Source organism: Rhopilema esculentum, chromosome 16 (genome assembly GCF_057945365.1).
Source record: "Rhopilema esculentum isolate cy_ngs chromosome 16, ASM5794536v1, whole genome shotgun sequence".
Lineage (NCBI taxonomy): Eukaryota > Metazoa > Cnidaria > Scyphozoa > Rhizostomeae > Rhizostomatidae > Rhopilema > Rhopilema esculentum.
Window position 1 is genome coordinate 14,820,359 of NC_142830.1, and position 144,179 is coordinate 14,964,537.

General features: G+C 35.6%; 5 protein-coding genes and 2 long non-coding RNA genes across 10 annotated transcripts; 5 read left to right on the top strand and 2 right to left on the bottom strand.

Annotated features, from left to right (window-relative positions):
- The first annotated feature begins 339 nt into the window (after window positions 1–339).
- LOC148958378 (esterase OVCA2-like) lies at window positions 340–6,197 on the top strand. Its single transcript, XM_089112979.1, has 10 exons — window positions 340–381; window positions 2,124–2,146; window positions 2,646–2,716; window positions 2,936–3,001; window positions 3,534–3,658; window positions 4,113–4,125; window positions 4,528–4,593; window positions 4,864–5,004; window positions 5,362–5,421; window positions 6,058–6,197. Exons 1-10 carry the CDS (start codon window positions 352–354, stop codon window positions 6,132–6,134), a joined length of 672 nt encoding a protein of 223 aa, XP_088969105.1. The 5' UTR covers window positions 340–351; the 3' UTR covers window positions 6,135–6,197.
- Window positions 6,198–11,780: 5,583 nt separating this feature from the next.
- LOC148958379 (cilia- and flagella- associated protein 210-like) lies at window positions 11,781–18,566 on the top strand. The gene is made up of 17 exons (XM_089113231.1): window positions 11,781–11,943; window positions 12,341–12,408; window positions 12,527–12,682; window positions 13,099–13,152; window positions 13,359–13,478; window positions 13,605–13,721; window positions 14,221–14,309; window positions 14,486–14,564; window positions 14,717–14,764; window positions 14,938–14,988; window positions 15,135–15,209; window positions 15,451–15,494; window positions 15,789–15,909; window positions 16,564–16,635; window positions 17,012–17,095; window positions 17,397–17,477; window positions 17,916–18,566. The coding sequence occupies exons 1-17, from the start codon at window positions 11,892–11,894 to the stop codon at window positions 18,267–18,269; spliced, it is 1,665 nt and encodes a 554-aa protein (XP_088969357.1). The 5' UTR covers window positions 11,781–11,891; the 3' UTR covers window positions 18,270–18,566.
- A 2,248-nt stretch (window positions 18,567–20,814) lies between these two features.
- Window positions 20,815–53,077, top strand: LOC148958380 (serine/threonine-protein kinase Nek10-like). Its single transcript, XM_089113226.1, has 40 exons — window positions 20,815–20,942; window positions 21,146–21,246; window positions 22,332–22,392; window positions 22,948–23,051; window positions 23,644–23,704; window positions 25,232–25,269; window positions 26,660–26,744; window positions 27,063–27,104; window positions 27,405–27,483; window positions 27,635–27,702; window positions 28,169–28,248; window positions 28,638–28,724; window positions 29,361–29,450; window positions 30,347–30,386; window positions 30,777–30,868; window positions 31,321–31,399; window positions 31,651–31,693; window positions 33,673–33,734; window positions 34,541–34,627; window positions 35,074–35,096; window positions 35,744–35,785; window positions 36,998–37,100; window positions 37,624–37,752; window positions 38,197–38,238; window positions 38,541–38,636; window positions 39,199–39,244; window positions 39,567–39,791; window positions 41,879–41,957; window positions 42,300–42,429; window positions 43,968–44,038; window positions 44,526–44,568; window positions 44,956–45,062; window positions 45,354–45,899; window positions 46,191–46,249; window positions 46,981–47,087; window positions 48,412–48,522; window positions 48,903–48,996; window positions 49,428–49,474; window positions 50,556–50,614; window positions 51,540–53,077. Exons 2-40 carry the CDS (start codon window positions 21,200–21,202, stop codon window positions 51,583–51,585), a joined length of 3,450 nt encoding a protein of 1,149 aa, XP_088969352.1. The 5' UTR covers window positions 20,815–20,942; window positions 21,146–21,199; the 3' UTR covers window positions 51,586–53,077.
- On the bottom strand, window positions 52,758–83,036 carry LOC148958381 (RNA-binding motif, single-stranded-interacting protein 2-like). 3 transcript variants are annotated; one of them, XM_089113230.1, is made up of 21 exons: window positions 82,792–83,036; window positions 80,549–80,860; window positions 73,800–73,871; window positions 72,194–72,373; window positions 69,751–69,965; window positions 67,888–67,946; window positions 67,293–67,384; window positions 66,412–66,474; window positions 65,904–65,998; window positions 64,333–64,394; window positions 63,440–63,505; window positions 63,308–63,330; window positions 62,647–62,687; window positions 62,264–62,324; window positions 61,693–61,731; window positions 61,503–61,556; window positions 60,647–60,757; window positions 57,623–57,718; window positions 56,663–56,805; window positions 56,284–56,314; window positions 52,758–55,582 (listed from the first exon to the last, which is right to left on the bottom strand). In XM_089113230.1, the coding sequence occupies exons 1-20, from the start codon at window positions 82,792–82,794 to the stop codon at window positions 56,308–56,310; spliced, it is 1,794 nt and encodes a 597-aa protein (XP_088969356.1). In that variant the 5' UTR covers window positions 82,795–83,036; the 3' UTR covers window positions 52,758–55,582; window positions 56,284–56,307. The 3 variants fall into 3 exon arrangements, with proteins under 3 accessions (XP_088969356.1, XP_088969354.1, XP_088969355.1); XM_089113228.1 differs by lacking the exon at window positions 82,792–83,036 and adding an exon at window positions 81,672–81,998; XM_089113229.1 differs by lacking the exon at window positions 82,792–83,036 and adding an exon at window positions 81,672–81,994 and having other exon boundaries at window positions 69,751–69,941.
- Window positions 83,037–83,816: 780 nt separating this feature from the next.
- Window positions 83,817–86,741, top strand: LOC148958382 (uncharacterized). The gene is made up of 3 exons (XR_016144707.1): window positions 83,817–83,940; window positions 85,908–85,984; window positions 86,403–86,741. It is a non-coding gene; the product is annotated as an uncharacterized LOC148958382 (long non-coding RNA).
- Window positions 86,742–104,532: 17,791 nt separating this feature from the next.
- Window positions 104,533–111,777, bottom strand: LOC148958383 (uncharacterized). The gene is made up of 4 exons (XR_016144706.1): window positions 111,636–111,777; window positions 108,148–108,395; window positions 107,350–107,571; window positions 104,533–105,114 (listed from the first exon to the last, which is right to left on the bottom strand). It is a non-coding gene; the product is annotated as an uncharacterized LOC148958383 (long non-coding RNA).
- LOC148958384 (chitooligosaccharidolytic beta-N-acetylglucosaminidase-like) lies at window positions 111,723–125,526 on the top strand. 2 transcript variants are annotated; one of them, XR_016144705.1, is made up of 5 exons: window positions 111,723–111,993; window positions 114,462–114,498; window positions 115,388–116,966; window positions 117,440–117,790; window positions 119,278–125,526. XR_016144705.1 is itself a non-coding variant. In XM_089113227.1 (4 exons), the coding sequence occupies exons 1-4, from the start codon at window positions 111,723–111,725 to the stop codon at window positions 117,641–117,643; spliced, it is 2,091 nt and encodes a 696-aa protein (XP_088969353.1). In that variant the 3' UTR covers window positions 117,644–118,247. The 2 variants fall into 2 exon arrangements, 1 of the variants encoding a protein (XP_088969353.1); XM_089113227.1 differs by lacking the exon at window positions 119,278–125,526 and having other exon boundaries at window positions 117,440–118,247.
- Window positions 125,527–144,179: the final 18,653 nt, after the last annotated feature.

Genomic DNA, 144,179 nt, shown 5'->3' on the forward strand with positions numbered 1-144,179 from the left:
CTCTTCTTTATTAATATTAAGTTTTCTCAAAAGAGACGCTATGGCTTCGCGTTTTTCCATCCCTCTAACATCATTGACTAGGTCTGGTTTTACTGCTGGAAAACCAGCTTTTGCGAATGCCTCTTGGATTGCCACAGTAACAAGAGGTAGGCCATTGATATTGTCATCTACCGTCGTGCCTGCTAGATCAAATATTACAAGTTTAATTGTCGACGGCATCTCACAAACTGCCGTTTGCTAAAATATGGCAGCTGTTGTGGTCCGTGCAAAAAGTGTGGACGTCAGCAGCGAGCCTCTTCTATCTTTTTCTTGGAATTAGTTGAAAAGAGGCTAGTGAAATCGACAGACAACATGGCGGCCGAGAAAGGAAAGCTTCTGAGGGTAAGTTGGTCCTACGGGGAGGGGGGGAGGTGGGGGGGGGTTGTGTTGCTTCGTAAACAGCCAGTTTTGATAGTTGATTAATAGCAACAGAATAAATTATCTGTCATTTATCATCTGTAATTCGTCTAAAAAATTGTCATCATCGGGCATTAATGATAATATGAGCATGTACCGCCCAAAAACATTGCATTTTTTAGTTTATTTGCCTGACTAATTTTAACCAGATGCCTGAAATATAGTAAAAAATAGATCGAAATACTTCAGGAAGATGCTTATAAGATCTTATGATAAAAGCCCATAAAACAAATCATGACAACTCCCGTTGAAAGCAATCATGTGACCATGCAACATTTTACACCTGGAATGCTGCAGGCCACTGTAAAGATGTGTTTGATTTCACACAGAAGCCTGATAGATCATCATCTGTTGTGCAACTTTGATTAATAACTTGTATGTCTAGTGATACTGCCATCACTGTCATACTGCCATCAATGACGTATGGAGCTGAGACATGGTCACTTACCAACCGCCAAAGAGAGAAACTGGCAGTCACCCAGAGGAGCATGGAACGATCAATGCTGGGTGTTACGAGGAGAGATAAGATCAGGAACGAAGACTTAAGATCAAGAACAGGGGTGAAGGATGTCATCGAGAAAGTGATTGAAGCCAAAGGCAAGTGGGCAGGACATGTAGCACGAATGAAGAACCACGAATGGGCTAAGAAAACGACAGAATGGACTCCGTGGGACAAGAAGAGAGGAAAGGGAAGACCAAAGAGAAGATGGAGAGATGAGATCGAGCAGAAGGCAGGCAGCACGTGGACCCGGAGTGCCCAAAACCGTGATGAGTGGAGAAAGATGTGGAGGCCATCCGCCAGCAGTGGTGTGACAGGCTAATGATGATGATGATGATGATGATGATGTCTAGTGGCTATTTTGTCTTGATTAGATGAATAGCAGATATTACACTCTCCTATCAAAAGTATTACACCACTTCAAAGGAGGAGAAATTCATGTGAAAGATCAAACACCATTGTTATGCAAATTTATTGTGTTTTTTATGGCAAATGGCAATTGGTCCAAAGCAAACAACAAATCAAACTTCAATCAATTTAGAGTATTTGTCATCATTGTTTGTTGTGCGCCCCTAGAGGGATTATTGTGCGTTGTTGTTTAAGAGTGTTATTGTTTTCAGTGTGAGCCTGAAGTGTTGTTTTTTTGCGTATGTGTGGGCAAGTTTGGGTGTGTTTTTTCGCTTTTGTTTGAGAATCGTTTTAAAAAATATACCAACACTTTTCTCACCGAATTTGCCTCAAGATATGCCTTTTTCTTCCAGTTCATGCATTCAAATGTTTTGTATTTTCAAAAAGTTGACCGAAAGTGCCACAATTTTGAGCAACGTGATGCAATACCTTTGATACCCTGGTGTATTTGCCAAGCTTTCAATCCAATTAGATAACAGCATGTCCAATAATTATTTTGCGAATATTTTCAAAAAATTGAAACAAAATGTTGTGCCATTGAATTGATCAAATTGAAATTGATTAAAGTTCTCATGTTGGTAATGTTTACCTTTTTTATGTTAGCATGGAGATTAATAATTGTTTTGAAACATAATCAGACTCATAATTTTGTAAAATAATTTTGTGGTATGATTAATCTTGTGCAATAACCTTAAGAGAATTATATATATAGCACAAGTGAACGATTACCTATTTTTAAATGGTTTTTTTCTTTTTTTAGATTTTGGTGATACATGGCTACAGGTATAGCAATTTTGTCTAGTTTTTAAAAACTTGCATATTTTCATCTGCCCTTTTCATCTTGACAGCAAAGTTTAGTGTTGATGTGGCTTGTGCATTTTTCTCATCATTGTATCCATATTTGTATTACATCGTTATTCAGAATAATTTAGCAATATATATTTCAAACTTGATGCCATATTTCAGGAATCCTCTCTAGGGCAGCCCTGTTTTCTTGGGGAGTGACTTGAAACTGGAACATTGCTTAGCAAGAATTTGCCTCTAGCAGCCCCAAAATAGTTTGAGTTTGAGACCCCTGTTCTAAAGAAAAGCACCTGATTATATTTTACCACATGTGATGTTTAGTTTTGGTTAATTTGAACCTCCTTATATACTATATTCATTGATGTGTGATAATTTTAAATTTTTTACTTTTTAATCTTAATTTCCATGATGATAATGGAAGTAGTATTGTGGCGCAAATTAGCCTTTTCTTTTCTTTGTATGACATAATCTTTTTTAGGCAAAGCTCTTCCTTATCTTACGAAAAAACTGGTGCATTTAGAAAAGGCTTGAAGAAACTGATTGAGTTAGGTAAGAATTTCTTTGCAGAATTTTTGCAATATGCTTTTTGCAATATGCAAAGTGTCAATCCCCTGTTTTTGTGTGCTTTGTTATTTATCTGCACATATGAAAGACAATAAAGATTTGCACGTCAACGATGTGTTGAATTGTCTTGAAAATCATCAGATCTCTTGTTTATGCGTTTATGAATGATTTCTAGCTGTTAGTTCTCTGTGGCTTGTTTTCCAGTGTATATAACAGCCCCACACAAAGTACCTGACCAACTGCAGAAAGAGGATGAAAATTCTGAAAAGCGTAAGTTCGTTTTTCTTATTTGTAACTTGCTTGAGTTTGCGAATCAAACACTCTTTAGAAATGTTTTTACAAGAAAGTTTGGAATTACCCCCAATTCTCAAATTGTCTTACCAACTTTAGGATTTCAGTATTAAAACTTTGAGGGTAACATAAAAAATTGGAAACATAACATGCTAAGGTACTCTTCAGATTTTAAACGTTGTGTTGAAAGACTTTCTAACGACATTGTTATTATGTAATTGTTAGCGTCAACCTAGAATTGGCGATAATCCTTGTTGTGACATTTTAGATGGATGAAAGTTCCCATAAAAACAGCTAAACAGTGAAGCTGACGAGAAAATTATACTAGATTTTTGATTCAGCGACATATTCTGCATAAAATAATTGCAGACTATTTTTGCGTGACAGTTCTTCTTTAGCTTTTTAAAGGAGCTCAATACTGCTATCTCATAAACCACTTTCTTATACAAAACGTGCACCTGAATTGACTACATTTCTATAAGTGATTGTAAATGTTTATTTTCATTGCCAGGTGAAGAATATGGGTGGTGGTTTTCGTCCGAAGATCCATTGTCTTTTAGCTCACTGCAGACGAGTGATGTTGACTGTGGACACGATGAATCAATCAAACTAATAGAAGATACGTTCAAAGAGAAGGTTAATGTTTCGGAGCGTTCTTTCTGTGGCACCATGTACATTAATTCATATTCAATTTTCCAAACCTCACGAGGTTTATATCTTAATTCTTTACTTTTGTAAATGGCAACAGTTTGTTTACATTTAATTTTTTTAATTGTTTAGAATCGATATGATTTCTCGAGGGATTGACTTCACAAGCCATTTGGGGGTTGAGTTCACAACCCGGTCACTTTTCGTTATCAAAATCTTTCAGAGTCTTATCAAGCAGTTTATTATCGTATTGGTATTATATTTGAATGAAAATTTGCTAATCATTTGTGTAAATGTATTAATATTCTGACAAATGCGGTAATACTCTCCCGATCAGTATTTTTTCTTAACTTCAGTTGTTCAAGTCATTGCCTTTATATGCTATTTTGTTTAGTTCTTTTTTCTTGTAACGTTGATGACGCATATCTTATCTTTTCACCAGGGACCATTTGATGGTAAGTCATTTGAAATATTCCTTTAAATGCTCTTTATTATTGGTAAATGGTTTTTTAAAGATTTCTTATATTCTGAAGGTTTGAAGAATCATTCACTTATGTAACAGAAAATGTTCTTCTGTAGTCAAGTTTATGAAATCTTCACGCCCCGTTATGCTGATATGTCTGAAAAACAGTATTTTTAATTATACAACAATTATAATAATCTTTCTTTATATTTATTCTACCGTATTTTTGGTTACTCTGTTAAAAATCTCTATTTTATTATTTCACTTTCATAATTTACTTTTTATAAACAGCAAGAACCATGTACCTCCATGAATTTTTCCTCCGATTTTAAAGACATGATTTTTATTTTCTCCTGATTTTCATAATATTCTATCTACCGTTGACCAATTGCAGGAATATTAGGATTCAGTCAAGGTGCGACTGTCGTCTCTCATATTTGTGCATTGAGTGAAGAACCAGGTATTTATCAATCAGTTATTCGTATCTTGCTTGCTGAATCCTGTGAACGAGATTTTTCTTTTATTTGAAAAATAGTGAGATGTTGCATCTTTCAATAATTTTCTTCGGAGCTTTGATTAAGAAGAATTTATTTTGCATCTCTTTGGATTCTGGTTTCACTGGATGCTTTCTTGCTTTTAAAATAACTGTAGACTTCTTTTCAACATAATAAATCTGTGGAAATATTTTGTCACAACGTCATTTTCCACAAATTCTTTGTCTTTCTCATAGATTCGCCTTTCAAGTTTCGGTTTGCAATTTTGTGCGCTGGATTCAAATCGAAATCAAGCAAGCACGAGGGATTTTATCAAAAACAAATAAATTGTCCATCATTGCACATATTTGGTGACACTGACAAAGTTATAGCCAAAGGTAAGGGCTTATTGTTTTAAACTACGCATTGCAAGGTTATTCTTTTTAACAAAATGTTTGAAACCCGAGTTTGAAAGCTCTCGTTTTGTGTTTATGCTTAGTTTTATAGTGAAATGAGTGCATTGCATCCGGGAACTTTATATCCACTTTCACATCTAAATATCAACTTGTATCAACATCTTTCTGCACAAAACGAGCGGGGTTATGCAAAGGAAGTGACCAAATTATGTATCTGGGTCCAGAAAAATACACAATGCAATGTATGTGTCTCATTTGCTATAGAATATTGATGTATTAATTCTACAGTATAAGTTGTAAATTGGTTTTTAGTTATCGTATTCTTTATTTTATTTATAGAAAAAAGTGAAGAACTTAGTCATCTATACAATAATCGAACTGTACTTTCTCACGCAGGAGGTAAGAAATACTGCAATTATTACACATTGTTTAAACTTAAGAAAAACTATTGATGATTTCAAATGGTTAAGTCTTGTCCCTCTCATAGCATTGGTGACAACAATTCATTTAGGTGAATTTAGACCAGTGGTTGTCATGCTGTTGCTGTTGTTTCTGGAGGTGTTCCTCGGAGTTGTATAATAGGGGGAGGATGCAGTGGCGTACCCAGGGCTGTAGGAGTGGGGGGTCTAGGACGCAGCCCCCAGAATTTTTTTTTGGAACCACGCCCTTCAAACACTCGCAAATGCGGAGAACGCCCTTCTTGAAAAATTTCCTCCATTATTTGATTCATGTTAGCTACGGTAAATAGCTAAGTATTCTACAATTGTTATCGACACAAGCATACAGTATACTACATAATGCGTTTTACATCGGTTTTGGACACATCTCGAGGATCATATATTAGAAAAGTGGGGGGTCCGGAGCCCCCTATTCCCCCCCTTGGGTACGCCACTGGGAGGATGTAGCAACAGCGTTGTTGATTTAGAAAAGTAATTGTCAGCTTTTGTAAATGAATATATTGTTGCGTTTCGTCTATTTTCGTACATATTTTTTGACGTAACTTTTGGTTTACCTTAACTGATTCTTCTTTTACAGGTCACTTCCTACCAGCGACCTCCAAGGAAAAGAAGATTTACCAAGACTTTCTTCAAGGTTTTGTAGCGAGCGTATAAACCTTTAAGTCAATTTTTAAACCTTTTAGCAAATTAAATTTATAATCAAACGTTATATGAATTGAAAAGAGAAAGAGAAACAGAATGACAAACATTTGGTTTGAAATAATTTTATAGCATACTTTGAAATTCTTTTTTGTGATTTGTTTGGTGTCTTTTTGCACATTCATTTAATGTGCAATTTTTAAACAAGAACGTTTAACTCTAATATTCGTTGTTGTGGAAATTGAGCATGAATGGAACATTTGTCATTCACTGTCTTGTATTTAGTTTTCAACTCGTAAGTAACATCTTTCAAGTAGCCACAATATATTTTACCAACGACGGCTTCTTGAAATTAATTATTGTGTTAAATGATAATTGTTATTAGTGCTAGAAGTATCTGAAACCTTTAACTGATACTGATGTTGACAGAAATTGATATATTTTTGTCCGTCTTTCTATTATGTTGATAAATATTCTACTTTAGTTGGGGATAGGGATACTTTCCTTACCGTCATTAGATTCGGCAATGCAATCAACTTCCAAACAGGTTCTCTGAAGCCACCTCAAACGGAAGGACTGGTCTTCAAAGATTGTCAGCGAATTTCTCAATGTTGCCACTTAAGGGACTTGATATGATTTGCGCTGTGTCTTGCATGATGGCCCTATTAGCTATTCATGACATCACTTTGCTGAAGAAAATATAAGTTTTGTTTGATTAATATGTTAGTTTTATCAACTCATTTGGCTATGAAGCTTATGATAAAGCCAGCCATAAGCATGAATTCAAATGCGATATCAGTCAAATTTTCAAAGGGTGAAAACCGTTAATTTAAAAACACAATCCTTTGCACAGACGGAATCCTTCATACAGATCACCCATGAACTGTAAATTTTCATAGACGATTTAAAGTCATGTAAATATCTTGTAAAAGGATATCCAGATATTTTTTTCGTATTACTTTATCAAAGATCCCAGTTAGCTTGAGAATTATTAGTATCATGCTTATGTTAACTATGAATGTATTTCAACGTATAAATATGTACCCTAGCGCTTTTCACTTTTATTGACATTTCACAATAAGTCATCACATTCTGAGCAGACAATGGTTGAATTCCCAGGCACAATATATTGAAGAAATATGCTGGATTGTCATATTGTTGGCTCAAGTATTGGTAAAACCAGTTTTTTCCTGTGCCCGCTTTCACTCGCTTCAGAAGTCGGGATGTATTTGTGTTCAGTGTCTTGTTAATTCCTGATTAATATTGTGGACCGAGAAGTTCCATGATGGTCGCTTTATTTTCTTTGATTTTCATCAGTTCTTTGACGATGTTTATGGCAACAGCTACTTGCTCACTTTTTGCATTTTGTGACAAAAGCCTCTCCAGTTCGTCAAAAAACTCTGGCGAAAGTCTCTTCTTGGGTAAATACTTCCAAGCCATTTGTAAGGGTACCGATTTCTCTCTGCCAAAAACTTCCTGTATGACCAATGCAAGCGCTTTGTTTACTAATGCAGAGCTTATTTCCTCTTGCTTCAAAACTTTGTGTAGAATAAAACCTGGCAATTCATTAGATGCCATAATATTGGTTACTAGATCTTTAAATTTCACAAGTGCTTCATTTGAAGCGACAAAAGTATCCTTTTCTGATTCTAGAAACGAAGATCTCTCAAAGTTGAGGTTTCTTTGCAGAGCGTCCAGAATTATGAAAAGTGCATCTTCTTTGGTGCAATCTCCATTGGCAATGTTTTCCCGTATTGTTGTCGCTAGAAGGTTGAAAAAGAACCCCGCATATTCAATTTCCCTTTGTGATGCCTTCTGTTGGATGACCTTTCGTATCATCCTCTTTGTTTCCCTTTCACTTAACGGTATTTGAGCGAATTTCAGTAGATTCTCCTTTCGGATCTTTTCTGCAAGACCCGATTTAATTACAAATTCTTCAACGTTTGATTCTAGTTTGTCAGCACTTTTATCCTTCACGAGATTCAATGTCTCCTGAAACGGTATAATCGCAAGAGATTCTCTTCTGTCTGGCATCTCTGTTTCATGATCATTTTGCATTGCCTTAATATCTATCAGTAAGGCAGCTCTAACACTATCGATATTGCTAACGATATCCTCTTTCATGTTTTCTATTTTCAAAGTTGCATTTTCGATAACCGGTACAAGCTCTTTCATGTTTACGTCATATTTTATGTTCAATTTTAAGTTCAAATTTCGTAAATCACCTTTTTTGATGATTTTCTCAAGAGCTGCATTAAACTTCGCCATGCAGGGAGAGTACTTTTCATTTTCTACCTGAAAAATGTCTCCTCCTTCAATAATTCTTTTAATAAACACAGACCTTACTGGATCGAGCATCTTACCCTTTTGTTTTGCTAAATGATCATTTAAACGAGAATGGAGCTCATTTTGGTGCTTCAGCAAATCGCAAAATACTTCCAGGTTTTTCATTTTCTTTGCTGCATTTTGTAGCTGTTTTTGTTTTAATTTCCAAATTCTGACTCCCTTACGTTGACGACACTGCTGCCTTTCTTTTGCCATTTTTGGTCTGTAACTGAACGACTTCTTAGTTTCAAGTAGATTCATAGGTATCCACTCTTCATCTTTTGCTTCAATATCGCATTGCTCTTCAAATTCGGCGGAGTAGCTTTTCTCGACAGTCTTGTAGGTGCTATCTAAATTAGACTCCATTGTTGTGTTCTCACCAAATGAAGTGAAGGTATCGATGCGAAAACGCAGGCTTTCGTCAAGAAATTTTTCTAGCCCTAGCAACAATTCAAATTTCGTCTTGTCTTTCATCCAGTGTTCTTCGTACTCCCTTATCCTTGCTAAAGTTTCATTAAATAGATGTGCAAGGAAGTCTCCTGATGAAATTGTTCCATCAATTTTCTGCATCTCATTCAGTTTACTAATAAACTCGTCATAAAACACAATGTGGCTTAAATTCTCGATATCTTCATCGGAGAATTGCTTGTAGATTTGCTCACATAAAGTTCTGTGTATCTCCATGGAACATTGGCTCACTGTTTCCTTGACTTCAAACGATATCGTGTGCAAATTGTTGACCATTCGAACTATGTCCCTTGTGCAATGTTGGACGTCAGAAAGGTTCTGTCTCATTTCAGATACAGTTCTCTTGAAACGCGAGACGGACTCAAGTCCCCTTTTTATTGAGGATATCATAGAACCCATATCTTTATTTTTAGTTACGATTGTTTATATCCATGCCCCAAACTAGAAATTTAAAGCTTATCTTGCATCTGCGACCAGAATATTTTTCGTGCTTTCTAAAGAAGAAGCTTTAATCATGCCGCGGATCAGTCACATGATACTGGTTACTTCGCAGTGTGCAGCGAAGCGTGAAGACAACCAGTTGATCACGTGATTTGCTCCAAGTATGCAAGCCAAGGATAAATGATCACACTGCGCATGCCCAATACATTTAAACATATTGAATATCAATTTTTGACATTGAGTTACAATTCAAAAGAAATAAAGGACATTGTATAATCAAGAATTATTTAGTTCAGTGTTTTCAACCTTGAGGATAATTTTTGGTAGAAAATGAACTTTTGGGGGATTTCATTCCGTGCCCAAAAAATATTTCAGTTTCACTGTTGTGAGTCGGAGGAAGGTTGTCCAACGATCTGTAGCTCCGAACAAGGCAAATAGATAACTTAACAAGAGTAAATAAAGTGAGAGAAATTTATCATTGTGGACTTTTTTCTTTCCTGACAAAGCGTTAAGTCCAAATCATAGACGATTTTTCTTAAATTCTATTAGTAAAAAAATTATTCAAAGAATACAAAGACAAATTTGAGGAAGGCCAGCAAGGCCAAGTTTCATCCAGAGGAAGGTTTGGTCTTTTTCTAGACTCTGCACAATGGCTCACACATTTATGGTTTGTGTCAGCCCCCCCCCCCCCTTGGAACTTAAAGACCGTTGATTTGCGATGTTTTTTAGTAGCTTTATTAGTTTTAGATGAAGAACTACTGCATCAGTAAAGAAGTACATCTAGATGCAAAATCATATGTAAACATATGCACGAGATCACTGGATTTAATGTTTGCTAATGCAAAAAATCAGCGAAGGAGAGGGGGGAGGGCTGTTTTGCATGCTCGGGCAATGTGAAGTTTTTTGTTGGATCTTCAACGTAGAGCAACAAAAACAAATATAATTTTTTCTATTTGTTTCACTCCACAGCTTATGTTATGTTTCGTATTCCCGTTACAGGAGAAAAGGAGTTTTAATGATAATAAGAATTAAAAAGCTCAAATTTTTACAAAAGCCCACATTTTGAAAGTTTTCTTCAATGTAGAATGGGACAGTCCCCATTGTTCCATCCTTTCTAAAATCAAAATTGTGATGTAAAATTTGATTATCAAATCCTCTGAAATTAAACCTCAATATTCAGAACCTTTTCTCTTGGCAAATTCATATTTTTACAATTGCACAAACCCTTAAAGAAAACTCTCAGCAAAAAAAAATCAGTGTACAAATCCAGATCTTATTTTCTATAAAAATGTGTTCATACAGTAATTCCCTGTATGGACAGGCCTTTCTGTCAAACGGACCCTTTAGGCAGAAAAATATACATGTATAATGTTCTCAAAATAACCACGTATCTTCACAATTGCCAATTTGCAATTGCGTGTGTTCAAGGACGCTGGAGGGGGGCATGAGGGGGGCATGAGGGGGGCGACCGCCCTTGCCTTTTGATAGGAGGGGAAATGGGCACTAAAGTGTCCTTTCATAAAAGTGTCCTTGAAGCCGGCTTTTTGTAGGAAACCCATGAGATTTATATGAAATTCTGACTGTATGTTGACATATTTCGAAACTTGTGAAAAAATTTCTTATGTCAAAATTTAGCCGATTTTCAAGATACCGACAAAAGATCGAAACAAAATGACAGTTACGAAAGAATTGTTGGTAGCTGGGAATAAGGGTTCCTTTGTTTTTGAAACACCCTTTATTTTTTGTTTATAATAGGGTTGAAACAAAAAAAATTGCATTCTCTTCTGTTACTCAGAGTCAGAGAAAGTCGTCCTCTGTGAGAGATTTTCCAGCCGGGGAGTCCCCTTTCGAAAATCGAATGCAAGCAAAAGACTTGTTGTCCCCAGTTACAGTCATATGTTCTCTTTGGTACTACATCCCATCCCCTGCCACCCAAACACAAATTCTGTTGTCCCTGCCATTTTAACTTTTGGGGTCTCCCACCTTTACCCCCGCCCCCTCCCCGTGAAGAAAAAACCCTTGTTGCACAGGAGAGTACAATACACGCATTAGTTGCGATACGAGATGGGGTCGATTTATCTAGAGTTTATTTGCAGATCAACCCCCATTGGTTGTTTTTTTGAATGCCCCCTATTGCATCGATGGCATAATTTTATCCAATGATATCTCATAAAAAGCATAGGATGTTTCGAAAAAAAATATGTTTTGCTCTTTGAATTGCTCGGGGTATACGAACCGTAACTGCCATGGCCTTTACAGCCCTCTATGCAGAAAAAAGCAAGTCCCATCTGCCCCCAACCACACTATCCCTCCTTTTTCCTTCCCTATTCTGTGCCCAAAAAATGTTATTCGAATTTTCAATGCCAATTAACAGTTGACTCGATTTGAAGAGGAGGTCTAGTTTTTTGTTGTCGTGGAAACCCGATGACAAATCTTCCAAATAAAACAAGTGCAACTAAGAAAGGCATGAAAACATTGCATTAAGCTCGTACAAGACCATAGTTGGTTAAAAACTTAAAGAAACAGGAATTTTGAGGAATGGCAACAAGAGTTATGTATGGAAGAAGAGAAGGACAAGTTAAAGATAACGGTAACTATTTTATTCTCTCGAATTTAACGATTGTTAGGCCTTTCGGTCGCTTTTACCCTTAGAAACGCAAGGTAACACTCATATAAACTCTTAGCAAATTGAGCATTAAATTGTTTTAAACCTAAGTATGTAAATGATGATTTCTTATCCACTACAATTATGCAAATGAGCACACGGAAATGACTTTAAGACAGTATGAAGGATTGAATGAAAAGGAAAATGTGATAGGGTCTGTTCGAAATAAACATTTACTTTGAAAAACGGTATTTCCTTTAAGATATATACCTCAGAGAACGAATACTATAGTTTTCATCGATAGAATTACAAGCATTTTACGATCATTAATCTACTTGTTGTATGTGAATTTACTAAGCCCTTGTCCATTGTTGTTTTTTAGATGCCACTGCATACAACAACCAAGATCAGAGGATTGGTTTTGCTGCTCAAGGAATAGATCCTAAAAGTGTAAGAATAAATGTTTTTCTTTCGAATTCTTAATTTTCTCATAACATTGAGGCTTGTTTCATGTTTTAAGTAACATTATTGGATAAATCAATATTGAATTCTTTCCTCATTTTTTCAGGTTCTGGTTATCCAGCCAAAGGACTGGAAAAGAATACAAGATAATTTATCAAGGTACAACAAGGAGGCAGAGGAGGCAAAAATTCGAAGAGATGAGAGAGAGAGACTCCATGAAACGTCAAAAAGTATGGTGAAGAATTGGGACAACACAAATGAGGTACATTTTAAATGTAAAATTTAAAGTTGTTATTTAACTTCTTGGCAAAGAAAAATTTCAATCAGAATAATTGAACTTGATTTGTAATTATTTTTTTTGAAACAGTATTTCTTTTATATTAGAAAGATTGCTTTAAAAAATAATGAAGTTGTTAAGATATTTTCTCTAAAGAATGCTGTGGCATTTATTACAAAATCCAACTTTTGTATAAAGTTTTTAAAAGAGGTAGAAGGGTAGCATTAATTACAGATGGTTGGCTGAAAGTGTGATGTAAATAGATGGAGGCGTTTATCAAAGGGCAGGATTCGAAAGAGGAAATATAGTATTGCCTTCCATATATGTAATATTGTATAGTGAATACCATCTGTCTTTTGTTTGGTTTTTAAGAACTGACAAATGAAAAATTTACCTGATAGGGTATAAGGCAGAAAAAACTCCATGCAAGGAAGTTGAAAGAAGAAAAAGAGGAGGTATGTATAGACTATATATGAATTTTTCCATTTGTTAGTCAAGAATTTCTTTTAAATTGGCATATATATATATTTATTAGTCTTTATATATAAATGTTTCTTTTTTTCTATTCACAATTCACCTAGAACTTTTTTATCAGTTATGATATTTTAAATGTTTGAAAGACCATGCTTTAGTGACTTAATCTTGAGTATCTTTTTTGCAGGAAGAAAGAGTTAAATTAGACATTGAAGAGGCTAAGTTGCAAGCCGAGAAAAGGAAGGAGGCAATTGAAAGAGCCAAAACATTGCAATATTATCAAACAGACAGAGTGAAAGAATTCCATGTATGTTTTATTGCAGATTATTGCAGATTATTGCAGATTGTTTAATAAGTCAAAATCATTACTTTTTGTTATAATTTTTTATGATGAGTAAAATTTAGATATGTAATTTTTTCTATTTTTTAAAAGGGAGCCTTGCTGTTAACTGAAGTGATGAAAGAAAGAGATGCACAAATAGAGTTAAAGAAAAGCAAACAGAATTGGGAGAAGGACAGAGATGCCTATTTGCATCAGCTTCATCAAAGGGTATGTACAAGCTGGATATATAAAGCACTGCACCTTCAAAATCTAGAATATCAAGCTTTGTTTTTTAAGATTTTTATTATAAGAAAACTAATTGCTTCTCCACATTGTAATGCTGGTTCATTGTTAGGTTGCCAAGTATCCTATATATTGCAGGTGCTTCTATATAATGGTATATTCAAGGCCAATCAATAATTAAATGAACATATTTGATGCTTCATGTTAACAGTAGATTATGGCTAAACCTTGGTGATAAATAAAATACTTCATTACCATTTTTCCAAATATTATCAGATTCTTGAAAAGTGCCATCAAGAATTTCCAGAATAAAATTACAGCACCAATATTTTTAGCTTCTCATTTTCTACCTAGTCAAGTAAAAACTAAATGCTCTTGTAAAATTTTCCGGGAAATTGTTCTGTTAGCCCTGTCTAAATTGACTAATTTTTGGAAAACCTTTTTTTCTTATGTATGATCTAATTTCTTATTTGATTCATTACAGGAAATAGAGGAAAGCATCAAAAGAGACCAAGATAAAGCAGCCGAAAGATACAACCAAAAACGAACCATTGCACAGTTTCAATTGATGCAGTAAGTAGCATTAAAAATGTCTCTTTGTTGTTCTTGAAACACTTCCATTTGAAATAGATTTTCTGTTTGCAACATTTGATAGTCCAAATCAGCAGTCAGTGTGACTTATACTAGAGCAAATACTTTCTTAAACTGTAGCTCTTAAATGAATGATAATATCTTGTTACTTTGTGTAGGGTAACAGATCATATACAGGAGCAGGAAAAAGTCAAAGTTGAAGATATAAAGGAAGGGGAGAATATTAAGCAGCAAGTTGTGAGTATAGATGTTCAGATTTAGATATTCCAATTTTAAGGTTATTCAAAAGATCTGTAATTGTTAGAATGCATATTGTGAAGTATATTTTTGAAATATTAATTATATATTTTCAGTAATTGTGCAATTGAGATTTGCTGTTCTTTTTGCAGGAAATGTATGAAGCTGCTAAAGTTGCCATTGTCAAGCAAAAGCGAGCTGTAAGTTGTTTTTGGTATATTCAGTGATTGTATCTTTTTGCATGTTTGTTAACAAAAACGCTATTGAAAAATGCTGTTAAAAAAGGATTGGGAATATTTGCTGCTTCTTCTTTTATAAGTTTTTAATATGAGATCTACTTTTTGAAACATAATTGTTTTTTGTATTTTTACAGGATAAAGTAGCTTTGAAAGGAACATACAAAAAAGACCTTGAGCTGAAAAAGGTGACTAAATGCCTTCTTTATTTAATGTGAAGATCTATGTACTAGATTAATATGAAAATGCATTTTTCACAAATCTCCTAATTACAGAACTTTGGTTTACCATGGTGCAATATATGAAAATTTATGAAATATTTTGCTTTTTTTAGATTCACCTGGAGCAAGAAAAGGAGAAAGAATATCTTGAAGATGTAGAAATTGGAAAATTTGTAGATGCTAAAAAGGTACTAATTAGTTCTTTCTGTTTGCTTGTTTTTTATTGATTTATAAACAGATTGTAACAATTAATTGTCTTCAAATAAATTATTGATTCCTTGTATAACTGCAAGCCTGCATAAGTTTCAGGAAGCTTTTTCGTTACTTTGTAGTTTTCTGTTGATGTTTTGAAAGCTTTACTTTTGCATTGCATCACCTTTTTGTGATTTCTTAAGAAAGTGGTTTCTCAATGCCATCTCTTTTTTGTAGAAAATGATACAAATGCGTAAGAAGAAGGAAGTTGAACTTTTCCAGTGAGTAACTTTTTAGAAAGCTTTATGTAATTTTTTTCAGCTTGGAACTTCTGATGATCCGTGAACCATATTTCCCAGTAGAAAACATTTGTTGCTGTTAATTGAAAATTGTCTTGTAGGCTAATACGTTTTTGGAACATTGCTTTTAAAAGCTTTAAGATTAACAGTTATCTTTAAAGGATTCAATTTAAAGAGGCAAAAGGCAACTTTTGAAATTATATTTGATGAGTAAGGCCTTTGTTGATTTTAAGGTTCCTAGTTAAAACATAATTCTATCATCTTTTTTAATCCTAGGGCTTTCCAAAATCACACTGAAAACATGAGGAAAAAACTGCATGAACAAATGAAGCAAAAAGTAGACGATGAAGATGACAGAATAGCAAAGGCTGTTGCTGAGCAAGAGAAAAAGAGACTGGTATGTTTTCTACTTTTAATTCATAAAGTAGCTAAATTTTTATAAAAAATAATTAAACGTTTATGCTGTGGATCGAAAGTAGCGTAAGAGGAGGAATATCGCATTTGATTGGTTCCTTTTTACGGTCACGTTACTTTCGATCCGTATCTGGATACACATTTTCTGCCTACCTTTGGACATTTTCCGACGTCTTTGCTCCGAGGAGTGTCTAAAGAAAGTACTTTAGTAGGATATCTTTCCGCTTTTCCGTTCTTTTGTCAAATTTTGCTTATATTGATAATTAATTTCTGCGTGACACTGGAAAACCAAAGTATATCGTGCCTTGGCTATTTAATGGTAAACTTGTTACATTTTAAAAAAGCAATTATAATTCTGAAAATAGAAAACTTCTTGAAGCTGTTGATTTTCTGCAGCATGGCAAAAAAGGTTATTATCGAGGCTCTGTGCTTTGTTATTGTATGTTTTGCTCATATCACTTATGTCTGGATCCTTGCACGATAATTGTTATGAAGGCATGAAACTGTTCTATGTTGTTTATCAATGCTTGCAGACGATTATCCTTTTGCTGTTTAGGCGATAGATACTTGGGATTAATTCTATTTATCATATATTTGCTTACTGCGGTTCTAAATTGCTATCTGATCTTATCTCTAGGAAGAAGAACAGCGAAAAGACGCGCAAAGAGAACAAGAGCTCCAGTCCATAAGGGATCATCGAGTCAACATGGTAGGTATTCGGTTAAATTGGTGGACGGTTCTCTGCGTTGTTTGTTTCATATGATACAAATACGGTTACAAATATCTCCTATATCACAGCCTTTCGGGTACAACGAGCTCAAGCCGGTTCTTACTATTTACCCTTAGATAACGAACTCTCCGGTAGGACGAAATAAATATCCGGTCCTTTAAATTATGCTTAAATGTAATACCTTTTTAACCGACTTCCATGCTCGAGAACTTCTTTTTGGTTCACCTAAACAGATCTTTCTATCGGTATATTGCTCTAGATTTATATTATAAAACAAATTTTTAATTGCGCTTCTTTCATTGTCAGTTTTGTTTGGATAAAAACAAGTTATTCACCGTTATGTTCCGTGTTTTAGATTGAGTACGCGGAGAATGTGAAAGAACAAGAACGGACAAAGGACGAGGAACTTTTAAAGATCCGTGTCCTGGAAGATCAAGAGGTAAATACCTTATCTGGCTTTCTTCAGATGGCCTAGTCTTGCTCGATCTAATTTTCCATCGCAAGTCATGCATGCATGCAAGTTCATTCATGCATTTTCCATGTTTTTTTAGATTTCTCGTTAGAGAAAGCAAAATAATCAACCAAACCTATAATTTTCATCTTCGCTCTTTAAGACTTTTTTGAAGATATACTGTCGTTGAAGTTTTGTCAATTTCAGTTAATTGTTCATTTGCATCTATATGTTCATTTGCAACAACAATTCAGCATTGTAAGTGACTTAACAATGATTATTTTTTTAGTATGAAAAGCAGATGGAAGAAAAAAGATTGAACAATCGAGTAAAATCCCAAAAAAATCAGAAGACACTTAAGGATCAAATGGTTAGTGCCTTCACGTCTTCAATTCTTTAAGAGGTCCTTTTATCAACAGATTTGGTGAAATTTTATCTGCTGGTGAATTTGCATATTTTGATATTTCATGTATTTTCAGTAACAAAGCTCTTGCATTTTGACTAATAGGTTGGAGAAAATAAAGTTTTCAATTTTGAGTAGTTTTTCGGTAGTGTAATTCGGAAATGCTGACACAATACTTTGATAGGATATCCTAATGTTTTACTTCCACACCCCTGGCAAAAAATGCTGAGACACTCGCAGAAAATTGAGCTAGTTTCAAATCATCCAGCCCCCGTCCCCCCAATTACGGATGCAGGATACTTTTCAGGATTCCTGTAATCTAACTTTGGCATTGATTTTTTTTAAAAATTGAGTCTTTTTCAACTGACATCATTTTAGTAAGGTTTTAAAACATTTTCTCTTCAGAATCATAAGAAGGAAAAAAAACAAGTTGCTCGCAAACAACAGCTCAAATATGACAAGAAAATCCTCGAATTAGTTGTCAAAGAAGAAGAGCAGTTTCAAGATTACGCCCAGAAGGTCATTGGTGAGGCAAAATCGAAAGGTAGAAACCCCTATCCGCTTGTCAAAGCTGCAGCATCAGGTCCAGGTGGAGGAACTGGGCCCAAGTTTGACGGGATCGGAGGCCTAAGGCCGAGTTACCCGACTTGTGACGCAACGGGAGTCCAGCTACCGTATTATCGAAAGGACGGTTTAACTCATGACAAGGCCTATGGACATGTTGGCAAATCAGGAAAGCGTCTAGGTTTTAATTGGTGATAAATACTACTTGATTTTCGTATTTTATAAGTTTAATATGGATTTTCAGGTGTATGTCATAAAACGCCAGTGTTATTTTTACAAAATATGTTAGACAATTTTGCTGAAAATTTGTAAATAGAGTATCGTTTTGGTTTTAAAAATCTGTCAGATAGAAAATGATTGTATTTGTTCTTTCGTCTCTATCTTGCATTTCTGAGAAATTCATAGGAAAATCATACAGAGAGGTACAAAAAAGGTGAAAATTTTTATCTCTAGGATGATAATTTCAAGTTAAAACTCGGCTTACAACGCGTGGAATTATAGTCTCTTGATTTTTGCAGATTATCGCATCTTAAAAAATTGAGGAAATGGCTTAAAGTTTTCAAACCAGTTCATGACCATTTCCATTTCCATACCTTCCAATTTAAAAAAAAATTTGAAAAAGTGAATTCAAATGAGATCTCTTTAAGCTGTTTATTTCAATTCTTTTGTAAAATAGCTTTTCTGCTAACTTAACTAGAGAATAAATTTATAAATTTACTAGCTACCCATAAGAAAGGATGATATTTCTTTACATTGATTTAAAAAACAATTGCAAGTTTCTGGTCTTAGGCGCGTTTTAAAGCCTTAACAAAGTCTTTTCTGACATAGTTTCCAGAAGCTTTTTAAATGAACAGTTCTTCTAACTAAGATCTCGAACATTTTTCTTCGGAAAACTAATGCCATAAAAAAGGGATATAAATTTGGAGGGTACAAAACAACAAGGTGACCTTTTTCCCTGTTATATCGAGATTTGAAACAATTGAAGTAGTTTGAAGTTGATATTTTAATTAGATATTTTGCCAAAATTAATCCCAAATCGACAGTCTATTGACGGTTTTTCTGGAAATCCAACATAGAGGATAATCTAAAAATATATTTACATTAAGAAACTACTCATGTTATGCCAGCAAACGTACAAGACAATCTCCGGAAATTTTTGGGCAGAGCCCCCCTCCTGTCCTAGTCGATCATTTCCTATGAGAATGGAAAGCTCCTTTTATCTCTATCTTCAATATTATTGAGAACAAATTTACCAATATTGCATACAGTGCCTGTTAGTATGGCTGTAATTGACGAATTTTACAAAGTTTACGGAATAGGTGTTGATACCTGGGAAATGAGCCACTTTGTTGGATAAACTAACATTAGCAATTTCAGGAGAATGGTTCGGACAGGCGGGTCTGGTCAAGGAGATCTTGAGATCCATTTGTTTATTAAAGACTGTTCTCTCCACCCATGCACACCCTGCAGTATAATCGATACATCTTTGGTTTTGATTTATGTTTTGTATAGATCATTTTACCTTCAATTTTACCCGTCAATAGCTGATGTTCTAAACCTTTCTTTCTGCACAAGTTTCTTAAAGACTCAAGTTGTCTTTTTCTAATTGTTTCTATCAATGTTATGTTCTGTTACTGCAAAATTGAAGGTAAAAGAGACAGGGGAAGGCAAGTAAAAACATACATGGATAGTCTGAAGCTGCTGACCAATGAGATGCTGGAACTTTAATTCAAAAAGCTGATGACAGGGAAAACTGGAAGTCACTGATCGTCAACATCTGTGATCAGATATGCCATAACAATTTAAAGTGAAATAGACCCTTGCAATTAGAAAATTGGTTTTATACTTGTAAAATGTATTCCCCAAACTTATACCATATTGCATAAGTGAAGATGACATTAAAAACAGGGAATCGCAAACGTAGATTTCGTAAGAGTAGAAAAAGTTTTCCACATGTCCTGGATAATCTTTTGATAGTTTACCAACACTAATCTTTTAAGAAAGATTTCCTTTTATCTCTACGATGATTTACGAAAGGAATGAGCCGTAGGAGACGTAGGGGTTTGGAGGCTGCAGCCCTTTAATTATGAGCGTCGCAAATGGGGGTATGGGTAGGGCACTGTACCCCCCAAAACATTGTCTGCATTTGCCAGGTTAAAGAAGAATTTTTCTCATCCTGTAGTGTAGCATAATTGTAACCTTTTTGCAACAATTGTAAGGTATTGGCATTCAAAGTATGGCACTCAGGAACGAATTTTGAAATAGAAAACCCATGAAAGCAGCATATAAGATCATTTATTTTATGACAACACCCTCAAAGAGTGTGCCACTCTTTTTGTTGGCAAAAATCATTTCTGTATCCCTAGGAGAAATACACGGTGGGGTCAGGGGGAGGCAAAATTGGTCATATTCCAGACACCATTCTGGAAGCTCTTTCCGAATAAAAGAGTTGTATTCGAGAAACAGCCAAACTAAGCCCCCCACCGAGATTCAACTTTTTGTTTGGGGGGAAGTCCTGATAAGCGTAACAACAGCCATATTCTACAAAAAAAGTATTTCACTCATGCTACCTACGTTTTCTGGGGGGGCCAAGACCCCCGGTCCCCCCAGGTATCTCAGTCAGTCTTTGCCCCATACCATTTAGTATTGCAAAAAGGCGAGCAGAAAGGCATTTCGTTCCGGGAGGCCTCCCTCAATAGAGGTAACAGAGAAAAGCATTGGGTGTTGCTGCTGCTGCTGTTTTGCTCAATCTGTCTCTCTGGTCCGCAAAATACACGCTCGACATGCAACCGGGCAACTGATTTCGCGTGGAAGAAGTAACCATTTGTAAACATGGCGATGTTCCTCTTTGTCTCTCATAATTTGCAGGTGATCACATAGATTCATATCTCAGTAATCGTTAAATAGATATTTGCTTCATTTTTCATCGGAATTTCTTGTTAGCTTACATCGTTTTTGGTTAATGGTACCCATTTTTGGATAATCTCTTCTTCGATTGAAAAGCAAGTTCATTCAAACAAGTGAAATGTTCGTTGAACATCTTTCAAAGGATTTTCTCTGTCAAACTTCAGGTTTAAAATGGTGTTTGGTTCAGAATTAGTGTCGAATAATGCTGTCAAGTAAACATGTCAAGAGAAGAAAGAAGTGATGCCAAGCGCAAGAATAGAGACAGGTAAAATTTGGTTAGTGTTTATTTTGAACCAATGCAACTGCAGCACCTCAACAGAATATTGAATACGACTGAAGGTATGGTACTGTATTGAATACAATGACAAAACATGTCACCTTTTGGGTAGGTGGATCCTGGATTACCATTATTCCCAATAAACGATGTAGATTGAGTTGCTTCCAATGAAGAGGATTCTTCAATATTTGCATTTTTTTTATTAATCTTTTGCAGCATGAGAAATTTTATTAAATGTTCTGCACTTCCTACTTCAAACTTATTCATTGATGCAATGATCAATCCTTTTTTGAATGAAATTCAGTCCTTTTTATTGTACCAAATAAGCATTGAAAATTTAGCTTTTTTTATTGGTAGGGTCATGGCTTAAAATGATACTTTTTGTCTCAATTATTTAGTTCCAGACAATGTTTTTCATTGTTTCCAAGCCCTTGATATATTTTGTGGCACCAATGCACTAATGTACCTCTCAGAAGCTGATCCTGTGTCAAACCATACATGCTTATTGGTTTCATATGAGTGACTTTTGCAAAGAGGTACACAAGTTCATTAGTGCCCATTTTGCAAATACTGAGAAAGTGTGTAAACTTGTAAGATCAGGGGAACTTAGATGTGTCCCAAGGCCTACAAAAGAGCTTTGTTCAATAGTGTGCAGTTATGCTGATATATCTACCGATGGAAAAAATATTGTTGCCACTTTGACTCTATCAGAGCATTCAACTGCTAAAACCAGCTAAAATCGCATGGAGTATCACAGAATTTCACACCCATCAAATATGCCACTGCTTACCAGACCAATCTTTCTATTATTTAAAGTCCAAATAATCATCCAGTTTAAGCAAATGAATCATTAACTAGGTAGTCAACAAAAATGTCTTTTTTAAGGTTCTTTCCATCAGTGTCCAAAAGAAGCCCACATATTGAAATCATAAAAAAGGAGATAATTCATGTTTTAGAGTCTTAGGCCTTTGCCATTCATGTTAATTTTCAGATCTGTGTATAGGCTAATAAATGTTTTATTGTAAAACACAACATCATTCATTAACTAACATCAAACTTATTTATTCTTCTAGGGAGTCCCATGAGTTGCAAAGGCTGCTATCCGTTCTTAGCACCCCACTACATAAACAACAGGTAATTCTTCTTATCACAAAGTATTGCTAATAACAGGTATTGCTGCTTTTATGTTAAGAATTATTCTGATCCGAAAATCGGAGGAAACCCAATCAATCAAATAGTGTTAATTTAGTTTTTAGTTTTTGGTACTGCAAAATTTGAAGGCGATAGAAAAAAAGGAAACATCACATATTGAAAAACTTTTTGTATGACAATCTTCATAGTATAAAAATCAGATGCTGACCAAAAGTAAATTGCAAATATTCTGATGTTTATACTATGAAGAGAGTATGGGATTACTTCAGTATGCGATGTTCCTGCTATTGTGTGCCTTCTTTCATATTGGGACATCTAAATTTTTAAAGTGCCTTGTTGTTAAAAGTTTCTTCTTTTTTAATATCAGATTGCTAGTTTCAATTCAGGTGTAAATTTTAAAATATGTTGTCCTGAATTATGATAAAAGGATTATTTTTCATTTTGTAGTTAATTAGTTGCAACTAATTGATAATTACCTTGATTGATAGTGATAGTGATAATTGATCTCGTGTAAACACATAGTTATTTATCTTCTAGTTACCGTCTTTGCCTAAGAAATTAGATGAAAAGGCACCAACTTCAAGCCCCAAATCCAAGACCAAAAGTGGAGACAAGGAAGTTGATTTGCTCCAGCACTTTTGGTATGATGTTTATACATATATATCTTACAATTAATAAAGATAGGTTTTTCATTCAATCACTCCATTTCTGTTTGTACCTAAGACCTTGTTCATTCTGATATGTTCTCGAATGTGTCCCACAACCATCTTTTTTAATGTAGATGTATGGCAGAAGCATTACAAGTTTATAGATAGAGAAGTAAATGGATATATTTAAAAGCCCGATTCAGAAACAAATTTCTTTGTTTTGTAATTCTGCATGAATACTTGAAATTTTCTAGCCAAAAGAATTTCCTGACATCAAGTTTGATAGATTGGGTTAACTGACAATTGTAATTTTATGAAATATCTGATGATTTTATCTAGCCAAGAGTCTCATTTGCTGTAAAACAAATATATTCGATGTCACAATCCTGTTCCCATTCAAAAAGAACATAAATCCAAACCCTAATAATCTATAAATCTGTGCACATATTTTATCAAAGCAAGGCTCTTAGCTATAGCCTTCATCAAATACAATTGGTTTATAAAAAGGTCTTGTTACATGTTTTCTAATTATCTTGTTTTTTGTCAAAGCCAGTTTCCTAATATATAATGGACAAATCCTTTTCAGTTCAAGGTTTAAAAATGAGAGAAACTTCAGCTCTGGTGTTCATGTACCCTTATTCAAACAGGTAATTGTGAAGCTAATGGTCTTTCTTTGATCCACTATTGCTAAAGAATGGAACATTTCAAAATTGCCAGTGACAAAGCAAATACTCTTGAGAACTAAGTCTTCTATGTTTAGAGACTAATGCAAAGAATACAGTTCATGTGCTGGGTATTTAGTATTTGAATATGAAAATACTACTATAATCGTCATTGAAATAAATTGCTAAGCAGCTTTTCAGCTTTGTCCGTCTTTGACAACAGGTCATTCACAACAAAACATTAAGTCGCCAAACTTTGACAATGGAAAAGAATAAGATGTAACATTTTTTTGCTTGATGATTAAGTATAGTTCTACGCGCAACCCTTCTGCTCAGGTTATTAACAATTTGATTTGATGAGGCTCGAAGAACATAGATCAGATGTCGGCGAGTCTCCTCTTATTTGATTTTCAACACATAAACAAATTTTTGATTGGAGAGAGACCGCTATAAGTATTAGGGGTACGTGACTTGCTGGAAGCCAAAAGCAGGACTGTTTATTGTATGATTCTAAATTCATTTAAAGAATTACTCCCGCCATTTCTGATATAAAGATCAATTTTGTTAAATTTTCTGTGGCGTAGTATTGGTTTGCTGCATTTCTAAAGCTAATCATATTTTTGAAATTTACAAGTCATGCAATTACGCTAAAGGGCAAAGTATCGCGAAAAAATGTATTGAAGAGCAGAAAGAAAGATTTTTGGGAAAAGACCCGATTAGATTTAGATTTGTTTACGTTAAGGAACAAGTATTGTGTCACGTGATGAATACATGCGTGCCACGATCCTGAAATGACTTTTCCTTGTGTTTTCTAACAAGTCTAAAGAAAATTCTTCATATTGTATTTCGCCATGTATATGGAAGCATAATGACTGCAAAAGAACAAACAATTCAGTGCATCTGGTGCCCATTGAGATACAGTGGAATCTTTTCTAAATTTTTCACATAAAATTTAGACTGCATATACACTCATATTTATATTAGAATCTGTCTATAAAAAGGCGACCCGATCGAAAAATCGAGTGCTATAGTACTACTTACTGATCACCCTCAAAGTTAAGAAACCACGGGAAGATCCTAAATCAAATTTTTAAAAGTACTTTTAAAAATTTGATTGAAATGATCCTTTTGGAAGATTAGGCACCTATTTCTTGTTTCATAGAGATGAATAGAATTGATAAAATAGCTCTTTGTTGCTTATTAAGTCTTTTATTTAATGTTATTCAATTTTACGTTTTGGTATTTCTAAAGAAATGAGTAAAGTATGTGAGAGGTTCAATTCTTTCTTTAATTTTGAAAAAGCTGATATACTTTTGTGTTTCAAACATATGTTAGATTGACTTACGGGTTAGATTTGTCGACAATTTGTGGACATGAAATTGTCTTGTTTTCTATTGTGTTATAATAAAGGTTTGAAGGAAGCAATCGCATTTGCCTTGCAAAATTTTTGCTACAAGAATTGATTGTTTTGTGAAAAACTCGACATGAACATTTTTACTTTTGTTCTTAAAGATATTCGAGAAAATTGTCAAACAGAGGCTATGTAGCTTGTGAGTATCTTTTATTTTTTAGATTTCCATAATTCCTCGAATTGGCCCCCCTCATATAAGCCCTCCTTTTTCGTATAAGCCCCCTTCTCTCATATAAGCTCCCTTTTCTCGTATAAGCTCCCTTCTCTCGTAAAAGCCCCCTTCTGTCGTATAAGCCCCCTTCTCTCTTATAAGCCCCCCTTTCTCATAAAGCCTTAAACATTGAAGTAAAAATTGTTAATAAGCCCCCATCATAGAATTAGGCCCCGCCTGTCGCTTTTTGCCGCTTTTTGCGTATTAATGCAACTGAAAGTTACACAATTGCACCCCATGGTTGATGAAACGTTCTGTGGTGAATGAAAAAAAAGAAAAATCACGGAGAAAGTGATAAAGATATCATCGAAGAAAATGAACACATCAACCTTCGAGATTAAATTATCTTATTTTGCTTTCATGCATGCTTTGGCTTGATGGAAAGCTACAAAACAAGTTATTTGTATTGCAACATGAAGATGATTTTTATAAGATCCCCTTCGTCACAAGCCTCCTTTGTAAAACTCGAGGACTAATTTGAGGATTTAAGGTGTCTATATAACAATCACTTTATTGTTTTTGCTGTGCTTACCTATGTGTACTTTGCCCAGTTAGCCCAATTGGCAGAATATGATGTATAGAACAGGACGAATTTTAATTGCACTTTAGGTCTCTTGCTTAATGCGATCATCTGACAATTCCAACATTTTTTTAAAACATCTGGAACTGTATAACAGAACAGTCAACAGTAATCTTCATTTATCTACGGGCTCACATATTTTTAGTGAATCAACTTTCATAGGCAAGGCATTTTTCAAGAAGAATCTCGAGTCACTTCTTGATAGTGACGACAAAAAAATTTCCTTGCAAGTCTTAATTGAGAGTACAAATCTTGATTGTGGTATAGGGTTTCAAATTATCAGTGTTTGATCTCGGGCTTGGCAGAAAGACAGAGTTCTGATTTTTCAGTTCATTTTTTTTCCCATGGTTAGTTGCCATCACGGTTAGTTATCGCTGCCGCTAGATTTCAATATTTTAAAAATTTAAAATTTATGCTAGAACTTTTAAAACCTGTCAATGGTACTTTTTCGATTTGTTACTGTCTTGGACAAAATTGTCGAGGTAAGGTTGTACTTTCGAAAATTAAAGATAATAATTTTAACAGAAATAGCCTTATCCCCCAACCATTCCCTCAAATCAATGTTGCAGTTGTAATCACAACATCTAAAAGAATTCAAGCAGCTTTAACAATAGATTGAGGTGCTGAGAGTGGGTTTTAAGGTTAAAAATCTGAGGGAGACTTGCTTTTTATCCAGGGGAAATCGTTGCGAACTGTCTGACAATTTTCGTTTTTGCTGAAATGAAATTGTTGTTTCAGAGAATGGAATAACCGAGCTACAGAAGACAAGCTTCTGCGGATCCTATCATGTCTTCGGATATTTATCCGCGACCCGTCGTATCAGGTATCCTTTATATTTCAGAAATGAATATAACAATTCTTGTTGTTAAACTCTGAAAGTATTTTTCGTCCTCGGAGTAACAAAACATTAGATAACAACAATCATGGAAGGAGCATTGGTCACAGAATCATTTTGAGCTAACTTTTTGACGACGCATCGATACTGAAAGTTTTGTTACTTTGTAATTGTTGCAGTGATCGTGTTATTTTTGAAGCAATTAACAATTATGCAGTTTTTGAAATTAGTTATTTCTTTGTTGTTTGAGTTTGCTTCAGTTTATAAATCATCTTTGTTGCTCATGGCGTTGTGAATCTGTTTCAGAAAGCGTTCATTGAGATGCAGGGTCTCAAGCATTTTACCCAGGTAACTTTTTTTATATTAGGTAATGCTTTCAAGTACATGATTTTTCTTGGGTCTTGTGTATTACAGCATTAATGTAGTATTCTTCTTCTGTAGTATACAAATATACTTGAAATGAATTGACATTTTAATGTAAGCCACTTGATAACCTTATATCATATATAATAACATTCAATTGATGAATCTCATAATTTATTCCCTTAGTTGACAATCATGAATCCTTTTCTGAATGAGCATTTTCATCGGCTGAATATATCAGTTCTAATCCCTTTTCTACTGTGATCCAACTTTTGTTTTCTGCAGAAATTAAAAGCCACATCAGAACAATATCTTGAATATGGCGAAAGAGAATTCACTCTTGGAATCTTGAAAGAAATGACAAGTGAGTATGCAATTAAAAATAAACTGCCAAAGGATTATATGAAATAATTGTCAAACCTTTGAAATAAAAGCTTTGAATGGCAGAGCATCCATTTTAACAATTGTGAATGGAGGACAACCTCATTTAAATCGTGTTTCTTCCACACGAACAGACATATGCCAGAAAATTGTCGCCGATTCTGACCACAGGGATTGGATCGTTGCATGCGGATTACATGAGGTACTTCATCTGTTTCTTTGTTATCTTGTCAATCATTTGTTCTTTGCTTCTTACAGGAAGACGATGATTCATTTGTCGAAACGGAATAAAAGCCTTTGTTATTGTGTCCTTTATCTTCGTTGTCATCTTCATTTTAGCCTTCTTTGTTGTCGTCGTTATTGTTGTTGTATCGCTCGCCCTGGAAGTTTTGGTTGTCTTTGTTTACACGATCTTCATAGCTTTGCTTGTCTCCAACTTTGTGATTGTTGTCGCTAGTTTTGTCACATTGCACGAAATCAGATTTATTTTTTCACATGCTATTAAAATTTTACATTTAATATGAAATATGATATTTTGATATAAAAAGATTTATCTGTGTTTTTTGTCTTTTGGAAAACAATATTGATAACAGCTTGTTATACTTGCTAAATTGTTGTAGTTTCAAATGCAACAATGGTATCCAATTGCCATTTTTTCTTTCCAACAGGTTCTTATAATGCTGCTGTCTTGCACCGATGTTTCTATTCTGCATTCGACGTTGTACGCTCTCATTGGATTGGGACAAAGGTACTTGTTGTCACTTGTTACTTCTATACCTCAACACTAAATCACTGGAAGGCGATACTTTTTTCGGGATTATTTTTTCGGTTATCGTTTTCTGATAGCCTCTGGCTTCTTTTTATGGCCTAACCCAAACTTGTTGCGTGCATACTGAATGGAAGTAGGCACACTGAATAACAGCCGAGGACAAAAGTTTTGAATTGGATTGTGCTCTGAGAGTAATACTGTATCGGTATTATTGGCTGTGCTAATGGTTCCCCCCTATTTGAAGTGCTTCTTCAGCGCTTAGTGGTATTTGAGTGCATCAGCCCTTGTTTATCTTGACCTAATTGATGTAATTTTACTTGCTGTATTATGTATCCAAAGTTAGCCAATTTTTCAATTTGGTATTTTAGCGAACGCCCAAGAGCTGTTATTGGAGAATTGAACTGTGTTGATGTTCTAATCAGGATAGTCCAGGACTATGACATCGTTACAAAACAGTAAGTGATATTTGATCTGATAATTTTTCGCATAATGTCTGCAAATTTGTCATGTTTAGCTACAATCCCTAATGAAAGACATTGAAATGCCCACTGCTTAAGTTTTTTGAAAGAATAAAATGTTTCTGGTAAAAATACCAAAACAATGTTGGATGTAGAGTTAAATTTGATTGGCACCTGAAATGGATCCATTGAACCAGACCAAGCCTCTTAACACTGCACAAAACAACATTGTTCTGGTGAGTGGGGTGCAGTTTAAAATATTCAAGCATTTGCCTTAATGTACCAAGACTTTTGACAGGCACTCCACCCTAAGGTGTTGCAGTCTTGAATTTGGCTCTTCATGATTCTCTCAGAATTCAGAGACCAGAAGTTACTTTCTACAAGAGTTTGCTGATATTTAGGCTTCTGTAAATTGTATGATGATAGTAAGAATTTGGTTTCGTCAAGATTGTCTCTTCCAAGGATTTGAGATTGGATTAAGGGTCATGATTTTTCATCTTCTGCTCCTTAAATTAGATTGCTAGTGAAAAAGTCATATCATTGACATTTTCTGTAAATTGTGATTTTTAACGAGTTAACAAATTAGAAATTTAAATATCATATAAATCAATAAATGTTTTTTTTACAAAAAAGGCTGGCTATAAATCTGCTGAGAACATTATGTGCTGATGTGCATGTCAGAGAACAAGTAAAAGTATTCGATGGGGTTCCTGCACTTTTGAGGTATAGAAATCTATCTTAGTTTTTCAAAGGTGAACTTGCGCTAGAATTTGCACTGCACTAGAATTTTCATCAATCTGACCCAATAACTCCGGTTACAAGCACAGCTCTAGTAACTCACAGGTCGGTGTTGGAGTTATCAAAATTTAAGATGACGTAATGGACAGTGCAACTTTTTTGTGGTTCGGCCATTTATTTTCGAAAATGGCCATGAGTGAAGTTTGAAAGAGCTACTAGCAATAATTGATGAATAACTTTATTGAGCATACCAATGCCTGTGAGCCATTAGCAATATTTATAAAGTTACGTAAACCTAACCCAGTAACTGAAACCTCTTTCAAAGTAAATTATCTTTTTTTTGTTTTTTTTTCTTTACACGCATTTCTTTCTTTTTTGTATCTTTTTAAATCTTATTTCCTTAAATTTGCCAGTTCAGAGCACAAAGTGCTTCTCTCAATGGCACACGGGCTATGAAATGTGCAAATTTTCTACTCAAAACTCAAAATGGCCTAAATTTCGGTTAATTGCACATGCACCTGTATCCGGGGTAATAGAGTATGTACTATTTTCAAAATCGTGTTTATTCAGTTAATTTCCAGATATCTGTGTGATAAACAAGGCAGTAGAGAGACCTGCTTTGCTGTATCTAAAAGTAATTGACCTAGTTTCTCCGTGTTTATTACAGAAGGAAATTATTTAAACTCATTTAGACTCGAGGCCTTTGTTTTGCTGAACCCAGTCTTCTGAGGGCAATTGTTTAGGCAAGGAAAGTTATCGTAAAAACAATAAGAATGATTTATAAGTTTGAGTGTGAAATAAAAATTTTACCTATAAGGAAACGAATCGTCTCCATTCTGTCAAATGCATTTCTAAAATTATATTTCTGCCTTTATTTGCAGTTTGCTGGACTCTGAAAATATAAAGCTACTTCTAAACGTGGTATGATCCTCCTTTCTATTCATGCTCTCTCGGCAACACACTTGCCATAAAACCTTCATTCTGCCACACTGAGATTTATTGAGAAACACTTTCAAAGTTTTAAATGCTCTTGGTTCTTATGAGGTCAAAGTTATGATCTATGATTATTTACAACTTGCACATTTACAAATAAACAAAAACTGATTACCTTTTACCTAGAAATGCTGTTTTCCTAAAGCTAGCTTTTAAATCATTTTATCATATAATCATATAATTATTTTACATTTTCTTACTTTCTTCTTTCAAGTTATTTGTTCTTTGTTTAGAAATACGCTTTTCATATTTTCCTTTTTCTTCTTTCAAGTTATTTCTTCTCGTTTAAAAATACGCTATTTAAATGTTTTATTCTAGGTATGGATTTTAGTGCAGCTGTCTACGGATCAAGATACTCGTGATGAAATTCGACATCTTGGAGGAATTCCATTGCTTCTCTCTCTATTGCAGTAGGTCGTTAGATCTTATGTATCGAGGTTTTAATTTAACAGTAAACTGACCAATATCAAGAGGCTTTGAAGTGAGAACACATCTAGCTTGGTTGCCTGTGGGCCTCTTTTTGTAGGGCACAGTCAAGGAAACTCTGATGCGAATCAGCATTTTTGGTTTGTATTCGTTTCGGAAGCATGTTAAATAAAATCGAATTAAAACTTTTACTCGACCCTGTTAGTAAAATGACATTTCAAAGACACAATTCAGCCATGAAAAGTCGTTCCTGCATTTTAGCAGGATTTTCTGCTAAAATTAATTGGCAAGTCCCCTGTTTGCTTTTTCTTACTTTTTCAGTTGAAATTTCTAGTAATTTTTATTGTTTTATTGAAACATGAAAGTCTTTCATTTTCGAGTTTTTTGCTTTTTTCTCATGTATTTTGTATTTTTCTTAACTTCAATTTCTTTAAAGGGAAAAGAATTATGTGATGGACAGAAATACATCAAATCTTAAGAGTGCTGACTTGACGCGAACACCTGTTTTGCCTCTGGTACATTGAATTTCACTTTCTTTTGAAATTATATACCCCAAATTAATAATGATTTTGTCTTAATTGTTTGTAAATTACTTTACATAATAACTGTCTCATGTCTTTTAGAAACAATTAATTTCCTAGAAAGACGTTTCGAAAAACGGGAAGCGTTTGTTGATGTAAATTATCAATGGCTGAAAAAAAGCTTTACATGAAACTGGAAAGTCTCAAGTTTTGATATTTTTCTTATTCCTGTCTTTTTCTTCTAGACTGAAGATGCCTCTTTAGAACAGCGCTTGTTCTTAAAATCAGGTTTGGTTTAATACTTTGTACTAAGCAAGATTATTTGAAGCCCAGTTTGTCAGATTAATAACAGTACATTTGACCCATTATTGCTTGTCATCGTTATCATTATATCGTTGGCATAAAATTTCATAAGAACCAATTTATCTTCCAAAGTCTTAATTTCAAATGGAATTTCGGCGTTCTTTATAGGCCCATTATTTGCACCAATGATAATGTGTTAATGGGCAATTTTAATAGGTTTTTAAATCAACGTTTAATGTTAATCTCCATCACGCCAAGCTTCCATGTTTTGCTAGTTTAATAGTGTTTCCAAGTATTTTAAACCTTTCCATTCGTTAAATCAAAGACTTTGGTAAAATGAAGGAGGACACCTCTTTCCATTCAATTTGACAGTCATTTATTAAAGTGTCGAGACGTTCATTTAATCTGTCCAAGTCAATTCAATTCATCATTTGCATGTCACAAACTAGCATTTCGTGTCCTTATCCCCTTGAGATCGTTTGATTATTTCCAATCTACAAAGTATTGTTTCATTGGAAAATTTTGTTTCTCATATATTATTTCTGATTCTTTAAAATTTTTGGTTTTAAACCCGAAATAAATCAGAGCTTTTCGATTTGTTTAATACGATCTTAAAATTTTATTTGCATTGATTACTCAATGTTTATCCTCTCAAGAGATAAAAGATATTTTGTAAGAATTAATAATCCAGAACCAATATTTTTTGCTTTAGACATGAATAGACTTGAAAAGTATAACAATGTTAATTGCTTTCCACCTTGCTGCTCCACTTATTTCTTTTTTTAAGACTTTGTTATCATCTTAAAGATAGCACAAATTTTCCAAACAAATTTTACTATTACTTTACGTTGCTTATACACGAAAAATCTCCCTACCAAAATAAAGCTAAAGTACACAAGCATACGATAAGTATATCAATGCAATTTAAAAAAACAAATGTGAAGCTGATCTTCGAGGGAGTAGTGTTTTAGTTAAATTCAGCTCCTCAAATGTACTTTGAGGTGTTTTATATTGTTTCAATGTAGAGAGCTCCCTGGTGGTGGTAGGGTTGTCATTCCAAGCATTTAGTCCCAAATAGTGAACTCTTTTTTCGAGTGCTCAAGATTGTACATCAGAAATGAAATATCCACGCAGTTTCTTGTTCTACAAATTGAGCACCTATGTCTTTTCCAAAGGTTTAAGGGCAGATTTTATTCATCATCTTGTTTGGTGTTCCAAATACGAAGAGTTGCTCTGTGCACAAAGTTTTTGTCAAAGATTTTAATGAATTCAAATCATGATTGTGCTTATCCTCTGCTTAAAATACTTAAAGATTTCTGTGGAATTGTTAAATTCCGTTCTATAATAAGATATATCACGACTACTCGGTCAACTCAGTGAAAATTGAACGTGTTGCTATCGAAACACGCTTGAAAGTAGACAACAGGACTTGTGTGTTTTGTATCTTGTAAGCAAAAGTCTCAAGGAAAGAAAGAAAATCAGTAAAAGAAAAATTTCAAGAGACAGTGGACAATCTAAGATCTGTTTTTCCCATGCTTCTTGCTTTTTCTAGATAAAGCATGTCAGAATTGAGTGTTTGTCGAATATGATTAGAAAATTTTTACGAAAGAAAGGGATTATTATGTTTTCACGTATTTAGAAATACTTTCTATTTCCACATTTGACGACTGATATATATAAGTTATATCCTGTCGTGAGTTGCATGAGATAAACATCGAAGTCTTTCAGTAACCGAACCAGGTTCTGTGAAGATAATGTCTTTAGGGAATTGCGCATGCGCATCAACTGTCTGAACGGGGGTCGTTTAAGTTCTTTGAATTTCTACGGCTGGCTTTTCCAACAGAGTATGAATGAATCAGAAAGCATTTTGCCAGTAAATGCACAGACGACTCTAGTTAAAGTTGATTGAATTGAGCTTCAAGTCGTCTTATTTGCTTTGATTCTCATCACCCTTTCTTTTTTAGCTGTTTGTGCAGCAATTACTGAATTGGTGCTGAACGACTCAAATGCACAACATATCGTTGCAGTAAGCGTCAAATTATACTAGCATATAACTAATATTGTTGCTCAAACGGTCTCTTTGTTGATAATTTTACCACTATTTTGTTTATTTCATACAATAGAAGTTTTGGTCTTGAGTGATTTTGGCCCCTGGCTAATGTATGCTAGCTTTTAAATTATGCCCTGAATCTAAATCCCCATGTAATTGTGACAAGAATGGGACGAGCTGTGGTCGGTACCGACTTGAGCTGTGATGCAGACTTCTTTGAAAGGAATTAATCCGAGAGTTCTATTGCAGTCAAAAACATACATTTTTATTGTTTTTAGTCTTAGCAAAATGACATTTAACGGTTTGCATCACCCTAAGTATTATTTGTTCTTTCCTGCAATCTTATAAAATAATTTAATCTTTTATGATCCTTCTTGCAATTCAATTAATTAATTTGACAGTTGAAGTATGTATCCACATAAAAGAAACTGAATTTGGGATTGCATCCGAAATATTTGAGTTTCCTGTTTGTTTTATATAAAACAAGTTTGTTTTTCGTCCAGATCCCTAGTGCTTACCACTTTTTAAGATTTTCATAACATTGTCTTCCCGAGAAATTGCAAAAGAACTGTTGGTGTTCTTATGAAATTACTAAGAATTTTAAAAAACAATGGACTATTTTTGAAAAAAGCTGTTCCAATTTTAAAAAGCATGCCACCCTTCTTTCTCAAGTGATATTCAGCTTTGTCTATGAGGCAAATATATTTTTACGCTTTATTCATTAAGTTCTTCTCGTTAAACAACCCAGCTTCTGTATTAAAAGTTTTTTTGGAAACTTTTAGGCAAACGGAGTTCATCTCTTGGGCAAAATGATCTTTCCGATTCACACAAAAACTGCCGAAGACTGTATAGCTGCTGCAAATTTGCAGGTGAGCTGGTATCCTAGTTTTATTTGAACATAACATCTGATATAATAGACGAAATCCCATCTATATTATGATTTAATGTGTATTCATCTATCGAAATCATTTCTTTGAGTATCCTCTGTCTAATTTTATCAGCCCTAGTGTCAATCAAAAGTCTTGATTGTATAAAGTGGTTTTCAACCCATCAACTCGAAATTATAATATTTTCATTGGTTTTCTGTGGCTAATTTCTGAATATTTTTAATGTAAAAGTTTTTTTCAAATGACAGGCGATAGGTATTTCCAACAATATAGTGACCGGGAATTATTTCAATGTTTTGCCTTGTAAGTTGCTAATCCGAAACCTTGCTTGAACTGCAGGATAAAAATTTTCAAAAATTTATTCACTGTAATTAATACATTTTCGTGATTTTAGTTAAGATTGTTTTCATGATTTTATTTTCTTGCAGAAAAATGCCTTTCGAGCTTTGAGGTAAGCATGGAGTTCCGTCCCTAGAGGATTGAATTGCTTTTAATCTGTATCAAAATTTTGATATTGAGATATTCTCAGTCAAAAAGCAAAATGCTCCTGTTTCTAAATCAGTCATTTCTTGCCTTTTTCATAATCAAGCGTCGATTGTATGTGTACTGTCTGCAAAATAAGATGAGAAAATAAAAGAAACATTTTTCCTATGAAAAACAATTTTTCTTTGAATGGAAATCTGCTGATGTTGAAATAGATTGAATAATGTTGAGAATGTATTGGCAGATTCAAATTTAGATATGAATGTCGAGTGTAATTTGCTTGTTAAATGTGAAAATTTATTTTTTTATTACCCAAGCTTTCGGCATTAGGTTACAAACTAAAAGTGACGATGTAAAAAAGTAATCTAAAAGTTGCATTGTTGATGTGACACTGATATTTAAACATGGGTTCCATGGAAATACACATATATATTTGAGGAGCACTGCAGTTATTCCAGCAAACATTTAAGCTATTAAGGTGACATGAACATTTTAGCGCTATAAGCTGGGAATATGCATCTATTAGCAATTTTAGAACTCATTGGAAATTTTGATTTGATGTCGTTGCGTTTTAATTAAACACATTTTCAAACACATTAAACATTTTCTGTCTAGGTTCTTGTTCAGTATGGAGCGGAACAGACAGTTGTTCAAAAGGTATTGGAACATCTTTCAACCCCATTTTATTTTCTCAAACTCAGTCGACGACATTACTTCATTTATGTCTTTGCCCCCTATTTTTTCATTTCAACCGATTATGAACTCAACGTTTCTTCTTATAATATGTTGCAATTTTTTTGAATTTTCTTAACTTGCAATGTCCATTTGAAAAAAACTAAATATATGTTGCTCTTCTGGAAGACATTTTAATACACCAAATTCATTTTACAGCCTCGTTTTGAAGATTCCTTCAATTTTTTGGTACAAAATTTTTGACCCAAGATTCGGATTGAAAAAAAGAATTTTAGTTTACTTGGAAGTTTTAATCATGTTATTGATAGTATCATTACCGATATTGATTTTCATACCCAATTTACCAATTTGTATATTTTGCAAGGGATTTGACCGTGATTGGCGAAGGGGGGGGGGGGGTTAAAGTTTCCCCCGGAACGATTTTCAAGCTTCATTTCTCCGTAAAATTTAAAACACAGGCACAAATAGTTTGAAAAATTGCATCTGGCCGAAAAGTTTGGTGAAAAAGTTTTTCTTTGCAAAGTTTTCTCTGCTATCACTCGAATTTTAATCGCTAATTTACTATTTTGATCGGTTGTAGTTGACAGAATTCTTGAAATTCCTGGTTATTTAAGCTAAAAGGTTTTCTATTTCTATTCAGATTGCTTTTTCAAGTAAGTAAAATATTTTCCAAAAGACAATACACATCTGTTCCACCAACAGTTAATCAGAATAATAATTTGCTTTAATTCATCTGAAAGAAATCGCAAACATTCAAATCCGTTGCCTCCCAAGTGTATTCAGATTTTAGTTCTCTATCCTCCCAGAGGAATAATTATGCGAGCGTGACCCTCATTTCGATCTCCCATGAGGCTGCCAGTAACGAAAAACTTTATCTCTAGTGTTTGTTAACTGAGTACTCCGAGGTTTTTAGACGATAATCCAAGGAAATAAAAAATCTCAACATATCTGCTATTTCTAAAAGTCGGGTCCAGTTAGAGAGATGTCTACTTAAGTATTCGAAAGATAATGATCCTAGAGATATTTAACATGTAAATAATTTAAAATGCATGCTGAGCATGTTTTGCCGCTGATAACTAAGAGAACTACCTAATTACAAAATGCTCTTTTCGAGGACATTTATATATAACATTGAGTTTTTAGAAACTGAAATTAATCGTTCCTTTATTATTCTAGACTGCTCCCACCAATTTTATTCGAGTCATTCATCGACGTTGGACACTACAAAAGAGATTTAGATGCATATACATCGCTTGTAGAGAATTTCAACAGCCTACCCGTGAGTTCATTTCTGTGCTGGCTCCTAATCTCTTCTGAAGACTCTTTGTCAATTTTCTTTATTTACCATACTTCATTTAAGTGGTAAACATATTTGATGGGATTTGTTTGTTGAATATTCGGACATGAGTATAATATGTGTAACAAGATAATTAAGCGTGTATTAGAAAATTTGATCAATATTGTACAATTTTGCTGACAATATTGAAAAATAAATTGCCACCAGAACTTCAGATGAAGCAAAGATAAACTTGAGAAAAATATACTTTATTGAAATTCGAAGTTTTTTCTCACTTTAAAGAGGATCTTTTTCTGCTTTAACAGATAGAATTACCCTTAAAGGGAGCCAAAAATAATATAAATTGATAATAAATACTATGAAGAATAAACTAAATTTATCGAACTGACACTTGCAGGCTGACAATCATTTGCTAAATACTAGGAATTTGAAGTTAAACTTCTGTTTCATTGATTTCTTTTTCCATCATCATCGGCTATGGTTACCATCAGAATTTATTTGCTAGGAATCAGATCTGGAAGAAGTGAGGGAGAAATTTGATGGTATCAATCAAAACAGAGCTGCGACCACTTTTATCAGACAGTATGCCGTTTTTGAGCATTTAGGAAGCGGTGCATTCGGAAGCGTTTATAAGGCAAGCTCTTTCATAACTTTGATTCAATTTTACTTGCTTTTTTTGAAATTCTTTTTAATAATATTTTTATAATGATTTTAGAGTTTATACTTTTGACCATTTCGTTGGTACAAGTTTTCTGGGAAAGTACAACCTGTTTTTAGTAATTTTATTTAATTTTCCGGTGTATTTTTTACATAAATCTATAGATGGTACTTTAATATGATTTTGATAATATTGCCACAAAAAATGTTCGTTATTGTATTTCATAAACCCTATTATCCAGTGGCCGGATGCTAGATTAGTAACATTAAAATGATTTAATTTTCTATCAACATGGAAGTTGTTTTTGATTTTAGATCATTTGGCAATGATAGCACCTACAGAATTATTTATTTTTTTTTAAAAAAATTTCGCATTTTAAGTATTTCTTTGTTACTGATATAGTTTTGTATCAATCTTTAGGTGAAGAAGCAAGGAAACCAAACCTTTCTTGCTCTAAAAGAGGTGATTTATTTTATTCATTTTTTTCTCTACGATTTTTTGCAGATACTTAGTTTTGTTTACGTTTTATCTCAAGGAATTTTTTAAAGATAAGTTGTCGTTCAATGTCAAAGCAAACCAATTTCGGTGCATTTTCTGATTTTAAACTCTCTTGTACACAATTGACAACGCAAACATTAGGTGTTTAAAAAGTTAAATAAAGAACTGCCTTAGTTCTGATTTAGTCAATCAAGTACAAAGACTTTGATATTTTAGTTAAATTTTCTGCTGATTTTAGTCTTAATAAGTCTGTTTTTGCTTTTTAGATATCGACTGTCAGTCCAGCTTTTGGCAAAACAAACAAGGAACGCGAAAAGAGTGTAGGCGAAATTTTGAACGAATGTGTCATCGTAAAAGAGCAGGTAAATACCCATCCGTTGGTCTGTTTTCTTGCAGCATCAACCCGAGAGATAAATATGAGGCCTTTGTGTATTCGATGCTTTCGCATGGTCTTCTAATCAACGATTGCAGTCGCAATGCATTAAATTTTTCAGGATACCTTTGTTCTTTTTCGATGTAAGTAGCGGTGGTAGCGCCACCCGCTAGGCCATGGGGAAATAAGAAATTTAGGCCATGCCACTGAAAGAAAATGTTTTTTTTCCAAAAGAAATGCTATTTTGTCAATATAGAAAGCTTTAACTAATTTTTTTTACGAAAAGGCAATTTCAAGATCATAAAATTACATCATAAAAGATACTTTAAAAAAATGGTAACCTCCCACCCCTCTTCCCCAACATTTTCTCTTCGACTTTAGACACCACTACTGGGGGATTGATGCACGCACAACCTAAAGTTAAAAAGATCAAAGATATTTGAATTTTCACCTCGCCTGTTTGTATTGTTTGTTTTCCATACACAGTTTTTTTAGAAATTTTTGACTGTTAAATCGGTGCAGTGAAGTTTACATGTTTCTCTTTTGTCCAGCTAAGACATCCAAATGTTGTGAGATACTACAAAGCTTTCAAGGAAGGCAAGTTTACTGAATACATTTTTTTATTTTGAGCTTTTAGTATGGAATGTTGTGTTTTTTCCCACTGCGTGTTTTTACTTGATTAAGTTGAAATTTCGTCGGTATTCTGTGAATATCTGTGTCGGATGAATAAACTGTAATTGATGGCTTTCAATTCATAAAAATATTTTTAGCAGATTTTCAGGCTGAATGCGTTCTGGAAGAAAAAATTAAACTTTGTAAAATTTTGTAGAAAATTAGATATTTTTACAAGTATTTACTCAAGAAATATCTACAGTTGATGCTTAATTCAGCTACCTTATATCTTTTCATTTTCAAACAGATGACAAGTTGTACATAATTATGGAGTTGATCGACGGAGCTCCACTAGGGGAGCACTTCAATTCTTTGAAGGAAAAAGGAGAACGTTTCTCTGAAGATAGAATTTGGAATATATTCACTCAAATTGTTCTTGGTTTGCGCTACATCCACAAGGAAAAGCGTATCATTCACAGAGACCTTACTCCAAATAACATTATGCTTGGCGAAAGTGACAAAGTTACAATAAGTATGTCCTGTTTACTATCTATTACAAACATTGTAGCTTGAAGAACTATTTCCATAAGTCCTCGATTAAGCCCCATCTTAAAATAATCCCCCCATTCGAATTTGCCCCCACCCCAAATTTTTTGTGTGAAATAAGCCTCTAAAGTCGAATAAGCCCCCATAGGGGCTGATTACCGATTTCAAGAAAAACAATTTATGTCGTTATTTTTATCACTTATCAAAGTTATCACTCAACTCATTGATCAATTTTACAAAACAAAGCTGGTTTCACTATTTTCAATTTCTTGTCCAATTTTATATACTATCGGAGTAAAACTTGTTCGGAGGAATTTGCGTTTATACTGTGCCGCACAAATTTTGTCCACTTTGCCCTCCCGTTTATACTGTGCCGGATAACTGCAGTCACATGACCTAAATCATGCACAGAACGCCCAAAATGAAGTCTTCCCTGGGTAACAAAATAGTAACAAAATTCCCGCCAACGTAAAAAGACTTCATTCTCTCTTCTGAATCATCTGCTTCTCTTTTCATTCATTTCATTTCATTTCATTTCATTTCATTTCATTTCATTTCAAATGTTTAAGGAGGGTAGCCCTTCAGCAATGCTGATTAGACCAAATCCAAAGATATTGTCAATACGAGTTTGTTTTAATAGTTTGTTCTTGAAACAAAATGACACTGAACTAGCAACAAAAGTAGGGAAAGCTGATAAGGATGCCAATTTTACGTGGACTGGCAAGATACTGCACTTTTAACACGAGTATTCATCGACAACAAGGCAGCCAAAATTGCGAAAGGTCTTGATTGGGAGACAGTGAAAACTGAATTGGATGAAGTAGCCAATCGCTTGCGAGCAAGATACGATGTGGATAAAATTTACCTGGATAAAAGCGTTTACACTGTACCACATAGTTACCGCACTAATTTAATACACTTTCCTAGGTGAACTAATTTTGTTCGGGTAGCCACTCTCAAATTCGTGCGGATAACGCGGGTCTAGTGTAAACGCGACACCTATCTCAACTAATTTTGATGCGGATAAAACGAACTCCTTCTGTCTACACAATGGCGGCTTTTTCGTTTGTATGTAGATCGATTCCAAAACTGCAAGATGGAAGGACAATCGAACTCTGAAAATTATCTGAAGCATAACTTCATTATAGAGTTTCGCACAATCTGGGTTATCTAAAATGTGTTGACCGATGGCAGAATCACTTGTTTTAACAGTGCTTCTAGACCTACAAGATCGAAGAGGCTGTTCTCTTTGAGGGGCAGTTTTGTTTCTTACGTTGGAAGGAACAATCTTTGGGTTGTGCGTCCTACGTAGCCAGAATCACACTGGCGCGCAAATTTATAAACAACGGAACTTTTTTGATTGGTACATACACTATGGCTGGTAGGAACGCAGTCCTTTTGAATAGATGGAAGGGCTCTCCTAGTGCTGTATACAATACAAGGATTGACAGCAAAGAAACATTTTGTAAGGGCTCGCCTTTTTCTTTAGGAACGCGGCACTGATTGGTCAACTATATCGTTCATGTGCTTGCATTTTTCTGATTGGCCTATTTCAATCCACAACTGGGTATATATTTTTCATCGTGTTCTTTCGGACTCTTATTCTGACGTTTTATGCTCTGAGGAGTGTCAGACGAAAAAGCTTTTAGTTAATATGTTTTGAAATGTTTGCTTTTTTCAAAGCCATTTTCAATTTCTGTACCGCCAAAAAACTCTTCACAGACTCTTTCCAATTGTAATGTTGAGGTGGCTGTTTGAACATGAATAGCAAGGATGAGTTTTATTAAATGAACAAGAAATGTGACAAATGCTTTAACAATATTGTTTGTAATGTTTCTGAAATGGTTTCATGAAATGAACAACAGCCATTGTTCTTATCTTTTTATCATTTATTCCCAGTACACGCTTCTGTATATTTTCGCTATTCCTTTGGGGATTTTTTAAATACGTGCGACCCCGACAGCATAATGAAAAACACTGCCAATTGAAAGTTTGGTCTTTCATTTAAATTACCCCCCGGCTGGTGGGGTATTGTTTATTCTCAACTGTTATCGAAGTGTTTTAATTTTTCAGCTGATTTTGGATTGTCACGACAAAAACAGCCAGACACCAGCAAAATGACGTCCGTAGTTGGAACAATATTGTATTCCTGGTATGTTTTGGAATTTATCTTCCTGTTTCACGACACTTAGTTTACCGTACCCTTTACTGAATGATTTCATAGTGAGACCTCCAATCAAGAATCCAAAACGAGACCAGAGGTACTGCTATTTATAGAGAGCTGTCCGTTGCATTGATGCAATCCAAGGGGATGAAGTTCTGGGCATAGGGACAGCCCCGGGGTATCATTTTCTTTTGAAGCAGAAACATGTGATGTTAGATGTTGTTTTATCGATTACCAAAGCTCATACCAATTTACTTGATGCTTTTTTCTGTGCAAACTTACAATTGAAATAATCTGCTAGAAAATCAAGCATGATATTATCTGTTGCAGCCCAGAGATCATCCAGAACCATCCTTATGGTGAGAAGGCTGACATCTGGGCCGTGGGGTGTATTTTGTACCAAATGTCAACTCTCCAACCACCCTTTTTCTCCTCAAATATGCTCACATTGGCAACAAAGGTATTTATGGAATGCTTTCTATCTTTATTTGACCCTAGTTCAAATTTTAAATGCTATTTCCAGTAACAACATATTATTTGCCTTTTCTAGCATAACCATTGCAGCATGGGTCATGAATAGATTTTAATTTATGAGTTTTGGGTCTCGTACAATGGAGCCGGGAAGTGTAGGCAAGGGGACTGGGCAGTCGCCTCACTAATGTTTACAAATAGTATCCTCGTAGTTCGTCTAAATTTGACGAGAACTGACGCAATCATTGGGCGCCATGATTGTTATGTCTAATTAACCAGATATCTCAAGGCCATTCTATATTGAGAAGCTGGTCAAACGTTCCACTCACATTGCATCAAAAAGATGGAACTAATATGTTACTATAGATAAGAAATGATGCTAGTGTAATTTGGATGTCTTGAAGTTATTTTCTACCTTGTGCATTGAATCCCCCCTCCCCCCAAAAAGGTATTCCGGTGCCATTGGTCAAGTACCATTTAGTCTTGTGACAAAAATGGATTCCAGAGGTTGCACGCAACGGGCGTCCTATTTATGTATTGCAATCCAGGAATTCTGTAAAGGATACTTGCTGGCGATCGAAGAGCTGTGGTTAACCAAGTTTAGTCAAGAATTTTTTTAATGCTCAAATCGTGACTTACTGCTTAAAATGCTCCCCTTTCATTTAGATGAATAGCGCCGTAGCAAACATAGAATAGTTTATTTGCTAACTGTATTATCATAGGATATAGTTTGCCTGTCAAAAATGACAGAGGTCTTTCTTTTCAAAAAAGGTTTTTCTTAAAGGTTTAAAGGTTATGTAACTAAGCCATCACCAAAATGAAACAAAGTTCATTGTAAACCATTCTCCATTCAAACCATACGGAAGATTAATAACACTTAGTCGCATCTTTTGAATGCATTCCTGAAACATCGAGGATATTCATCAGCCTCGAGTTAAGTCTTTTGAAAAACTGTAGCAATTTCAAATTGTGATGTAACAATGAATAAATTTGAAATACATTCATGTCTGTCTTGGCTATAATCATAAAACCTTTGCAATCATTAGATAAGTTTGTATCACTTAAAATTTAAAAGTCTAACGAAATCAAACAAGACAAGTTGAGAGGAGCTTTTTAGCAAATGTCTCTGATATTGTAAACTTTTAATTTGATCTCGCTAATTGGTCAAGGATGTTAACCTTTTAGTTAAATAAATGATTGGGTTTTAAGAGGCCTTCATCTTTAGATTTAAAAGTCTTTAAGAAGCCAGTAGTGAAAATTATCTAAAAATTCTTCATAATCAAACTTCTCTAACATTTCCAATCTCGATTTGAAGTTTGGCATTTCACTGAATATTTGCCAACAGCCATTTTGGAAAGATCCTGTCTGTGAAATGAAATATAAATTTTGAAAAAAACTCAAAAACAAGGAAGCTCAGAATTGCTTGTTCGCTATATATGTGCTGTGTTGGAATCAGCGAAATAGGCCAACTGCTTCAGATTATCTTTTATGAATATTTTATTATTGCTAATTTGGTTTTATTTGCAGATTGTTAATGCTGAATATGACCCATTGCCGGATGATTTTTATTCAGAAAAGGTGGAGAAAACAATAAAAAGGTAACATAAAGTCTTACTTCAGCTTGGTTTAAAGAAAACAAATCTGTGCATGCTATCTAGCGAGAATAAAGACTTCTCTAACCTATGAAAATTTCTTCTCGTTTACCCAATTTTTCTCAGCAAGACATGTATTTTCAATGAACATAAAAACAAACGTAAATCTTTCGCGCTCGGATTTGCATTCATAAATCAAAACAGTTCTCATGACCACTTTTGTCTTGTTTTTCTTCTCTCCTTATTTGCCTCTTATTTCTGTATCTTTTGTATGGATTGGTCAAAACAAGGAACCAATCAAATGCGCAATTCACCTAACATTTCATTCGCATCCGGATATAAGTTTCTTCTTACCTTCTTCGGACATTGTCAAATCTTTATACTCTGAGAATTATCGGACGAAGGTACCCTAGTGTACTACTCTAGTGTACTATGTTTTCGGTTCTCCGTGCTATCCTCAATTGTTCACACTATGTGCCTCATTCTCTTGCAGCTGCTTAACTGCAGACCCAGAAAGAAGACCTGACATTACTGGGGTAAGAAATCTAGATTCTTTTACCTTAATTCAACCATAAATTTGCAAATGATCAAATCAACACTTGGCATTTTACCTTCCGCCTTACCTACACTCCAGTGACGACACATTTAATATCAGAAGCGCGTTGATTAAAAAGATTTTGACTGCTAAAGAATGGGTAGGTTTCAGCAAGCGAAAAAAATTTATAAATAAAGTTCTCTAAGTTTTTCTCTGCAATTTAATTTCAATTTGAAATTTAGATTATTTCAAATAGGGCAATTTTGAGTATGTCGAAACATTTTCCTACATATTGCCAAAATCCTTAGGGTTTCAAGATTTATATTATTCAAAGCTTTAAATTGCTTTAATTGTTCCCTAAATTTTTAAAGATATACGATTTATCCAGGTTGCGGGTATAATAAGTGACGTATTAATTGGCCTTGTTGACAAATTGAAGCTTCATACCACTACACTGGAGAAGAAGCTGGAAAAGGAAAGAAAACGAACACAACGGTACGGGCATTTCTTTGAAAAACATAAACTTTTAATTATTTGTTTTGGTTTTGAAATTGGTTTTTTATTTGATTTTTATGATGTATATTTTCAGTGTAATAACAATGTAACACATGATCACAGTTCACATGTAATGTTGGTTAAGAATTATTTAGACTTTCCGTGTCATGAGCAGTAACTTTGTGTATCGTTGTTTCCCATCAAATTTCCGTTTTTTTCAAGGGTGAAATTTTTGTAGTTTTTATTCTTCACTTACTTATTTGGAAATTAGAAGGCAATTTTCTGTTTTAGGCACTACTTTGAAGCGCATCGTAACATGCAGAACTTCCACCGGTTGTTCCTGGCACAGCAAGAAATGACAGACAAAATGTCGTCTTTATCTTCAAACAGTGGCGGCCCGGCTTCGCTGAATTCAAGCAAACAGGACAGCGACTTCGATAATGATGAACTGGATGAAAAATACTTTAAATTGTTTCCAGTCGAACCAAACTCGAAATCATCGGCAATAGATGCAAGGTTTGGGTCAGAAATTCTGGGAAGCAGCGAGACGGACCAGAGAAATCCCGAGGGGGAATGGGCTAAACCGGGGGGCGGAAAATTTGGGTCACTTCGTCGGAATTCTAGAGAACTGAGCCCGTTACCGATAAGGAAAAAGACGGGGGATATTTTGAATAAAGATGACTGTTTAGAGAAAGATGACGTTTTTGTGAAACCAAAGCCTCCTGGTGCTGGAAGAAAGGTAGCAAGGCGACTGTTGCCGCTTGATCACGGCCAGAGGCTGCAAGGAGACGACAAGAAGAATGCTGGTGCCGAGTCAGTGAAGCGAACACAGAGCTGGTAATGCCTAAACTCTATTACCGCGCGTACCGTATTTACTCGAGTGAGCGCCGCCGCCGTACGAGCGCCGCAGTTCTCATGCAAATCTCAAATTTTAAATGCGCAAGTTTTTTTTCCCTTCGGAAAGCTGTATGAAGTATCTTTATAACGTGTAAACAACCATTAGCGTATTGTATTTATTTTACGAGTTCTTAAGGCGATTATCGAAGTTTATAAATTGTTTACATTAACATACACACGCACACCTAAAGGTCGCCTTGATTTCAGTTTGTTTCATTTTATTCTTTGCAGCTCATCAATTGAATCGCATCAGAGATTGGGAGGCGCTGCAAACAGTTTGTGGAGACCAAGTTTGTCCATTTGATATTCTAAGCTCTGATTAACTGTGTTAAATGACCTTATCTTTGCTAGTAATCACAGGGATTTTTCGTATTTGCTTGCACTGGTATCATGGTGAAAATCAACCCAACAAGGTCAACTTGTAAACGGATATTTTGAATCCGCAAATTTTTCTAGGCTCGTGTCCATACGCATTCGAAGAATAGGCCCTTGCATCTTCGACTTTTTGAATTCGCTCTCTCGTCTAGAAGTTTTTAACTTACTAAAAATGGGAAAGATTTTTTTATGATGTGGACTCTCGTATTCGAATGAATTTAATCCGATGACGTAAAATTGAGTAGTATGCCTGACTACGCATGCTCTAAATGAAATATTCAGAAGATGTGAAACTACAGTGAAGTTGGGTGCGTTTGGATGGCCGAATTCGATTTGACAACCCAATGCATGGAGGCAAAATGATTTAAATCTGCAAAGACGTTTGCGAGTTCAAAAATTTCCGTATACTTGTGTGGATGGGGCCTAACTTAGTTTTGTGTATGTCGATTTCAAGTTCGACAAGCCCATATGCATGCATACTTTCATTTCCTTATGTAAGAGTTTTGGATACGTCATACTTTTGAGGAAGATGGAAGAGGTAACAAGTCTTATGGGAAGACACTGGGCTATGAAACCTTAATGAAAAAAAGCTTATAACTTGGTATCAAATTTGCTACGACTAGCTGATTGTTAATTTCTTTTGTAGATTCTGCCACTGCTACACTCAGCATTTCTCCACGGAAAGTTCGTCAAATAAACGACCCTATTTTACAGTTTTTAAATCAATTGCACAAAATCGTATACATCACACAGGTAACTTAATATTTCCATAGTTTTGCCATTATTTACGTATGTTAAAAAATTTTAAAAATATTGTTTAGTTCTGCTGTATCTTCTTTTGCTATATTCGAAGTTACAGTCTCAGTCTTCTCATTTCATAATGAGCTTCTATGAAATATCTTGCATAGAACTCTACATTGCCAACAAGCTCATCTAGTAAAGGCAGTCTGGCAAAAAGGGGTTTCCAGACACAGATCTCAAAATACATCAATCAGTTCTTCTTGAGCAGAGTTCAGCAATGTTGATTTTCTGATTCAATGCCGAATTTTGTATTGTTGATTTTCTCACGGACATCATCGGTTTTTATCTTGCATCTTATTAAAGTGGTTCAGATAACTGACCGGGAACAAAAGAAAGCCACATTAAAACACACTTAGTTTAAATCTTTTTTGGCTTTTTTTGTTCAACTGCTCGTAAACAATCCACTTGAAATAAAGGTAATTGTGGAAATACCAAAGATTACATTCATTTGAGCCTTGCAAATATTGCTGGTATTTTAGAAGTGCCACATGGATCTCTCTAAGATGACGTAGAATGCAGATATATATTCGATAGAATTGAAGATCTGTGCAGAGATTTTTTTGTACAAAAATCGTTCATTTGCGTCGTAAATCTTGCAACCTATTTATGCTTTATCACATAAAAGTGGAAATTGTTTAACTTCTTCTGTAAATAGTTTTTAATTCTGTATAGAAGTGATATCATTTTGTTCTTTATTTCGGTTATCTCTTTTTCATGGGAAAAATATGAAGGTTTTTTTTCAATATCTAACATACCGCTCACTGCAAATTGGTTGCCTGTGGGGACATATTCCTTTCCCACGCTTTTGATTAGATGTTATCTCAAGTAAACGCTTAAGTTTGAAATAAAAAAATTGTTTTCAAGCTCATGAGATAACGTGAGTTAACGGGAGTTTCATGAGATAATTGTTTTCACACGCGTTTCCATTTTGAGATAATTTCTGATCCATCTCAGAGCATAGGGATACCTTTAAACTCATAGTGAAATCCAAGCTTTAGAGGTGCTCTCTGTGACTTTGACTTTAACTTACCAGCTCAATGAAGAACCTTTTAATAACTCAACTTCAATTCTTTAGTGTTTATATTGCAGATATATTTGACCATTCTTTCTTTCAAGTTCGGTATTTCATTGTCACTGATATTTCACAGATAGTATAAAGTTGAATAACTAAAGCCAGTTTTTTGCCATCAGCCAGGCTTTTTCTTGCATTATCCTCTTGTACTCCTTTCTTTCTCCTTTTCTTCTTAAAGAAATCACGCTTATATTTTCATTTCAGCTTCCACCACCACTGACACCAAATCCGCAGAGAAGAGTTATAGAGCAATTTAAAAGGTCGCTTTTTTCGCCTCAGAGCAACTCGACCGACTTGAAAAATGAAATCAAGAAAGTGAGCCCTCTTTCCATCTTAGCGCTATTTTAATGCTATTATTTTTTTTATGAAAAATCCAGGCGCCAGTTTGTGCGCGTTTGTGCACTAGAGCAAAGACTAGTGTATCTGCTTCTTGAAATTGGGAGCCAAGGCTGGTAAATATGAATATACTACGTAAGAATTTAAGCCGAGGCTGGTAATTATGCTACCTGATAATTGAAGCCGAGGCTGGTATATATGCTACGTGAGAATTGAAGCCGAGGCTGGTATATATGCTACGTGTATTCAATTCTGTATTCAATTGTAACCGAGGCTTGTACACTTTGCTTTGTAATATCGTTGTAATTTCATAACTTTTTTTGGTATGATGCCATCCTTCTTTGATTTTATTTTCCTAGATTTTGGAAGGCTCTAAGGAGCTGCTGGATCTAGATCTTGTTCCTGGCTTGAAAGAAATAACGCGATCAGCATCTACACTGGATGCCTCCTCAGGTATGTATCAAGGTATATAGTGAACAATCTATCAAATGAGTATTTAAAAGAGATGTCAATTTTAAACTGGAAAAAAGGAGACTAGCCTTGGCATTATCGTTCTGATTGTAACCGTTTTCTATCAACAAAAATAGCAAAACATTTTCTTTTTTTAAAGTAGAAACTTACACGTTAATTTGACTTGGCCCTATCGTTTTTAGGTGTTGGATTTCGTAACTTCATTAGCAACAAAACAGACTTCTACTACTCAGGGCCTCAAACCATCTTTTACCTTGTATATTTTACCTTTTCAATTTCCAGTTCCTATTCAACATATCATCTTTCGGCGAGATGGTATAAACCTACTACCAGGAAACGATATTTATAAGCTCCATGTTTTTCTTTAATCTATTTTTGCTTTATCTCAGTTGATTTTCCTTTGCTTTTTCCAGATTCAGAGGTTTTTAACGAAGGTGGAATCTCTTATGAGCATTTACAAGTAAGGGAAACTCACTTTGTGTCTACCTTCGCCTCTACTTTATATTCACATCACATAATATTGCTGCTTTTATTGTGATATCAGATTTTGCTTCATCTAACTAAAAAGATTTCGTTTACAAGAGCCGGAAGCTTTCTTCAAGAACATTTCCTTTTACTCAGGTCAACCTCTTTTCAATTTTGTTGAGAAAGAAGCAGTTTGAAGCAAAATTTCTATATTAAACTTAGAAAATTATTATGCATATGGTTTTTTTATTCAAGCTAGAGTGAAACGCTTTACAGTGAGCTACGAGTAGGCAATGTTGCGTTTGTAATTTATAATGTTTGCTCAGATATTTTGGGAAACAGATGTAAATTCAATTCTTCTCCTGCAACTGTAGTATTCAATTCTGTAATGACGTGGCATCTTAAGTACTCTATTAAATATTTTTCTTATCTCTTTGAAATCGCAAAAATCTCTTCATTAAATTAATTAAATTACCAGTCTTTATCGATAAGAGTATTGCGTACGCTAGTCAGAACATTTTTGACATTTGAATCATTTTTTGATATTATACTTTTGTTTCAGAAATGAAAATATCATTATTCAACTTAATTTATATCAATTTTGACGTCTCTGAAAATTGTGTTAAAATATTTGTCCTAATTTGTTGTTCTTTGCTCTTTGAAACGTTTTAATTAGAAGATTAGAGTATCCTTTACTTCTTTATGGTTGAAATTACAAGAATCTTTTACACTTTACACCGTATTACGAGCGTGATGTTTGATATATTATGTCTAGCCTTTGGAATTGCACAAAATTAAAACGATCTTCGTTCGAAAATCAAGTAAAGACAATTGGACAATTGGGGCTTACCGAGGGGAGTGGGAAAAAGGTTTCTGATGGGATTAACGCTACCTAGATTTTTCCAAAATTTTGTAACTGTTTTAAGCCGTTTCTTTGACTTTTTGCTTTCTCCCTTGATCGTTACGTTGTTTTTCACGAAATCCTCAATTATTGTATTAACGAATCCCTGCGTTTGAAGATGTTAAATCAGGGAATATAGTTTCTTTATATTAACAAGTTCTTTATTTATTTCAAGTCGCTGATTGAAGGAGTACTTCTGGAGTCCGGATATTATGAGATACCACAGAATTCAAGGTAAGCATGCGCCCGTGAAATTCCAAGGCAACTTTTCTTTGGTCAGAAGATCGAGGCACCACAACTATAGCCTTTGATCGTTGCCTTTTCTAACTTTTTTATCGTTGCATTGGGGTTTGGCGCAGGCTGACAGTCTTGAAAAAACATGGTAGATACAAGATCTAAGTGCATTATGAATGGATTTAAATGATTTCACTTGAGTTGTTTTCACGAAGAGAAATCTGTTTTCCATAGCCACTTGTTTGTAAACCCAAGCGCAAACCCTGTGCGAAACAAACTGCATCAATATTTGTTGATAAATTACAATTGAATTAAAGTTCTAGGTGAATATCTACTATAGGGCATCATTTAGATAGGATTCCGATAATAATTTACAAAACATTAAGAATAGATTTCAAATATGCCAGTTGATGGCCATTCTACAATTTGGCTGTGTATCGTGTCTCGAGTTGCGTTTCGCTTTTCCCAAAGCGTGGCAAATGAGAAAAAAAGCTCTCTCTTCTTGTACACTCTTTTTTTTATAAGAACCAGTAAATTTGAGTTCAGGCTGATTGTTCTTAATATTTCCGAAAATCTGAGGCTGGATTGTTCTTAATTTGTTCTTAAATTAAGAGGGTATAAGCAGTGCGATTTCTAGCTTTTCGTTTTGGGGAGGTGTTCAGGCCTCTTTTGCCAACAAAGTGCGTAGAGACAAACTTAATTTGCCGCCATGTTTTAATATTCACCGAAAAAGCACCCACACATAGCTAAAAATCCTCGTTTCTGAGATAAAACGTTGCTCAAAATTTCATTTTACAGTAGCTCAGCCTCAGCTTGTTCTTAATTTGTTCTTAAATTTTGACCCATTTTGAGGCTCGTGTTCTTATAAAATTGTTCTTATAAAAGAAAAAGAGTGTATGTCATTTGAACTTTCTTTCTACTGCAGGTCGCTCCAGCAAGCTCCACTTGGCCCAATTGACATTGCCAGGTAACGGGCGTGGTATGAACCGCTCCATACCAGCCTCTGCTGCCATTCCAATGCACTTTCTTTCTACTGCAGGTCGCTCCAGCAAGCTCCACTTGGCCCAATTGACATTGCCAGGTAACGGGCGTGGTATGAACCGCTCCATACCAGCCTCTGCTGCCATTCCAATGCAAGCACTGCCGATTTAACGATGCCTCTCCAAGCACGCGGCCGAGCCTCTATAGAATCACAGCTACAGCATTTATGGAATTACTGGATGGCAGGCACTAGCTACAGCAGGGGGGGAATGTATTTTATCGGAAACATTTACCTCAATTCGCAAAATATTTCTTGAAGTAGAGTCAACAATGACATTTTTCATTTCTGATATATCCTTTGCTATCATACAAACGTGAAAAATATCTTAAAACTTGTTGCTTGTTGCTGTTAAAACTTGTCTGTTGGACCCTAAGACCTGTGATTACGACTGATAAACATACTTTTTCGCCTTGCATTGAGAAAGACCCCTTCAATTTTGCACGATGAAGATATTTAAGCTGCATTCTACTTTTTAGTTTTTTTATTGAAATTCTAAATCTGTAAGATATTTATTTCTGTAAGAAGTTACACATGAATTTAAGGCTTAAAAATTTGCTATGAATGTAATATCTGAAACTCTTAGAGACACCGTGATTGAAAATGCAATTTAAATTTTTCTTCGTGACAAATATTTGCTTTTCTATATTGATTTCTTCTGCCACGCCAAAAATTGCAGTTATTTGCGTCTATCGTCGTTTGAATTTGGGTGGTTCTTCTTCAGGTGAATTTTCAGATGCTTATTCTCAGCTCTGTTTAACTAAGCTAGAAACTAGAAATGTGATTATGTTTAAATTAAGTTATATTGTATTTATGAAAATTAATTGATGTAGGATTTATGGGCAAACAACCTTGATTGATTGTGGATACTGAAAAATATGATCAATTGCAAAATATGATAAAACGAGGTTGGACCCTTTAGACTCTTTTAGAAATAATCAGATGAAAAAATTTCCCTTGCTGGGATATTTCCGTAGGATGAAAGACCATTCACCTTGCCTACTGTTAGCAAACGATTGTTTAGTTCCTTAGTAAGCAGGCGAGTTTCCGTGGACAAACAACAGATGACTTTAAAGTGGAAAAGACAGAGAAACAAAACGACAATTTCCAAAAAACAATCTAATAATAATCTACTAAAATCGATAAAGCTATCGCTACTTAAAATACACAAAAATCAAAAGAAACAAACAAATGCACCGGACACAAATAAGCAAATTTCCTAAAACCTAGCTAAAGACTACTTCTATGAAACAAAAAAGGTAAATTGGCTGAAAACAGAAAACTCCTTTGAAATTGGCACCTATAGGCTATCTCCCTGTGATGAATTTGCATTTGCCATCTACAAATCTTATGAAATAATTTCAAAAAATCAAAGCAGTGTATGCTGCGTTGCTATATGGTACAAGGTGATTAAAATGAGACGTTAGAAAAATTATTCTGTAACCGGGAAAAAATTGCGCTGAATAATGTTATACTTTCTCAAGCAACTGAATAATAAATTAAGAACTTTTTTCCAGGAAAAGTTCTGGTTGATTAAACTATTTTCCAGACAAACAAATCTCAACGGAGAGTGGGGTGGGTTACCTAAAAGCCAAACGTTTCCTGGCAAAAACAATACAGGAAATCTAACAGAAGGTATTCGGATGGAACTCTCTTAGAAATGTTAAGGACAAGTTGCTCTGCTATAATTTCATGGGTTAGAAATAATGTTTCAGGCAGTAAATTATTTCTGGGCTGGTTACAACTTAAGCATAAAATGCAAATTCATTTAAAGATTTTGAAAAAAAATATCGAGAAAAGTAATAAGTTGTGGAGCATAACATTCTAAGCCCAACATGGGCAAAAACCTTTGTAGTTTAAGCCGTCTTCACTTTTAAAAGTTCATCCTCAACCAGGATACATTAAACGGGAAGGTACTATTCAAGTTATTGTTTCTAAATAGTATATTTGCAGTTGAAAAGCAACTTTTAAAATATCACCTTTTGACAAAGATTGAAGATAATTGGTGTGTTGGATGACCTCTTAATGTGAATTGGCTTTTGGTAGAAAACATCGAGCGCGCAGAACAATCTGCTCAAATTATAATTAACAGGCAAGAATTTTAAATACTATTGCTGTATATGTGTATCAGAGAAAAAGCAAGAAACTTTCATTCGGTGATATTTAGGAAACTGCTGTTTTTTAAAACCCAATCCATTGATAATATTTGGCAATCTGCATACGGCAAAACAATATTGTGGTGAAAGCTACTTGCTTTTTCCCCCTAGGAGCACCAAGTCCACCAGAAGAATGGATCTGCTTCTATACTGGAAAGATTTCTAGAACTGCTGGCTTGTAGAGCCGTTTTATGGATTGATTTTAGATACCCCAAATCCTCCCTAGAATGGTTGTAATATTTGTTTGAGAAAAACGATTCATCTTATGAAAGACTTGATGCCCAATTATATCCATGCTTTTATTTAAGGCACATGTGTGTTATTGTGATGGGCGGCGTTAGCTTACTATAAAAATATAAACCTGAGAAATGTTCATCAGTTTTGATAGCTGTGAGAAATTACGCCAGCGTTGTAAAGTGAGCAATGCTTGCAAAATCTGGTCTTTGAAACAGTTGTTTAACCGAAATCTTTAATTTGTAGCATGAAAGCAAATTTGAGCCACATCCAAAAACATACATGTGCTGTGTGAATATCCATTGAAAGGGCTGCATCATAAAAACGATTTTTTGTTAAAAATAAACTAACAAGTCGTGAGTCAGTTCCTTAAAAGAACTACCAAATTTTCCCATATACAACTGGTCTTGACAGATAAATAAACGCTGCAAATCTATATACTTCGTCACAAACAGTTGCAATTGCATTGGTTTTATAAATAGGCCGTCCAATTTATAGGCCATCCAACTTATAGGCCAAAACCACATACAGAAACAGTGCTTAGGGTTGATATTAACAGGAGAAATTATGGTTTAGTCAATGAAATCCACCGTTACATACTCTACCAGGTTTACTCATAGTAAGTAAATTCGGTATTCCATGCAATACTTAAACTTTGAGGACTTCACAGGATTTCAGGGCTATAAAACTATACAAGGAAAATGCATATAAGGACATGATTAACAAAAACCCTGACAGGACATTAGCAGAGAGAATGATAAATAACGTGGATTGGAAAAAACAAAAATGGAGGAAATCATATGATGATTTGTTACCAAATCTCACTGAACTTTGTGTTATTCAAAGATAAAGCTATACGTAAAAAGCTTTAGACAAGTAAAAATAAGTCTCCAATTTCTGAATAAAAGTCAACAGAAAAAATATTTTATAATCTAATCTAACGAAGTAGTCTTGGTTTTACCCTAAAAAGCTGCAAATTCTTATTAAAAGAAAAAGCTAAGCTAAAAACAAAAAAACATATCTATTTAAAAAATGTCAATAAACCAATGTCCAAGCTAAAACAGGTCATCTTAGTTAGAGAAACTATCGAAAAAACAAATTACCATTAAACTGACGAAATAATCAACTAATTTCTTTAGTCTGAAGAAATCAAGTAGGAATTCAGATGGAACATTTTACTGCTTTAAACGGCATTATTTCAACAACATTTTGCCGAACATAATAAAAACATTTGTCTACAATTCTAAGTACAATTTTCGACAATTACTTCAAATACTAACGTTTAAAATCAAATGAATTTATTCTCAAATCAACATGAAAAAATATTTCGAAGTTAAAATTTGACCGCTTTGTTAAACCGAATGGATTTTAAAAACATCTTGTCTGCTATCTACTTCCGAAAAGATAGTTTTCTTTGAAAATCCACTCAATAGATTTTTAGTTTTAAAAACATTTCTCTTTCACTAGATTTCCATACCCTTGTGATCATAGGAATCCATGCATTTAGCACAAAGAACAAAACATGAACTTCACCCATCACTGAAATTAAGAGAACAAATGTCACTATCAGGCTATCGTTTAAAGACAACATAACATGATAAGAAAGCCGATTTTCGACTCGAAAAGAGAGGTAGCAATTGGCTTCCATCAAATAATATAATTCAATACGTTTTAGGAATCAGGAGTTTCATAAAAAGTATGCCAAAAAGTGATTCGGAGTAGCATTTTGTTGCCGTCTCAACTGGATGATATGCTGACCCTAATCTGATCAAGAATTCTACAGCACACGACTATTTGCTAATTCCATACTTGAAACCTTCGAATTGCATTGTATTTTATCTGTTTCTATCTAGCATCCGAAGGTAGTTTTTAGGAAACTGAGAAGTTTATGCTTATCGAGCAGTGTCCTGGCCCTTCCTCTCGATGTGACCACACCTCGTCATTCCTGGAAATACAGAGAGCTGGCGACTCTTCTCACTCTGGTTGAACGTTTGGTGAGGCCAGGGCCCTTGGGTTTGTAGTCAGCGCCTCTAACAACTGAGTCATCTTCGCACTCAATTAGCGCACCCCCCCCCCCCTCCATTGAGTGTCCCGGGCACTCTTTGAAGATTGCAATAATCAAAATTACATTAATTGCAAAAAACCCTTTAAGACAACAAACAGTTCAATAAACTTCAGGCATAAGTCAATAAAGTTGCTTCATTAAAGTTCGTTTGAAAATAAGAAATGTAAAATCTTACCCTTTAAAAAACACATTCAAATTCTTATTTCCTGAAATGAGAATTGAGAGTCTCAAGACACTGTATGCGGCAAGGCAGGTAGGGCCTAACTGATATCAAACAGAGACATAGTTATATTATTTTATTCAAAAAGCTTGTTTAGAAAAACTTAGTCAACGTCTAAGACTCTGATAGAAGGAATAGATCAAAATTTTCAATGACAAGGGAAAGCCAAGCAAAATTTTCAAAGTAAAAAGTAAAAATCATTAGGAGATTTCTGCGTCAAAGCGATAGCATATTGCTGTCCAACCCTTATTATTAAATATCAAATACTTCCATGCTGATATTACAAATAAGTCTGAGAGACAAGTCGCTTTGATAGAATGAATTGAATTGCTACCTTGCATACGCTGCATAGACCACGCGATGTTGGTCATCGACGATAGCCTCGCCTGGATGCTGTAATTGTTGAGATGACCCTGCGTGCATACGAGACAAGGAGGCATCATGGGACTCAGGACTGCCTACTATGAAATGAGACTCCTGAAAGAAAAGCGTTGTATTATAAACACTTGGTTAACCGGGGGAATACTTTTAAACATACTATGGCAATAAACACTGCTTTAATTGAGTATAAAATAGACTCAAAAAATGAATTTCGTTACAGTGTAAACAATGTCTCAAAGTTTTAGTGTCAAGTCAAGAAGAAAGCGAGATCAGAGGGGAAAAAGCGACAAAAATCGGTGGAAAAAATTTGAATGTTTGAGTTGGAGAGATAATTTTTGAACATTGATTAATTTTTCACAAAATTTCGGTTGTCAGTGCAAACAGATTAAACTTGGGAGTCCAATGTGAATTCGGGAGTCCCAGTGCAAAAGGAAAGTTCACCACAATACGACAACAAAGAGGAAAGCTGATTGCAACTCGGAGAAGAGTAGTGGCAAAACTGCTTTGAAATCTGCAACAATTTTTGAGCCTCGATAGTCCTAGAAGTTTTCAATATAGAGCTTAAGCATTTTCTCAAATTATCTTTAATAGACACCGTTGCATTTGAACGCAAATGGTTTTTTGCATGGATTGGGAAATTTCGCCCAGAACTCACATGAAGTCGGGCAAATATTTTTGAAAACCAGATCTGTTTTCAATCAGCATTTTAGAAAGCAAATAATGAAGTTCGAAATCTGCGAGAATTCATCATATTTAAACAAAAATCACACTTCTGGCGAATGTCGAGTCTGTTTATATTCCTTAATTTATTCTTAAACTTTAGCAGTTTAGAGCTGCATTTTTTAAAAACTTCATTCTTATATAAAGCTATGTATCAGCATTAGAATCAGAAGAATGAAAAAAAACTGTTTACCTCGACTTGTCCATGATGCGAAGGAGCCTGTGGTTGGGAGACATGCCACGAACTCTGAGGAGCGTACCCCGCGACGGTTGGAACCGCAGTCAAGTACTACAAAAGAAGGTATGCTTCGTCAGGATATGTATTTGCAGTCAGCAATCATGAAGAAAGTTGGATGAGTAGTATTGGGGGGAGAGACCGGGGGAGAGGGATTGGGGGTAGTCTAACGGGTTAGCATGAAAGAATGGGAATCAAAATTCGGCGAACCAGTTTCCATGGTCAATTCATCACACATGCAAATATGTCATATGACACAGGTATGTGATTTCTCTGTGACTGTAAGGATCAGGTGACTTGAGATAAGCTCAAAAGAATCTTAGAAATACGTCTAAACACATAGATTAGATTAATCATACACTCTTTAAAGCAATCAAACAGTCGAATTCCTGAATTTCATTTGATATGGTCTTTGGTCATGTTAGATAGCAGAGGGTCGGGTAGAATGGGACCCTGAGGAGCAGCAGCCTTGATGCAAGCAGTAATTGCTTTTCAAAAGGTTGATCATGCAGAATACTTGTGTATGTAAGCATAGATTGGTTGCTTTTATCGATCTTAAGGTTCTTTATATGCAGGAAAGCAATCAATTGAAACGAAATTGCTTGACAGCATTTAGTAGTTAGATGGAATTTGTTAATCAACTGTCGTTACTTCATCGCGAAATCTTGCAAAAATGGACATTCAGTATTTGAAAAATGTAATACATGCTGAACATGGTTCTAATTCGGAACATAATCCCAGGGATCTTCGTTCCATTGCTTTGCTGAATCTCCTTAATGACAATGAAATCTACTCCAGCTATTCGTGTTATTTCATATAGGGCCACATGATGGCGCGTTTATCTAATATCCGAAATGGAATTAGATAACTAAAAATTATTGAAAGCAACGTATGACAATTGCGGTCTGGATCAGGAAAGACAAAGCCAGCCAATGAAATGTGCGAGAGCCAGTCTAGATTACGAAAGTATTTTTCTTTATCGAAATATACTTCGCAGCTTCAGGAGGCGACAATTTTGATCGTCTTGGAGGAAAAATTGGCTAGTATAGATAAAAAAAGGGGCAAGAATGGGGTTTCTCAAGACCGGTTTCGCCCTCATGGTACAAGTTCGGCGAAAGCAACTCAATGAATCAGCGAATGGGTGAACGTGGCCAGTCGCTCAGTTGAAAACTAAATTGAGCTACTAGACGAACGTTCATGTAGCGAAGAAGGAAGTAGAGCGCATGCTTATAAATGCGTTTGCTCAGTCGCGCGACAAGAGGGAATCAAGTGGAAATCCGGCTTGACAACGAGATTCTACAAGGCGCAGTCCAGGGTTGACTCTATGGATAAACATAACTATTGATGAAGGATGTACAGAACGGCTAAAAGAAAAATATAAAATGAAATTGCACGCATTTGGGAGGCTTTTTTGGAGCTGTCGTTAAATGTTATTACCGATCTTCTTAGCCAAGAAAAAATACTATTTAAGCAGAAAACAATAACTTGGCGATATGATTAAAAATTGACCGACAATGGGGCCCGTACCCCCTCATACTTCAGTGGTGGACTTTAGCACCCCTACCGCATCTGACCTAACTTATGTCCATCCCTAAAAATTCGGATATCTTGGAAAGCATATTACAAAAACCAATACGCTTTAAGGTAGTTAGCAGATCTGAAATGCTTTTTGGGCCTTATTCTGCGACAAAAATAGAGTTAGCAAGTGTGACGTCACAAAAACTATTTTTAGAATTTTCGAATTTTGACCACATAACATGAAAGAACACTATAAAATACTCCCATATATGCAATATCCGTTAAATTTGTCAAAAATTGGGTGAGCTATGGACAATAGAAGATTTTAAATTCGCCTCTAACATTTTAAATTTTAAAACGGATTACTGCTAGTATGGCTCGAGACCAAATTACAGAGGTTTGATGGGGCCAGACCTTGTGCTCATCTGGTCATGTCTCAGCCAATTCGTAATACCTTTAACTGATTTTGCAGATTTAGAGGTATTTCATAATGCTCTTTCAGGTTATGAGGAAAAAATTCAAAAATTCTAAAAATAGATTTTTGTGACGTCATCACTTGACAACTCTATACACCAATTCGACTTACGGCCTCCTTTTGAAAATTTATCCTAATCTAATTATACGACTTTTTAAAGCTCAAATTTGGTTTTATCACCACAATTTTAGGCCGGATACAATTTTTCATATTGTTTGTGCTTGTATTTTAGATTTTACGGAGAAATGAAGTTTGAAAACTTGTAAGGGATTTGACCGCAAAAAATCATTCGGGGGGAAACTTTACCCCCCTAGTCGCCAATCACGGTCAAATCCCTTATAAAATTTTTATCTTTTTGTCGTCATAAAATGAATATCGTGAGCAATACCATAATGAAAACTTTGAAGTATACTAAAATCATTGCTCGCAATCCGAATCTGAGGTCAAAAATTTTGTACAAAATAATTTGAAAATTTTTTCAAAATGAGGCCGTAAGTCGAATTGGTCTATTGGCTATGAATCTTCGTGACCGGATAAACCCTTTTTAATTATTAGTCTTTTTAAGGCCTTTGTGTATTTGACATAATTGCACAACCCTTTGGTCGCATCAATTCAAATTATGACAATATCAGGGTGCAGGTTTTTATAGAGCAACACTTTCTTCAATTTCCACCACGAGACACTCGTTTTTTACAGCCTAATTACCAATTGTACCTTCACAACACGACCAACAATACATTCAAGTGCTAGTCGACCGTCCGGCAAACATTTTTCATTTCAATTCATTAACAGTCAACCAACTTGACAGCAAAATCGAACAAAAAATCATTGATTCAAGTTCAGATTCTTCTAGGTTCAATTAATTAAAAGGAAGCAAAACATTTAGAAACAATGAACTGTCTTATGCACCGTTATCCCGTATATCAAGTTGAGTGGCATGCGACTGCATTAGATACCAGAAAACGAAAAGCAAACAGAAAAACACTCACCCCTCCGCTAGGTAGTTGCATCTGGGCCATCTGGCTGGTTAAATGAGGCATTACATTTTGTTGGAAATGAGTTATGGCCGGAGGATCAACAGAAGTTGGGCTCATTGGTACCTGAAAGATGGGATGTAAACAAATACTTTAAGCAACAATAAATGCAGGAATCTTTAACAAAGTTCCAGTTGCTTGTGTCATACAAATGCCGCTCTACTGAATAGGTTATGGGACACTTGTTTGGTTTCTGAATCAGCTTGAATTTTAGGAATCAGTTTTACTGTTCGCCATTTGATAAAGCAACGAATTTCTTTATGAGCTAAATACAAAATAATTTACTTTAATTTGGTAAGTCTAGGACATAAAGTTTACCAAATTAAGATGCGCTTGCACTTTTTACCGCTCTAAGAAAAAGACTCTTAGCAAATGGCTTTGAGCAAATTTCTTTTAGCAAATGGCCCTTAGCAAATGGCTCTTATACAATGACGTAAAAGGGAATAAACGCGATAAAAATGATTGGATAAATACGAATGAATGAATCAAGTAAAATCAATTAATTGCCCGTTGGTTATCTGAGCTGAGCAAATTGCTAGCTACGGACCTAATCTAGAGTGATGTTATGATCAAGCCAGTTTACTTGGCCCTCTTCAAAACCAATAAATCTCAAGAGATTATTAATAGTCTTTTGAGATACTTCATGTCTCCCATGGGATTAATGTAATTCAAAAGCTAAGTGCTTGGATATAACTTGTGTTTGTAATCAAGGTCTGTTTGGAGGCCTGTTTGGCTAAAGGATCAGTTTTAAAGTCGGGAAGCATCAACTTCAGCAAACAATCAAAAGACAAAATAAAAGAGGACAACTCACGGCAACAGCATAAGGCTGCGATTGGACCCAGCCAACACCGCCTGTCACTGGTTGCTAAAAACAAACAGGGGAAATGCATGAAATAAACGCAATCGGCATTGTGTAAATGAGGGAGATGTCAAAACATTAAACAAGGCCATGATTAATACAACTCGCAAATGAAATTTAAAAACCATCATATTATAATTACCTGATAATGGCTTCCACTTGATCCTTGAGTATATGAAATCTAAAAGGCAAAATGGGAAGAATTAAGACATTATAAATAATTGCTGTGTTTATTTGTATTTAGTTGGAAAAGGCACGCCCGGAATGTGGAAGTTCACGTCGGGAGAAGCCAATGGGAGAAGCTCACACATGGTTGCTGTGAATAGCTTAAACCGGGGTTAGGATATTAATTCGAATTCAGAAGTTTAGTACTGCCGACATTTTGTATTAAGGGTGTGTGTATGATACTATGTAATGAAAATGTTCCATGTGAAACATTTTTCAACCTAGCAAGGCATTACAAAAAGATGGGGGATTGATTTTCATGTAGTTTTTTAGTTAAAGAGTTTTAGAACTTGTCCAGAAAATTCCAAATAGGTCGTTTTCTCATTTAAACTTGACGAATGTGCTTGAAAACATTTAAATTCTAAGTTAGAAAAAGACTACTTTTTAAGAAATCACAGTCTATAGGGAAAATTTTTAAAGTCAAATGGCAAGGTCTGAAAAGTTAGGAAAATCCATAAAATATTCGGCATAATGGAGAAGTCACATACCATTCCTTGGCCTGGCATCACAGCAGTCACTCTCGTATTCCCAGGGGTACTGATTGGACTTCTGTGAACAAAATCAATCAACTGCTTAGTTTTAAACGTGAAAGAGATTTGGTTTACCGAAATCTACGTAAAATTCTAACGGTTGTCGTTATTTTCAGGCATTGAAAAGTGATACCTATCAAAAAAATGACAATTTAGATTGGTGTAGGCTGTTTCATATCATATTTTCAAGGTATTGTACCAAGGGAAGGTTAATACCTAAAAGTATTCCTTTGAGATTCGTGGAACCGGAATATGCAAGGCTTGCAAGGCATTGAATGTTATTAGGCTGGCATTCTTAAGCAAGGATAATGCATCTGCGAGTATACTGAAAAGTTACTTACGTAGAATGTGTCACATCATAAGTAGTCAAGTAGCCACCGGCCTAAGAAAAGGGAAAGGCAAGATTAGCAAAGGGCAAACACACAAAATCATTGCAGACTAATTTCCAGTACAAGCAGAAGCTTTATACGGCAAAGAAACAGCAAGAGACAGGCAAACCATCATACGATATTCCGTTTTCTGTCGATAAACATTGGATATTTAGAATAAAATACTTTCTTAAATTAAGAAAACTGGCTAAACTCACAGCACTTTTACACAAGATCGATAATTGTTGGTCCAGTCAGGTTTTATGTCAATTACTTATACGCTAATCTCAATAAAATTTCAGATGTTAAGTGAAATTTATAAATTTGATTGGTTCAACTTTAAGAATGAAAAGCGTATTTAAAATTGAAACTCCGTAAAGCAGAGCGGACAAAACAGTATCGAAAAAAATCATCTGAAATATATTTATATGCCTTGTTATAAATAAAACAAATAAAAAATATATGTGATAACCGGGATATTCATTAAAGTTAGGGCTTAAATTTTAAAGCAATGAATTCCGAAACTAACATTAAATAAATGAAAAGTGCATGAGAATAAAAAAAATATTTGAATGTTTAAAAAAATGGTGGTTATAATGCTTTAACAAAAATTAATGTTTTTCCACAAACTTACCTCATTATCCCGCCAGACTTTCTCTACAAAAGATGAATTAAAACTATGTTACAAATGAGAAATACCAAAAAGAAATTTTCGATACCAAAACAATCGGGAATAATACGAAAAGAAATTTAGTTCATTAAATACCTTGATGTTGCGGCCTTTTCTTTGGACCACCATCTGCAAATTTTACCAACAATGGTTCTGTGCTTCCTAACAAATTGATAATCAAAGAGAATTAGCTTCCATTTACAAAAATATGAACCGAATAAAAAAATTGGTCAATTTATGACAACAGGATAACTATCATTTCATTAAAAAAACAGCCTCGTGTGCAAGAATTTTGATGAAATTTGTCAAAATGAAAAACAAAAGGTTGACATGCTTAAGGAAGCGTATCCGAAAGCTTCTTGTTTTCACTTTATCAGGCTTCACTCTGTATATTGTTTTTCTCACACTGACTCTGTTTATTGTTTATCTCACAGATCTATCTGCACCCATCTGCAGATTTATAACTCTCTTATTCTCTGCAAATCTGAAGTTTAGGATCTTAATCTAAAATTATTTACATTTAGATTTCCAAATAACTAAAATCCCATTATTGGTGTAGACTTCGCAAATCAAAATAACTTGCAGTGAAACTACATTCGCAAAGAGTTGAATTACCAAAAATAAAAATAAAATTAAATGATTTAAACGCACATAACACTTCGGCACGGCTAAAAGGCATTGACAAACTGTCTTAGCTCATCAAGTTCACAATTACAAACAAGGTTACTTGCATCCGCTTAAAAAAACATTGAAAGTATCCTTTTCGGAAATAATTAATTCATTATTCACTAAAGGTATTCTCTTCGAGAAAACAATGAATATTGATGTAATTCTGTGCTCTTGGACCATAGACTTCGCCGTCTTTTCTCTAATTCCTAGTGGGAGCGAAGTATTATATTCTTTCGATAGTGTATCTAAGATCACTCCAGATTAATCATGTAAAATGCAACACACGCAAATATTCGAACATCTTTAAGAAAAGACCCTACCTTGCAAACTCTGTCCGCATAATTTAGCGATTATGTTTTCGCAAATTTCTTGGCTTTCCATCCTGTAGATAAAAGGAAAATAGAATTAATGTTTGCGAATTTTGTCAGGACGACGAGTTCGCAACAACAAAGCATTTTTACTTTTATAGTTAATTAAAAAATTATATTCATGTACCGCAAATCCTCGAATAAACCGCCCAAACGCCCGAATAAGCCACCCCCTCTCGAATAAGCCCCCACCTAAAAAGTCATTTTTGCAAATAAGCCCCCCCCTCGAATAAGCCCCCATGGGCGCTTATTCGAGGTAAGCATAATTGCAGAATAATATCTTATTTCAAGAAAGCCCCCACAGGACAATAGCTTTACAGTATTACTTCCTTCGACTGGAGACCAAAAAGCAAATAAGCGACTTTTGTGATGATAAAAAATTACAATATTTGTTAGATCTTCACGTAGGACTTTATAACTCTTTTAATGATATCAGTTGCTGTAACTAGAAGCTCAAAATGCTCATGTTTATGTTTTGTCCATTCAATTGGTCAACAAGAATTTCCGTAATTTTCTTGCTCTTTGCCATGGCTCTTGCACTTTGAAATAAGCCCCTTCGATTAGGCCCCCCTTCGAATTAGCCCCCACTCAAAAATTCATTTTTGCAAATAGCCCCCCCCCCCGGATTTATGATATCTATTAAACTTATTCGCCATTTTTGTAAGGCGCATAAGGCCCAGAAAGTGTACTCGAGGCTGGCCACCCAGGTGATTCTCTTTTTGTAATTACATAAGAACATAGCGTGATTGGATAGAACATTCGGAAAGCAACCACAAGATAACGAGCTAGACAGTGGCAATAATTTGATACAGACCAGCCAATTAAAATAGCTCCTGATCACTAGGGTTCCCACAGAAACGATACTTTAGTTGCTAGCTAACAAGTGACGTGTGACATTGCAAGGAAACCTTATGTCAACTTAAATAATTGGCAAATTTTAAAATAAAAGGTAAACTTTGTAATGTTTATAATCGCAGTTGTCATAAAAATTCAGAAAATGACAATAAAGCTGTCCCGCAAACACGGCTGGGTGTGACATCATGTGACAAGTTTTAATAGTTTCAATTGATTGTTCATATACAATCTTTAATTAAAATCCAAACTGAATCCTAAATGCGTCCAGGTAGTTAAATAGTACTAAAATAAAGCCACATTATCCACCTTTTATGGTTTAGACTTCAAAAAGCAAAAGCCCTGCAAAGTACTTTCACAGCCCTGCAAAGTAAGTTATTTTTAGCTTAAGAGTCTCAGCCTTACTTACACCGATACTTTAAGTCAGGGGTCTGGAAGTCAGGCTAATAGCTTAACCAACTGGAAAATAACCAGCAGAAAACTAGTTAATCGAAAGAGCGTGGACTGTAGCACATGAAACGTAGGGGTTAGCGATGCGGAGTCAAGGGAGGTACGCCCATTTTCTAAAAAGGCGCACATTGTTTTACTGGGTACAAGAGCACTTGGCTCCAGTTTCAGCCTGGCGTTACTTTCTTTACCAGTCTTTATCACGGAAATCTTTATCTACTCACCTAGCAAACCCAACACCTTTACTGTAACCATTTCCGTCTTTCAATATCCTGGTCGATATTACACGGCCATACATCGATAGCATTTGCTGTAATTGCTACACAGAAAAATTATATGATTTAGTCCCAACTTAGTTATTCAAACCTGATCGTTAAAAACCATCGAATGAAAGGTTTAGGAAGGGGAAATGGCGCCGAGGCGCACTGTGAAATTTCTTTCAAATTTTCTTCGTATACAATTAAACATAAATAGCTGTTTCATAAGGTTTGTATACGCTTGGTACGCTGGTTATTATTTCCAAAGCTTGTTTATCATTGCATGGACCACTAACGCTTACAAAACCTAGGTTTGCTAGATCAGCCAATAAAGGCAACGAGTTTGTGGTATTTTGTGCCCCTGTGTAATTTTAACATTGAAAATAATATATTCGTTGATGCAAGTTTACGATACAAATGTTATGACATTTCTTCATGTTAAATAAATGAGAAAAAAGTATTGAATTCAACTTACACTTTCATCAATATTCTTTGGTAAATTTGAGAGATATAAATTTGTAGGGTCCTGCTCTTGTTGCTAAAAAATGAGTTCAAACAGATTTCACATTTGCATTGTTCGTATTTTTTCTCTAAGACGATATCATAAACGCAAATCTTACAAATGTTTCGTCAAGAAAGCAAGATAGATTTACTATCCTCAGATTGAATCGAATAACTACGATCAGATTTACTATCATCAAAATGAAATAAAAAACAGGGGAAAAACATAAACAGAGTGTTTCCTAATAACACGTCGCAACGAGAATACTTGCAAGAAGGTAGCTACTTGAGTGATTAACTTGTGGTAAGAAATAAGCTGACCAAGCAAGGCACTCCTATGCTACCAAGGCGTACACATGTGGGTTTTTTGCGGATAACCATTTCGTTCCAAAGTGTATTAAATTAGGTACAATGCGTTTAGTGTAATTGGCAAGAAATTTTGAGACTAGAACTCTGGACTACAATAGTTTCTGATATTGTCTAGGAGGAGATCTTTACTAACCAAGAAGTGGCTGGACTCAAACATTTTGCACAACGAAAGATAAGCAGCAGAATACAACAACAGCAACAGACACAACATCAACAACAACAACAACAACAGAAACAATATGTTTAAAAGTCCTTGCTGATTCACATATTTGCGACCCAAAACAAACTACATCCAGCTGACTAAATGCACATTCTCGGTACAGTGAAGGTAGTCACTTACGACAGACATTTTTTGCTGATTTGCACAAATATGTTCCCTTCTCTCGTTGCAAAAACCCCAAATTACAACCAATCTCAGAAAAACGATCTGTTAATTCTCTATGAAATTACGAGACTGGAAGTTAAGCGGATCAACTACTCACTCACCCTCGCCATTTGTGCTTGGATTCCTTTACTCTGAAGTGCAGCTACAGCCCGCTGAGCTGAAATCGGGCTATCAAAATCAACAAAACCGTAACCTGAAATAAAAATAGAGTTGGGAACATTTGGAAATGAAAGATGAAAACTTGGGGTATTGGGCTTTTAAACGATTCAATCACATTATACAAAAAGACAAGATGGAATTGCACACAGAGAGAGGAAAGAAATTGAAAGATAACAAGGCTGGTAGTAGTTGCTGGAAGATACATACATGGTTTACCGTCGAAGTACCAACTGTACCATTGTACCTGTTATATTCTCTTAATTCCGTAGGCCAATTCACATAGAAGACACTTCGTTTACTTTCATATTCGAATCCAAAACACAACTAACTCAAATTCCATAACACCCTTCTTAATATAACAAAGCATAACACAACAATTGTTGCACAGGGCAACCAAAGCAAGGTTCAGCACATTACTCATAATAATAATAATAATAAAGGTTCACTTTATGACAGTACCATAACATGAACCTCTTTAACGGTAGGCAACCTCTATCTATTTCAATCATTGCTTCAAATTTTCAGAATTTTTCTTACCTTTACATTTATTTGTATCTTTATCTAAAATTGCCTTGGTGGAAATTATAGCACCGTATCTAGAAAAGATGAAAACCCATTAAAATAATATAGCAAGGAAGATGAAACGCTGTGAGCTAAGCATGGCCAAGCATGGTAGAAATAACATAGTGCAGGGATACCGGAAAGGAGGGCGCGGGGGTTTAACCGCCCCTGTTGCCTTTTGATAGGAGGGGCAAGGGGGGACAAAGAGGGATAACCACCTTGGATTTACTACGAGGCAGGGATAACCACATTGGATTTGCTACGAGGCAGGGATAACCACCTTGGATTTGCTACGAGGCAGGGATAACCACCTCGGATTTGCTACGAGGCAGGGATAACCACCTTGGATTTGTTACGAGGCAGGGATAACCACTTTGGATTTACTACGAGGCAGGGATAACCACTTTGGATTTACTACGAGGCAGGGATAACCACTTTGGATTTACTACGAGGCAGGGATAACCACCTTGGATTTGCTACGAGGCAGGGATAACCACTTTGGATTTACTACGAGGCAGGGATAACCACTTTGGATTTTCTACGAGGCAGGGATAACCACTTTGGATTTACTACGAGGCAGGGATAACCACCTTGGATCTACTACGAGGCAGGGATAACCTCCTTGGATCTACTACGAGGCAGGGATAACCACCTTGGATTTGCTACGAGGCAGGAATAACCACCTTGGATCTACTACGAGGCAAGGATAACCACCTTGGATCTACAACGAGGCAGGGATAACCACCTTGGATCTACTACGAGGCAGGGATAATCACATTGGATTTGCTACGAGGCAGGGATAACCACCTTGGATCTACTACGAGGCAGGGATAACCACATTGGATTTACGTTTAGATAACGACAATAAAGTAACAATGTTGAATTGAACTGGGCGGGGACACAGTTGATGAAGACAGCGTCATACTGGCGTTAATCACATGCTAGCAAAAATAGAGCAGAAGAAATTGTGCCAGGTGTTTCTATGTATCTGTTTTAGAGAAAAACCGGGGTTTGGCAGAGATAAAGCGCTATTTTTGTGGTCTTTAAATTACTTGGGAAGCATTTCACAAATTGCTCGGTTTAATTGATCTAAACGATGGTGAAAAAGCCCACTTCAAGTTAAAAAAAGCACACTATTTCGCACCTAAATAAGAAAAACCAATGCATTAAAGAAACATGAAAGAGTTTGCGAACAAAGGAGCTTTAAAGAAACAATAAACAATCATTGAAGAATGAATAAATGAATGAATGAATGAATGAAGAAAACCAATCGAAGCCGGTAAACGAACATGATAGTATGAACTTAAGAAAGAAAATTGAAAATGATAGGTTTTGGCAAAAATTTCGAAACTTTAGATGATCCACCTGCCAAAAAAGAAAGTATGAGCCTTAAATGCGATATTTATTGATTTATTGCTTTACTTTATGAAAGTTTGAAATGCACCAACAATACCACTGTTTTTCTATTTTATTACAGTTAGTTTGTTTTTATCATTTTGGAAATCACCTCTGTTGCCAAAAGCCTTGAACACTTTTGCCAAATTTGAGTACAGGAACAGACTAAAAATAGGGCGTTTAAATCAACGGCGATTTGAGAGACAAATTTTATTGAATGAAAGAATTTGGGGTTATCTTCATGCTTGACATGGTATTCATCTTCACTGATAAAATTCATTCGTGTTCTATAACTGTCTGAAATATTTCGCGACTTTTTGTACCAGTCATAGGTTCGGCCTTACTTTAGAGATTATATTAAAAAAAGACAATAGAAGCAACCAATGGAGATTACAAAAAAAAGAATCAAATCTTAACCAAAATTGTAAAAGTATGAGTACTCACATTCTACACATATTCACAAGGTCATCGTCAGTAGTTGAAGATGGCAAACCTCGTATGTACAAATTAGTTTTGCTTAGTTTTTCACCGGGCTGCGGGGACTGCATGCTGGAATAGCTTGAAGACGAATGCGAAGGAGGAGAAACCATCTGGCTATCAGCGCCTCTAGAACTATTTCCCATTGGTACATACGTCTGCAAGCGATGGAAATTGGACGTCTTAGAAAAGGAAAATTTCAGCACAAAGTTAAACCCTTTCGTAGATACTTAAATTTGACTGTCAAAATGCGGTTACATCTGATGAATACAACACAAACTCATTTAACGGTTTCCTACCAATATTTTATTAACTCATTGTGATTTCCACTTTATATTTTTATTTAACAATTAAACTCGGGCTTTTTCATCAAAATAATTAATTAAGATTCGATTACAGCAAATACAGTATTTCATTTCACCCATGGTTCGAAGAGAATTTTTACGGTTGCCGCATTGTTTACACATACGATGGGAATTTGAGAAGGAGAATTGGCTTTTAGAATAACAACCACAAGTACAGTGCAAATCATTCATATTCATCGGAGAGACGCTAAAAGAAGTTATAATTTGCGAGAAAGACCGACTGAAAGACAGAACTGTCAAATACCAAGCCACTATCGACAGTGCCTTTTAACTAGGGGACGATTGCCCCGCCAACCCCTTTTACTTTCCATTGTTTCAAACAATAGTATATTGTCCTCCTCTTTATATAAACAAAGGCTTGCCCCGTAGCTAACTTCCCTTGTTTAACTTGCAATGTTATTTGGCTTGTTGATTCTTTGGAATTCCATTAACCATCATCCGAAAAACTGTTATTCGTAATTTTATATGCCTAGATTTGTGCAAAATGACACTGATAATGTAGTTTGTCAATATTGATCTGCTCAAACTAATGGTCCCAAAGCTCTGAAATCTGAATTTGATATGATATGATCGCCTTGATTGAATGAACCCGTTCAGACATAGAACGTAGCATTCCTGGTGTTATGGCTTTTATCGTTTTGGTTTCGTTGTTTCTTTGAGAGTGAATCGTTATAAATTATTCAATTTGGATAAAGATAAAAACAACGACGGAATCCGGAAGACATTTGATATTAAAAGTGCGGTCGAAATAAGTTTTCTGTACTTTGGATCAACGCGAACATCACCAAGAATCGATTAAGTTGTACCTTATAACATCGCTTTGTTCGTTCCATTGCGTTAGTCCGCAAAGTACATTCGTCACATTTTGAGTTACATTAACATTTAGGTTATTAGGTACAACTTAGGACTTTTAGGTTTTGGGGCCGTAGAAATTCGTTATCGCGTTTTTAGTTTCGTTGTTGAATGTTGGAGAGTGATTTGCGCAATGCCTAGAAAATTTGGAACATCTGGTGACCATGCAAAAATTATAAGGTGACAATTGTAAGGTGTAGGGTGACAATCGTTACCAAATTCGTATAACAAAATGTTCTATTTCAAGAAACTTTGGCTTTTTATGTTTCAAACAGCCAGCAAATCACTGTTCTTCATCGGCAACTGCATGTGTTTACATCAGGCACCGCGCAGTCATTGGGCTGGTAGGGGTTATTGCCCCCCACTTTTGGCAATAATAGGTTAGAAACTTTATGGAAAGGTTAGCCTAACACAACTTTGGCTAATTTACTCTAACGGATCCTAAGTAGTAGCATATCTTCTTGACTAGAAACTCTTTTTGTTCATTTTCTAGCTTTTTAGAAGGGGCGTTTTCCGGCGTTCTAGAGGGCGTGGCCCCAAAACTATTCGGTCACTCTCTTTTTACCTCACCCAGTACCTCACCCCCCCCCACCCACAGTGCCTGGTTGATACAACCCCCCCCCCCACAGTGCCTGGTTAATACAACCCCCCCTCCACAGTGCCTGGTTAATACAACCCCTCCCCCAAAGTGCCTGGTTAATACAAGAGTTCTTGCAGAAAAAACTGAAGGAACTTAAAAAAGAGACCAGTATCCAGATCATAGAGGAAGGCCTGTTGATTGATTGACCAAAAAACTCTGATGAGGCTATTGAGGCCGGAAATTGCGAGGCACTTGTGGTTTCCGCAAAACACCATACTAACCAAAGAACGATGTGCTAAAAGGTGCGCAGAAACTAAATAATTCTTACTAGCTTTCTAACGAAGGGATTTTATGGAGATAAAAACGGGATCATACGGTCTTCAATCGTTTTCAACCCACCCTTAACCTCTCCTTCTGAATATCAAACTTTCTCATCGAAAACAAACGCAGGGTACTCACTATGAGAGGCGTTGGGGGTAAAATCTCCCTTGGAAAAAAGCTTCATTTCGAAAACGAGGGAATTTTTCCTTCTTAGGCTACTTCCTCGGGTAGATAGCTAGCTACGGCTTGAGCAGAAGTGCTTTATCACATACGGCAAATAATTGACACTTACCGGGGTATAAGGTGAAATTAAAGCCAGTGGAGCAGGCATTCTTCCCTGGGTCGGATAATGATATCCACCAAACTGGGCCCAACTTTGCGGAACGTTTGATGGTGGCCAAACTATAGGTGTCTGAATTAAGCTAGTCCGCATTGTCCTTCCATACGGATTTTTTGGGGAAGTACTTCTAGTCTGGAAAAAAGTTATGCCATTAAATAGTAACAAAAATACATCCTGTCAGAAATAAAATGGAGCTGCTGGTATACCGCCATTTCTGTCTCGGCCTTTGCAATTCTTTTGGTCATTATTTTGTTCAGTTTATTAAGTACTAATTTTATATGTAATTGAAGATTATTCAAACATTATTCATAACGACATCCTTCGCAAATGACACAATAACATAATGACATTACGAATCAGTTTCTCAAGTATATTATCCTGTTCTGACACTGCCAGAAAACATCCCACGAATAAGAAGTTTCAATGGTGTGTTTCCAACTTTGAAGTTCAATTAGATTCATGGAAGCGAGGAATTCGATCAAATCTGCTAAACATCTAAACGCTACGATCAATAATGGTTCATTTGAAAAAGTACAATGGCCGTGTTGGTAGAACAAGTTCTTTGACACACCGACCTGGGAAAAACCATTGAGAAATGGCCACAACCACAAAATAAAAATCAACTGATGTCCATTTTAAGAATTCATTGAATGTCTTGCTCTTTGTTTTGAGGCAAAAAAATGCTTTCAAAGTAGCTAGAAAAGACTTTGAGCCAAGATATGCATTCCGGAAATATGGCCGTTCTATCCAGATCGATTTAATATTTCTAATTCTCTGGTAGACCACTTTGGATTATGAAAAACGAAGAATGTTTCACATCCCGTGTGCAATTTGTTGATTAAAATTTACGAATTCTCTAACAAGCAGCCATTTTTACTTTATGGCTGTACAAATAACCAAGAAATGTTTTTCGCATTTTTAGGTCTCAAAACTAAAATCAAATGGGATACTTTAATTAGGAGCCAGGAAATAATCTCGGTTATCCAATACTGTCAAAATGACAAACTGCCATGGAACGAAAATGGATGAAATACAGGCATATTTTGAAAATGTGTAATTGCAGTTTGAAAATGAGTTTGGACAATTGAGAAAAAATCCATTTGAAGAATTACAAAACATTGGACTCCGAAGACAGCTTTTGTGACTGACAAATCCCAGAGGATACAAGCTTCAATCCCAAAACGAGAAAGTAGGGTACCATTGGGAATCGGAACAGATGACAAAAGATAAAATAATAAATAGATAAAGCAAATAGATATACCTGCAGACATTATCTTAATTTCTTAACAATTCAGAGTCCTTTGCTCTTAAAATTTGTTTTCTTTGACCGTGTCCCTCCCCCTAGATCCCCGAAAACCATCAGTGGGCACACAACAAACTGATGCTTTCCCTGCCTACTTTACTGGAGAAAGGTCCTGTCTTTCCATTGAAGAGAAAGGGTTCAGATTTTGAAAAAAAATTCGCTTGCCAATCTTTTCAAAAAGTTATCAAAAAGTCATCGTTTATTCGAGAGAAATGACAGAGGAATAATTTGCTGGAAAAGGTTTGAAATACTCACTTGTCTCCGATCATCTGACCTTTTTTCACGATGAATAACTTTCTTCGGTTGCTGTTGATGTGAACTTTGTTTCTAAAAAAGAAATTATTTGGTCGTCATAATCAATGTTTGTACGACTTGTGTTTACCACGGCGGATTTCAACATGTAAATATTACTGATTGAGTGTACCCCTATTAAGTAACAGACAAACATCTGGATTCCAGAAGGCGATGAAAAATTCCAGAGCAGGTCATTTTGAATCAATGACTTAAACAACAGAATAATAGAGTACAAAAGAATTTTTTGGTAGTTGTCAGTGGCGTCGCGTGACCATTCTCGCTGGGAGGGTGTAAGAGATGCAAAACCATATTTTACCGACAGAAATTCTTTTGTTACATTAATATTTTGTTAAAATTTATTGTAACATGTACACCCCCCACCCCCCATTCCCGCACGCTACGCCTCTGGTAGTTGCCATTTAATATTGGAAAAAATCGAGCGCGAAACATGAAACCCCTATCAGTACTTTAATGTCCAATTTACTGAGTGTCTATTTGCCTCATTTGATGTTTTATTGATCTTTGAAAACGAATGTTAAAAAGCATTTTTCCAAACAGAAAAATAAAAACGGGAAGAAACGAAAAATTTTAAAAGGAAAAATCGAGCAATTTAATGCTAGCAGGTAAAATTTGAGTTACATCCTAATTCAGTGTCAAAATCAATGGCTTTTAAATTTCAAAGATAAGCATGTCAGACTTTAGTAGCAATCTCGATCACAGCAAAGATGATGCCACGATATCAATAATCTGTTTTATCCATTATCTTAGAACTTTGAATGAGACTTAGACCCAGACTCCTTATCCAACGATCACTTCTTAATACACTCGGGCCCAGATCCCAAGAAGCAATCGGAAAAAAGCAGATGCAAAAACGTATTCTGAATTAAAAAGAGGGAGCAACCCTTCACCGAGCAATAACAATATTAAATTTAAGCATTTTGGCTTACCATAGATAAATAATCGATTTAGGTTTGCTAAATTGGGAAGAATCCGGGCTTTGAAATAGCTCGTGTTGTCGAATATTTGTGAATTAAAGAATGCAACTTGACAAACCGTTCGCATTTTACAACGGTGCAACTTGACAAACCACAATGAACTTTCGTATGTGAAGTCTCTACAAATACTTTGAGGACATATTTCACTGGTAATTAAAATTGCCTACATAATTAAATATGATGAACGTAAAGAAGATCCTATAACGCTTGATCTCCGCATGTTCACTCTCATCTACTTTGGGCAGAATTAAGGAAGTGGAGAAATGAGGAACAACACATCCACATTCATGACAAACCATCATGTGATTCTGTTAAACCGGCTTATCAATTATTTCTTACCATATTGGCGACCTTTATTGTTTCGCAAGGTTAGTAAAGTCATTCCTTGCGAAGCTTCTCTGGCCAGCTACATATCAAAGAAATTCTTTTAACTATGGATAAAATGCCTAGAATTCGAAGGCCGAATAGAAAACTGCTTCTCCAGGCCACAACAAAAGAAGTTACGGTGCATATTTAGGGCAGGACCTTTGACTTTGGTACGACCGCAGTGAGAGTCAGACAAGATAGCGACACAAAGATGTGGCAAAAGGAAGGTTAGAATTATCCAAGGTTCGTGACAAGAATTCAACTCTTATTGAGTGCTGGCATTTAACTAAAACGAGGCTACAGAAGCATATGAACCACTACATACGAGGTTCCGTACCAAACTCAAGAACTGTTGCTCTTAGCAGCTAGTGAAAATTACAAATGCATTTTGACAAGGCCATTGAAAGGGAAGCATTTGAAGTTTACTACGTTCAGAACTGCGCTTGCCATTCAAAGGATGGCAACCAGATAGTGTGTCGTTGAAAAGCACCAAGATGATAGATAGATGAATTTTAGGCCTCTGAAGAGTGACGAAAAGCTTTAGTTTACTAAATGTTTGCTTTTTTTCGAAGCCATTTACAAGTTTTGTACCACCAAAAGATTGTTAGCCTTTGGGTTTATTAAAATTCCAACTTTCTGTCTTGATGCACGCTTTCTCCTAACAGAAAAGATGTTCTCCTGAGCACCCTAGACATCTTATTCTAACCATGCCCCTCAAATGAGACCATCTGAAACAATAACGAGCAAATGCAAGTAAATGACAAATTTCATTCGCCCTGCTCTTCTCCAGGAGCTGAGAAGTTAGAGACGATAACTTTTTTGCTTGGGAAATCCAAACCTTTGCAGTGAAATCTAATCTGACATGCATTATCAACTAACAGTACAGGCCAGTGTAGAACGAAGAAAACTGATACCGGTGAACGGTTTGGTGGTTGGTAAGTTTATTCCCGGGTCGTAATATGGTTTATGGACAACTGTAAACTGAGCAGTTGTTTATGAAACGAAACCATGCTACAACCGTGTGCATATCCAATATCTTTCAATCAACAAGATGGTGATACGCAGACACGCGGGAATCGACGATATGACATGCAGACCCTCGGGCAGTGATGCTGTGTAATGTTCGTGTGGTTCAACCATCTTTCAAAGAATTTAAACAAGTTGCAAAACAAAGAATCCCAAACCAATAATTTGCTGAAAAGATCAGCCGAAGGAACCTAGTGGCAACAACAATCAAAATTTATTTTTCCGTAATAATGTAAATCATGTTTTGTGATAGGCATAATAGGGGGATGGGTTTCAATCGGCCATCACTAACAGAAAGATGAAATGCAAAAATTACCAACATCTTTTCTAAAATTTTGGCAGGAATTACAAGTTTATTATGCTTCACCCATCTCAAAGTGTTTTCACGCTACTGCAGTTCACGAAGCTATTGAAGAGAATCATAAAAAGCAGTATTCCAACAAAGGAGGCTTGTGGAATACAACACATAGCAAGAAACGTCAGCTAAAGAAAGGAGTTTTCTGTCGACGGGGGAATTTGCATTGTACACTGAAACTAAGCACAAAAGGGGTTACCAACAAGATCAGGCACGTCACTTCAATAAACCATTTTCGGTTCTTCTTATTGCTCTGTCGTGGTCAGGTCGGTCACGCCCAAAACTTTATGGTATCGACTGGTGGTCTGGAAGCGAATTCCAAATTCTGCTTGTGCAGTAAGGCAGTCCATGATACCTTATATTGAATACTAATGACTGTTGTGTACACTGCATATGTTGTAGTCAAAGGTAGTGGTTGGCAAAATTGATGTGCATCCAATTGTTGAAGAACATGCGAATAAAGATGAGCACCGGCATTTTGAATACTGCAAGTTTGATACTTCGACTGATAAGCTGAGCGAAACCAAGGATGTGTATTCTAGTATCAACATATCAACAAGACTTGTTTTGAAACTGTACTGTGCAGGCAGCAGTCATTGCCAGTAGAACAAAATTGAAATTTAAAAGTTAGGTGGACAGTGTAAAATGAAGCGACTACAAAAGTGTTGGTCTCAATTTCGTACAAAAATATGCGGTGTTCAGCCTCCACCAAATTAAACATTTACCAAGATTAATGGAAATGAAATTCTTAAGCAAATTCTGCAGAAAGAAAGGCTGGCAAAACTATTTGAAATACGCAAAAGTCAACCACAACACAGTTTAAAAAACATTTTCAACAGAGCCAGGACTTGATACCAGTTACAAGGAAATATAAAATTTATTTTTACAATTTCGCAAGAAATAAATCAGAAAAACGCAATGTCGAAAGCACCATCAATTATAAACCAACAAAAAAATTCTTGAACATGGCATCCAAGATGTTGATAGCCATGGCTATTTCGCTGAAAAATATTATCAAAAAAACTTGTTTATCTGCGTTTATAAAGAACTAAGAAAAGGTCTTAGTATTAACTAAAGAGTCTAAACATTCTGGGGCCTGTTTTTCGAATGTTTTTCAAGTATACACAGTTGTATCATTTGGTTTGATATAAATGGGTTTGATATAATACCCTATTGTTTTAAGTAGCAAGTCAGTTTTTTGACAATTCTATCAATTGATGCACAAATTTTCCATCTAGTTTCTAGCAAAAGATCAAAAAAGTAGTTTTGAGTAGCGCCAGCACTTCTATGTTATCGTGTAGTCTTTAGTAAACAACAAAAACAATGTAAACAGAAATAATCTCAAACAAAGCTTTGGTAACGGATGCTTTTAGGCTGGATACAACATTGCAAATATTTGAGCAAAAACATGCTCGATGTGGATGCAGTAAGGAATGAAATAAGCTACACACAGAAGCACAGGCCTGCATTGTTGCAAAGATCATGTTGTGGTTATGCATTCGCCATGTCACAAAAGAACTGCCTTTCTTCCACAAACCTCAAATTACCTCCTTCTTTATGGAACATGAATCACAGCATGTTCTTTAACAAGAACGATCATGCAAAGAATGAGAATTGAACAAACCGGTCCAAAAAAATACTAGCTGGTTTTTCTAATGGTGGCACGCAAGGGCATTCTCAACAGGTCATACCATACTTCAGAGGGTACTAATGATCCTTACAGACGGGAAAGTCCATCTGATGGATTATGGGTCAGAGTTGGGGGTACACTCTTTCTTTTATAAGAACCAGTAAATTTAAGTTCAGGCTGACTGTTCTTAATTTTTTCGAAAATCTGAGGCTAGATTGCTCTTAATTTGTTCTGAATTAATAGGGTGTAAGCAGTGCGAGTGCTAGCTTTTTCGCTCTGTACAGGCCTCATTTGCCAACGAAGTGAGTGAGACAGCCTTAATTTGCTGACAAATTTGAATATTCACCGAAAAAGCACCCACACATCGCTAAAAATCCTCGATTTGAGAAAAACGTTGTTCAAAATTGCAATTTGCAGAAGCTCAGCCTCAGCTTGTTCTTAATTTGTTCTAGCTTAATGAGTGTATACATCATTAATGAACTTTATTATGATACTTGGTTACTACAGATCATTAGAAATCAACGTTCTTCTCTTTGACCTTCATTACCATCATAAAGGTCTTCTCTCAAACGAACGAGAAACCTGAGCAGATAGGCGATGCAAGTTAACTAAAATGTGCTTACAAATGGGTTCATTTCAAACAGTCATTAGGATTTCAATTAGCTCCCACTCCCTGGAAAAGAGCATCTTAAAACAAATTAAAATACATGAATTTTTCTTACAGATTTTACACTGTTTCTTGTCGATATGCTGATAATAAATATCTTGTTTACTTGCAATTTATAATATTCAAACACCGTTTATTTTGAAAAACTTTGACCCTTAATCAAATATGAGATTTTGCACTGAGAGGAGTAAGGGGGATGAAACGCAGAGGATGTCCAGTGTTTTTATGTAAAACAAGTCCAATGTTTCGATGCCACAGCAAAGAACTTTAGTTAAAATTTCAAATACTACATAGGAGCCTGGGCTGAAAAGTATAAAGCTCCATTTAAAGTGTCTTCCTAAAATCTATTGATGGATTAAATAAATGCTATGTTTAGAGTTAGATTTATGAAACTTATATTAAAATCAATTTAATGTTATAAATTAATTAAGGCACAGAGTCAATTAATGATCAGTCTCCAGGATGTAAGACTATCTAACCTAGAATTCCGTACGAGGTATAAACCATGTCGTTAAGTCATCCAACACTGTGCTGTTGGTTTGAAATCCAACTTCCTTAGGTAACAAGCATCCGGTATGGTTCATCCATTTTGCCAATTTGTGCAAAAAGAGCCACACCTTTCAAAACAGTGAAAAGACATATGGACTTCTGCAGGGAAATAAAATCGGTTCGAGAGGGCGTCTTTGGCCTAACCATTAATGCTGGGTTGGTGTGTGGGGACATAGAGGAACTGAACCCTTGAAAAGAAAATACTGTCTATTTGGGCAATAAATATTGTCTCTGTAAACACTCGGGTATCCTTGTTTTCCTTTCATACTAATACATCCCTGCCAGTGTAGTTAACTGGGAGCAAGTGAAGTTCATGTGCAAAGCAGTTAACATTGAATATTGACAATGCCGGAAAATGTGGTGCATGTTTTACACTTGAGTTACTTAAAACGCTTGCTTGAACATACTGAGGGTGTGGCTGGGATTAGGGGGTTGTGAGTGGCGAGGAAGTGCAATTAAATCGGACGAAGGGTAAAGTTTTAAGGAGATTCTGATAGGGGTGCGCATTACCTTAAAAAAACTGTATATGTTCAAAGCAAAAGATTATATGAATTGGGTAATTATAAGACCTGACATTTTGGAAAAGGCAATTTCTATTGCAGTGACTTAGAGAAACGGCTTAGAGCATAAGAGCACACATAGTTGGAGTCGAATTTTGCAAGTTAAAGTTGAATTGATACCAAAGCCACTGTCAAAGTTGTCTTTATCAACTGAGTACGGTTAATGCAAAAGGCCTTTTCAAAGATGAAGGGCTAAATATTAAATCTTGTAGACTTTCCTAACAAATGTTCCTTTTGGGATTTGGCTGCCGCATATTAAAATTGCGATTCAATTACCGAGGAGCCGTGCGGGCCTCACGGTGGCTGTTGCTTGCTTCAATTTGTCGACGGATTAATCCTGTCTTGTTTACATGTTGAAAAACCTCGCATAAAAGAAGGAAACGGGACATGACATTCAAGCACTGTCAACACTGCCGGTTTTCATTTCTCCAGGTCGGCCACACACCCCCCTAAGAGGAATTTCACGAGGCTGCTAAACAAAGATCTACTGTTACAAATAACAAATGGACAGCCAGGCTAACAGTTCCAGCTCAAACATAAAATTAATTTGCGAGGAAATTACCTTTCTGTTTTCATAATCTGCATCTCCTATGTCGTCACTCTCAACTTCAAGGTCATGAACGGGACTATCTTGTCCATTTGCCACCCTACCATCTTCTATTGATTGACTGCTGCTCATACTTTCCTCTTCGATGACCAGGACTGGAGACGTAGCTTTGCCGGTGCTCAAAATGATGTTCTTATCAGCGTCCTTGTCTGTCCCATTGACTGAAATGCTTTTCGAGTTCAAGTGTGGCAACGGGCTTTTCGTTTTTATGTTATCGAGTGTCTTTTTATCGTCCACTTTCCTATCACCATCACTTCTTTCGCTCACCTACGGAGGCCAATTTGAGAACTGCAGGAAATTGGACACAGGCAAAGAGACAGCACAAGTCTGTGTAGCATTATTAACAGACAATTTTGAAGCTGGCCACAACAAAGCCCTAGTATTTTGAGGCTTTTTTACCTAAATTAATGGCCAAAAGGCTGCATGCCAGATTTATCATTTGTACAAAGCATATGTTGGAATACTCCTTGCAAGTTAGGGGAGCGGGTTTTCTTCCCTTCCGTGCTTGGGATCAGGCGATACGGTGTATTTACAAAGGTCGATTGCGGTTAAAACAAATATTTTATTCCAGCTGCTCACTGGCTTTTCAAAGGCGCCTGAGCTGTGAGCAACTACCAAAATGAAAAATAAAAGCTCAAATAGAGGGTATCTAGCTAGAATCTTCGTCGCAAGCTAGAAGCAGGTAATTTAGAAAGTTGTATGCTGGTCCTGAATTAATGCCATTAATCTTGTTACTGCGTAAAAGCAGAGTGACGACCGTAGAGATAGGACGACTCACGCGAAGCCGAGGGCGACGGCTCACAATCTAGGATTGATTCTTTTGAATGAACTTACAATTCATGAATAATACACGAACATCAACGGTGGCAGGTTATCATTTGTAAGCACTTATTCATGAAATCGTACAAATTCCTGATCAAAAGAAACAGGAAACTTTCACATTTTGACAGGCCGTTCATTTAAAAACATTAAAAAACACAACTGTTTAGACAGTGAACTGAATTTAACGGTCTTGCCCTCCCAGGGGGCTGATTAACCCTATTATCGTAACGAAACAAGGCATGCAATGAATACAAACCATTTGATTTCCTTCTGAGATGCCTTTATCACGCATGTAAACAATGTTTCTTGAGCGCCTGAGTTATACCGGCATTTCCTAGAGATCGACTTGTGTGTGTACTGTGTAGTTACGCCAAAAAGACTCGAGTTGTAATTGTAGAAAGGGCTTAATTTCTGAGAATACCATGCATACCAAGGCGAAACATTGCGGCTTTCTATTGGATTCTATTGATTGTTCTCAACACACGTTGCGTGATAAAAACACTCGAAATGACATGGCTTTGACCAATCAGCGTTGAGCAACAAGCTTCTTGTCCAAAAGACAATAGGAGATCAGCGGGGCGCTTTAAACATATTTTATCACTTTTGATGTACCTTTTGTGAACGGATATGTGACCACAAAGCGAAGCAGTGCATGGATTGTTATTCAACTATCTCGAAAATTTGTAAAGAGCTTAGTATTCTAATCCTGACCTGCTATGCTAGTATATTTACTTGAGGCCAACAGGACCTGTCCTAACGTTTGTCGTCTATTTACAACTACACGAACTTAGATCCCTGCGTAAGGCAACACCCAACTTGCTAAAGTTGGCACGCTAAACAAGAAAGTCCTTAGATTTTCGACGTTTCTTTCACTTCGGTCGCTTTGAACAACAAGGGTATATCTGAGGACATTGTTTGCTTAAGAACTGCTATGAATGGGCTACATGCTCAGCCTAACCAGCCGGCCTACCGAGCTCATTTTGAATACCATGTACCTGTTAATGGCCTTTCAAACCTTGCGATTCAAACTTCACTCAATAAGTTTACGCCATGTAATTAAATGTACGCCAAACGCATTCCTAACGCAGATCACTATAAAAGGCCTCGAGACTTGCTTGTATTGCGGGGCTGCCTTTGAAGATGTCGTGCATTTGGGTAACAATAATAAACCCTGGAAAAAATGGATATATCGGCTGCAGCGTTGATTGTGCGCCGGCGAAATTCTGAATGGGCGATCAAGAGGTGATTGAATCTTGAGGAGCGTGCCTTGTAAACAAACCGTGATGGCCTCCACGAAATCTGGCAGTGCGTGAAGTGGCTACCTGAGTACACAACAGGGCTTCAACCCAGAGCATGAAAATGGAAAGGTAACTTACCATAAGGAAAGCCGAGCTTCGCTCAAAAGCTAGCAGTCACTAATGCCTTGAATATGGATGTCAGGCAATCGTCCTAATTCTGGACAACTCTCCTGACTGAAACTGGGCGGTTACCAGGACGCCAATCTCGGGTGTCTCTTGTCAGATGTGGCTCTTCGCTGAGGCTTGCACTTTGAAAGCGAGTAAAGACCCGACCAAAGAAACCAACAGTCATTCATCGAATACCGTGCCCTTTGTTCCCCTAAACCAAATCACATAACCAGTTCATATTTTATTCATAAGCATTGTTTCTTGAAACTCTATGCTCTCATGCTATGTTCAGATATGATTCTCAATTCACCATGCTCGGCGGCACGCAAGCATTATACAAAATTTGCCCCCATATTTTGCGAATATAATCACTTAAAAGGCAAAACCATCATCACACGGGCTTAAACTTGAAATTTCAACCCGAATGAATATTTATCATATTTCAAAAAAGCCAAAAATTACTTTCGTCGTCAAAACTCTTTATTTTTTTTAAGATACACTCTCATGTGAACGGTTGTACGAAAATAAAAGCCTCAAAATTGGTAAAAAATAAAGAGAAAATTTAGAACAAGCTAAGGCTAAGGTTCGTTAAAATATAAGAAATTTATTATTATGTATAGATCCCTCACAACATGATATAGATCATGCAGAGATTGCTAAAGAAACAATACATGCACTTTTATAATACCCTCCTAATGTTTTTTTTTCAGTAACATATTGTTTCGTGTCAAAATCCCTTCAATTTGTATCAATTTAATATCCAAAATAATTAAAGAACAATTTAGGAACACTCTATCTAAAAAGTCAAGTTGCGTCGTTGGCGTTGTTATTTCTTCCCACCAACTGATAAAAATTATTTCCTTTGTCAAAAACAATTGCCTTTTGTAAGCGACAAATTGGTGTTTGTATCTTCACACATTTTCCATAGAAAACCACCCGTTACATGCAATCTAAATTATGATGTTACGAAACACGCTTTATAAGGATGTTTGTCAAAAAAATTGCAAACGAAACTCCTGATCAACAGAAGTGTTTGTTGCAAATAAAAACTCTACCTCTGTTTAATTGACTTCAAGCTGAATGTAAAAGAGAAGCAACAACACAACAAGAACAGAATGGGTATTCACTTTAAAGATAAACATTTTTATAGTGTTCTGTAAGCATTGTCAAATTTCCTCATTTTTGCTTCAGGCCTACAGATGGTGCTATCAGCGTAAATGAAAACTCAATTTTAGCCTTGGTTTCAGAGCGTAAAGTGGGGAATAGGCGGCCTCCTCTCTTCTCGCCTCCTCCGCACTCTCCCGCAACGCCCTACCGCCCATTTGACGCTCTGGAACCCAAAGTTACCCAACCTGTGCTTCCCTTTGACCAAAAACTATATATGGGTAGTTCACTTGCTATCTTTGGTCAAGCATCCTCTTGTGTAACATTCTTATATCAAACTTCATCATAAGGTCTACCTACTACATCTTTAGCTGGCACAACAAAACATAGGACCGTCCCAAGCTTTTACCTTTTTAACAAATGACTTGCAGCACTCTATTGTCAGTAATAGGCCAACCGCTCAGAAAGTACCATAGCTTGCTTTGTAATTTTTTTCATACTTAGCTTGCTTAGAAATTAAAGTTAAGATTTTTCATACTAAATACAACGCTTCAATTTATTTATTCTGACTTGATAGAACTTGAAATTGGATGTGTTGATTATCAGGGATGTGTTGATTAAATTTCATGAGTAATGAAGGCTGAAATAAAAGTTAGATTTGCTAGTAGTTGAAATATACCATTTTTTAGAAAAGAGAGAGGAGAACTTGATAATCAACTCAAGCGATTCAGTAAGCCACTACATTAATTTTTTGTGACCCTCCTTTATAAGCAAAAGGGCTTCATTTACAGGACACCACCGAAAAATAACAAATTCATTTATACGTTTCACCTTTTCATCTAACACTAGAAAATTGGCATTCAGGTTAACACTAAAATATATAAAACATTGACCTTTAAATAATTGACTTATTAACCTTTCTCGTTCGATTTCAAGTAGACAAGCACGCACTGGAATTTTAGTTTCCGGGATGGTGCCTTGCGATGGTTACAAAATAAACTCTTTTTTGATCTTAACGACAACTTTTTATAAACACAAGCCTCGAAATTATTCAAAAATTAAGAATAAATTAGAGCAAGCCGAGGCTGAAGTACAAGTAAGGTAAGTTGAAATATGGGGAGAAAAATAGGTATATGAAGAAGTAGAAATGGACAAAATATCGAAGGATGGCTAAAAAGAGACACCAAAATCCATTGCTAAAGAAAATAAGGTCAGTCAATACCCTGGGGACCAGAGCCTCATGAATCCAGGGATAAAGTAGACGGCTGCGCTGGCACAAAGTTTTCAGTGACTAGTTTCAAACGATATTTCTGAGAATAATTAATGGAGACTCTGGCACCCAGGGCCTGTAATGTTTTTGTAAGCAAAGCCTGAATCATATCATACGTAGCTAGAGACCCTCCCGTCCAGCGGCGTTGGTAACCAGCCACCTGTCTCAACGTACCCTAACCCAACACCACCCCCATTACAGGGCTGAAGTTACTGAGTTGCAGATTCCCCTTGGTCTTCAAAACTTGCTATTGTGCTCTTAACCAATTTACTTTCAACAGGGTTGAACAAGCTACTACTACATCAACAGATCAGATAGAAGAGCCTGGTGTTCGATTGAACACAATTGAGAAAAAAATGTAATTTGAGAGTAGACCTAACATTTTAGCATAAAGCATTAAAAATTACATCTAGGTGAACAATGGTGTTTCTAAATCTCCTTGAATAGTCCGTAATTGTAGGCAAAACCTTCAATAATAAAAATAAATGAAGCTTATAATGATAAAAATAGAAATAAAAATGAGGCTTATTGTGTCTGTCTAAGGAACCCACTACATTCAACAGTGAATTATAAAAAGATAAAACTGGAATCGTACCAAGCAAGGAAAAAAATTGTCAAATATTTGCCAAGAAGAGATAGGAAATGGAGATAATCAAAGTTTTTGAAGTGACTCCCAATGAGAAGTATTGTTTTACATTTCGTTTTTTGGTAGTGATAAATCTTGATGCAAAGGAGCAAACGGAGAGACGTGAATGTAATGATGGATAATGGATCGCTTGGCAGAGGGAGGTAAATGCAAGAACTTCTTTGTTTTATCTTGGTAATAGCAGTTATGTTTCACAGTATAAAGACAATGAATTCTTCATAGAATTTTCTGTTATCTGTTAAAGCTTTACCGGAATATTTACCGGAAAGCTTTACCAAAAACTTTTTTTAGTACGGTGTTTCTGGGTGGTACTAGAGCAACAAGCAATTCTAGACTTGCTTAAATTATGAATTAGTCAAGGCTGGCAACCATACCGTCGCCAATCTGAATGGAATGGTGACCTGTTGTTTTCACGTGCACACAGCTGCGCCCAAGTGCAACAGCTGCCTCAGGGGAGGAGGGTTTCCCATACCAAATTCGGTAGAAACCTCAGCTTACCTCTTATCTTAGATTGAGGAATTTATTGAGATCTTTTATTTTCTCTTTTGTATTTTGTTTTAGTCAATTACCCCTGCCTCCGAGCCAGGAACACAGAAAGAAGACCAGCAAGGGACCAATACTTCCATCTTTCAGGATGCAAATGTGTTTTCCGGAATGAAGAAAATACTTTGAAGAAGAACTACAAACTTTATCTTGTTCCTACTCAGTGCTACGTCCTTGCTGAAATCCCATCTCCATTAACTAAAAAAGTTTCCTCGTGACAAAATTTCGACAAATATTTTGACCAAATTTTCTTTGACCAAATTCAAAATAGGACGAAATTTGGTTACGACCAAATTTTTTGCATTTATTATTTTTAATAATTCCCATTGAAAGCCTATTATATGAGGCCAGAAATCAAATTTATGTTTTCTTTCAATCTAGTCAATGCCAACTTGGTCATTATCTTCATTTATATCGAATTCATCGTCGGCATCGTCATCATCATTGTCAGTTCTTGGAGTAACTTCGTTTTTACCATGGTTCGATAAAAAGCAAACCGTTGTACCAGTTTGCAAAAATAAATGAATTTTCAATAGGAAATGGAGGATTGCTTTAGTAGAATTTGTTCAAAAGAATGCATTATCCAGGGACTGGAAGCATCAAAATTCGAAAATTCGGTTTGAAAGACTGCCTTTGCGATTTTACAGTTTAAAATACTGCCTTTGTGTGACCAAGATTTATTCAAGGGCGTTTCCTAGTCGTAAAATTGGCGCTCCCTCTTAAAAAAGGCTCGGCCTTTAACTTTTTATTATGTCTCCCACCCTCCTCTACTCACACCCCCCCCCAATTCATACCCCCCCCCCAACATAGTCTATTTGCTGGCACCGTGGCATGAAGATAGTGCATCTAAACATTTCCATTAAACTGCAAAGCAGCACGATGTTATTGAGTCATACCGCCTCTGCCCTGCTTTACCCGGCCAATTTCATTCATTCTCTCGACCTATGCAGATCATTTTGCACACGTTCCAAACCGTAAAACTCCGTCCGTTATCCGCAAAATTCCTTACTGTACTGTTCACCCTGCGGGTCATTGTGAATAACTTAATTTTGGTCGAGTCAGCTCTATTCTCTGCAACTGGCAAAAGGACTTCAGTCGGGCAGCGAATGGAAACATTCTAAGAATGCAAATGTAATTAAAAAGACAGCCTTGTCACGGCAAAAACAGTTTTGAAATTTGAGCTTCCCGCAACATCTTTTAGATCACAAAGAGTGGAATTTCAATCTTCTCTATCAGGTTTTTGCTACAAACCTTGGGTCACTGCCACTTGAGGCCGTAACCGTAATGGGTCCTTTTACATGTTTTAGACTACGATTCGTATTTTTATTTTTTTTAAATTACAGATTCATTTACCAGTGAACAGTTACAATGTGCAACTACTTTATAAACCATAGTGATAAGTTAGAATATTAATCAGTCCTTTTCCTTCCCCCCCCCCCCCCTCCCCTCTGTACATCGTGAATGAACTTGCCGCAGCATACGTTTAGACCTGAAAACCTGAAATCAATCTCATTCAAACCCTCCACGACTTTAACCCTCCTCTAGTCCTGCAGACAAACTAGAGATCTTTCCTGTTGTTACACGCGCTTAAATTTACAAAGCGCGTAACAACCCGCGTTAGGTCACTTGCATTGTGGAGGGTTTCAATTTAGCCGTGAAACCGCGTTTCATACACTCTAGATCTTTTAAGTTGACAAGATTTAGCCATGGAACCGATAAGTTATTGGAGGCTCTAAGCATATCTGAAAGAAGAGGCTTCCCTGCGAACGAAGCGAGCAGAAAACTTTTTGCAAGCACACCCTTTAGATTAGCTTAAAATACATTTCAGAACATTCCTTGTAGTGTTTTTTGAACCGTTTAAAACATTTTACCATTTTTAAGGCATGCTTTTATTACGATTGATTAATTCCAGTCTTAAAATGGAATTCATTACTTTATGAGGCACTATAGACCTCGATTTTTCCTTGAGAAATTAAGCAATAAAAGGATTAATCACATTATTCTTTTCTTCTATCTTTTTACCTTTATTTTTTGTATTAATAAAAACACATTTTTGCAAAAAAGTGGGGGACTTAAGCCCCCTAGCCCCAATTTGGCGCCGCCCATGTTTTCACAATCTTAAAATAAATTTCAAAATCCTAAAATATTTTTCAAAATGGCCAACTGTATTTCCAAATCCTGAAATATGTTTCAAAATCTCGAATTAGAGAAATGCGCGCGAAAATGATCACAAAATGGCGCATGCGTTTTGTCCAGCTCGTGGTTAAAGATGGGGACCGATTTCGTATGCATTGCGGTAAGATGATCGAGGAAGTAAAGGAGTTAGCTAATCGGTCAGCTACAGCTTCCCTTGCGTTATTCATGGCTGAAAAAACTGAAGAAAGGGTGTCCCGTTTAGAAAGAAAAAGAAGGAACGATGATCCTGCAAATGCAGACACTGTCTGTTCTGCAGATGTGTCGCACAAACTGTACAAAAATGAGTTTCATCTGTTGTATTATGGCGGCAATTGAAACAAAACATGATGCAAATGACAGTGGATGTGTCCGAACTAGAGTTGAAGTACAGGAACACTCTAGGTTTTAGAATCTGGATTACGATTTCAAAATATATATTGAGATTGTGAAATACATTTCAGGATTTTTATTTCAATATCACGATTTCAAAATATATATCGAGATTGTGAAATATCTTAGGAACATGTATTTCGATTTAAAAAAATCAGGATTGCGAAATATACTTTGCGATTTGGAAATATTGTTTGCGATTTTAAAACATTTTTTGCGATTTTGAAATACTTTTGGCGATTTTAAAGAAACTTTTGCGATTTTTAAATAGATTTTGGTTTTACCCCTATCGGCCACCATGCATTCCACGCTCAGGAATTATATTTTTTACGAAACTTCATAGTCAGGTTATTTCGTTTTTGAGTCACACATATAAGGAGTACGAAATTATAGCGTCAAAGCAGAAACCTGTTCAAACACTTGAATCAAAGATTACTATGAATTCAGAGCCAGAAAAAAATAATGTCACCAGTTTAGAATTTAAATTTTACAGTTGTATGGTCAAACGGCACAGACAGAAAATTTAGGGCTGGTTTTCATATGGTATAATTCGTCGGTGAATTTTTTTATTTATTTTACGTAAAGTTTAAAATTAAGCTTCTATTCTTTTATTTCTGATGAAGAGTTATGCTTGAAACGTTGTCTCAATTATTCATTTCTTGTATAAAGTCGTTATTTCTTTGAGCAAAATTTTTAACACTTTCTGTAACCATTGCAGAAGATCGCAGATAACCAATTTTCATATGATGTATTTCGTATGCGATCATTGCAGACAGTGTTTTCGATGATCACCAATGATGCACCACATGAAAATCAGTCTTAAATTGGAGGGAACTTAACTTCTACTTCTCTAGTTGTTTTACTATTGCTATCTATACCTTTCTTTATCGACATCAATTCCTTCCTTCTAGTAAAAATGATATTCAATTTCGTTCCATAACCACAATTTCATTTCTTGAGATTTTTTATAATATTGAGCTTGGTTTGTTTTCTATTTTAATTTACTTTATATTTTGTTTCCAATTTGAGTAAAACTCTATTTGCTTTTCTGCAAATTGAAGTTGCATTATAAATCTAGTAGGAAATATTTTTCTTTATACGTTTTATTTCCATGGCAATTAGCATGACAATAAAACATGCATATTTTCATTGTTAATCTTTACCTGCGCATCATGTACACATATACTAATAAGAACCAATAATTATTCTTCAACGCCGAAAATAATATGCTACTCTAAATTTTCCTTAAAAAACCCTGGACAGGAAGCTCCATTTTGTTGCAAGTCTGAGGCAAGTTTGAAAGTTGCGTTGTTGCTGCTAATTGTGCGCTGGGATTTACATTATTGAAATAACGTTATGTTTTAGAGAAACATTAAGAGCTAAAATGGAAAAATTACTTTTCCTAAGTTTTAGCAAAGTATGAAGCAGGTACCTTTCTTACTAAGGATCAAATTCATTTGCTTATACTTGTTGAGATGGGACTCGTGCTTCAAGAATTCTTTGGGTCTTCAACCCTTACACTCTAATTAGAATTTACACATTGCTATTAATTACAGAAAACTTATTCATTTTAAAAAACAACTACGAGTTTCTGTTCTTCAATAAATTGAAAACTGAACCCTTATTCAAACTTATTTTGAAGAAAATCTGTTTCTAAGTTGTAAGATAGCACAAGAAATAAAATGCACTAGAAGGTTGATGTTCACGAGGCCGAGAAAACTTTGTTTGCAATTATCCAACGGTTGTGAATAATTATTTTTCTTCAATTTTTTAATGGGATTCACGCTTGCACTCGAGGGGTATTTCACTTTTGCAAATAGCGTACGAGATTTTGCCTAAAAGAAAAGGATTTCCGGGGATTTTCGAATAAAACAATGGGATTTTCACAAAAGGTGTACGGGATGCACATGAATATTTTTCGATAAACCATACAAAGCAATTATATATTATTTCATTCCTCTCGATTTTACACAAAACAAATTATTTTGAAAACCTTCCTTATGAAAAGACAGGCGAGATTTTCATCGAATGAATTTGCTGGTACACTAATAAGCTTAGTACTAATTCATTTTATGGCATAAATAGTTGTTTGTCTATGATTGTGTTAAACAAATTAAATTGAAGTTCAGAAGCAATATCAAAGTTTTCAATTAAAAAATCAATCGATATTTCTTGCTTCTCGTATTACAAAAAAGAATTTTGTTAACGAACGCAAAAGCCAGAAAACATCGAGCACAAGTGCGCTGTTTACAACAATGTTCAATTTACTTGCCACCATAAATGATGAAACATAATCAAAATAGTTTTTCTTAGTCAACCCTCAATGAGAACTATGGATGCGGAAATGGCTTACGAGCAGAGCTTATTCTAAGCTGGATTTAGGCCCTTTTTTGGAGATGAAATTCAAAATGCGGAGCTGGATATGAAATTCTGTGGAGTTGGAAAATACAAAGAGAAGTTTTTTGTTATTTAATTATTTCTTTTGTCACACTTCGTTGCAATAAAATAGTTCGACTGTGTTGATGCTGGAAAAGTTTCGGATTGCGAATGTGATACAAATGCAATACATCTAGGATACAAACAGCAGATTATGACGTAATTTTAACCAACACCCAGGGCTGCCAATTGGGGGCAGAGGGAGCAAATTGCATCAGGACTTCGAGGTCTAGAGGGCCTCATAAAAAATTGAACTCAATTTTGAGACTGGAGTTAATAAAACATAACAATGATATGCCTAAAAATTGTAAACAATTTTAGGCAATTACAAGTAAATGACTGCAAGAAACATCCTGAAATGCATTTTTAAGCTAATTTAAAGGATAAAGCTGCAAAAAATTTCTGTTCGCTTCGCTCGCAGAGGCCATGCCAACTCCTGTAACAAGTTGATCTACTACAATTAAAATATTCAGTGGATTTATTTGCATTTGCTCTGACAGAAACCTGGCTTTAAAGGGTGAAAGGCACCAAGAGATCTTATGATGCTTTGTGGACCTGGAAATTTTCCTTACAATAAGCTCTGCTTACGAGTTCCTTGCAAGCTGACTTTTAAAAGCAACGAAAAGAGGACTTAATTGCTAGAAGAGTTGAATAGTGATCTATAAAATAAAATTTTTGTTTTAGGAACATTGTTGAAAATCTCTCTCACAAACCCAATCTTGTTCTGCTTTTTGAAGAAGATTTTTAAAGATTAAGGAAGGATGTCTAAAGGGATGATGGGCAATTTTATTGACTATAGGAATTTTACACAGTTTCGAGAGAAAGAATTAAAACGAAATGGCACTCGGTTCAGATAACTGGCAAGTTAAACAAGTTTGATAAAAACTGCCATGTGTGGATGTCGAAAAGTCTTCTATAATTAGATGTCATTACACTTCCTCATCATACCACATTAAAAGTCAACCTCAAAGCATTTTTGTAGAACTTAGCTTGGAGGGGGGGGGGGGGTTGTTGTCACATGGGCACATGAGTATCAATCAAAAGTGTCACAGAGGCGTGAGGGACAAATTCTTCCTCCCCTAGTTAGAATATTTCTTCCCTCTTCTCTCAAACCTATGGTGCCCATTCATCAGAGTGATTTATCTACGAAGCCACCAGCTACGAAGCTACGTGCTGCCCAAAACAAATCAGAATCGGCATTTAAAAGTTAGTAATGCGGACTTTTGTATTCAAGTGTTGAAATTAGCTTAAAGGGGCGTGGACAACCAGTAGCCTTTGCGAGCGTAAGCTGGGAAGGCGGCCATTTTCGTGGTCCATGAAAATGGTGGAAAGCTGTTAGCACAAGCTGCGCGCAAAATGAAACCAAATAGAAGCCGTCAAAAGCGATCTGAAGCGCTAAATTGATTCGAGAAATTTCCCATCGAATTCTCCTCGCCATTTTTGTCTTGTCTTGCACACAGTTAGAAAAACAAAACAAATGCGAGCGCGAAAAGCATGCTGGTTGCACAGGCCCCTTTAAACTACAATGAAAAACTATATATCCTGTTTCTATGACAAATCGCCAATCTTCACCAAAAAGACAATAACCGTCAATAAAGAGATTCAAAAGAAAAACATCAAGGAGACTTTTGAACTTTAACTTACCTTTATCTTCAACGCCATCTCTGTCACGAATAAGAATTGAGGCATTAATCCAATTTTATTCTTCTGCCACCTCTCTTGTTCTATTTATGACTCTTCTCGGTTTCGAGAATTGATTTGTCTATTCTGTATCTAAAATAGTACGAAGGATGGATAACTTGCAATGAAATTGCAACTAAATCCAGAAACACAACTCTTAAGAATTTTGTGTTTGTTTACAAAGAATGTTTTCATTGTAAGCTTGTTGTTTAAAGGAAAGTTATTGTTTGAGTATTTTCTGTCACTGCAAATAATGCTTTTTTCAAGGTATCTAGTCCAAGATGGCCTCTAACCTAATTACAACAATAGCCTGAATTTGAATAACAGTTACAATATTTTGTTACGTGTAAATACAAGCATAATACAATAATACAATTCCCAACAAAAAACGAAATAATATTTACCAGCATAAATTATTTACAGACGAAAATAAAAGTATTCGTTTAAACAAAATATTAAGTTGAATATTATTTTTCTTCTTGTATCAAAGCATTTTGATACAAACTCGGCAACCGAATTATGATACTTCGAGTCTTCTTGACTCAATATTTAGATAAATTGATTCCAAATTTTTAACTGTTTTAAAATAGTAGGTGCTACAAGATTAAGTTCGTTCAAAAGGTAGAATCTTTTATCGAAAAACTCTGGGCATACCATCTAGAAAAAACATTCATCACCTAGAAACTGTCAACCTGGCATTAATCTATTACAATAAAAAAGATGAAGCAACACCTACTTTTTGATAAATGTAGATTAGCCCGGGACGGCAAAATAATGTGTTGCCTTGGCTTTTGCCTGATTGAGTTTTCAATTCTATCTTGTTTAAAGGCAGTGTGTCAGTACATAACATGCTTAAACGGGAGTGCAGCTTTGCCTCATATCAATCAACGCAACTTGCCTCATATCAAAGCAACTTGGTCTAAACCAATCAAATATCAAAATAGAAGAAAATACGAGAAAATATAAAAGGTGGAGCTACAGCTGCAATCTTTGAAAAAAGTTTAACATGTATCTTTCTTTACCTTACTGATTAAGATGTATATATCTTTCGCTCTTTGTATCATATTGTTCTTGACTTTTATTAAGTTTAATAGCAATATGTTTCAGTAGATTTACATAATGAATAATTTAGTGCTAAAAAGTACTAAAAATTTTGAAGGTTTTGAATTTATGAATCAAGTGAAGCTATAAGGAAGTAGAAATTGAAATATTTCATGCGATTTCGTTTCAGAAAAACGTCTGTGCGGAGGAATAGTAGACAAATGAAAAAAAGAGATAAAACGACTTTCGTATCTTATCTTTTCCTAGGTTTCAGTGACAGTTCTATCCTTTTTATATAAACTTAAAAAAAAAGCTGGGAAAATATAACGCTTTGTTCATTATGACTGTCTTGTCGCTATCCTTAGCATCGGCTAGAAGGCTGAAAAGATATCTCAAGAATATCATTAAAACTCAGAAATCGTTTATAAACATTAAGCCGTATTAAGAAAGGCAGATTAATAGGCCAGATAAATTCTGCAGGCGCGTCAAAAGAAATCTTTGCACAAGAGAAAAAACGATTGAAAGCCTCCAAATGCGATCAATACATCCAAATTGTTTGGTTTTACAGCGAGACAGACAAACGATAAGATGGTAATATTTGTATCTTTCATTTTTAAAATATCATTTCATCATCATCTTTACAGGCAAAAATCATTATTTACTTATCAGAAAGATGGAGCTATAGCATTAAACGTGCTTAAAACCTACTGGCTCTACTTGCTTCATACATTGCTTTGTACAAAATGGACCCTTTCCTCATACATGAATAATTTCCTCTTTTCTTTACTATTTATGATTCTCTGTTTGGTTCATTTCAGTAGTTCTGCGTAATAAGTTATGTCCTCAATTGTCTTATGTAAGACCAAGATGTTCAATTTCAGTTTACAAACAGAATGGTGGCAGGAACAGATCCTTGAGTAAAGCATATACTCGAAAGACAGATAGATCTGGACCATATATCATATTATTTGTTGTTGATTGCAGCATTTAGAAGTGGCCTAGCAATGAATTCTGTACGCTCTTTAAAGGTAGAGTTGAATTGTGGGTTTCACAGAAAGGCCTAGATAAGATACGTCACAAAACATATAGTTCAAATTGATTTACGTTTAAGACACAAAAGAAACTCATTTTCGGATCAGTCTGTTAAGTCTCTTATAAAAGGAATCAATTTTGTAAAAAGTCTAATGAGTTTCTTATAATATGAGAAAATAACCGGACCAGCTGAAAAGCAATTACAGTTGTATATTTTGCAAGGAAGGTTTTCTTTCTGGAAAAATACCTCTCACATTTACTTTATTTTACAAACTACATTCTAAATAAGCACATAAAATACTCTGGCTCACCAGCTCCTTATTTTTGGCACATAAACCTGAAAAGTAAGCTTCCAATTGAGTTTTTTAGGTGCAGGTTTTTTATTGTAACATCAAAATGCCAGGTTGCAGACACTCTCACGCTGCAGTTAGAAAAAGAGAAGAACAGCCAGCAGCCATGCCCTGTGAAAATCCACACAAAGCAATCGACTTATCGATAACTTTGCTTTTAAAGCAGCGCTAATGAAGATCTTTAATTAACCAAAAACCAGGTCACCCGTCAAACCATCTAAAAGATGTTCACGGAAAGCATTTGTCGTCGAAAAGCAATTGCACACAAAGCAATTAAACATGTTTTCGCACAGTTCTGGAGCCTTTCATGCAGGTATAAGCTCTTTAAATCTAATCAAATAGTAATTAACGGAGTATCGCTTTTGCTAAATGGACTAGTACGTGAATTGAAAACAAGGAGTTACCTGGAATTTGATTTCCTCAGAAGAAATAGAATAGAGCCATTTTGATTCTAAAGCGCAATATAAAGAAGTAAAAAGGTGTCCAGTACCGCAGGACGGATAAATTTATTGGCATAGGACGGATAAATTTATTGTTTTAGATCTATATGAAAAAAGAGATAACTCACTAAAAAACAAAGAATTTTATAATTTTTAAAAGGGAACGACCCCCAAAGCATAATATTAGCTAAAGCCCTAGCTAGAGACCTAGCTACAGCCCTGGGGGTCCACAATAGCAAAGTAAAGGGCATACAGTTTGCCCCCCGTTCCTTCTTTCACCTATAAATCCCATTGGTTAATTTATTCTGAAGAAAACATCTGTTGTGTTTATTTGCATAAGTTTTCAATTATGCAAAACAGCAAATCAAATAGTATATGAAATACAAATAAAATAGTATTTGCTTATGCAACATAGCATATCATGAACCTAATCTTATTTGCTCATGAAATGTAGCTTGATACCTTAATTGATACCAACGGTTTTAATTGATACCTCAAAAGTTAGATTTTATCTTAGTTTGCAATGCATTTTTAAGAAAAAGGCGATAGGTACTTCCAAAAGCCAGCATGATAATAAACTTTTGCTTTGTTTGTAACTTTTTTAGTATAAATTTCGAATTATCAGCGATACTTGTAAAGATAACTACAATAAACTTAACAAATTGGAAAGCACCAAACCTGACTATAATTCACATGCCGCTCGCTACCACCGCAATGTCCAAAGTGGAACATCCATTTCGGGCCTCTTATATATGTTCTATGAAAGTCAAAATGTCACCCGTTATCAGTTGTAGAATCATAACTGATATGAATGATTTTGACTGGAAATTCTGATAATTGTTGCCTTTTGTTATGCTTTGAAAAGCACATGGTTCCTGCGGGTGAATGGATCTAAAGGTTGAAAGATTTAGCGCCATCAATTCAAATCGAGAGAGTCATGACAAATTGTCTGAATTCTAGAAGATGATTTTTGATAATCTTTTGCCCCAGGAAAATTTCTCAGCAAACAGTTCGTTGGTATCTTACTTTCAATCTAGATGATAAGTTGAAAATAAGGCTTCTTTTTTTATTTTTCACTTATTTATAGAAAAATTGAACTATTACATTTATACATGAGAAAATAAAGGCGATTAGTTCATTTAGTTTTATCGCTATTTATAAAGATTTAAAAGTTGATAGAATAATTCGAAATAATTTATAACCAAAAGTTACCATTAACATCAAAGAAACAAATTTTTCTTAGTAGCCAAAGTTAAAAATTAAGCACTAAAATTCAATACAATGCTATTTCTTGACTGAATTTGAATTTTTCTCATATATTTTTTAAAAGCAGAGAGTTAAAACACATATTGTTGAAGGACAGATTGATAAAGAAGCTAAAATTGTTTGACAAACAAATAATATTCCCAGTAAATTAACATAGTATTGTCTTCAGGAGGTATTTGCCATTTTACTGGGATATGAATAGCAATGATTTGCCTGATCAAGTCAATCTAAAAAGCTCTGTTGCTTATGATATCAGAGATTTAACACGCTATAACAGAATTCTTTCTCAAAAACCAAAAGTATGAGAAATAATCGAAAATGGATGTTGCGCACGAGAATATTGATCATAATTTGAAATCAACTGAATTATCATATGATAACAAATAGATAAACTTCATTCGACACAAAAGGTTTTTAAGTTTTTTTGAACGGATGGATATAATAGATTTAGTTGATTGGCTGTTGGTAAGCTCGATTGAAATAATTATCTAAGTATTTGAGAAGCTCTAGTCAAACATCCGAAATCCTAATTAGTTTGTCGAGGTAAACCTTTCTTAAACGTTTAAGAGCAAAATTAAAATCCAGATTGTGTTATTAAAGATAATAAAATTTCAGATGTTATAACGATATTCAAATGTCCATGAAAAACCTAAACAAATTTCCGTCTTCTTTAATCCATATCTTACTTATGTTTTTGTTGTTCTTTTTAAAACTGTTAAAAAAAACTTTAATTATAATTTATAAACTAACTTCAGAAAACTATGTTTCTTTTCTAACTTGTTATTTTTGTTTACGTACAGTCTCAAAAATGGAGGCAACACAATTTTATTTTGAATTCATAATAAAATTCCACAGAAAGAAAAGAGCCAATTGTATTAACGATGTTAAATTATGAAGTCGCATTAACCGTTGGGCTGAAGATCCACTTTTTTAAAGATGAAAACTTTTTGGACATCTTTTTTTCATCATTTTTGAAAAAAGTATAAAAAAAGAACAAACTGAATTTTACTAATTTATTTAGCTATATTTTTTTAATTGTCTATTCAGTAAATACCTTTCTGTTTAATTTCAATGTCTGCATTTTGGATGTGTAAACATGGCCTACTGGAAATACTTGACACAAAGAAGATGCATATTTCTGTTCAGGAAGTTAAATTCTCTTAATCAATACAACAGCTTCTTGTTATTCACATCAATGTGCACTTTGAACCAAAGGTCACTCTTTCTTTCTTTCCTCGACGTCTGTCACTAGCATTTTAGCATGATTCCGCCCCTCTCAAATTTTTCTTGAAAATTAATAATCAATGTTTTTCTGAGAATCGTTGAATTGTCTGTTCTGAGCGGTATATTAATTTGATAAATTATAATCTGGGGGATGCATTTTGAGCCATTATAAAAGGCTGAAATTCAAAAATTTTCTTCTGCGTCAGACCCATGACTTCTGCGTCAGACTATGTCACTACACTTGGTTCTCAGCCCCCCAGGCTCATTTTCGTGCGCCCCCCGTCTCTCTGTTCTGTCACAAAGACGCATTCATCTGAATGTGCCTCCCAGATTGAGATTAGCGAGGTAGCTCATTTTGCAAAAACAACCCAATAAATTATTGGAAATTATCAATGACAAATTTTTTTATTTCTTAGCTGTAACAGTCATCGAAAATAAACAAATTTATTGGAAGTCAATTAAGATACACAACATTAAGTAGAAACGATTAAAGAAATTAATGGTCAACAAAATTAGAACACGTTAACACAATGGTTAAAGCTTTGGCATGTCATCATATCAGATTAGTTATCACTACATGTCACAAAAAGGACTTTCAAATGCTAAAGTGTTTGAGTCTACATCACCTTAGCTAATGCCATTCAAGGTTGGTACTGTTGCACAAGGTAGTGACGTAACTGACTCAGAAGCTTCAATGTGGCCACAGGAAACCTTTCTGTAATCGCCGTAGAAGAAAACGCGCTTTACATCTTATTGCATGCAAAGAAAACTTCAAAGTGCACAGAAACTGTCTTTCTAGAACGAAGTACAATTAACACCATCTTTATACTGAATCCTAGCATACTGAATCCTAGATAACGGAATGTGGCAAAAAAAGAAAGTTCTAAAGCTATTAAATAACTTCATATTTAATTTTAGAGGTTAAAAGCTATTTAAACTTTGCTTTCAAATTAGTCAAAACCTTTGTTGATATAAAATTTTAACCTGATTTTGCGCCAGTCAAAAGTAACAGATTCTGTGATAAAGTTAAAGGCTATTTCGCCCTTTAAAACTATGTTAAGGCAACAATTATTGAGTCTTCGACCGCTGAAATGATTTATTCTTCTGCATCTTTTGCACAGCACACTAGTGAACAAATCACAACTGACAGGTTGAGGATTTTAGTGTTCTTTATCAGTAAAGTACAATACTAATTATGGAAGGAAGATGATTAAACTGACAGCATGTTGGATTCCAGTAAAATACTAGCGTAAGTCTGTGTATTGTGTGGCCACCAGTGGTAGATACCCATGTTGTTTGAACAAGCAAAGGGATATCCTAGCAAAGGGAAAAATAAAATCACCACCACCGAAGTTTTGAGTGTTGGTGTTGTGAAATAACACTTTTCACTGAATGAATTAGTATACTTAAGACTGCTGACTCATCACATTTGGAACATATAGTTTCCGTTACAGTTTTGCTGACAAAATTCTATTGAATAAAGTTTTTTTCGAAGTGAAAATATGCATGGCTTTGAGCACCGGCCAACTTGAAACCAAGCTTTGCCATAGTTGCCGAGCCCTTATTTGGTTTCTTCACTTTTCTAGGTATTTTAGCTTGTCTAGGTGCCTTGCAACCAAATAAAAACGGTAGAATGTTAAAAAGTTTTTTTTGTTTAAGTGTTCAAAAAAATTTGAATATCGAAATCCTAGGAGTACCAAGACAATTTGAGTGCTGAGGTAATACTGAATTTTCTTGTAGACTGAACGGGTTCCACTAGCTAACGATGAATATAGAAGAACCAGCAACAATTTTTGGAGCGACGATGAATAAGCTTTTGCAACATTTAACCAACGTGGTCATTAGCACCACCAAGGGAGATTGGGGAGAAATCCCACTACTGGTCAGTAGCTTCCATTTTGAAGATCGTCAAAATCCTAATAGGAAATGTTGGGGGAATAGTATTATTTGGCAAAGTACTTCGTGTTTTCATCCCATTGTGCGTGCGAACACTTCATTCCCTACCAGACGTTTCCTGCTGGTAAAATTGCCTTCTCCCTAAAGACTTATTGTGCCATGCACATTTTTATTTTGCCACCTGTTCGAAAACTGACCAGTTTCCTTTCTACTGATGGCTACCAGCGCAGCAAAATCAATTCGAATGTATTTCAGATTCGCATGTATGAATGATTTTTGTGTTGAATGCAGCTTGGAAAAAGCATGCAGACCACAGAACCACATAAATCTTCTAATGATGCAAGTCGAATGCTTGAAATAACGAAATTCCCATCCTGACGCAAATCGAGTGCGGTCTTATAACGGTCAATTCATTGAGGATAAAAAGGTGGGTCGAATTCAATTTGGGAAGGTTCATGAAAGAAAGTACAAATTTTTGCCACAGGCAAGAAAACATGCTATCACAATAGAACGCTGATTGAAGAACTCAGATAGATAAAAACTCAAAACGAAGAAGAAATTTGAACGTGATTTTTATTCTGAATTAATTCTTAAATTTCAGCAATTTCAAACATCAACGTTCTTATAAAATTTATTATTTGAAAAAGTGTTCGATACACAAAAAAGGGAAAATATGCTCTTCACCGCGTTTTGTAGAATATGGACGAATAATGATGCTTGAAATATAGAGATAAGTCTTTTGTTTTGCTGAGGATTCGGAAAATTTGATGGCGACTTAAGCTTACTTACTGCATTCGAAAAGGGACTCTTTATCGAAGAAAAAACAGTGCAAACCTAATGTAGCGTGAAAATAGATTAGAAAGTGATGTGGTGTGCTAAAAGCGTTGATAAAGAAGATTGGCAGAAATGTAAATGTTTTAGACAAAGTCACTAACTTTGCGGGTGGCAAAAAGCAAATATGTCTTATAAAGACTTTCACTAAATTCTGCTTCAACATTCTCATCACTTCAACACTTTGCTTTTACACTTTCTCTACTTACTAAAACGCCATGATTTAACTCTATCTTCCATTCATTGAGCCATCTTACTCATCGGGAGAAATTTAAACTTCGTTTGGGTGCGTTTGTAGTATTACCCGAAACGTAGGCAAAGACAGACAAGGCAACGCTGTTAAAAGCAGTTGTTTACACGGGAATATCACGAATATCACGATAGAGTAAACACATTATAGGTCGGAGCTAGTTCACTTAATTGATCAACAAACTCCTGACATGTTTTGTATTTTCCATTTTGTGGGTGAAATACCGTGCATTCGTGTAATTATGACCAAATGTCGAAGTACCGTGCTCAAAGCACCTCAAACTGGAGAATTCATTAGCCTCATTTCCTATCCGTACCAATTTGAGATCGATCCCATAAATTTCGCGCGTTTACACGAGACGGGATCAATCCCGAACTGGATCGATCCCAAACTGGAACACTCTCCAAAGTAACTCTAATTAGTAATGCGATAGATTAGTACGGATAGTGGATCGATCCCGAGCGTTCCCGTGTAAACGGCAGGCGGATTCGTACCAGTTTGGGATAGATCCCGGCCTGAATCGATCAAGACCTACCAAGTCACACGCATTTTGCGTGAAACACACGCAATTCTGCCCTTTCTCACTCTCACACGCATAAAAGCAGAATTCACACGCATTTTGCAACAAACTTATCGGTTTATATAGATTTTTCAATTTTATTCCAAATCCTAGCAAAATCCCTCTTCCCTAACAAGGCATGTTAACACGATAACAGCGACTTGATAATCAGAGGACTAGATAACAGCAAATCCTTTCAGGTTAAGTGATGTTACATTTGTTGGCAAGCCTACAAAAATAGCAGGTTGGAAATGTGAAGCATAAAATCCTTTAAGTTGCAGTTTAAATTTAGAAGATTGCAATCTGAGTTGGCAGAGAGCAGTATTTTTTTCTCGAGAATGATATTTGGGGTTGCAGTTACACTACGATGCTCCTCCGCTTGCTTGTACGCCTGCATTCCTGGTCCACAGTGCTGTGCACTTTTGCAATCATTTGCGCAGCGCAAGCGCACCAGATTAAACTGTTTCATGATTATCTACTGTTATAAATTCTTACTCAAGAAAAACTGAGTAGAATGGCGAAAAACAAAGCCCCTCAACCCCCATCCACTTCTGTGCGGTCCCTGCTAAAAAAGGCGCATCCGAAGAACTAGAGGGCGTCGTAAAAGAAAATTTTCTGGGGCTACACCCTCGGGCCCTACAATTGGTTATGTGGCAGTCAGGATTCGTTCTGGACCAAACATTTTCTCCTCCTTTTAAAAAATCTCACTCATTTTCAAAACCGAAACTTGACAGGTCTGTCGATCCCGTGTAAACAGGTTCTTTATTCTCTCTTCTGTTCTCTGATCGCATTATTATTGACTTAATCTTATCGTTTGAACTTAATCTTATCTTGCCAATAAGTCTTGCACCAGTTCTTTTAGGCTTTATCAGCTTAGCACCAAAAGTGAATTCAAGCAACTGGCAGGCGCTTTAAATTATCTATACAAATTATCAAAACGGCATGGAGTTGATAATTGCTTTTTCCAATAAACCGTTTTGACTTTTAATAGTTGATAATTGCTTTTTCCAATAACCCGCAGGGCCACCTGCAAACCTTTTGACTTTTAGAAAGCGAGGCGCAGGGTTGCCAGATGGCCTGGGGACGATTATGCCAAAAATATTTCAAAAGGATGTCAAATTTTGTCAAATTCAAATTTCGGCATGATGACATCGTGATTTAATTTTGCGCATGCGTAGGAAAAGAAATTTGTTTTGTCAATATTGGTATAATAAAACAACAAACAATCATTTTCAAAAAATCATTTTTAATTCAAATTTTTGATTCAATACAGCACACCAGCCCCAAACAGAGCAACCGTAACTCAAATGGGAGTCGACAATTCGTCTATACATTTTATTGAGAACGTCAGATGGAAGATATTTCTTAGAATATTGAATAAGTCCAAGGGCTCGATTAGCCTTGGTTTTGACAGCATCGATATGTTTGTCCCATTTTAGTTGGCTGTATATCTGAGCACCTAAATACTTTGAATTGGTAATCGTTTCAATTTCCTGATCACCAATTGAAAGATGGTAGAGCATCAGGCTGGCCTTCGATCCTACAGTTATTTTGACCAGAACCTTTAATTATAATAAGTGACTGTGTTTTCACAACATTCAGCGAAAGTTTGCTTGCATGTAGCCAATCCTGTAGCTCCAAAAGATCTAAGTTTAGGTCGGTCTGTCGGTCATCAACGCTTTTTAAGGAGAGAGAAATTGCCATCAAAAGTGAAAAACAGAACAAAAAACAGGGGTATCTGAATGCAGCTGCAGGCTTTACCTTATGTTAGACCATTCTGCATGCACCTATGGCACAAAACGACATAGTACACCGAATTTCTGTTAATAAGATCGTGTTCTTCCACTTTCTTATTACAGTCGTGGTAGTATTGTGTCAGAACACATTACAATATGACATTTTTAACGTTATTAACAACATTGCAGCATCGGTTAAATTGCCTAAAATATTGAAGCAACTTTAAAGAATTTACTGTTCTGTACCTCAACTTCTTCTTTCATTAGCTCCTTTCATTCTTTCATTTACTTTCATCGAGTCATCCAACATCAAGCACTTTTTGTAGTCAGGGAAATTAGCATCACCATCTAGCAACCTGACTAACTTAGGTTTTTATAGTTTAAATCATAAGAGTAAAGGCCACTGATTATTTTAAGCCTTGGGAACATTCTGGCAAATGACCGAAAGTTGCGTTTTCGGAAGCATGAAAAATGCACGGTCAGCAATATTTCGAATTTCGAACTATTCAAATTTAATGATACCATCAGAAAGATCTTGCAAAACTGAGCAAAAGTTATAAAAGAGCAATCTGATCTGGCCTATAGGCAAAAAGTTTTCGCTGTTGAAACTTTTCGTTTTGTCAAACAACTTGCTGTCTCTGAAGTTTTATTATAGTACAGACGCATAGCAGTAGAACTGTGCATGTTACGATAATAGCATGAAGTTTGATACAAGTGCACAATCCGGTATGCTGAGTAAGATTAAATACACATCAAGCTTCAAAAATGCCCCCGAAAGCTATTTTTAAACTGGGGTACTGGTACCCAGTCCTCTTTTAGGCATAAGACAATAACTTTGCAAGTTTACAAAACTGAACCTTTTTTCTGGCGTTATTTGACGTGCTGAATAAAATGAGGTGCACAAACAGCTTTAAAAATTCTACAAAATCAATTTTTAGACTACTGTACTTGTACCCAGTCCTAGATTGGATCTTGCACCATAAATTTGTCACTATACAAGTTATACTCGTATAACTTGTATTCGGTATTTGTATAACTCGGAATACATAAACTTTCTACATGTTGTCTCCAATTAAGCCTAAGTTGTTTATCAGCAATGAAATATCCTGTTGCAATGTTCTGTTATTCAAATATTTCGGCAGATCATTTTCATATGAGCAATGATTTTGTTTTTACGAAAATATCTTGGCTTTATACTGTCACTGTTTGATAAAAAACGAAGGAAATTGAAACTAGGACAGCCTCTATCCCAAATACGTACATTAGAAAACTGTTCAATTGCCGTCTTCTTATAAATTTCTTTCTTTTCAATTCTTTCGTCAGTTCGCGTGAGAACCATCAAAGACATTTGTTAACATAAAAATATTGCCACAGTCTTCCACTTCAGCTACACCAAAATTAGCAATCTTTTCATATTCCTGTTCCTGAGGTAAAAATGTGGGAGCATTTTGATTTTGATGATAAAATATATGAGCAAATGAAAACCAAGACAACCTCTATTCTACATAAATTGGAAAATGTTTCAATTCACCAGTTTTTTTAGGCATAAAAAGTAACAACTAAAAAATCAACGTGTGAATAAAAATGTAAAATCCAAAATGGAAAAATGAGAAAATAGGAGATAAGGAGTAGTCACTACCACCTGGTTACAGCCTCAAACCCAGATGGGGGTGGTTGTGTGTGCCCCTTGTATGTATAAGCAATTAGCTTGAAAATGGGCAGAAAATGATAAAAAAGCAGCTCATCAGCCAGAAACCCACGAGGGACATTTCAGGGCTTTAATTCGGTATATCCGTTTCTCGTGGGCACCCCTCGCAATCCTGCGTCCAGGATCACGGTTGCAAAATAAATATAAAGGTAATAAGAATGAAAATTTAATAATCAGTAGATGTCGTACCTTAGTTGTAACTGTGTCTCTAAGTGTAATATTCATGTATTGCTAAAGTTGAAGGCGCACGATGCTTCAAGAAGGGGCTTTGTCCTAATGGCCTAATTTAGATTGGACCAATTGATCTTTGAGGTTAGGCCTTCTAGTAAGAGCTAGAACCGGTTTGGTGCTATTTTGTTTGAGATAAGCATCGGCTGAAATCAAGTGCATATGTTCCGTAAGGATGGAACCTATATTCATAGTTTTGATGTCGAATGGGACGACAAAAGGTAGAACTTGTGGTTTTGGTGGAGGGAGTTATACGTTGAGGTCTTGCTGGCCCCCTATCTGGGTGCCCTGAAAGGTGGTTTCATTGTTGGTGTGGTTACCTGGGTAGAGGAGCTCGTTTTGGGTGACATATGTCAGTTTATTTGGGTGACATATGTTAGTTCGGTGGTGATATCCTGAGATTCATAACCTCTTATGATTAGGCTTTTTCGAAGTGTTTTGGGGTGTTTATGGAGTTCATTGTTGTCTATAATCAAACGTCTGAAGCGAAGTGCTTGGCTGTAAATAACAATTTTTTCACATGAGAGTGGGTGGAAGGATTCGGCATGTAAAAGGGTGCATACATTAGTAGGCTCCACAAAAAGGTGCTTTCCAAAAGTCCACCGTTATTATAGAGATAATTTAAGGTGTCAAGGAAATTGATTTTTTCTCTACATTGTTGCGCTGCAAATTTGATCGTGCTGTGCACGCTATTGGTATGAGCAAGGAATTCAGTGAGGGAAGCTTCATCATATTGCCATATCATGAATATATCATCGATAAATCGTTTCCAGAGTAGAGGTTTCTTCCCCTCGGGGGCTGTAGAAAGGATGTTTTGTTCAATAAAAGACATAAAAATGTTTGCAAAGTTTTGGGCAAAAGGGGTACCCATGGCAGTGCCATGTGTCTGTAAATATGGCTGTCCATTGAAGGAGAACAAGTTCCCTTTTAATATAAACTCAAACATTCGTTGTAGGTGTGTGGTTGGTAGAGGCAGTCCAGTGGCATAAGAATCAGTTAACGCCACTATGTTATGTAAAATGCCCTCGTCCTGTGGTATATTGGTATAGAGGGATTTCACATCCAGGGTACACAGAATGATGCCTGGTGGAAAATTCTGTCTCTCTCCAAATATAATTTGGAGAAAATGATTGGTGTCATTGACGTACAAGGGTATAGTAGGATAAATTGGTTTTAAGAAATGGTCCAGAAATTTGGAGAGTTTCTCAGTGGGCAAGCCACACCCTGAGATTATTGGTCTGCCCGGTGTGAGGTTGCTAATCTTTGGTTTGTGTATTTTTGGTAAAAGATAGAATTCTGGGGTGCGGGGGTGGGGGCTTGGTTCAAGGAAATCATAGCATTGCTGTGTGAAATCATATAATCATCAATCATCATCAATCATGAATTTTTATATGGGAGCTTATACGGAGGTGGGGGCTAATTCGAGGATTTACGGTATTTTGTTTCTCTTACAGTTTGCATGAAGCCACCGTACGAAGTCTCAGAAACTGGCTGGGGAGAATTCGAAATCATTATTAAGATTTATTTTGTTGATCCAACGGAGAGACCGGTTTGACATTTGCTACTGAAAATGTTTCAATATTTTTTAGCATGAAAGATATGTTTGAAAAAATGTCCTATATTACGCTATTTGTTTATAAGATGTAGAGGAAAGAGGTTGAAGAAAGTTAAGTTAGATCTCAGCTAAAAAGCGTTTAGAAAACCAACTTCTCAACATTCTTACCTCTCTCTCAGGGGTGGGTGGCTCTTGTCTTGAGGGTACCCTCCCTGATTCTCTTCACCGTGTATTATCGCTGGAGCACTTAACGTCCAGATGTAGTATCAAGGCCGGACATAGAAACATTTGAGCAAGGTGCTGTAGTCGTCTTTGAAAATTGCTTTTAGAAAATATATCTGACAGTGACAACATGCCTTTAGCGCGCCACAAAACTTTCTTCGTGCAATCCTGGAAAAGAAAAAAATAGGCATTACTTAGAAATGGTGTCGAAAACATAAAAGAACTCAAAATTTGGTTTTTAGCACTTGTTATCTTGTAAATAATGTGTTCTGTTTGGCTGTATAAATCCCAACTTTATGGCAACTGTAAAAGGTTGGCAAAAATAGACGCCTATTCGAGTGAACTTTGGGCAAAGCGATTTGGTAACATTGTTTGCTTATTCCATTTCATTTTACAATATCTATACCGGACATGTTTCATATATGTATAAAATATGAAGCTGAAAACAAATTAAGATCTTGAAAAGTTGGAAGAACTAGCACAAGATATAAAGAAATGGAAAGAACTTGTTAATGGGATTTATACAGTCGTTAAAGCAGGGAAGAACTTAAGTAATTATGGTTTTCAATGTAAAATAGATTTTATATAAATGAGATGTATCTCGAACCGACCCGTTTAAACAAAAATGAAACTGAAACAAAAAATTAAAAGAAAAACAGAATAAAATGACTATTTTACAACATGGTATGGTATATAAAATGAAATTTAAGAAAAAGAAAAGAAAATGGAATTGAAGCTTCATACCCGCCAGAAGCTGTTTTGAAAATTTTCACGGATAATGCCAATTTGGCCTTTCTTTCGAGACTTTTTTTTAAGCAGGAGAAAGCATTCCGCTCCTCGAGCTTTGTCAGATTGTTTTAGATCTTTTTAAGATATTTGGAAATGCGCAGTGCTTCAGTCCCCTATTTCAGCTTCATCAAAAATTTCAATCTTTTTTACGTATTCTCTTCCTTGTGATCCCTAGATTTTGATTCCATGTTTTATGTGGCTTACTAAAAGTAGAATAAAACAAACGATGGTCACGTGAAAAACCTGAGAATAAAATACAATAGAATAAATATAATAGAATAAAAACAGGAGAAAAGGAAATGTAAGAATGTAAAACATACAAATATTTATATGGACATAACCAGAAACACAAATAAGTATACGGCACAAAACGCTCCTTCTCCCTTTTTGCATAAACCAGAGATTCGGCAAGGTTCCAGCCTAAACTCTTTCTGAATCTTTCATTTTCAGACTATATCTCTAATTCTTAAGTCATTTGACGTCTGGGGTACGAATGAATGGCTAAAATTGGACACTTATAACTTACTGACGCAATCGAAACCGAACTAGGTTATTATTCTTTAAATTGATTAAGAAATATAAACATTTCCAATATCATGCACCTTTAAGTAATTTAGATAACGGAGGATGTGCTAGAAATGCATTCCACATGCTAATGGTCGATGCTGTTGCGGGGATTTACAACAGCTTCTTCTCTCTCTTCTTTATGTAAAATAGATGTTTAAGACGATAATAGCATGATTAAATCCAAGACAACTCAGCAATTTTAATCAACAAAACTCAGCTGTCTAATTATGCATGAATCAGAAAAAAAACTTAAACCTTTGTGCCTTAAAACAGGATATAAGTTTATCTTCTTATTATAAAAGTTTATTATATACGAAGCAACTTTGGAAAAATTAATGCCAGTGCATAGAATTCGCAAGTAGAAATTGGAAGGTATACAAGACACCCTAAGATTTGGAGGTCTTTGTGTCTTTTGCAAATCAAGCAGAATACATATAGCAGTGGATGAAATCATTATTCTTTTAATGTATCCAGCATTCTATTAGTATTTTCTAATTTCCTAATGACTTATTGAATAGATTAGATATTTTAGATCAATTTGATGAGTTTTACAGATAAAAAAGCTGTTTGATCTTAAAAGATTTAAGTGTAAAAATTTGATGCTTGAATATTTTGTCTTAAATTAGTTTCTAAAACAGCAAATAATATTTCATCTTAAAGCAATAGTAATACCTTTTTTGTTTGGTTAAATTTTAATGGTATTTTGGTACTTAAATTAAATCAGAGCAAAGCAGAGCAGATCAGAGCTGCAGAGCAGAGAAGATGTATAAAAAAAATATAGACATTTTTTGGTTGGTGACATTAGGGGAAGGCTTAGGAGCCGATAACAAAACCCTAACAATGGAAACTAATATGGAAGGAGTTTGGAAGCTAGGGAGATAAGATAGGAAGAGCATAAAGATGGGGTTTTTTTCTTTTAATAATTTAAAATTTTAAACTACAACAAAGCTACTCAAATACATGCCACTCACAATAGGAAAGGACACAAGGTCATCTAGTCTCCAATATGAGTGACATTTACAATTTTCAATTACATCTAAATATAAACACAGTAAAGGGAGAGAGGTAAAAGAAACTAAATCAGGAAAAGTAAGGTACCTCTAGAAAAATTTAAACACATTTTTTACATAATTTATATGTTTCAGAGGAAAAAATTGCATAGTCTTTGATACCATCTTCTGTCATACATAGACTCCCATCCAAGTTCCTCATATATTTTTTGCCTGCTGGTCCCTTTCCAGGCACCTGTGACAGCCAGAGCTGCCATATACTGAGCTTGCTCGATGGGTTAAGATGGGTTAAGATGGGTTATAAGAGCCTGGGAAGCAAAAAGAGGGTAGAGCATTCAAAAGTTTACAAGATTACACAATCTGGAGAGGAAGTGACAGATTTTTTGAATTTGGCAAAGAGACTTGGACAGGGTGAGCGATACACTGGAGCAAAACAGCCAGGAAATCTCACAGGTTAGGTATTTTTAGTTAATTTTGCATTGTTGGCACCTAAATTACAAAGCTAAACTAAATCAAAGTGCTCCAAATTTAAAAAAAAATGGCTGACTGGGCATTCTTTTATTACTCTGAATTATGTTTATGTTTATGAAATTTAAGTTTTTTCAAGCAAGATGAATTTTCACTGCCTGTTTCTATGATTGTAAAATGTATTTCTATGATTGACCGGTGTTGAATTTTGACACATTATTTCAATAAAGTACAACATCAAAGTTCAAAGTCTAGATGGTATTCCTTAATTCTTATGAAGCCAGAGTCCATGCTCTGTTTGTTGATCCTTTTAATCAAAATGCATGGCTTGAACCCTTCCCATTATAACATTCTAGGGAAAACCTTTGGTGCCAAAGATATATTATTAAAATTCAGCAGAGATACACAAACTCTGCCATTCCTGGTGCAATTCAAATATTAAAATTAGATTATTGGATTATTTTGGCAAGTGAGGTTTTGAATAAAAATGTATAGATTGAGAGTAAAAAGAAGATATTAGCAGTTTTGATCAATTTTACTGATGAAAAGGCCAAGGGATTGAGAAACCAACAGACACATCAAAAGGAATGTAGAAATTATTCATTTGTTAGGTTTGGTGATTGGGTCGAATTTTCTTGGTTGTTGTATGACCAGATAATTTCCAAACTGCAAGAATTCCTATCATAGCCTTTTCCAAGGGAAATAAGCTGTGAGGGCAAACCTTTGTTTATATTAAGAGGAGGATTGGGGCTGCAGGGAGCAATTGTCCCCCACCCCTACTTAGAATGTTAAAAGGACCTGATTCCTATACTTCTTTGTAGAGTTTATTCAAAAAAATGTTAGAATTTAATCTTTGGAGCAGGTTTACCTGCAGAAAGGCTTTGGATTATAGGTAACATAGCAGAAGAAAATGGTCATCTGGATCGATATGGATGAGGCCTAAAATAATATATAATTTTTAATGAACTTTTGAATAACAATAAAGCAACATTGTTTGTTTTTCTGCCAAAGAACATAGGATAATTGTTGAGGCTCTCTGTGAAATCCCTAGCATTGTGTATTATAGACTGGTTACCAAATATTCTCTAAAAAAACCTTGCATGTTTTGAATGAGAAGAGGGGACCATAGAAACTATAAATAGAATCAATAGAACTACTTTTGTTGGACAATGGATATCACGCATTTAGGAATATGAACTTGACAGGTATCCTTCTATACAAACGTTTGCACAGCGGCCTCATTCTACCTCCGCGTTGCAGCGCGATGGGCGTTGAAACACTGCCATTTGAAATAGAAAAAAATGTTTGGAGCTACAACTCCGTTTCATCTTGCTCAGATAAGGGATTTGCAAAACGATGAACAAAGAAAGAAAAAATTGTTATTGATAACAAACAAACCGAAGTGATCTGTTCAAGTTCTAGAACTGCACATGCTTCCCGCAAATACGTTGGGTGACTGTATTTGTTTCCAGGCCAGGTGTCAAAATGGCAGCTGCAAGGAGGAGGAAAGGAAGCGGAAGTAAAAATCCCTCAATCGTATCGAGTTCCAAGGACGACGTTGTTGTGGCAGAAGATGAGCTGAGCGCCATTAATGCAATGGCTTACCATATACACAGTCGCAGCAGTATTTGCAAAAGAACGACAATAATCATAATTTGCTCAGTATGTTTTGGTCTGGCGTTAACATTCGGTATCCTATATGGGTTTGCTGCTACTTCGATGTCAACCGGCCTAAGCGCCAGCCAGCTAAGCGGAGGTAACGTACAATGCCTACCAAAAGTTCTGGAACACTGACATCAATTTCCAAGGTCAAAATAAATCATCCCCTCTCCCCTACAGAACAATGTTGGTTTACTATCAAACGGGTTAGGATTTTAGGAAGCACTTTCTTTTGCGCTTCTTTTATGATATTTCTCTAAATCATCAACATTGTTTTAGGGGGAAGGGGCGGAAGTAGTAATTTTTTTCATGAAAGGAATGAAAGATATCAAATGCAGCGTAAATTACTGGGTGTTCCAAGTACTTTTGGCAGGCATTGTTAAACTTGCAGGATAAAGTAAGGTTATAACGAGATATGCTTAATTATCATGGCTAATTGATTACTCAGGGCCTTTGAAGCATGCTAACAACAATCCCGGACAAAATTATTGAGACAAAGTGCAATTTCTGCAATTTTCTACTTTATGTCGCCCCTATTAATTCGAATCCCCCCTTTTCCCCCGAATCAATGTTGGATTTGTAGTTCTATATCATTTCTCCTTCAAAATCATGCATTCATCTTTGAATTTAGGGAGGGAGAAGTTATTTTTTAAAGGAAAGTGAAAATATAAACTTTCCTTGAAAAGTCTCAACGATTTTTGTCCGGGATTGTAGGGGGCGATTGCCCCAGCAACCCTGATTATCTTCTTTTGTTAAAGACAATAGATCTTTCCACGAATAAGGTTTCTCTGCGGTTGTCCCCCCGTAACGTCAATTTGTTCTCGTAAAATCAGGCACAGTCTTTCACAAACACTGCCCTCGCAAACATATCAAATAATTATCAATAGTCCAAATCATCACACGCGATCCATAAATAACAATACGTATCCTACAAAAATCATAGTTCATGTCGACAAGATCTTTTACAAGCATCTTGCCACATTAATAAATCGTTGGGAAACTAAACTTACATAACATCAAATCTTAACCTTATCGCTCTTAACCATAACTCCAATTAACTCTGTAAAATAACACGCCCGAAATATAACGTAAACAGGAACTAATTGAAATACTACATAGTTAGGTATTTACATAATAATAGTGAATACTAAAGATATTCTCCCAAAACTAATTAGATAAATCGAAAAATGATACTAAAATCCAAAAAGAAATAACTAATGAATCTAAAGGTGCAATTAGAAACATTTACCGTGGAATGAGCATTTTGCTTTGCAACAAATCGTATAGATGAAATTTACACATATGATAAGGGCCATGTTGCCGCTCGCAGTGGTTGAAAAGAAAACAAAAAGGTGGAAGAGAGCAGGAGCAATCTGCCCGGACTGCAAAATACATAGGCTTTGAGCCAAAATCGAGTTGCAATACTTGTTTACCTCTTAGCCACACGATGCTTTTGATGAAATAAAGTCAAGACAAGGCGAAGTGGGGGCTGATTTTAAAAAAGTTAGAAATGTAAAAGTTGTAGAGGAGACATTGTTTCACAGGGAAGAAAATGAAAACCACGAGAAAGTTTGAGATTTTCATGTCAGTGCAGATTCTTCGGATGGTAAAACGAGGTCAGCAAGACAGCGAATAAGGCAACCTGTAAACGTATTTCTTTCCGTCATTTAAGTATGCACAAATTCTGTGATAGCCAGTTCAAATGAAATTTTTCTACTTTAAGCAGAGCACGTAATCCAGAATGAATTCAAATTTGTGTAGTTAAATGGTGTTTGGTAGCTTTTTTAATCAATGTAAGCAAAAGTACTAGAAGTACAACCTTCTTCATATTTCGTTCCATTGTGTGGCGATAACGATCACGTGACATTTAAAGAGTTTCAAAGGTGCTTAGAGGGTTAGGGTAATGGTCCTTTCTGTTGGAGCTATTTCAGATTCAAATAAAACTGGATTCAGGCAGCAGCTATGAGCTTTGCTGAATTTGTTACCCACAATTCGTATTACATGTTAACGATTCAACATATTATATGTACAACATATTAACCAATATCCTCTCATTTTTATACTCTTGTGTCCTATCTCTGAAAATAAAAGAAGAAATAAAAAAAAAAATTTTCTGAAATATTCATAAGTCATTATTCCAAAGAATAAGTTTCATTATTTACATGGAACTGTTAAATAACAATTTTTTGTTTTATCTGGCTTTGTTTTGTTCTATTTATCAACCACAGGTCTTACATCATTTCGCGTCTTAGAAGTTAGCCAACCCCCAATGAAGTGTCCATAAACTTGGCTCAATGCCTCAAGAAACATAATCATTTTATTTCGTTTGGTTCTCTTAAGAAGCATTGCTTTGCCCTTATACACTTATTTGGTGGAAACAAACACCAACCACAGCTACTGCACGCGCTTTTTATCTTGCTAATTTAAATAGACTGCTCTTTTTGAACGGCGTATTAAATATTTGGAAAGGTATGGCATTGTTGCATGGCAACACAGATGTAGCTATCTTTCTATTATTCTGCCATCTCAGTGCAGGCCTAATCAAGACCTTTTTCACTTTTGTAGGTGATTTGACAAAGGTTTGCTGCAGAGGACGTCAAAAGTAAGATTGCAAATTGTTTAAATATCTAATATTTGTTCGTGGGTTGAAATTTTCGGCTTGTGGCTAAAAGAAATATGTTTTATCCCGTTAGTTAATAGGACCGCGTATCAATATTCAATTCGTGCGCCTGATTTCTAACGGTTTTTAAAATACATTAAATACTTTTTAAAATAAAGGAGAAAATTTTATCAAAAACAAATTCGTAGACATTTTAAACAACATTGTCTAGTGAAAACTATTTTTCTGTTGTTACATCGTCCCTTTGTATCTATAAGCTAAGTTCTTTGCCATGAAGCTGTTTCAGTTAGAATAAAAATAGGAAAAATCACCAAGACTCGTTACATAATTTTACCAGTGTGGGGTGATTATACCTGGTGAAAATATTACTAGCGCGATGTTAAGTCTTCTTTAATTGCTTAAAACAGTTTTTTTATTTGCCCCTGTTCTCCCCGTACATCACATAACCCAATCCTTAATTGTATCCATTTTCCTAGAAAAAACATCTACCTAAACCACCATTGATCTAGAATAATTGGCATCGTCTCCTTCAAACAGTTTTCTTTGCGTTTAGAGATCTCATAGCAAATTTTTCTAACGATGACAACCTTCCCATCCTCGCCCTTGCTTACTTCCACGTTCGTATACATGCATTCACAGGTCCCTTTTTTTCAATAAAATGGGCAAAGTTTATTTTCTTATACCCTGAGTCCGAGTAATTAAGGTTAAAAAGAACTGTGCTCAATACGATCTGTTCAACTTATGCATTTTACCACAATCTTGTGTTTTTCTTTCTATCTTTTAATGAGTCGATGGCTCTGCTCCTAATATTAATCTGCATTAGATAACACTGCATTTTGTTTAAGATCAGCCATAGTACATTTCCTTTCAGAACTTTTTCGCCATGGTCCTATTCCTGTGAGAATAATCAGTGTGTCAAGAGACCTGGACTTCCGCAAACAAGAAGCCAATTGCTCAGTTCGTGCAAACTAACTTGCGGTAATTCCGGTGGGATTTGGCCCAAACCCCGTGGCACGACCCGCATTGCAAACACAACGGTGCCCATTATACCAAGCAAAATCAAACTGAACCAAGTATCTTGCACTGGTGGCAGCTGTGGGAGCGATGTCACGACGATGGTTAAACAGGCATTTTCTCTCTTTTTCAATTTAACAGTCGACTCGTGCTCTACCCCAGCCACCGAAGTTGATGTGTCGATATGTCAGAAAGAGCCACAAACAAACAGCGTTGAAATAAAAATCACTCTCAAAGCTCAGGACATTAAGCTCACACTTTCCACTTCAGAGGCTTATAACCTTACTATCAATACTTCTGGGGGGCTTGTCACTGTTAATATCGCTGCTGACACTTTTTACGGCGCCCGCCACGCTTTAGAGACAGTGAGTCAGCTGATCAGTTACGATATGCTAAGCGATTCACTTCAAATTGTTTCCAGTGTCGATATCAAAGACAGTCCTGCCTTTCCATATAGAGGAGTTATGTTGGACACGAGTCGAAACTTTTTCTCTGTCAAAAGCATTCTCAAATTATTAGATGCCATGTCGTACAATAAACTGAACACTTTCCACTGGCACATAACTGACACGCACAGTTTTCCTATTGTTATTGAAAAGCTTCCAAACATGTCGTATTACGGTGCATATTCAGAGCGTGAAAGGTACACTGTAGAAGATGTTAAAAAGATAGTCAGTCACGCAGCAGTGCGCGGGATTCGTGTTGTACCCGAGTTCGATCAGCCCGCGCACGCTGGTAACGGCTGGCAATGGGGGGAGGATGCTGGTTTTGGAAAGATGGCATTTTGCGTTAACCAACGGCCATGGACGTCATATTGCGTAGAACCCCCGTGTGGCCAGCTGAACCCCCTTAACGACAAACTTTATGACGTCCTTGGTACAATTTATGATGATTATATCCAGAGGTTCAAACCAGATATTTTTCACTTTGGAGGCGATGAGGTAAATGTTAATTGCTGGAATACGTCGAAAGAAATAGTGGACTGGATGCAAAAGCAGGGGAAAAATAGAACTGAGAAGGACTTCTTAGATTTGTGGAACAATTTTTTGGTGAAAGCGACAAATGCATTCAACTCAAAGACGAAGGAAGAAATACCGTTGGTTGTCTGGTCAAGCAAAATGACCGAGGAAGCACACCTGACAAAGTACTTGAACAACCGCACATACATTGTACACTTGTGGAACGTTGCCACTGACAAATCGATACCAAATATCCTGAATAATGGCTTCAGAGTAATATTAAGCAACTATGACCACACCTATTTGGACTGTGGGTTTGGTTCATGGGTTGCTAATGGCAACAACTGGTGCTCGCCCTACAAGCAGTGGCAGCTCCAATATAATCTGAATCCAAAAGCGTTTGTGGCCTATTTCAATTTGACGCAAGAAAAAGTAAACCTTATCTTAGGTGGGGAGACAAACATGTGGTCAGAACAGGTATTATGATGTATTTCTGTCCATTATATTTTATCCTTCATTATTATTTCATATGTTCCTACACAAATCATTGCTGCTCCTTATATAAGATAGAAAAAGAATGATTTTGGACGCCCTTAAAATTGCTGCAATGCAAGATAATAGTTGTCCCATTAATTATGTTTTCGGTTGGTATAGCATTGTTTTGATGTAAAGAACAGAACGGCTCTAAGTTGCCACTCCGAATTTCACGCTTAATGCGATTATCGGGCAACATTGTATTTAGTGTAGGTAATAGAACAATACAAATGGGGTATTAAAACTGTGCTATTGTCATGAACTGAATAAAGACACACTGTCACAAAAACGTTGCAGTATTTGCTGCTAAGTTTACCTTGGATTGTGCTTTTGTTCATTGTGAACTCGTCCTGCAACTAGAAACCGTCACCATCACGTGTCATGAATCGTCACATTTGTTTGTCTGTTAACTTCAGGTTGACGAAAATTCATTGGAAATGAAGGTTTGGCCTCGATCAGCGGCCCTTGCGGAGCGAATGTGGACCAACCCAACAGAGGACTGGAGAGCTGCGGAGCAACGATTGATGCATCATAGGCAACTTCTTGTCGACAGAGGAATCCAAGCGGATGCTCTGAAGCCATTGTGGTGCTACCAGAACTCAGGCAGATGCATTGCATAAAGCAGGGCCTAAAATCAATCGGACAGTGTTTAGATCTGTTATATTGTTTGATGAAAGCATCGAGAACAGAGCAAAGTTTTGTGGGAAAATCATTTGTAGTACGAGGGCAATGGTAACACTTAAGTTTTGGAAAATATTTGGAAAAAGGTGAGTTAAAAGACACCTCACTACTGAGAAAAAACCTTTCCATTTTCAATAGCGTTTTTGTAAAGCCGTTTTTTCTTTTAATACTTGTTTTCATCCAGAAAAAAGCTTCTGTTAACAAAACTAATTCATTTACAACGATTTAAGAGATTTCTAGAACAATTTTGCTCTGTTTTCACAAATCAGTTATATATCTTCCTGATAGAGTATCTATATTTTTCGACACTTTTCAAATGACGAAATTCCCTCTTGTTTGGTCTGGCACCGAACTGGGCATCATTAAAACATTTTGTTCATTCACATTTTATATTTACAAAGAGGAACTCTAGCCATTGTAAATAGATTTTGTTCACATATAGCGTGTATTGAAGCAATGCTTATGTCGTTTGTTGAAATTACTGTTGCTTAAGTAGACATTTAGCTTTGTAAGTCAGAGTCCATCAGAATGGCCTAAAGTTGATTTGAAATTCTCTCCTCTCTCTTTAACCTCTCTAACTTTAATATCAGCTTAAAAATATATTTCAGTTTTTCCATGCCTGTTTCGACAATTCTTACGTCTTTTGGGAGATCGTTGTGTATTCTAACTCTTTGCATCCACGTAACTTTTTGTCTGCAACAGCCAATTTAAGCCTTTGCAATCTCTTTTTAGTTGAGACTTTTTAACCTCCAATGGGATCCAAATATCTTTTAAAATTATTAGAATATATTTCCTAGAGGGCAGTCATGGTCCAACGCCCAGTTCGTGGTTCGGTTTGATTATGTCGCACTAAGCAGTGGAAGGTAGAAGGGAAGTGATTTGACTATTATGATTTTTTCAAGAGGGGGTTGATTATACAATACGCTTCATAGAGGGTAAAGACAGAGTTATTTACCACAAAAATTCAAAAGCCCAGCAGACGGAGGGGTCCCTTTCTGTGCTGTACCAGAATCTGCAGAGACACAAGTTTAGGCTCGTACAGCTCGACTTAGAAAGAACAGTAATCCCCCTTTGTGGTCTGGAAAGGTAATTACTCATGATTCGAGAGAGGGATGATATAACGAATCACATGATATTAGATGTGTTCGTTCCGGCTCTATGGGTATCCAAGCAAAGCAAAGACTGTTTATCTTGTTTCTCTTCTTGCTGAACCTAAACGCAACTGAACAAGGAAGAAGAATCCGTTTTGCACACATTCAGTATTTAGGCTTGGCCTTTTGTGAATTTTGCGTAAGTTTGCTTTTTGTTTTTTCCCTGTGTGCATGTTTTGTTAAGTGACTCCGCAAGGATATTTTCAGGTGATAGAATATTGCGTTCCTTGGAGTACACACCTATTATACAACGAGCAAGCTCCTGAGAGCAGCTGATTTTCTCGACTGACCAAATACCATATTCAGATTGAAAAATTCTACAATATGTAACAACAAGTTCACTCGTACATATATTTCTTCACTCGTATATAAAGCTGCGCAGTACCAAAACCAACACCTGTTTTTTCTTTCTCTATTTTCAGAATGAATTCGTTCTCATGCATACGTTTTTCAAGCTTCATAATTACATTTGTGAGTATTGTGGTCAAGGTTGCAGCATCCTTATCAGCACAGTAAATAAACGTACCATCAGCACATTTGACAACGTTTGACTCAATAACATCAGTTATATAACGAAAGAATATGACGAAGTGCAAAGGAGCAAGGATTGAGCCCTGAGGGACATCTTACTTAATTGTAAAGTAAGTTGTTGTGGTTCACCTGTGCAAAGTAATTAAACAAGGAATCTTCAAACCAGGTAAGTTCTCTGCCGTCAATTATAGGAGCTTCGTCATCAATTTAGAATGGCTAATGGTGTCAGGTCTTGCATGGTCCACAAACACAGCCCAGACAATCTAACAGCAGCTTTACTGTTAGTTTGGTCGTCATTATCAACAGAAGTTACTTTCGCCCAGCAACTTGAAAAATTAAAACTACGATGACAGTCATGTTATTTGAAGACAATTTTATTGAATTCCCTAACAGCATTCAATTAATCATTTAAAAAAGAAGTTTGAGTTTTTATCATCTCAATTTTATGCAAGTGGAACCATCTTAAAATCTCAACAGTTTGAGCGTTTTTAATTCTAAACTAAACCAAAATTTTCTAATTCATTGACAACAAGAGAGTTAGAAACCCATCATATTGAATTAAGAAGCGTAAGGAATTAAGTATTTGGCATGCTGAATGACTGCTTTCTGCAAAACAGAAGGCTGTGGCACTTTTGTGCCGTGAATATGGGTGGACCCTTAAGCCATTCTTCTCAAGGCTCTTCTAGCTCTGGCACAACCAGACTTAACAGTGACCTAAAAGATTCAAAGGAAATGCCATAAAATACACTTAACAATCTCATGGGTAGCTGGCACGTCTAGATATAAATTTCTTTGGCTAAATTTCATGGGAATATTCCCATCAATAATCTTGAAAGAAAGAACAAAACAAACAGAAAGAGGAAGGATTTGATGGGCCTTTCCACACTAAGATCGAGAAAAGATTGCTTTGATGCGCATTCAAAGGTATACCACATGCAAGTGAAAAGTTTAAGCTGTGAAGTCAAGCCGAAAACCGCTGAGTAAGACCTCCATTTTATGTTTTATTCCTGCTAAATAAAAGGTAGACAAAACTCAATATGCATAAAACACAGGACAACAAAACCTAAACCATAGAGCGAATCTTTTTCTTCGGTGCAGTTCATTTTATCTCAACGCTTTACAAAACGATCCTTAGATAGAATCAACCAGAATATATCAGAAACCACTCCTTTTCTTGATAATAAATAAGATTTGAAAAATGGATAATCTTAAAAGAAACAGCTTCCGGAAAGCTTCGGGAAATTCATGACAATGGTTTAAATATACTGACCAACAAACGTTTTCTTCCGCCGTTTTTTAAGTGTTCCATTCAGCCTCGTATGACTTTGAGGACCTCGGGTGGGTCATGGTTACCGTTGTTTCTCTATATTGTGTCTGAATTATATTTGTTAGCTTAATGAATAGCTACATTAGAATTCGAATTCATTTACTTTTCACAATCATTCCTTCTCAAGTAGCTCCTAACGTCCCCATGGTTTCAATAATTTATCTAATTAGAAAACAAACCAGTTGGAAAATACCGTTTGATTTATCTGATGGCTCCAAGTTTAGCAAAGGCAGTTTTCAGAGTAGCCAAGCTGTGCAAAAAGTGCAGAAACCACTTAAGTTGCACAAAGCTAATCGGAGTCATGTTCAACCGTAGATATTTAGGCCAGTGGAAACATCTGGTAACAAAATTTGCAAGCATTCTTCGCTTCTCGATGGTTCTCTGTAAATAATGAAACATAACTGAAGATGTGAGAAGTGAGAGGTGAACCAATGTTACAACGAGGCCTAATCTCCTTTTTCTTCCAAGATAAAAAGAAATCGTGCTGTAATGCAGGTGACGTTAGAAGTCTTAAATGCATCATCTCTGATATTTGAAAAACATATCTCTAATTGATTTCCATCCTATTTCATTTTCGCAATAATTTGTCAGGAGGGGCTTCCTGGGTGCCAATTAACTTATCTTGGCTATCAACCTATACGATTTTTCATATTTTATAGATGTCATCCGATCTCACAATATTTTGAGAGAAATATTGGCGCAGCATTTAACTTCCAGTCGCTCAAAGTATAAGACTGACCTCAATTTGTATACGTAAGTCCCATGATTACCCAAGGATCATGAGCCTAATATCGAGCCCATACAGTATTACTAGGCTTGGATGATAGTAAGCAACACCCCCTCTCCCCTTCAAAAGAGACTATTGCTTGCCTTCAGTTAGAGGAGGGCACCTTTGAACAAAGCAGAGAGACCTCAGAGAGACACTTAACAGGAAATGCCAGAGAAGTCCATTAGGCTTAAGTTTCAAGATTGTCTTTACTAAAGATTACATGCATAAAAATAGGTGATCAATTGCCCTGATTGACAAGTCCACCTAAAACATTGTCTCTTGCCTATTTATAATACAACAAGCAAAATAATTCTTGCAACAATAAATGATATAAACTACCGACAATTATACCAATTACAAAAAGGTTCCTACAGAGTTCCTTTTTTCTAAAAATGTTTGGCTAACACGTTAAATCTCTTAAAAACACCCTTGTTCTTCGTTAGATGATCGGAAAACTCGGTAGCTGGACGGTAAAACACCCTTAGGGTTGGCAAAATAGGACCAAAATCAACTAAATCTATATCATATTTCAAAAATGATACTTTCATGATGCTACAATTTCCAAACTTTTCAAAATCTTCAAACTCAAATCTAAAAGGAGGTTTAATCGGAGGAATAACCTTTATCAATGCTGGGCTAAGGCACTACATTTTTAGAACTTTAATAACTTGGCACGCTAAAAGACTTGCTGTATGATATTTTGCTTTATAATTCTACGTATCCAGTTAGAGGGAAATTCGTGCAATCGTGCTATCTATCTTTTGAGTTAGCAAGTTCTTTCTCTTGGTAAAAATCCTGGTATTGTGAGTATTGTAGTCTTTGAGCCCTAAGGACAGACTCGTACTTTTTTTCAACATGGCTTATGGATATTGCAGTAAGGTACACACCTTCAACAGCCCCATCTCTATTGGAAGGACACTACATCGAGAACCAGTGTCTTACATCATTAGGCGGGAAGATAGCTCAGTGCTTAGGGTCGCGGACTGAAGACCCGAGGGTCTGGAGCTCGAGTTCCTGACGTAGCCAAACTCGCCACCAGAGTGAGAGAAGTGGCCAGTTCTTTGCAATTTCAGGCGTAGGAATCACGAGGGCAGGGTACATCGAGAGAAGAGACCAGGACACTTCTCGATAATCAGAGCTTTTTAGTTCCCCAAAAACTATCCTTCGATGCTAGGTAGAGACAAAAAATTCGTACGTTGTAAAGGCTGCAATTTTGATACACAGCTTCAAGTTTTTTATGCAACACAAGAGCTAGAGATAAGTAACGAAAACTTTTTAGCACTTGAAATTCTGCTAATTAATTAAAGTATGAATAGTTTTAAAGTATGAAAGTATGAAGAGTTACAACTTGAAAAAATATCATAGAGGTACATTTAGACGTTTTGAGGGCTTTGAGTGTCAAGCGTCTTCTATAGACTTCTCCTTTAAAGACAAAATCATTTCATACAATCTGGCCTGGGGCCCTTCCAGCTACAGCCACATAACTTCAGCTGGACTGTTCAAACACCACGACCGACGATTTAGCAGAACTGTTGAGTCCGAAGCCCGTGGCAGCAAGCGAACTGAAAAGATGTGATGGAATTTTGTCAGGTGTGACGGAGTGGAGAATCAGATTTAGAAGGGACATATCATTGTCATTGCAATGATGTGACCAGGCCAGACACTTTTTCAAAGACGGGAATCTTTCACTATTAGGATAAAACTTGAGAGAAATCATTCTAGGTTTTATCCAAGCCAATTTGAAAAGAGCGAATTAGCATTTGAATCTGTGTTCAACCACCGCGAAAAGCACCTTTAAGTACACAAACGAAATGATTATCCCAAGATACTGGATCATGACTCCTCAAATCTATTTGTTTTTCATCTGCACTTTAGATTTGTTTTGTGGAAAGAAAATGCGGGTTTACAGACGTCCAACCGAAGTTGCTTTGTAAGCAAAGACGACAGCATTTCTGTGTTTGTTGTTTTCTGTTAATCGCCAGCCGAGTTGAAGACGGTGGATTTTAACTGTGGCTGCGAATTATTCAAATACTTGTCGAAAGTTTCAAATTCTTAATGGCTAACAGCATGGTTTACGCTGGTGAAGCACAGCTCTATCAAACAGGAAAGTGCGGTCATCCCTAAAGTTTCGGTGTAAACCTGAAGATCAATGGTTTGTGCAAAGAAACGTTCCCTAACATTGGCCACGTTTTAGCGAAATCAACAGTTTCGTGCCGGGAATTCGCTTCAATCGATCGAGTGAATGCGCTCGCCGAGGTTTGTTTAGCTCTCGAGTTTTGAAGTTGATAAGCAATCCCGTGGATGTAGGCAAATAAATGGAATGGATATGATTAAACGTATTTTGGGCCTGACAAATTGTCACGGGGAGAAACGTCTGGGCGATGGCTTGCAGCCATGTTTTGCAGGGTACAGTATTTATTATTATGGTTACATTTTTGGCAAGCAACCGAGCTCTGCTGAAGTCCAGAGGGCTATTTCGTCTTTAATGAACAACGAGCGAATTTCTTACGTGTGTACGTTCAATGAGGATAGCATTGTTGGCGTTTCGGAGCTGGAATCCGACCGATGCCTTACGCTAGAAATGCACCGGATTGTTTTCACGTGCGTGGATGCCAAAAATCAGAAAATTGTGGCCATATTCTATCATAATCCAGACAACCCCGCCCAAGATATCACGTCTCTATGTGGACTGGAATGCCACCTTTTCATGTGCAAAACAAAGGAACAGGCAAGGAAATACGCGGAGCGAATTAGAGACGAACTGTTAGCGGCATATCGAAAACGGAGAAGAGAGAGAATAGAACTCCATCGAGAACCAGCAACGCGTGCCTTCGCGAAATACGTCAGCTACGAAAATCTGAAACCTCGAAACAAATTAAGTGCGTTTGGCTCTCAAAGTCGAGACGAAATTTCTAATGGTAGTGCTAGTACGACATTTCCAAGAAGCTCTAGTACGACTGTTGCGTCATTCGACACGGAATATCGACAGACAAGTTCGTCGGGAATATGGGAATCGCTTCAGGAATTAGAACTGGCAAGTGAAGATGCATTGAATCCTTCGACTGTACCGAAACCTCAGGTCCACGAGTGTTCTGCTCTTGTTCATAGACACATTGCAACACCCACAAGACCAGAGATGGGGAAAATACTTGAAGAAGACCCACGTATTGATGCTAGCGAGCTAGCAACGTTGATTGATATGGCTGAAACGGATATTTGATACAGTATATTGTAGGGTCCTTTACGAGAAAGGGCATATCAGCAGTGAACATTCGAACTACAATGCCTGCCAAAAGTACTTGGAATACCCAGCAATTTACGCTGCATTTGACATCTTTCATTCCTTTCCCGAAAAAATTACTTCTTCCGCCCCCTTCCCCCTAAAACAATGTTGATAATTTAGAAAAATATTATAAAAGAAGCGCAAAAGAAAGTGCTTCCTAAAATCTTAACCCGTTTGATAGTAAACCAACATTGTTCTGTAGAGGAGAGGGGGATGATTGATTTTAATTTTGGAAATTGACGTCAGTGTTCCAAGGCTTTAGGCAGGCATTGTAGATGGTTAGACTACTTCAGTCAGATATACGTGACTACCGAAAAGTGGAAGACGGAAAAATAAAGGGAAGCGCCTCTGAATTAAGTAAAGAAATAAGGCTGGTGTCTTTTATATTTTCAACAATTAGGAAACTTGACTTGCAATCCCTAAAGAAAGTAAAAATTCTCCTTATGCCTCGCACGAAATTGATTTTTGTAAGAGGCAGCACTTTTAAAGCAGTTGCCCAGAAGGAATGCAGGGTAAAATACAAAGAAACATTGTCGAGGGCACACCACCGACCACCTGACTAGTGGTTTTGCGAAGGAGGAAAGTCTTCTTTAAAAAAATTGGTGTTTAAAGTAAATTTTCATCTTCCACCTTGTTAAAGAGACATTGCAGCAAGTTTTTGGTTTGTATGGTTTCGCGACATTCGACCTGAGACTGAAATAATGGTTTCTAATTTCTGGTTTTAAGATGGTTCAAATATTTCTTGTGACCCAAATAGAAAATAGAAAAAGGAATCATATTGTCACCAACTTTAACTATCAAAGCTATCGAGGTCTCCCTTTTCATCGGTAACAAAAGACGCAAATAATTTTTGCACTAAATTTTTTTTTGTCTAAACTGAGCAGAAGAAACGAAAAAGGGTAAAAAAAGGTAAAGGAAGGAAAAGGGAAGATAAAGTGGGATTGATGATAATGCAATGGTTCTTTGCTGATTGTGAAGGGGGCCTGAATAATGTTGTTTGACATCTGTTGATGTTGAAACACAGGTCGTTGACTTGTTTGTATGACACAATAAACTCTTCAAGTAAGATATTGTATGCTATTTATTAATACAACTGTTAAAAATTGGAATGTTCCAAATCTTAGGAATTATTGGCTGTACTGGCACACCCCCACAGCCTCTGTGTGCCATGACCCTGCCATTGTAAAAATTATTGTATCCTCTTTAGACTTTCAACACTCATTTCAGACTTCCAACCAGGGACGGATTTACCAGGAGGTGTCGGGGTACTACACCTGCCCCAATAATTTTCTGTCTTTCAATAAATAACTTAAAGTTAAAAACTGAATTTTAAAAAAGGATATTTTCATCATTTTCCAGTCGCCTTAAGGGTTTGGCACCAATATCCAACCATTATTAAACACCCCCCTCCCTCTAATCCTTACTACTTACATTTATTCCTGTTCCCAACATTGCCTCGATAAGTAATTTTAATGAGACATTTCTCCAGTCACAGGCAAGGGAGAAAAATTGTGACACAAAATTCAATTTTTCTAAAAAAATTTATGTAATTGATGTGCATGGCAGTTATACATGCTCAGCTCAGATTGTTTTCTGTCCTTAGATATTGTATATATTATTAGCTTGTTTGTGAATTGTTTTGTTTAGTGTTGATATTATATTTGGATAATAACATGGGTAAAACCCAACCAAAATAACCCAGCATATAAAAGTAAATGCTTTCTTTGGCCGGGACTTCCCTGTCAAATTTTTTACTTTCAATCAAGTTAGGGAGAGTTACGTTATTTTTCTACAGTGCATTTATCCCAAAAAATACCATGCAGAATCTCTAAGGATGTTTTTTCAGATTTGTAGACAGATTCGTATAAGTTTAATGACAGTAAATTTGTATGAGAGACATTTGATTATGGTCATACTTTCTCATATGTTCCATGTTTACTAAGAAAGTGTTTTGTTCATACTGAAGCAGCATTTTAGCAGTTCTGTTATTTTATTAGTTGGTTTAGAACCAACTATAACCCCCTGAAAACATCTGTCTATTCTTGGGACACTACCTTTTAAAAACAATTCTCATATGAAAGTGTCATTGTATTAAGAGTCACCCTGCCAAGGCCTTGTATAACTAGTGATTTTGAAACAGAAATACTGTGGTTTTTCTAGAAACTTCAGTGACAATGTTTTTTTGAAGAATTTAATTTGTGAATTTGTGTGAAGAATGAATTTAAGAACTTGCATCTAGTTCACATTGCCCAAAAGTGATTGCATTCCAATAAAAAAGTGATGCAATTGCCGAAAAATGATTCAAATTTATGTCATTTTCATTCTTCTAAAGATGATGTATTTTTCAAAAGTATCATTTTGAACAAACCATGAATTTGTAAAATAAATATTTTTTGTTAGAAAATTATACTTTGATAAAAAATTTTGTTCAATGATGCCCGATTCATGAGACAGTTTCTGTTTGCAGCACTTTATGCCTTCATGGAAGTAGATATTCTATTATAGACAGTGTTTGTTCACTAATAATTTCGATGATGTACATGCAGCATTTAAAAGTAGATGTGATGGTAATAATAGGATGATTCATTGATTGAACATTTGCTCAGATCAACAGACTTCAATTTTTTGTCAACCCGTTTCTTTTGATAATTCTATTCAATTCAATTCATGAAGAATTAAAACTTAATAACAATATACAAACTTATCAGTATAGAAAGAAAAAGCTTTAGGAAATTTGGAAAAACTTCCAGAGATAATGTAAAAATAAACTCTCAAAACTGAGGGAGAAAACCAAAGGCAAATTATTGTTAATAAGAGTGTTTCCTGGGAAACAAATGTTGGGCATGAAAGAAAAAGTAAACAGGCTGTTTTAGAAAATTGAAGATTTTAAGATGTTCAGTGTTTGACAGGCAAGGAAATGTTTTCCAGATGCAACTGGGTCTTTGTAACTTTGATTTCAGCATATTGAAGAACAAAAATGATAGCAACAAAACATTACTTTTATTTGTGTTGTAGAAATATTTCCTTTCTTACACAAAAGCAGAGGAAAAAATTCTCATTCATTCTCATTCCCAAGTCATTCTCAATACACCATTCTATACTATTGAAGGAAAAAACCACATACGTTTTGTTGTGAAATTTTGCCCTGAAGCAAAAGTTCAATGTAGCTGCTTGGATAGACAAAAGATTTGAGCCTAAGAAAAAAGGATTATTAAAGATTTAATCAATTTTTTACAGGAAGTAATTTTTTGGAATAAAAAGGACAAAGTAAAAGGTAAGATGGCAACAAAGCATTGGAAACAAATCGATAAGGGCACTACACGTAATCTAACCCATAACTTACTGGGTGGGATTTGCCACAGATAACCTTTCATTTACATGGTAATGATTTTGCTCAAGCAGCTATGGCGTACAAATTATTCCAATAAAACAGCTTTTGCAAATCGGATCAATACATTTAAAGGTTGGGCATTGTTTCCAGCTTGAACCTCTTAATCTTGACAACACTTTAATTGTTTATCTGGAAAAAATGATAAAGACTTTGTTATGCCAGCACTGATCACTTTTAAAACAGCTTTATGAGAGAAATGAGTCATCGCATGTGTCTTCAAGCTAAGAATATATCTGGAAAATCTTGAAACTGTATCAATGAGATTATAATTAAAAATCTTCATTTTGGCTGCAATTATGTCATTTAGTGAGATATCATTCAGAATTCAATTATCTTTATTAGCAAATTTAATTGTTTGTTTGATAATTAAAAAGCAGAGCGAATTGAGCCCATCTAAGGAGTTTAAACAAGATATCAAGAACTTATATTTTGATATTGGCTTCACACTTTAGTGCTAAATCTATTGAGAATTCCAGGAATTGTCCGTCAAGGTGGTTTATTGCGAACTGAACAGCTGGAATACTTAGGCATTTGCATATGTTAACCTAGTCCCTGTATTTGAAGAAAAAGCACTTATAATGATTGTGTACATTCAGGAAGAAAACCAGAGTTAAGCTTGAATTTTCAAACCCTGGAAATTTTAGAGTTTTTTGAGCAGAAAATAAGGGAAATTTCATTCAAACAGGGATATCATGTGTTGAATTGTGTAAACAATATACCTGTAAAATGAGTGCTGGGTATACAGTTAATGACAATATATGACAAACTTTTTCATAATAATTTTCATAATGATTTTTAGTGTTATTGTTAGTTTTTAAGCACAAAAAAACGTTTTGATGAAGATAATACCTATTTTAAAAAAGGGAGAAACAGGGATACACTCTTAGAAAAAAACTGGAGTCTCCCAGAAAACTGAGATTATTGACCTGTCTATTTGAAATATCAATGATTTACGTTTGACACTTTTGCATCTGTTGGTTTTTTATTGAGATTATCAAAATATTTCTACATGTTCTTCGTAAATATAATTTTTCATCAGTATTCCTATCCTTTCTTTCCACAAAGCCTATAATTCCTGATCTGACATGACTTTTAAAAACAATCTTGTCTTGACAGACTCAATCAACGTTGAGATGATTGAGCTGATTAATGCCAAAATTTTTGGCAAGGCTTAAACAACCTCATTCACAGAGAATGAACTATGACGCATTTGAGCACCAACGCAAAGAGCTGGCTAGCATAAACCAACATTTAAAAAGTAACAGCCATAGCCACCTTTAGTTAGTTATTAAGGGGACCTATTAACAGAGCTCTTTTTCATAATTTCCCCTGCAAACTATTCCTGTTCTGTTTGGTTTTTCTTGCATTTTTGATATTGTTTCTTTTCGGTATTCTACTAATAAAATTTATCTTTAACTTTTATGTAAGGAAATCTTTAACCAGGTCCAGGAAAAGAACTTAGCACAAATCAGAAAGATTTCTGAAGGGTTGCGGCCTCGTGTGGGATCAATTCCCGAAGTGAATCAGAGAATGGGCCGGTCACTTTTCTGAACTAAATTAATGCCAGCGAGTGAAAATCGGTAGGAATCAGAAGAATAGGCTCCCCAGACTACAATGTATTTTTTGTGCACGGTGAATTATTATTTCGCTTCGGGGCTGAAATATTTGTCAAAAACTAATTGAGAACTAGCTATGCTAGCGTGGTGTGTCAAAAGTAATGATAGCTAAAGATAAATCTTGGTTCAAAATGCCATTGATTTATTACGAGAAACTAAAACGTCAATGAAACTTTAAACCATACCTCCAGGCCTTCGTCTTGGTAAAATGGAAGATTCAAGGTTGGCGCGAAAACCTGAAACGAGGCTAATCGTCTATTTGTGGATGTAAAACTTGCAAAGACAAGTAGATACAAGGCAAGTACTGTTGTGTGGATTTCAGAAACATGATCTATTCATTGTCTGAATAAAAAAACATAGCATTGGCTCTAGGGATATATTTTTAGGTAGTTTAGGGCTTGACAAAGTCTCACTAGTAGAACCCCATAGTAGCAGTGGCGGATTTATGGGTTCGAAGAAAGTCTCACCGAATCGAAGAAAGGTTAATTTACTTCAAGGGTTCCCTCAAAGTTTACAACAGTTATTGTGGAAAATTTCCGTACAAAGTGAAAACAGCGTACATAAAATCTGAACATTTTTCGGCGCCTCCACTACCAACTGCCCGTCCTTCAAATTTTAGTCTGGATCCGCCCCTTCATTGGAGAACTGGTGAAAGGATCTACTCTCTTTTTATCATTATTTTTAGGAACACCCAGGCTCAGAATAAACCAATTTTCAAGAAGATCATAAGAAAAATATTCAGTCTCAGCTTGTATGTATATATATTTTTTCAGCAGCAGCCTTCTTAGGCAAGCTTGTAGTTACCGATTGATAAAAGCACATGAAAATATAATCTCATTACAAACAGTTGTTTACACTGAATTATCTAGAATAGCAGACTGGTTGATCGCAAATAAACTTACCCTAAACAAATCTGACTTTCTAATCATCAGACTAATTAAAAACATGTCTTTGTCATGATAACTGGTATCAATACACTTGTACTTCTGCGCACTTTCTAGAGATAGTGCATGGCTGCAAAGCTCTTAAGGGTTCTTTCCATGCGTCGTCTGCAGTAAAGCATCATATTAGATACAGACACTTAAATATCTTCTGATGGAAGTATGTTTTCTTTTTAAGCCCTTTTGTATTTTCTGTTTAATGTATGACTAAAGTCTTTTGTCAGTATTTTACCCTAATTCACATATTGTAATTAAATTTCCATTTATAAATGCCAAATAAGAATCGAACTGTACTGAAATAGACAACAATGGGAAAATCTTAACGTCGATTTCGCAAACTTTTTTGGAATTTGGGTATATTTACCTTTTCAATACGTTCTTCACAATTTAGCTAGTGACCAGGGAAATTTTTAAAAGCTGCAAGATAGAACTTGTAAATTTTTTTAGGGTTGTAGAGCCACATTGCCTTTTTAAAATGTCAACAGCCAAGTGACCTTCCTTTGTTTAAGACAATTGACTATTTTGTAAGAAGAATAGCTTGGCCCCCAGCTAAAGTCCCGTAGAAGAGGTCTTATCGTGTCATGTGCCTAATGACGTGTACACTTAAACTTGAATATACCAATAACAATTGACAGTGAAAAACGTAGTATGATAAAGTTAGAAAATGAAGTAGAGATGAAATTTATATAAATTCATAATAACAAGAAAATGATTTATAAACTAGTAAAAAACGCGACGACTTCTATATGAAATTATGCTGTATGAAATGTAATCCGTTGTTTTGGTCTGAATAATCTAAAATTCACTGTTAAAATGTTTTTTACATTCCTAGAATGCTACCACTTCATGTTGTATAAGGATAGGCTAGGGCTAGGACCTGCGACTTCTAATGCCTTTTAGAATTAGCAATTCAATATGAAGCTCGCAGCGGCATCTTTTATCTCTTGTCTCCGGCAAAAGCTGACAAGATTACAATAACACTATAACTCATTTCTCAAAAAACACCCGACATTAAAGTTCTATAAAATACAAATCTCCAATAGAATTCCATAATAGAACGAATCAAAATCTGAACTGATTTCCGACAATTAACTGCTTGACCCCATTAAGGAGTATAAAATGCGGATCATAAGGACACAAGCACACCGTTAGCAATTTGGTTTGGATATTTGGTCTGTGACGCAGGCTAGATATAATTTGATATTCTAAGTTCCTTTAATTTGCTGATTGCTAATGTTTAATGTTCAAATTTTGGAAGTTTACGTTTTGGCTGGATCTTCATCTGCCTCAGCGTAAAGGTCAGTGTTTGGGGGTAAAAAGGTGATATCAAAAAATAAGAATAAAGAAGAACAAAATCTTGATTTAAATTTTATGTCCTATGTTATGCTGAATTCCCCAAGCTTGGTGTTGCAATAATGTAAGTTTCACTGCAAATGAATATATAAGAATATCAAAAATTGAAAAGTCCCTAATATACGAAATACTTTTGACTTCCAGATGTAGGTTCCTTATATAATGGCTCCTTACAAAAAAGCTTGTATTCTCTACTCTGTGAAACATAAAATTAAAAGATTCACAAATCTGAAAGCAAGATGGAAGATACTTTTGCAGATTTGCCAATGATTGAGCTTGACAATACAGAGACACCTTCAGAAGTATGTTTATTCGTATGGATAAAAAGTAATGGCATACACTCTTTGATTGTTGTTAGATTTAAAGTAAAATATATCTTTTTGACTCGAAGGTATAGTAATGAAAACATTCAAAGGAAAAGATCGGAAAGCTGGTCCGCATTTCATCGAGTTCCTGCCACATCAGCAAAGTAAAAATCACAGATCCGCTCCTTTAAATTGATTCTATTCGCAATGGCGACAATTTTGAACAGAATTAAACAAGATTAATATGCAGTACATATGATTTACAAAGATGAGGATTTAGAAAAACAACAGTAGCGAGTCGAAAGGCTATCCATTGCATAAACGATCAAAAAGGAGCATTTCAATTCACGTCAAAGGAAAAACCTTAAGCTATTTAGACAAATCGATTAAATAGGTCTGAGATGTAGTTGGAAATATTCTGCAGATGAGTGTGGATTCTTTTAAGGTCAAGACAGGATGTCAGAAGGGAAACTTGCAAAGTTATGCTGTGGTTTTTAAGTAGCATGGACTATCGTGAATTGATTAAATGAGCAGTAAATGCTGATTGATGTATGGTCTCTGAAAAAGCTATTTAACACACAGAATTGGTGAATGAGTCTGGTCAATTAGCAAAAAAACAGGACATTGCTCCGCTGTTTTTTGGCCCAATCGTCTTATCAAAAGTATTTGAAAAATCGTGGTATGTATTTATTAGTGAATCATTAAATACGAAAGACTCTTTATATAATTACTTTGATAACGGATGTTTCAAATGATTGCAAACGAAAAGGAGCTCTTTTATTCTGCATGGAAGATGATGAGTTTAAAATGAAGAAGGTGAAGATATACTTGGCAGAATGAGATACCTGTCAAAAGGTATGATTTGGTTAAGCCTAGCTTGAAATGCTTTGTCTATCAATTTTAAACAGGTTTAAACAAGGAAAAATGATCCATCCGGTTTGGTAAGCTAGTAAATTGTGCAAAGATGTCAAAATAGAAACTTCAAGAGCTCTAGAACTTTACAGCTAAAATGAAGATAGAAGTGCGTTGAATTATCGTATGTAATAAACAAGGACTTTAGAGTTGTATAAACCCTTATTACGTCATATAGATTTACTTTCGTTACAATTTCACAGAGCATAAACGAGTAAATTTTACTTATTCATTTCATTTAAGTCCCTTACAAAGTTTAAAAGCGTGCTTGAAATGTTATCTCTTATATATTTGTAAAAATAACTTGTTGTATAGCAAGTGTATAATGTAGAACCACACAACATGTTCATATGGTTTAATCTACTAACTTATTTTTGTTGATAAACAGTATATAGTAGTGATGTATATTATATCCGATAAGATGCAGCCAATCTGTATTGAAAAGAAAAATAAACGCATATTGACCTCTAACTGCCATCATCTTCAACGTAAACCAATTTTAGGCCATGTTTTTATTGGAATGTAGACCTATTTCCCACACAATTGGTTTCTTTTCACGATTTCAATGCGTAAAGTAAGACAGATATTCCCAAGTACCGAGTAAAACAATATGTTCTTTGATTCAACTCAAAGGGAAACTTTTCTTACCTAAAATTTTTATTTTTACTGCTATTTATTACAACAACCATTTTGAAGAGATCATCGACATAAAGGTTCACCATAAGTCAGTTACTATATTGACACTTCACTATTGCAGGAAAAGAATATTTCCAAAACCATAATGAATTTTATTTTATTCACCAAACAGAAATAATAATTGGTCCTATAGGAACTATTTTTTGCGTAAATACTACTAGATGCATTGATGTTAATATCTCTAGAGACTATGATGTTTTAGCAAGGTTGTGATACATGAGATTGATTATCACATGTATCACAACCTGAAAACAATACGATATCTGTAACATAACATGCCTTTGTCAAAATATATTCTTGATTTGTGCTAATAAGTTACCACGTTAATAATCCGTTGCTATCCATGTGTTACTTAAAGAATATTTCCGCAGCAAACAAATTATGCTTTATTTAATGTGATATATCTGTTGCAGTACCGTAGGAAGAAATGTCGGCAGGGCACGATTATTAGAGAAAAATAGGAAAAGGGATCTTTATCATTTTTAGAGCGGCCAAAACCTCCCTTAAAACATAAGTAGCAACGGCCTGATCTGCAATAAAGTCAAACTTGCAAGTTGGATCATGTCGGACAAATAAGATATCAAAGCCTATGCAAAGGCCAACTAACATCTATCAAAAACCACACGTGAACAGCGTTAACCAAATGATGAATGCCCGTACGGTATCCGTACAACTATTGTGATGTTATATCAATAAGGGATTTTAAAAAATATACACAAATATCTGACTTAAAGATTTTGACCAATGTGGTGACAATTACGGCCATTCAGATCACATGACTGGGATCACGCATTTTTATCTAGGAAATACCTGACTGGTGCAAGTCCGATTTACGAGTATCCGACTTTTGAGAATCCCACTTGTGTGACCCTCTATTAGAGTTTGAAAACTTCATATAATTTCTTTATATAACTTCTTAAATTTAGTTTATCAGCCATGTTCATTTAAGCAGTTCTAATTAATGAAATGTCTTTGTGGTACGTTTAGATCTATGGATTCAAAATTCTTTAAAAAGCTGTTGGGTTAAGATCATATCAGTTTCAACAAGATTTTATGTCAGATCTTTGATGGACAATAATGTTATTGAAATTAATTGACATTTTTGTAATTGCGCAAAACTGCAAACCAATGAGCTTAAAGGTGTTGATGAAAATTGTGCTACTATTTTGATATATTTAGGAATTTATGTAATAAGATATCTTATTTTAGAACATGTTGTTGTCACAAAATTAACCAATTCATATTGACAAGAGGTCTCAAAAGAAAAAAAAGACAGGGTAACTGAAGAGAATAGTGCATTGGCCACTTGCTGTGTTTACACAAAGTCCTCATGTTTATTCCAGGATCAAATTTTGCAGCTTGTTCATGTCACCGACTTACGCTATCTTTCATCACATTAGCCAATGGGAATGTTGATTGGACAATTATACCGGTCATGTGCTCGCGTCCAGTCGAAAAAACTAAATAAAGTATATTGTAAAACATAAGCAAATGATTCCTTCTTTCAAAACATAAGCAAATGGGAAGGTGCAAGTCTTCCAAATTTATTCTAGGTAATGCATTAAACTCACATCTCTCGAGTAAGATTGCTGTGTCTTGAAATCGGTTTTTTATTCTCATTTCTTCCGAATTTCTTTAGCATCGAGCTTCAAATTCATTTTATATTTACAACAAAATCATTCCTGATATGTACAGCACAACAACGAATTTCTTCAGATGCGTTCCCATTACGATTATCTAATAGATGCATTCCCATAAATGCATTCTTTTTCCATGAAAAGTTGTTTCAGAAATTCAAGCCTTGAGATGGCCAAAAATTCAAAAAACCATGGAGCTGATCACCCCCAACCTGAAGAAAGATTAGACACCTATTTTCTGTTTAAGTGACATAAATAAACTCCTTGTGATTGTTAGGTTTTCTTATTGTATGCAATCTCATGCTACGCTTCTGTGTTTTGAAACATAGCTCTTTAGCATTTTGTATTTAAGAAACTTCTAAAAAATGTTTTGCACTGAAACCAACAAAAAATTGAGAACCTTGGTCCTTATTCCAAGCATAGATTCTTGCAAAATATGAGCGTAGTCAACATTGATAATCACTTGGCCAAATAGTAAATGTTTCTTAAATGTCTAACATAACTTCCAATCTTTCATAACTTTAAACTATCGTTTTAGATTTTTTGGATAAGCACCTACTAGAATTAGGCATTAAGTAAATCAGCTGTTTTGGAGACTGCGGGCTCTTTCTTCTTCCCAAATTTTTCTTTTGTTTTTTAGGTGCGAGGCCCCTTCTGGCTACCATAACCGCAGGCTCTGGGGCAATGGCCCTCTTGGACTAGCCACACAAGCTACCTTGGACCCAATAAAACCCCCACTACTGAGATTCTCTAGAGAAAGCCTAATTTGTCTAAACTCGAATATTCTATATGCTTAGTCAAGACTTGCCCATATTGCTTCCCATTAAGTACAATTTCATAAAAGAACTATAGCACAGTCTGACAATTACTGGGGCTATAGAAATATGTGGGGGCACTTGTCCCTGGTTCCCCCAGCTCCGACGAACCTGCATCAACTACCTACTACATCGAAAATAAAATGTCCCTCAAAAAGTATTCCAAATACAGGTTGTTTCAATATTTCTCGGCTTCAGTGAATCTATCGTCTATTTCCTTTTAACAATAAAATTATTAATATGGGCAAAACAAAAGAATTACACCAAAGAGAACACATCTCATGCATATCACAATCTTCTAGATTTGTTATCAAGATTGCCACTTGTAATATGAGAAACGAAAAATTTCATATTTTTGCACAATGTACATAAAAAGAATCTGCATAGGTTTTAATAAAGTTTTGAGTTCTTAGCTTTGTTTTCTCGTACATGATTTTTGGCTGAGTTTAGTAATTATCTAACGTGTTTAGTCGAAATGGGCAACGGTTGTTTTAACTGCCAAAAATGTGTGTTTATCAACTTACGCTTTGGCTGCGTATTGCTACTTTTGGTTAATAAATTCATACAAATTTATTATAAACCATTCAAAATGTCAAATGTTGGTGCGTCCGTTGGTAATATAAAAATTCTGTCTAGTATTCTTGTATTTTTGTATTCAAAGGCATGCAAGCTAAATCGACGCCCTTATTGTAGTTGGTTTGAAAAACACGATTGGCGTTTATGTTTATACAATGTCTGTTTGGATAGAAATGACCTATAAGTTGATAAGATTTCAAACCTAAGAACCTTAAAGTTTATGATCGCACGTAGCAACCAAGAATCAACTTTACTTTGCTGTCCCACCTGAAGAATTGTGATTTGCTGATCATAAACTGGAGTAAAAACATCGCAGGATTTTGGCATAATATTACTAATACATGCATGTATAAGAATGTGGTGTAAAAACAAAAGTCACTAAGGCAACTGGAGAACTGGAGAGAACTGCAGCTCAAAATGTTGTTCTAGCGAAGCATCTTTATTGCGGTATGAAATCCCTGGAGCATTTTAAATATCCGGAGCGGTTGAATGCTAACTTTGAGTTTTATAAATGTCTTTCGGCATTTTCATGCAATTATTTTGGGATAAAGGATAAAAATAAGGAAGGAGATATTTAATTATTTTACTTTAATAAATCTTAAATAAGTTTTTGATTACTTCCTTTAAGGTCTAGTGGTCACATAAAAAATGTTTTGATGAAAATTAACCTTACTTGAAGATTTTTAAAAGAATTTAAAGCGGTTTCATTCATTGGCACCAAAATACATTTAAATGAAAATAGAAGAGCTAAGTTTTAAAACATTTTTTGAACTTGATGCCAGGATGCATTTCTAGTCAGAGATCAATTTAGCAACTTGAAACAAATTCAGTAAATTTGCAGATATGCAGAAAATTTGTTAATGCTAAATGAAGAAATTTATGATTTTATGGGAGAATTTTGCTACGAGTGAGGTGATACCATGATTTTTATTTGCGTAATGAGTCATGCCGACGAACAAAAAAGTTAATCACAAAGAAAGCTTCTTACTTTATAAGAACATCGTTTTTGATTTTCCTAATTTCTGACGATACAAAAATAGGTTTGCAATATTTCAGATAGCTTTTTGTGTGAAATTAGGCAAACGTTTCGCAAGAAATATCTTCTTAAGTCTTGGTGAACACTCCTGAGGAAAGCTTATTTATGTTTTGAAATTAATTTATCTACCATCATGGCATCATGTTATCTACCATCTAGCACCAACTTTTTAGAGTAAAATCAGCAGTAATAACAATAAGAGTCCCAAAGAGTGATATCATAAAATAATTAGAACCACCTTACTAATAAGAGCCCTGTAAAATGCCACTAAAAGTGCTAAATCTGAAATTGGTTACAGATTCACAGGGATAGTGCAAATGAAAGAATCGCGTTTTTTAAATTGAACTACTGTGTAATGGCCTGGTTCATAGATTTATAGCTGAGACCAAAATACAGTGATATGACTGGGAAAGGGCCCATGTGACAATGCATTTTCCTACACATTTAACTGTCCTTTTACATTCATCAACATTTATCATTACATTTATCGGTGCAGTAGTTTATATATGTTTGCCTTGGAAACCGCTTTTCACTTCACAGTCATAGTAACAGAACCAATTTTCGAGTGTAATGTTGTGCCATTAAACACATAAGTGCATGCTACGTCGTATTTCAAGATTACATAAGGCAAATCAAAGCTGTCACGAGATTTGGATTTGCAACTGAAACTTCATTTGGTAAGAAGAGCAGTGAAATAGAATCAGGAAAGTAGGCCTAATCTCTTGGCATTTTACGAATTCCAACTGTATGGTCTTAATCAACGATAATTAAAAGAGACTGCCTACAACCACAAAATCGTATCGAAACAAAACAAATCCATCTTTCCTCTCTCTTGGCTAAGTATGCAATTCGAGGAGATCACGCGAGAAAGGGATAGCGCTATCTTGAACTGTGAGTAGGCTCAAAATAGCAGAAATTCAGTAATAATTTAAGAAAAGTGTAAGGCTGAAGCTTCATTAAAAATTAACTTTTTTGTTTACTTGAGGTTTTTTGGAAAGCAAAAGAAAGGCGAGTTTAACGATATGTGTTTTGAAAGAGGTATCCGGCCTTGAAAGCATTAACACTATAATGTGACATAGTTACACCTTGTGTTCAGTGCTGAAAAGGTCAGGAGGGGTCTCTGACCCGGGGGCCCTCAGCTTTAGGGGCCCATAGATAATAACTCTCCATAAAAAGTCTCTCCATTAACGCAAACTGTATTAGAGACAATAATGACAAAAGTCTATGAATGAAGTAAGGTAAGAGCAGTTTGAGTCTTTGACTGCCTGAGTGTTAAGTTTATTTTTACTAAGAATTTCTCATCTTTCTGTGCTTGGGCTAAAGAAGTTGAAAATCGTTTGAATGTTACCAAAAATGTGATTGCAACACGGCAACAACCAGCAATATGCATGTCATACAGATTTACACTATGGCATGCGAATCTATTAGAACCAGTGTGTCTATTGTGGTCGAATTTAGTTCAAGAATTAAACGTTTTCCATTTTCTAAACTTCTAGAATTTCTAAGAAATTTCCTTTTCTATGCAAAATGGTGTTCAAATATAAGTTATGCTCAAATTAGATCAAACAGCATAATGTAAGTATGATAAGTACTTACAAGTATGGTAAATATGATATTTGATGCGTACATTTTATTTCGATCGTATTTAAGAAGTGAGAGATCCTAGATAGAATGAAGCAGTTTTGAAGCGATTTTGAAGGAAACAGAATAAACAGTTGCCAAAAGTATTGAATGTACTTGTGATAAATTACATCTCTTCCATTAAACATCCCTTAATCATGTGCCTAACCCACTTGTTTGTTATTTTCAGTTATTAAAACGTATCATCTTGTACCTGTTATTTTCTATTTCTGTCTAATTCACAGAAGGGTGGGGAACTTGGATTCTCCGACAAAAATCTAACAAGCATTTATATTTTTTCATAAATTTTAGCCTAACATAACGGCATCAGAACTGAAATAAATAAATCTTTAGATATATTCAAATATTCTTATGTTTTTTAGCTTCAAATTTTTCCCTATCAAAACATAGCAATTAGATAAACAAAGGCTAGAGGTTTTCCAGCAAAATAGCAATCTAGCTCTACAGGGAGGGGTTTGCCCCCTCTGGCCCCCTCTATCTATGCCACTGCCAACAGAGCAGTTTTGCCACCAGAGCAATTTGAGCGACCATCATTTTCAAAAATTTGTGGGGAGAATTCCAATGCTTTACTATTTAACTTTTGTCCTGACCCGGAGCCCATAAATTCTCTCCACGGTCCTGCTTGTGTTGCTTAAGAATAATATAATAATAATAAAAATCAAAATTAAAAAATTAAGAATATTGAGGCTCAGCAAAAATTTAGGTATTCTTGTGAATAAAGTGCGTACTGCTGTAACAGGGTTGCAATTAAAACACGCAAAAAAGGATTTACCCTTAGCCCAACAAAGCACTGGGCAATCTGTAGTGACAATTTACAGCGTGATTTTGTGCAAGGCGAAGTAAATTATTGCTATGACGTTCAACTGCCACTTTGTGGATGCCGGGAACTATTATTGGCTGAAATTAATTTAAGAGGAAAAAAAGAAATTATATAAGAGGAAACTTTTACAAAGTCAAGTAAAATGAATGATTTTTGGAGTTTTATGGCTGACTGGGAGGCACTTTTATTAATTACCACTATATTCGAAATAGGCGGACAGGTAGATGTGTTAGGTTTACTATCTATACTTCACAAATGTTTGTCAATCAAAGGAAACTGGCGGAACAGGACTATCCTGCAATTCATCTTGTTCTTATTTGGCACAAAAACTTTCTCTCTCTGTCATTTATTTGCATTTGTATTTGCAAAAGCAATAAAGATGTTATTAGGCATTTCCAATTTGTAGAAAAACGAGCCATCTGGAATATTACGGAATGCTTTCATCAGCTTAAGTAGACCAGAGAGGCCAATGGTTCAAGCTCCATTGAAACAAAGAAGGCAACTGGACATAAAATTCCCTGTGTTCTACCGTTGCTACGTTTCAAATATTCATGGCAGTGAGGCTAAATTGAGAGTGAGCTGTATCTACTTGAAATCCCCAACGATTATAAAATCTTGATTGTTTTCAGAAAACACTATTGCGGTACACACTCTGTTTCATTGAAACGAAAGCCTGTACACAAAAGTTTAAAGGTTGTCTCCACGAAGTTCAGTTTTCACATTCAATCCTTTTTTAGAACCCGACAATGCTTCCCAGTTGCCAAGATGACAATACAATGACAATACACTGACCTGTGTACAAAAACAACATGGTGGAATCGTGGGTCTATTCTAAAACATTGAAACCACATGCATTCTAATGGCATTGTGAGCACGGCTTAGCGCCCGATAAACATATGACGAATGTTGCTGTACTTTATTGTATAGCAATGTTTTGATATGACGTAACGATTGGCGTGATGTTTGTAAAAAGGGCGAGGTAATGGGAGTGAATGGGAGGGGATCCGAAAGGCAAAGGGGAAACATCAACAAACAAAAAAGCGTGCCAAAATATTATCATAGCTTTGAGATTTGTTGGGAGTCACGTGATTTTTTGGGATGAATGATACACAACTGACTACAATAACTAAAACTTTGAATGTGTAATGTAAAACTGAAAAAAGAAACTGAAAAATTTTTACCCAGACAAGTAGCTGATATAGAAAGAAATTATGAAAAGGATATATTCTATAAAACCCTCAAACAACGACCTCAATTTTTCCATTTACTTTTGCGTGACCCGGTTTCGCCGAGATTTCCTATAGCACCCAGAGACCACTCTATTCTGCAAGATGCATCCGATAATATTAGAAGCAAAACCTATAAATTGAAAAAATTCATTCACATTTGTTTTTGAAAAAGAAGCAATGAAAACTTAAACTATCTTCTTCAACTGTGAACAGTATTTCGGAAAATTCTTAGTTTAGCTGTGAAGTCCTAATGAAGCTTGAACCTGGCATTATATTTGAATTACTCTATAATCTGAGCGATTTTGAGCCTCAATTTTATCATAGACTTTATCCTTATAAAAAGGGTGTAGAGGCAAGATGAGGGTTGAAAAGACAGGAGCAAGATGATCTGGTGTATTTGGGGCATTGTTGGTGAACTGATGCACCCCCCCCCCTCTCCCCCCCTACACGGTTCTCTGACGAGTGGAACACCATGTCTGCTGTATGTTTATATTGTAACATCACTAACAATGTGTATTAAAAATATATAAATCAACTGTATATAAAATATTTTCCTCCCAGTAACTACTTTCTGCCAGTAACTAACTACTCCCAGTACTAAAGACTTTAATGCACTAGATTCATATGAATTTTCTTGTATTTAGTAACAGTCCTCGTAAGAAGCGGAATGGCTCTGTTGCTTTATCACATATGATAGTTGGTAGGCCAAAGAGGTTGATGAAACGTTAACTCGACACTGTGGTAGTTTCAAAGCTCTAGGCTATCAGTACTTGTTATTGAAAGAGGAGGAGGTAAAATTTCGGGTTAGGCCTTGGTCAGGATCCGTCACTATAAATGCTAGATGGTTGCAAAATGTCCACATTCCTAAACCCGGTCTTAAAGATTGGTTATGAACTAGTGGGAGAAACTTTTTTCAGATTGAAAAACATTTCTATTCCTGTGTCTTCACAGTACCGTAGTTTTTAAAACTAAATTTGTTTTACTTTCATTTTCCGATCTTTTCAAGCCTTCGTCAACTGGTGCTATATTACAATAGCGACACACCCCTAATATTTACGTTCAAAAGTCGACAAAACCAACACTTAGGTACCTCCTCTATTTATCAACCCTGTTGTTGTCCCCAACCCTTCCCTGTATAATGCTGATGCCTTAAAAAGAAGTGTGCCTAATTCTAGTTGGATTTTCACCGAAAATAGATCAATACCAATGGTATTCAAACATCAATGTATGGAGAAAAAGGTAAATAAACAAAAAAATGTGTAAAAATTTTGTGTAGGTGTTCCAACAATTGTGCCAGTCTGCATCCACAATACCAGCGTCTCTCAAATCGAATCCAATTTATTACAACGAAAAAATGCTATTCCTTCTTAGCAATCTTGTCAATCATAAGAGTTCCTCGCATCCACTTTAAGTTCATGATTTTCCCCAACCTTTCCTGGTATACTTATAACATTGCAACCCATAATCTCCAGAAAGATATCCATGGAACTAATTGGAGTTCACTTTCACCAGAAAAGAAGCACAAAAATGTAGCATTTCTATAACCTGCTCGGTTTTAATCGGTATTTTCAACTCTTGCAGACGCATTCTTTTAAAAAATGCCGTGTAACGTATCCATACATTTTGTATGAAAACAAACCAACAAATACCTCGCGTAGTACGTACATAGTCAGCTCCACCGCAGCGGTACATAACAAATACGATACATTTGCTTTGGAAAATTCTTATTAACCCAGATCTATATATTTAACTTTTTCCTGCTAAAAATCGAATATTCCTTACAAAAACACATTGGTCGAACCATAGAATGAAAAGTTAACTGCTTATCGTATTTCTAGACAATCCCAAAAAGATTTTTTGTTGACACGCTACCCTTTGGGTTTTTTACCACTGCAATTCCGAATAAATATAAAGTACATTCAATAATTATACAATAGCAACTACCAAAACGACTTCAAGAGGTTTATAAGGGAAGTTTCTTTTAAGGTGTCCAGTTACCCCAATCTTCAGAATACGTGTCACAAACATAAGATAATTCCAACACAATTGAATTTGACTACTTGAGGAGTTCGTAGATCCTATGGACATTGCATTGTTTGTTTATAATTATTACGCTTTGGGTCTCAATGGCATTTTCAAACAACATTGCGAGAAGCCATGAAAACTTTCAAAGAATTCCGTTCGCATTGACTAGAAGAATTTTCCTTCAAAATTGGAACTAATGGCTTAAATACTTTGTCATCAAGTACATTTATCTATCAGCATAAAGCTGTAGCAAAGCGTGTTGAAAATTGGATTGATTTTATTACGCATGAAACTAATCCAGTCTTTGATGGCAACTACGTGTTGTTGTAAATCATACCAATGATCATAAACAAATGGGGGACCGTCGCGCCATTGTATTACATTCCCAAATTCCGTCACTCCCGCCAGATTGTGGTGAACC

Coding starts and splice junctions, on each gene's coding strand:
- LOC148958378 (XM_089112979.1), top strand. CDS start 352: ATGGCGGCCGAGAAAGGAAAGCTTCTGAGG. Junction 2,717..2,935: donor GAAGAAACTGATTGAGTTAG/GTAAGAATTTCT, acceptor CTTGTTTTCCAG/TGTATATAACAGCCCCACAC. Junction 5,005..5,361: donor TGACAAAGTTATAGCCAAAG/GTAAGGGCTTAT, acceptor TTTTATTTATAG/AAAAAAGTGAAGAACTTAGT.
- LOC148958379 (XM_089113231.1), top strand. CDS start 11,892: ATGGCAACAAGAGTTATGTATGGAAGAAGAGAAGGACAAGTTAAAGAT. Junction 12,409..12,526: donor AAGGAATAGATCCTAAAAGT/GTAAGAATAAAT, acceptor TCATTTTTTCAG/GTTCTGGTTATCCAGCCAAA. Junction 17,478..17,915: donor AGACACTTAAGGATCAAATG/GTTAGTGCCTTC, acceptor TTTTCTCTTCAG/AATCATAAGAAGGAAAAAAA.
- LOC148958380 (XM_089113226.1), top strand. CDS start 21,200: ATGTCAAGAGAAGAAAGAAGTGATGCCAAGCGCAAGAATAGAGACAG. Junction 21,247..22,331: donor AAGCGCAAGAATAGAGACAG/GTAAAATTTGGT, acceptor TTATTCTTCTAG/GGAGTCCCATGAGTTGCAAA. Junction 39,245..39,566: donor CTACAAAGCTTTCAAGGAAG/GCAAGTTTACTG, acceptor ATTTTCAAACAG/ATGACAAGTTGTACATAATT.
- LOC148958381 (XM_089113228.1), bottom strand. CDS start 81,707: ATGCGTGATAAAGGCATCTCAGAAGGAAATCAAATG. Junction 67,385..67,887: donor AGATACAAATAAATGTAAAG/GTAAGAAAAATT, acceptor TTTTTATTTCAG/GTTACGGTTTTGTTGATTTT. Junction 62,688..63,307: donor AAGTCTGGCGGGATAATGAG/GTAAGTTTGTGG, acceptor CCCTTTTCTTAG/GCCGGTGGCTACTTGACTAC.
- LOC148958384 (XM_089113227.1), top strand. CDS start 111,723: ATGGCAGCTGCAAGGAGGAGGAAAGGAAGCGGAAGTAAAAATCCCTCA. Junction 111,994..114,461: donor CGCCAGCCAGCTAAGCGGAG/GTAACGTACAAT, acceptor TCACTTTTGTAG/GTGATTTGACAAAGGTTTGC. Junction 114,499..115,387: donor TGCTGCAGAGGACGTCAAAA/GTAAGATTGCAA, acceptor ATTTCCTTTCAG/AACTTTTTCGCCATGGTCCT.